At 44.5% G+C, this 142,225-nt stretch overlaps 5 protein-coding genes across 7 annotated transcripts; 2 read left to right on the top strand and 3 right to left on the bottom strand.

The window, feature by feature from the left end:
- Positions 1 to 15,448: 15,448 nt before the first annotated feature.
- Positions 15,449 to 25,882, bottom strand: Vangl2 (VANGL planar cell polarity protein 2). 3 transcript variants are annotated; one of them, XM_076862139.1, is made up of 7 exons: positions 25,812 to 25,882; positions 25,546 to 25,668; positions 22,284 to 22,895; positions 21,406 to 21,546; positions 20,777 to 20,905; positions 16,766 to 16,997; positions 15,449 to 15,747 (listed from the first exon to the last, which is right to left on the bottom strand). In XM_076862139.1, the coding sequence occupies exons 1-7, from the start codon at positions 25,880 to 25,882 to the stop codon at positions 15,487 to 15,489; spliced, it is 1,569 nt and encodes a 522-aa protein (XP_076718254.1). In that variant the 3' UTR covers positions 15,449 to 15,486. The 3 variants fall into 3 exon arrangements, with proteins under 3 accessions (XP_076718254.1, XP_076718253.1, XP_076718251.1); XM_076862138.1 differs by having other exon boundaries at positions 22,284 to 22,891; positions 25,548 to 25,668; XM_076862136.1 differs by having other exon boundaries at positions 20,777 to 20,912; positions 21,410 to 21,546; positions 22,284 to 22,891; positions 25,548 to 25,668.
- A 33,901-nt stretch (positions 25,883 to 59,783) lies between these two features.
- Nhlh1 (nescient helix-loop-helix 1) lies at positions 59,784 to 60,185 on the bottom strand. Its single transcript, XM_076863606.1, has one exon. The coding sequence runs from the start codon at positions 60,183 to 60,185 to the stop codon at positions 59,784 to 59,786; it is 402 nt and encodes a 133-aa protein (XP_076719721.1).
- Positions 60,186 to 71,177: 10,992 nt separating this feature from the next.
- Positions 71,178 to 87,229, bottom strand: Ncstn (nicastrin). The gene is made up of 17 exons (XM_076862392.1): positions 87,066 to 87,229; positions 85,712 to 85,816; positions 81,472 to 81,595; positions 80,949 to 81,070; positions 80,386 to 80,531; positions 79,270 to 79,420; positions 78,841 to 78,950; positions 77,950 to 78,102; positions 77,248 to 77,352; positions 77,022 to 77,099; positions 75,834 to 76,006; positions 74,008 to 74,110; positions 73,794 to 73,889; positions 73,411 to 73,498; positions 73,007 to 73,161; positions 72,521 to 72,733; positions 71,178 to 71,980 (listed from the first exon to the last, which is right to left on the bottom strand). The coding sequence occupies exons 1-17, from the start codon at positions 87,148 to 87,150 to the stop codon at positions 71,858 to 71,860; spliced, it is 2,130 nt and encodes a 709-aa protein (XP_076718507.1). The 5' UTR covers positions 87,151 to 87,229; the 3' UTR covers positions 71,178 to 71,857.
- Positions 87,230 to 87,255: 26 nt separating this feature from the next.
- Positions 87,256 to 133,703, top strand: Copa (coat protein complex I subunit alpha). The gene is made up of 33 exons (XM_076862391.1): positions 87,256 to 87,416; positions 91,091 to 91,204; positions 92,784 to 92,857; positions 96,426 to 96,506; positions 98,518 to 98,594; positions 99,325 to 99,434; positions 104,818 to 104,927; positions 106,969 to 107,068; positions 107,954 to 108,089; positions 109,059 to 109,141; positions 111,539 to 111,689; positions 113,313 to 113,379; positions 114,787 to 114,862; positions 116,794 to 116,876; positions 117,687 to 117,826; positions 118,359 to 118,444; positions 118,560 to 118,698; positions 122,381 to 122,543; positions 122,646 to 122,792; positions 123,774 to 123,963; positions 124,065 to 124,160; positions 126,484 to 126,572; positions 126,768 to 126,891; positions 127,876 to 127,965; positions 128,337 to 128,446; positions 128,935 to 129,012; positions 129,385 to 129,453; positions 130,216 to 130,352; positions 130,628 to 130,814; positions 130,902 to 131,012; positions 131,319 to 131,480; positions 132,610 to 132,804; positions 133,065 to 133,703. Exons 1-33 carry the CDS (start codon positions 87,377 to 87,379, stop codon positions 133,122 to 133,124), a joined length of 3,675 nt encoding a protein of 1,224 aa, XP_076718506.1. The 5' UTR covers positions 87,256 to 87,376; the 3' UTR covers positions 133,125 to 133,703.
- Positions 133,704 to 137,099: 3,396 nt separating this feature from the next.
- Positions 137,100 to 141,986, top strand: Pex19 (peroxisomal biogenesis factor 19). Its single transcript, XM_076862381.1, has 8 exons — positions 137,100 to 137,192; positions 138,581 to 138,690; positions 139,115 to 139,280; positions 139,705 to 139,790; positions 140,001 to 140,162; positions 141,194 to 141,370; positions 141,612 to 141,656; positions 141,810 to 141,986. The coding sequence occupies exons 1-8, from the start codon at positions 137,123 to 137,125 to the stop codon at positions 141,891 to 141,893; spliced, it is 900 nt and encodes a 299-aa protein (XP_076718496.1). The 5' UTR covers positions 137,100 to 137,122; the 3' UTR covers positions 141,894 to 141,986.
- Positions 141,987 to 142,225: the final 239 nt, after the last annotated feature.

Below are 142,225 nucleotides of genomic sequence, written 5' to 3'. Positions count from 1 at the left end.
AAATACAATTAATTAAAAATTAATCCCAAATTCACAAAACAATTTAATTTGTTACATGGTTTATTTTTGATTATGAGTAAAATTAAATTAAAATTTAGATCTCTCGTATTTATTTTATAAAATAATAAAACTTGGTACAAAGGAGGGTCTCCCAGTCTTAAATTATAGCTAAATTATCAATTTATGATGAAAATAATAAATCTATCACTTCTAATCATTTTTGCCTTTTTACAAACCAAAACTATCTAAGCCTGTATTCCTTCACTTATTTGTAACCAGATAGGGAGCTGGGGGTAGATATCAGTAGTACAGCACTTGCCTAGGATGCATAAAGCCCTGGGTTTGATACACACATACACACAAACCTTTAGATTGATTTTCCCACCGTGGAAGTCTGAGACACCTGGAGATTTGCAGTAAACCATTTCCCTTTTGTGCTGATGACCTTTCTCCATTTGAAAAGCAGTTCCTGATTTGCTTCTGAGAGTGGGAAGAGAGATGGAGTATCTGCCATGGGACATTAATCGTGCAACACAATCTCCTCCTCATGTCTGGAGGGTATCTAAACCTTCAGGTATGAAATGTAATATGCTCAACCGTATCCATCACAAAAACAGAATTGGAAGATACAAAACCAGGTCTCAATGGTCCAGTAGACACAAGTAAGATGCATAAGCAGGTGGCTTTCCCATCTCTCCCTGCCAGCGTGGTACATTTGTTACGGTTGATGAACATAAACCAGTTGTTGTGGCTCACACCTGTAATCCCAGCCTCTTGGGTAGCAGAGGTAGGAGGATGGCAAGTTCAAGCCCCCGTACCTACAACCTCTTGGGAAGTTCCCCTGAACCATTATGGAAGGAAAAAAAAGCATGGATCTGGCTGTGCCTACCATGCCTGTCCCAGCTAGAAGAGAACAGCCTCTCCACCACAGCCCCACTCCATGGTGGCTGCAGAGTCAGGGATGAAAGAAAATCTCTCCAGCAAGAAGGACTGCAACCTGCATAACTAGTCCTCCACTTTATCTGGAAGGAAAGATTGCCTGGGTTCATATCTACAATAACTCATAGAAAGCATCTTGCAGGTTGGCCACCCCTTGGGGACTTCAAAAATTTTTGAGAATCAGTGGAAAGGAAGTCTGAGGAAAAAAACTATGTAAATTGCGAAAATATGAAGATATTTGGGTCCCGTGTAAATTCCCTTTAAAATACCAGGGTTTCCTAAACTCAGGGTTCCTTGGGTGTGATGCAAATCTATTTATTACACATGCAGCATCTGCACGGTCATCACCCAGTGGAACTTGGAGGAAGGAGAACCAATACAAACACAAAGCTCAGGCTGCCTGCTGGACCATTCATAATAAAGTCATTTGTCTCTGAGCCTAGAGTCTCGTGGTTTTTGTCAGCAGCCATGAAACAGTGACAGGCAAACTTATTAACTTGCCTGTCCGAGCCATCTTTTTCTGGAAGAGGGAAACACAAGAGCCTCTTTGCAGGCCTGGTTGGGAAATATGAGAGACTCCCTGAGATGTGGTGATAATGTTCTCATCCTCATCCGAGCGCTGGGTGAGTGGTGGAAAATGAGGATGTGCTAATCTTTGCTCACTGACACAGTCACACTGCAGAGCCTGTTAACTCTCTGCCCCAGAGAGAGAAATACTGTCCACGTTCCAAGTGTACTACAGGCAGAACTACTTTATACTGTTTGTTTATAGAAAACCTCTCTGTGATATTCTGATGGCAACATCCTGGTATGTGAAGGTCAAGTGGTATCCCAGGCCAAAAGGAAAAAAAAAAAAAATGACCTATTTACTGCAAAGAGCCTGCATTGGAAATGAGCAGGGCATGTTCCAGGGATAGATGAATATGGAGAATGAGGGAAAGAGGCATCAAGAATAACTCATAATGCCTGTGTCGTGGCACGTGCCTGTAATCCCAGTGGTTCGGGAGGCTGAGACAGGAGGATCATGAGTTCAAAGCCAGCCTCAGCAAAGGTGAGGCACTAACAACTCAGAGACCCTGTCTTTAAATAAAATACAAAATAGGACTGGGGATGTGGCTCAATGGTTGAATGCCCATGAGTTCAATCCCTGATACCAAAAAAAAAAACAAAACAAAACAAAAAAGAATAACTCATGAGTTTTAGCTGAAGCAAGTAGATAGGAGATGGTGGTGCTGTTTGATACATATAATCACCAGGGAAGAATCATATTTGGACAGAAAATCAGCTCTATTTGGCTATAGTAAGTTTCAAATATCTCAGATATCTTGGTGAAGGTGTTTTGCTAGGAGTTATGAGTCTGGAGTTCTAGGGAGAAGTCAAGGCAAGAAATGGATATTTGGGAATACTTAACACTACCATTTGCCAGGCACTGTCTAATCAGTTTGTGCCTATTTTCTCAGTTACACTCCCAACAATCCCATGGTGTTGGCAATGCTTTAATGTTTCATTTTAAAGATGAAAAAACAGAAAACTTTTCCAAGATCACACAGCTACAAGGGATAAGGCCAAAAGAAAAGCCTATGCAGGTTGACTCCAAAGCCGGTGCATGATCATCATCACCATCCTAGACTTCCTGGTATACAGATGGTATTGCAAGGCACGGGACCAGAGAATTTCACCCAGGGAAATGTATAGATAAGGAGAAAAGTATTCTGAAGAACTGCACCATAAAGGGACATTTAGTCATGTCCAACTGAATTCTCAAGCTAGATATACCAGTTATAAATTAACATATTAGCATTTCTGTTTATATTTGCTGTCTTGTATGTATGGCTGGTTTCAGTCCATCTCCAGAACACTATTTTCCTTTGCTGACTTGACGAAAATAGACCATGTGGACTAGTAATGGTCTTGTAAGGTATTAACACTACACGTTGCCCTATCTGAGGCACCCAGAAGGCCTTTCTGGGTATTTGTTTTACCACGATATGCGTCATACCAGGAATCCTAGAAATAGGGGTTTCCACCTGGCTTGTTGAAAATGGTTAAGTTCCTACTTGTAAGATCCCATAGCTCCCTGTACTTTTTAATTACATTTGCCACATTCAAAATGATATGATTAATATCTGAGCTGTGCACTGTGGCGCAGGCTAGTAATCCCAGAAGCTCAGCAGTAGAGCTAGGGGTGTAGCTCAGGGGTAGAGCCCTTGCCTAGCTTGAATGAAGTCCTGAGTTCAATCTCTAATACTGCCAAATTAATAAGAATAATAATAGTAAACTTTCAAGGTAAAATAAAGTTTTGAACTGAAATGCTGAACTCAGAATTCTCCCCAAATGATAACTACTATTTACTATGCCGATAGCAACTGTTGAGTAAGACAAAAATCCTGCTCTTAGGAAGAATCATGCTTTCCTTGCTAGAAATAGCCAGTACCTGGTAATGACTAAGTGTTATCAACATGCGGGGTTTCCACAAAGTTTCTTCCCCTTTTAGACGAAACGATTATGTGGTTATATACACAGGACACATTGGATCTTCAATTCACCCCCTACATTTCTATTTTATCCTTAGAATAAGAGAGCATTTAAATAACTTTTCAGCTGCCATCACTGGATCTTTAAAACGCGCACACACACACACACACACACACACACACACACTCCCTTAGTTCCAGGAAATTTTTTGACAATTTCCTAAGGTCCAATGACTTTAACATTCTTTTTTATTTATTTATTTTATTTTTAATTTTTATTTTATTATTATTATTATTATTTAGTTGTAGTTGGACACAATACCTTTATTTGTTTTTAATGTGGTGTTGAGGATGGAACCCAGGGCCTCCCACGTGCTAGGCCAGCGCTCTACCGCTGAGCCACAACCCCAGCCCACAACATTCTTTCTTTTTTTTAAACAGCAATTACTTGGACACAGCTTCTGCATTGAAGAGAAGAGGGAAGCTCTTCCTGGTTCAAGTTTTTGTTCCCCATTTTTCCGACCAGAAATTTTTACACGGAGCTGAAGTAAGATTGGTTTTCCCCCAAGGAAGATTTCTCTGACCGCCCCACTCGGTTAAGTTCCTACTGGTAAGATCCCATAGCCCGCTATAGTCTTTAATCACATTTGCCACATTCAAAATGACATGATCAATATCTGAGCTGTGCACGGTGGCGCACGCTTGTAATCCCAGCAGCTCGGGAAGCTGAGGTAGGAGGATCACAAGTTCAAAGCCAGCCTAAATAACTTAGTGAAGCCCTGAGCAACTCAAAACGACCCTGTCCCTAATAAAAAAACATAAAAACGGATGGGGGTTCAGTGGCTAAGCGCCCCTGAGTTCCCTAGTACAAAAAAATAAAAATAAAACAATAGAAAGGGCTGGGGATGTAGCTTGGTGGTGGAGCATCCCTGGGTTCCCTCTTCAGTACTGCAAAGAGTAAAAAAATTTCTGTTTGAAGACCAACACCCATCAGTTGTTCTTTGCCATATTGTTGGTTCCTGTCACAGCTCCTGGCACATAGAAAGTATTCAACAAATATGTACTGAATGACTGAGTACGTGAAAAACACTATACACTCAGACAAGGAAGCTTCCAGCAACTTCAACTACATGGTCATTATGATCTTAAAGCTTGCAGAGTGATTGCAAATTGGGCAAAAAAACTTGAGAAGAGTTATTAATTATAAAGGATTGACAAATGACAATATTTGCTTTCATTCTGTACCCATAGCAATTAATGTAAATATTGAAGTACACGAAGTGTCTCATCTGGACCTCCCTACACATGATAGAACTCCTGAATTCCACAGTCAGGTTGGCATGCACTGGCCAAAGTTAATTCACATGGTGAGCTTTCGTTTCTGAGGTCTTTGGTGATAAGGTCTCACCAGAGACGCTCCTGTTTGCATTATTATAAATGTCTGATTGGGTCAATTAAGAGGTCCACTGAACTGGTTTGCACAAATCCCACACAGAAGGCAATTCAATGACGTCATTTAAGAGACTCATAAAAAATCACAATTTGATACAGATGAATGCAATTCTATAATATGAGCAAGACTGACTATACCAAGATATTTATTATTCAGGAATCCTAAACCTCTTGATGGTGATCTCTTGCATCAAGTATCTTATCTAAGTGCTAAGGAAAGTGTGGGCCCCTTAAACTACATGGGTTTTAAAACCTTCTTTTAGGGTCTGGCTGCTCAAAGTAAGGTATGTGGAACAATAGCAGCAGCAGCCCCTGGTGTCGTGGTTGAATTGTGTCCCCCTCAAAATTCATAGGTTGAAACCTAACCTCCCAATTTAATGTTATTTTGAGATGGGACTTTGGGAGGGTTAGAAGATTCATGTGGGTGGGGCCCTCATTATTAATGCTCTTAGGAAGAGAGATCTCAGAGCCCTGGGGCTGGGCACTCCTTCCCTCCCCCGCCCCCATCTCTGCCACGTGAGGCCACAGAAGGCAGGCACTATCTAGAAGCCAAGAAGAAAGCCCTCCCCAGTTCCCAACCACGCTGGCACCCTGATCTCAGATTTCTCCAAAACTAGAAGTGAACTTCTGTTGTCTCTGTATGTTGTTAAAACAGCCTAAGCTAAGACACCCAGACACGGGCTTAAGATGGTTAGTCTCAGGCCTTCTTACCCCAGACCTGTTGAATCAGAATCTGCATTTTTTATGAGATCATCAAGTACTGTGCACATTTGCTATATGCACCACTAAAGTCTGAAAAGCTGTTATGCTGGGGACCTACTTCAAGATAGAATTAAAAAAAAAAAAAAACAAAACTCACAAGAACACTTCAGTTCCAGAAAGTTCCTTAGTGTTGAATTCTTTAATATGTTCCAAACCAAAAGAACTGAATTTCCTACCAAGTCCTGGAAAATAAAATCCACAAAGTCGGCTTTGCCTGCTTTCTTTTTTAACTGGATTCCACCTTCGGAGGCTGTAAGTAAACCGGCAGAAGACAGGCAGTCTTTCAACAGGTGTTTTTCACTACAGTAAGAATTATCCCAAGTTGTCCCCACCCTGAAATTACTGGTTCATACGTGAAAGAGAACTAGCATTAACAGGAACTTGAAAGGAGCGAAAGCCACCACTCAAACCACCTTATCTCCTCACACATTTAAAAATCTACTCATGCAAATTTTTAGCTCCCATGGTATTGGACAACCAGACCCTCTGTTTCCCCTCTTCTGTTGTTTTTGTCACATTTCCAAGTTCCACAGTGACACAGTTTAGGGGAAATAGCACATTTTCACTTTGTTGGGTTGTTTTTTCTTCTTTTTCTTTTTTCTTGAATCACAAGTACCTGTACCAGGACTTTTGTTAACAGATCTGTGTCTAGAACTAGGTTTGGTTGCGCTCAGTATTTTGTTTGCTGGATTTTGAAAGAGACTTTATTATTTAGAACAGTTTTAGATTGATAGGAAAATTGAACTCAGTGTACAGAGATTTTCCTTGTATCCACCGTCTACTCACAAGGTTACCCTCTCTCATCCTCAACATCCCCCACCTGAGGGCAACATTTGTTAGAATTGATGAACCCACACCAGGCGTGGTGGCTCACACCTGTAATCTCAGTGTCTTAAAAAGCTGAGGCAAGGGGATAGTAAGTTCAAGAATAACCTCAGCAATTTAGCAAGATCCTATTTCAAAATAAAAAATAAAAGGGAACTGGGGCGGGGGGCGGCTGGGGTTGTGGCTCGGTGGTAGAGCGCTTGCCTAGCATGTGTGAGGCACTGGGTTCGATTCTCAGCACCACATATAAGTAAATGAATAAATAAAGGTTCATACATCTAAAAACATATTTAAAAAATAAAAGGCGGGGGGCAGGGACTGAGGATGTGGCTCAGTGTTTTCACACACCTACAAAAAGTGGGGAGAACTGAAGATGTGGCTTAGTGGCTTAGCACACATGGGTTCAATTGCAAAGAAAGGAAAGACGAAGCCCGGCACAGTGGTGCACACCTATAATCCCAGCTACTTGGGAGGCTGAGACAGGAGGATCGCAAGTTCAAAGCCAGCCCCAGCAATGGTGAGGCGCTAAGCAACTCAGTGAGACCCTTTCTCTAAATAAATTACAAAATAGGGATGGGGATGTGGCTCAGTGGTCGAATGCCCCTGAGTTCAATCCCTGGTACCCACCCACCACCACCACCACCCCCCAAAAAAAAGAAAGGAAGGAAAGAAGGAAGGGAGGAAAGGGGAAAAAATTTTGATGAAACTACAAATGACACACATTATGACCCAAAGTCCATAATTTACATTATTAGAGTTCACTTTATTTTTTGCAGTACTAGGGATTGGATCCATGAACGCTTCACCATTGAACTATAAATCCAGCGCTTTGTTTTTATTTTTTATTTTGAGACAGGTCTTGCCAAGTTGCTGAGGCTGGCCTCAAACTTTCAATCCTCCTGCCTCAGCCTCCCAAGTCACAGGAATATAGGGTTCACTCTTGCTGCTGTACATTATTTATATAGACAATGACAAATATTCACCATTATAGTTGCATATGATAGTAGTTCACATTATATATACTCACATATATGTATATAATTCACATTATAGTAACACACAAAGTGGTTTCACTAAAAATCCTCTTTTCCAGTTTTAACACATATCTGTCCTGGTTTAAGCAACAGCATGAATTGTCTCCAAAGCAAGATGGGACCAAATACAACTGAAAATCTAACTTTTTTTCAACCAAAATGGTTCTCTTACAGGACGTGAGTGCAGATGGTTCTTTTGATCAGTGACATCAAAAAAATTTGCCTACCAAGCTCAACTCACTCACCCAGTATTGGCTTCAGTCTGCTTCATGCTGATGGTACTTACCCCTCTAGAGGACAGCATTCTTCCTTGGGTGGCCCATGGCTGGTGACAAAATAATAAAATTTCCCAGTCTTTTTTTTTTTTTTTTTGGTACCAAGGATTGAACCCAGGGGCACTTAACCACTGAGCCACATCCCGAGCACTATTTTACATTTTCTTTAGAGACAGGGGTCTCACTGAGTCGCTTAAGGCCTTGCTGAGTCTGGCTTTGAACCTGAGATTCTCCTGCCTCAGCCTCCTGAGCTGCTGGGATTACAGGTGTTCGCCCCAGCACTCAGCACAAAATGTCCCCATCTTGCTAGCAAAAGTGCCATGAGCTCCAAGGGGGACGGGGACAATGTTTTATTTATCTTTACAGCCCATACCTAGCACAGGTCAGCATCCCCCCAAAATTGGAGGAAACAAGAGAAGGCCATGCTCTGCTGGTCTCCCAACTCTGAGCCACTGTCTTCTTGGACTATCCCATATTTGCATTTGCTGTTAGGAGCGTCTACCTTTTCTGTCCTGCCCTTTGTGACAAAGGAAATGGACCCAAGGAAAAACCAGGGATCTGGACAAGGACGACCATTCTCTAGGATCCCCCTACCACGTGGAGGGCCCTTTACTATCCCTCTAGCACCCTCCACCACATGTATACTACTGCTGCAGTGGTTTTCAGAGGCGGATCTTCTCCCACCCTAGCCTTCCCAGAAATTGGAAGAGCATTTCCATCCCATACTGAAACAAATTAAAAAGTCAAGGACTGGCCGAGCGTGGTACTGCATGCCTAGAATCCCAGTGGCTCAGGAGGTTGAGGCAGGAGGACTGCAAGTTCAAAACCAGCCTCAGCAATTTAGCAAGACCCTGAGTGACTCAGAGAGACCCTGTCTCAAAAGTTAAAAAAAAAAAAAAAAAAAAACAGGCTGGGGAGTCTGGCTCAGCGGTTAAGCACCCCTGAGTTCAATCCCTGGTACCAAAAACAAAAAAAGGTCAAGGACTATTTTAAGTATTTGACTTTCAGTTCTGTAGAAGTCATTAACCTGCCCACCACAAAAAGAAAAAGCCAATAGCAAATCACTAAGAACTGGGTCTAAGATTCTTATGTCAATTCACCCTGAGTCCCAGCCCCCTGCACTCTCTAAGCTGCATTTCAAAGGCAAAAGCTAGATGACCACATATGGGCACCAATGTCAAGAAATCCCCGACAGGATCCTGAAAATCCACCAAGCTGATTCCCTATCTTCAGTGATGTATGAAGCACTTCCACAAAAAATACAACCGTTGGGCTAAAAGTTACGAATACCACTTGTTTATAACAAGCAAACCCCTATATAAAATGGATGAAACATTGAAATTAGGCGTAAGTCCACTAGTCCTTGGAAGCAGACTTAGGGGAAGAGGTCCAGTAGTTAAATAGAGATTCCTCAAAGGTCCAAAATTAGTTCAGTGAAGCACAGTCATATCCTTTATCTTTACCAGTCAAAGAACCTCAGAACCAGACTGGGAACATCATAGGCACTGAAGACTTCCAGGCATTTATTACATTTTAAGGATTATTTCAAAGGGTCAGGAACAGTGCCACACACCTGTAATCCCAGCTACTAGGGAGGCTGAGGCAGAAGGATTGCAAGTTCAAAGCCAGTCTAGGCGACTTGGCAAGGCCCTAAGCAACTCAGTGAGACCCTGTCTCTAAATAAAACATAAAAAAGGGCTGGGGATGTGGCTCAGTGGTAAAGCACCCCTGGGTTCAATACCTGGTATCAAAAAAAAAAAATTTTTTTTGTTGTTGTTTCAAAGGCACCGTGGGTAGAAATTTTGTCACAATAAATCAAAAGTTGATTTTGAGGTTTACTGAAAACAGAAAATGAAATGATTCTTACACAAAACTAGCTACAAAAAAAGGTAAGCTGTGAGCATGGGGGTGCAGTTTCAAGGGAAGTATTTTTGTTTTCACTTGAGAGACTTGAGTAGAGTTTTTCAAAGACAGAATAAGCAAGTATGTGATCTTGTTTATATGCGCATATTGTATGGTTAGTTCAATCCATTATTCATTCAATGATTTTGTTCACTAAGCAACAACTACATGTGAAGAACTGGTACATATAACTGCAATACTTATCTCAAGGAGATTCTGCTACCCTCTCTTGATTTTTTAAACTCCCTCAATCTCTTGAAGGAGGAGAGTCCCCCACACTCCTTGGAATCAGCCAGAGCTCATCTGCGCTCCACCCGTGAGCACACACATCAAGCAACTTCCCCGTGAGGTTATCTGGGCTGGTGCCTCCTGTATACCGGGTCTTCCTCCACTATGAGGACCAAGTCTCTTGTCTTCACATCCTCAAAGCCTGGCCAGGAGTAGAGTGAAGAGGACTGAATCGGTAAATAAATCCACTCCAGACAGGAAAGTTTAGGTTGGCTTGGTTTTAACCCTGAAAACTGTTTAGGTGCTAAGCATTTTGTTCAAAATCACAAAGAATATCTGGCTAAAGCTGGGAGAAGGGAAAAGGGCCCTGGTCTCTTGATGATGAATGGAGAGCTGAATCACAAGCACCAAGGTTGACAAATAAACAAAGGCTACACGTTTAGAAATAAAAGAAAGGCCATCTTACACACCTATAGTCCCAGCTACTTGGGAGGCTGGGGTGGGAGGAATGCTGGAACCCAAGAGTTCAAGGCCAGCCTGGGCAACACAGCAAGACCCCATCTCTTAAAAAATAAAATAGTGTCCTGACACCATCAACATGAAAATGTAACAAGTTTCACTCTTAGGGCTCAGATGTCCCAACCTGAAGTTGAAGAAGGGCCCTGGGTTGCATGTGCTGTCAGCCACATGCAACAGTACTGTGTACTCTGGTGGGGGGTAGCTTACTTCCTCATCATCAGAGGGATAATTTATGATATTATCGTTGAACCTTCAAGCATTGGCTCTATGACTGATAAATAGGGGCCTCAGAGGTCAGTAGCTTTCTGGACCTACAGAGTAAATGGACAATATAACCTGGAAGGACTTACATTCAGCTTTCTGTTTATAGTAGGAGGTTTAGGTTTCACAATCCTGGACCCATATAATAAAAAAATTCCAAACTCAACAGATTTTTTTTCTCCTTTTAGTTGAATTCATTTATGCTCCATCGATTTTTTTTTTTTTTTTTATGGCTAGAGTATTTGTGAGAACAAAACCTCTGGGCTATCTGTCAGGGTAGAATGCCTTTTGAGAAGAAATCAACGGATACTGGATTTGCACATTAACGATGCTTTAAAGGCTACACTATGAGGACATTATCTGGTACATGGTAAGCAGTAACTAAGTATTAAGAAAATAAAAATAATAAAGACTACACCAATCCTCTACCATGAAATGTGGAAAAGAATGAAGAGTAGCAGTAAAAGAAGTAACAAGTGAAAACATTCAGGCTGAGACAGGAATTTCTTGCTGTAAAAGCCCAGTTTATCACAGCATTTTTTCAATGTACCAATAAGGCTAAGTAACATTCTTTTCTTAGTTTTTCATTTCTTAAAGAAAACATAACCAGGCATGGTGGCACAGTCTGGCAATCTAAGGCAGGAGAATGGCAAGTTCAATGTCAGCCTTGGCAAGTAAGTAAGACCTGTCTCAAAGTAAAAAATAAAAAAGGTTGAGGATGTAGCTCAGTGGTAGAGGACCTATGAGTTCAATATTCATCCAGAACTAGACAATATATATATACACACTTTACACACTATGCTTCTGAAACTATAATATTGAACAAGGTGTTTTTTTTTTTTTTTAACAACACCTATAACATTTTGGGATATATTTCTAATTTTCAGAAATTAATGTAAAACCAGGAAGCAAGATCCTATAAGCAGAGAGCTCTGGGCTGCGGATCAGCCTCACCAAAGGTGCTTTGCCTTTAAACAGTTTGAGCGATAGTATGTTATTTCACATATTATTCAAGACTATCTTCTGAACAATAAGGGGTGAAAAGAACAGAAAATGTTCTAACTGTAAAATGAGATAAACTTTGGGGAGAGTTTCATCAATGAAATGTGAGAAGCTGTTCCTAACAACTGAAATCACCAACTATTCCTTGAAACTCCTGTGGCATCTTCTGTTTTGGAAAGAAGACATCTTAGAAACTCTCCTCCTACCCGTCAACTAGACACCAAGCATGCTCCAGAGGAGGCACCCAGAGAGATGCTCCCGACAACCATCCCTCAGAGCAAAGGAGTCCTCACATTCCGCTCTCCTACAAATCCGGGTTCAGACCAGCAATGTCCTTTTTTTATTTTCTCATTGCTCTCAACTGCTGAAGCCCTGTGGAGCAATATGGAGCCCATACTGCCCCCTGCTGCCCACTCGCTCCCTAACAAGGATCCATTTATACTCACTCTGCCCGGGGCCCTCTTTTGCTCCCATGCCTATGGAAAAAAAAAAAGAAGAAAGAAAAGCAACAGAATGCCCCCACAAAAGTCAAATGCCTTTATTTTATATATAAAAAAAATTTATACAGTTTTAGTTTCCTATGTTTAAGAAAAAAATCCCTAAAACTGCCATAATGTTTAGATCCACTGCAAACTGTAAAAACAAAGCTTTTTATATATTAAAAAAAAATTTACATTTTACAATTTTCTACATGCATGCACAATGTCTCAGCTCTGTAACCCAAAAAAAAAAAAAAAGAAAAGAAAGAAAGAAAAGAAAAAGAAAAAAAAAAGGAAAAAATCTAGATCCAACAGTGGAAAATTCTACATTTACAATCTCACTTGAAAGAGACTCGAGAAGCCCCTTCCTTTTGCGCAGAGAACAAAATCACAACAGTCACACACCAGGACTTAGTCCAACAGCAGATACTGCCCCAAGGGGAGGGCAGAGGAGAAGACAGACCGACAGACACACCACAAAGGAGAAAGGGAGCTCATCTGGGCCCAGCGGAGAAGAGAAACACAAACCCTGGGAACATGTCTCGGATGAGAAGCTTCCGGGGACCCAACGTCTCACCACGGGTGCTTCACCAGGGTTTGCCGTGGGAATGCTGAGGGGGCTGGGGAAGCCGACAATTAAGGGCTGAAATGGAGGGGGCTGGGAAGGAAAAAGTGAGAGACTATAGGGACATAAACAAGAATAAATGAGAGACAAAAATACCACTTAAGGAGAAGGGAACCAGTGGGGACAGTGGCAGAGTGGCGAGGTAGGTGAAGGACCGAGGCACAGTGTCCTGGTGTGCTGGGGAGGGGGGAAGCATTCCAAGGCCATGGAAAGGAAGGCCAAGTAGGTGTGCTGGGGAGGAGCTAGGATGCCCGTCGTCATGGAAACAACAGCACTGGAGATGCCCAGCACAGTATCCCAGCATCCCCCGTGGGGATGGAGCACAGCTGCCCCACGTGGGCACACCCCCTCCCAGGAAGAATGGAGAACCCAGAGAGCCTGGGACCGGCCTGGTGGGGGGAAACTGCGCATAGGGACCAGCTGCCCATCCCCCAGCAGTTCACAGCATGAAGACAATTCCCATACGGGAGAAGAAGGACACACGCACAGCCATACACTTGACAATTCATCCTGACATTTAAAAAAAATATTAATAATAATAACCAAAAAAAAGACAAAGATACCACAGTTCTGACGCAAAGGACCAAAACACTACCATTCTCAGTCACAGCCCTTAGTGCTTAGAGAAAGAGTTGGGGGGTGGGGGGGGAGGGAGGAATGGTTTCTCTTTTTTTTTTTTTTTTTGTAGGAAAAAGGAATGAAAAAATCACAGTGATTAAAAACATGGCAGGCTCTTAAAATAAACACTCCCCCTGTCCCTAACTTAGGGCAGCGACTATGATCACAAATAATTTCCTTCCGTCCACCCTGGCCACGCACCCAAACCACACGACACACACCTGCTGTTGCCCACAAAGGCAATGACCCCAGTCACCATCCGGGTCTTGTCCTCCAGGACAGCGAGGTATTTATGTGACCCAGCGGGACTCCTCTGAAACCAGATTTTATTTTAATGTGAGATACCTCTCCCAGGACCCCCAGGACAGCATATATTTCACATGGGCCTATCCGAGGACCCCAGCCCCAGCTCAGTGCTAATCTAGAGGCCCCCTGCTGGGGACAGGGGACAAGAAAAGCGCTGACTGACAAACCAGCTACATGGTAGGTAGAGAGATGTGCCTTTTCAGAAAGGACAGGAGAAATTCCAATCACTAGGTTATCACCACAGAGACAAAGCCTCCCAGGTGAGAGCTCAAGGGGCATCTTATCCCAGAATGTGCTTTACAAAGAAAGTACCAGCAAATTTCCCAGGGAAGAGAGGGGCCTATCCAGGAGAATTGTGCATTATTTAAAGAATGGGCCCAGGGGCATGCTCTGACTTGGCCATAAGAACAGTTCTCTATGTGGATCCTAGAAGGATATCTAAATTAGGCGCTTCCTACTTCTATTCCCCTTGGTACATCATTGATGGTATCTCATTTATAAGCCCAAATTTACTCTTGAAAATATGCATTAGAGTGCCAGTGAATTTTGCTCACAATGAGACCTAAACTATTGAGAGAATTCAGATTTGGTGCAAAGGTGATGGAAGCTAAAATGGGGTGAGGGGTGATGTACCCACAAAAGGCAGTAATCCTGGTCTCTCACCCCAATACAGTGTGCCCAGAGAACCAGAGGAGAACAGGAGAGGGGGGGACCCTGGAAGGCCATGGAAAAGAGACCCCTGAGGCAAAGAACTGGACTTAAGGCAGGGAACAAGGAGGAGCTGCAGGCTCCTCCCCGAAAACAGATGAGGCAACGTCTCGGGAGCCAAGAGAAGTCAGCAGGATTGGGGCGGCTGGTGCAGAGAAGCAAAGCATCTGTCGAGACCGCGGTGTGCGTCAGGGACTGTTCGCCAGTAAGTCTGTCTAGGAGTCTGTCCTTCATTGAGAAGAGTCAGAATGAAGGTCAGGGCAGGTAGAGAGGACAGGGGTCAGTGACAAGTGTCTCTCTGACCTCAAGGATCTATCCTAAGGCCACTGGACTTTCCCCCAGGGCCCTGGTGAAGTGGTCAGAGGCCTTCCACCTTAGTCTGCCTGTAGTCACATGTGATCCTACAATCAGATCCTACAATCAGAACTGGCAGGTGGAGACTTCCAGGTGAAGGAGGGATTTTTCCCTTGCTCTAAATATATGTGGGTGGGGGAGGGGTAGCTGGAGCAAATAACGGTACAGGGAGGCTCCTAGCTCTCGGGCTCTGTGGCAGGAGCATCCCTGCCCGAGAACTCTGGGTTTGTTACGAGTGGGGTGAAGGGGCAGGGGGGGAGATACCCACTGCCCTGGAGGAGTTTGGCACTGTGGCTCTCTGGGGTCATACCCCTGGAGAAAAACCTGTCATGGGCCACTGGAGAGAACGTCTCGAAGAACCTGGGCTTGTGAGTGGGGGCGTAGGAAGGGAAGGGACAATCAAGAGGGCCTGGGCCCTTTCAGAAGGGACCGACACCGAGGGGAAAAGGAGGAGATGAGGCACTGATTCCTGCAGGGCCTGGAGGGATATAAAAGTGGGGGGAGGGGGTTCCCAGGTACTGTCAACAGCAGGATGATCTCTCCAGGTTCACGTGGGCAAAATAAGGAAGAGGGAAGGAGACAGGGTGAGGGGTGAGTTAATTCAAGTAAAAAAACAAGAGCAAGAGGAAAAAGGGCAGCGGGAACGTGGCGGGGCCTGAGAACCAAGCCCCTCTCCCGCCCTGCAGAAGCCCCCGAGTCTCCCACTCCCCTGCAGTTGCATGATCACACTGAGGTCTCCGACTGCAGCCTCATGACAAACTTGTGTGACTTGGGATCCACAAATTCCTCGGAGAGTTTGAAGAACGGCACCTTCTTGGTGCTGACCACCAGGCTGAAGTCCTGGCGTTTTAAGAGGAAAACGATGCCATCCTTAAGCCCATTGGTCACCGGCTCCTCGCTCACCAGTGTCCACTGTTTGGCCAGCCAGCGTTCCTTGTGGTACTGGATGGTGGGTCCAGCTGCCAGGTACCGCTCCAGGAAAGCCTGAGGAGGGGAGAAGAGACCCTAGGAATCTGTCTCACCCACCCACTGTCCTTCATCTCCTGGGCACAGCTTCCAAAAACACCTAGCATGTCCCCAGGCTCATGCTGCGTATGAACTAATATCTTGGAATGTCAGAGCAGAATTGATTGATGGATAAAAAGGACAGCACCCATAGAAATGATATGGCTCCACGGAGTCAGGACTGAACTTGGGTCCCCTGACCCCCGTCCTCTGTGCTGTGATCTGGACAAGCCCTCCCTCGTTATTCCTTCCCTCCCTCCCATATGGCTTGTATAATCAGCACCGAGCAGGTCTGCAGTAGGAGGGAGCTAGCAGGGGACAGGTTACATCTTTAGTCCCCTGTTCATAAAGAGCAGCTCAGGGAGAGCCAATCTAGGAAACTGGCAATTGAGTTGTGTGGTGGGCAATGGCTGAAAATGAGCACAGGTCAAAGACCATCTGGGAGGTGAAAGGGGTCACGGGTAAAGGTGGGACTCTGCATCTGGAAATTCCAGAGTCCTTATAAAAATGAGAACCAGGTCTGTCTTCCCCCAGTTAGTTCTGAAGTCCACCTTTGCTTCATCTACCTAAGGACTTTACTCCATGCAGACAGGGTAGAGGAGGTAGGGATGAGAAAAGAGATGATAAGGAGGAGGAGGCAGAGACGAGAGAGAGAGAGAGAGAGAGAGAGAGAGAGAGAGAGAGGTAGAATGAGGTGAGAAGTAAGGGAATACAGGGAGGCTGAGTGTGGGGTCTCATGCTTGTAATCTGAGCACCATGAGAGACTGAGGCAGAAGAATCACAAGTTTAAGTCTACCCTCAGCAACTTAGCAAGACCCTGCCTCAAAATAAAAAGTAAAAAGGACTGGGGCTATAGTGGAGCTCAGTGATAGAGCACCCCTGGGTTTAATCCCTAATACTGCAAAAAAAAAAAAGAACAACAAAAGAAAATGAAGGTGGACAGGAAGAGGACCAGAAGCTGGGGAGAGAGGAAGGACAGTAGGAGCAGCGGGCCCACCTTGGGGGTCATGTCGTGCGTGATGCAGAATTCAAGGTGCTGCAGGATGCTCTCCATGGTGTGGTAAGGCTGCTGCTTGGTGGTCCGAAGGTACTTCTGCATGGCACGGGCCATGGATGCAAAGATGGCCTGGGCTGCCTCCCGGGGATCCATCACCTCCCTTGGGTTCTTCTGCTCCTCCTCCTGCAGTCGCTTGATGTGAGTGAAGGCCTCCTCCACGGCTACGACGAGCCTGGGGGACCAGAGGGTGGAGACCAGATGCCCACCTTACATCTTTTCCCTCGCCACTGGCTTCAGCCACCAGGGCCTGAGCAAGGTCAGGCTTCTGTGCCCTCCCTGAAGCAGCACAAGCTTCACAGGGCTGGGGAAGGGGGGGCTTTCTGCCACCAAGGGCAAGAAGCAACCAGAACTCAGGGGCCACAGCCCAGCGAGTCAGAGGACAAATCTAGTGGCAAACTCAGAGAGACAACTATGAATTGTGTTACAAGAAAGAACAAGCATCCCGTCAAATCCTAGGAAAAGCCTTCCTAAATAGGACCACGCCACACACACCACACTTCATCATGTCAAAAATTAACAGCTATTACTGGGCTGGGGATACGGCTCTGTCGGTAGAGTGCTTGCCTCGCATGCACAAGGTCCTGGGTTCAATCCTCAGCACCACAAAAGAAAAAAAAAAGTAATAGATATTACTAATTTTTTTTTAGAGAGAGAATTTTTTAATATTTATTTTATTTTATTTTTTTAGTTTTCAGTGGACACAACATCTTTATTTCATTTTTATGTGGTGCTGAGGATCGAACCTAGCACCCTGTGCATGCCAGGCGAGCGCACTACCGCTGGAGCCACATCCCCAGCTTGATATTACTGATTTAAAATGACATATTTCTATTCAGCCACAATGGCATAGGCAACATTAAGTAACCTCGGATGGGTTATGTATGCAGCATTTAAAAACCAACAAGGGATTGACATCTAGAATATGCAAATAATTTGCTATAAATTAAAAAGAAAAAGGCAAGAACTCTTTAGAAAAATGGGCAAAAGAGATGAACAGACAATTCACAAGAGGCCTGAGAGAATAAAATATACATAAAGAAGGCACTGGCTCAGAAAGATGAAAATTAAGTAAGATACTATTTCTCTGTTGTGGGAGGCCATCCTCGCACGTGATGTGAGTTACCTCCCTGGCTGGGTGAGAAATGCCTAGACACAGCTGTGTCAGAGCCTTCCCCACCCTTCTCCAGGTCTGAGGGCTTGTCCGTGCAGAGGCGTGTCTGGCCACTGCTCCAAGACCCAATCGTCGCCCCTGACCTTGGGATGCTGCCCCCCTTAACCTTCATTGGATGGGATTTTCCCTGGAACTTTTTGTTCCCCAATAAAAGCCCACTCCCTGGCGTGCTCTCCCTCTCTCGCTAGTCTCTTCTGTAAACCTCGCCACTGCATTAGGTGGCTGGAGGCGGGAGCTAGGAGAAGCCGTCCCGGAACGGGTATTAAAGGTAATGAGAGTCTTGTCTCTTTAAATTTAAAACTCCCTAGCAATTACTTATGAATTGAACCTTCTTTCACGAAGTGAGCGCTAGTCGTGTGGCAGACTCTGTCAAAATAGAAAAGGACTATAATCCAAATTTTGTTTAGTACATTGGGAAAATTCCATGAAACACTATGCAACAAACGGGGTGTATAGCCAATAATGGATAAGTCTCAAAACTATAGTGTTAAAAGAGAAGCAGGGGGAAAGTCAATTTATACAAAAAGCATACAAAAATCAAGTTGTACGGAATATATACAGGTTTTAAGGAAATCAGACACACTAGTGAGTGCCTACCATGGAGAGACTGAGGATAGGGATTAGGGAAGAGGGAAAACAGAATAAAGGACTGTAAAGAAACCTAAGATGACAATATGTTAAAAGCTAAAAAGGCTAATACAATTCTCTGAAGTCCAAAAAACAATAAAAACCCATGTGGCCTAAGAGCAGGACAAGGAAAGGAGGCCTATGGCCCAGTCACCAGAACCCAGGGACCTGGAACCTTCAATGAGCCGAGGCTGGACCCTAGGCTAGGTACGTGCACACTGTGCAGACCTACAATTTTTGCTGCTTCTTTGCTTTCCTGGAGTTCTTCAGCAAGTTCTTTTTTAAAAGAGCATCTCTATCTCAGGAACGCAAAGCAGAAAGCTGTCTTTCGGTTCCAAGCAAGCAAGGTACAATGGGAGAAGAAAAGGGCCGCTATGTGCCAAGAATAGTGGTGGCAGCACATGAGATCCAAAGACCCTAGTCAGGGCAGAAGGCAAAGGGGTAGAAGAAGGGCCATTCCTCCCCCCACCCACCTTTTAATAGGTGCATTCTAGTTGGACCTAATGATGGGATCTGTAGTTCCATATTCATACATGCAAACAGTGTAACAATATAATTTGGGCAATATCACTCCCCAGCACTTGCCCCTCCCTCTCCTAGAAATGACCCTAGGAGGGCCAATTCTGAGACAACCGAACTCATGCAGGAATGTCAGAGGAATGGAGTTGGTGATCTTTATTCTACTCCAGGGGACACCAGCTTCATTGGTAAGGTCAGAGCAAGGGCTGCCTCCCCTTCTTGAAGTCTGGAGATAACGTGGGAGAAGGGATGGAGGGTAGAATGAATGGTCCGAGGCTCTCTGCTCCTCCCCCACGAAATCCCAACAGACCCAGGTGGGACCTGACGGCAGTAGGCAGAAAGAAAGTTTCTTCAGGCATGACTGAAGTTCACATTAGGGAAAAGGGACAGGTGAGGATAGCACTTAAAAATCTACCAGGCTGGGGAAGTGTCTCAGTAACAGAGTTTGCCTAGCATGTACAAGAGCTTAGATTCAATCCCCAGCACCACCAAAAAAAAAAAAAAAAAAAATGAGTTTACCAAAATATAGACACAGGAACCTTATTTTTGCAGACAGAAAAGCCCCATCTGCTAAGCCTTCAAGATCTATTGATAGAAGCATAGCCAGCCTGCTGTTTCTGATAAGGTTCCCATCTTTATAAGTCACTACCCCACTGTAGTAGGCAGAATGCAAAAATGCTCCCTGGAGTTCCACTCCCTCATTATTCAATCATCTCAATATTTTTTTTCAAGAATGGAGGTTAAATCCAGGAGCACTCTACCACAGAACTACATCCCCATCTCTTTTATTTTTTATTTTGATAGGGTGGTACCACGTTGCCCAGGCTGGCCTCAAACTTTGATCCTCCTGCCTTAGCCTCCTGAGTCACTGGATTACAGGCATGCATCACCACACCCGGATCAACCTCAGAACATGTTGCAGATGTAATTCAAGGGCCATGTTTGCTAACTTTAAAATAAGATTATCCTGTTCTGCCTGATCTAATCACATGAGTTCTTCAGAAGCAGTTTTCTCCTGCTGGTGGCAAAAGGAGTCCGAGACTCCTACTGGAAAAGCCAACTGTCATGCTCGAAACTGCCTGTAGGGTGGCAGGACAAGGAGGTGATTCTGCCAAAGTCAGTGAGCACCGGGTGGGGCGGTACATGCATGTAATTCCAGCTACTCGGGATGCGGAGGCAGGAGGATCACAAGTTCCAGGCCACCTTGGGAAACTCTTTAGAGAGATCCTGTCTCAAAATAAAAATCAAAAAGGGCTTGGGATGAAGTTCAGTGGCAGAGTGTCCCTGGGTGCAGCCCTGGTACTACCAAGAAAAGAAAAGTCAGTGAGCTTGGGGGAGAAGCCCAGGCTCAGGGTGAGGTTTGATTTCAGCCTTGAGACCTAAGAAGGTGGTCCAGCAAGCCTGAACCTGACCCACGGAACAGGAGATGATAAACAGGTTGCTTTTAGTTGCTAGTTCATGGTAACCTGTTAGAGCAGCACTAAGGACAAACATACCCCTATACATCACTGCTCACCTATTTCAAATAGTTATAGAAGTCCCTCGGGCTTCCTCTCCTCAGCTTACCCCACGGTCAACACCACCCTTCACTCCACCCCACCCCATCCCACCCCTCTTCCCCGCCAGGGACCCACCTGGCCCTGCGCTTGCGCACCCTGCGCTCGTGTTCAGCTTCTTCGTAGTAGTACTCATTGTGGCTGTTGTCCCGCCGCCGGGCCGCCGCTGCGATCGCAGCCCGAGACTGGCCTGTGGAGTTGTTGGTGCTGTTTTCTGCACAGGATCAGGATAGAGACGACGGTCACATCAGAGTGTGGCCTCTTTCCCCACTCCAGGAGCTCTGGAGACACAGCCCGTTGTGTTTAGAGGAAGCTCTTCCCCCGACCCAGCAATACCACCCATTCCCTGTCCTCCTGGCCACCTCTGGAGAGGCTGGGGAAAAACAACCAGGAAGGCACCGGAGGGGCAGAAGTCCTGCCCATGTGCCTCCTGGGCTCAGGTGAGCCAAAGGGCTGAGACCAGAGCCGATAAGCAGACACGGGGGAGGCGGATTGGGGAGACACACCGTGGCATAAAGGGGGAGTAAGTAGAATCAGCAACTAGGACCAGCCACCTGAAGTCAAGGAAAATGACAGGACAGAAGGGGCTGGGACATGGGCTGGAGAAAGGAAAAGGGAAGGAGAAGGGAGTGAGAGAGAGAGAGAGAGAGGAAGTCACGTGGAGTCCTGCTTAGAAGAGGCCGGGAGGGGTGGAGGAGCAGGGCCGCTCACCCTCTCCGAGAGAATACACCTTGAAGCCAGACACTTTCTTGGCCAGGACGGACTTGGGCAGGTTGAGGAGGGCAGGGTTGTAGACAGGGAAGTCATGGTAATACTTCTCCAGGATCCACACTGCCACGCGCTGGATGCTGTGGGGGAGAGGGCAGGACGGGGAGGGAGAAGGGGCAGACAGGGGTACAGGGAGAGGCACACATCAGGGCAGGTTGGCAGGGCAGGAGGGGACACGAGGGAGACAAGCTGCTTCCAGGAAGCCTGGCTCAAGCCTGACGTCTACTTACCAGGCTCCCAACCATTCCCAGAGCTGGGTCACTGGCTCCTCCCTGCCATGCTGAAGCTTGGGGGAGAAAGGGCGCTGGGCCTGCGTTCCCAGCGAAGGGTGCCCTCGGCTTCCTCCTGCATCTTCCCCAGGAGGTTCTGACACTCTACTGCCTAGGGGCACGGGGAGCACCCTACCAATAAATCTGGTGGGAGACGACTTATCCTCCCACTTGATCTCCATCTCTCTTCCTCGGAGGGTCCCTTCTCTAGCCAGGGTCAGCTTCTTGTGCCTCTAGGAAAGGTGATGTTCATGGCCCAGGGGATGTGCCCTGGATCGATCCCCCCCTAAGGTTCCTCATCTCCGATTGCCTGATCGGTCCCAACTCAGTGACTGTCCCTGGCACCTTGCCTACAGCACTGCACATGACCTTCCCATTAAGCAACAAACATGTTGAAAACCTACTATGTGCAAAAGTCCTCGACACCTTCCACCTAGCCCTGCCAACCCAGCACTTCTGGCCTCCCCACCACCACCCCTGAGACCCCCTCCTTCCCCACCCTCCTTCCTCCGTGTACACATCTCGCCTACTCCCAAGCACACTCGTACCTGAGATGGCCAACGTTGTAGAAGCGGCTGGCCCCGTCGGTGGAGCGCACGACCTTGAGCGTGAACTGGGGCTGGAGCTGCCGCAGCTCCAGCAGGACCACGGCCAAGTAGTGCACGAAGAGCAGGGCGTCCACCAGTGACACCGCGAACTGCACCACGCCCTGGTAGCTGCGCTCCCGGGCATCCAGGATGCGCACACCGTAGAAGAGCCAGTAGGAGACCACGAGCAGGAAGACCAGCACCATGAGCAGGGCGCGCAGCACGAAGACCCGGGGCAGCGAGGCCTTGGGCCGGCGGAAGAACAGGGCCCAGCTGCCCAGCAGCAGGATGAGCAGCTTGAAGGCCACTGAAATGAAGAGGCCCTCGCAGGCCGTCCCGCACGGCTCCAGCTCATCCCGCCACAGCAGTGGGGGTAGCAGCAGGAAAGCCAGCGGGGTGAGGAAGGAGAGCAGCGCCAGAGTGGCCCCTGCAGCCACACCCAGGTGACGGGAGCAGTCCAGTGGAACACTGTCCTCCATGTCCTTGGCGATTCGTGTGAGGTCATCGTGGGAGATGCTGTGCTCGGAGGTACCCGTGACTACCGTGGTGGTTTCTCCCCAGTTGTCGTCCTGTGGACAGGAGGGGGCAGCACGAGGTGGATTAAAGGACAGGGAGAGGAAGTGGAGAAGGGAAAACAGGAGACAGAGCAGAGTGGGCAACACATGGGAAAGGAGAGGCAGAAAGAAGAGAGGGAAATTGATAAGGATGCAACCGTCATCTGGGCAGAGACACCCATGATCCCAGATACTCGGGAGGCTGAGGCAGGAGGGTAGCAAGTACAAGGCCAGTCAAGGAAATCTGGTGAGACCCTGACTCAAAAAATAAAAAGAGCTGTGGAACTGTGGAACTCAGTGGCCCCTCGATTCGATCCCTACAAAGTTTTCATTGAGCTCTCCTGTGCAGCCAAGGCCGGCTTCCGCAGATACTGAACTCTAAGAGCTGGGCTCTCGGGAAGCTGTACACCAATCAGTGGGAGAGAAAACACTGCCCATGCAGCAAAGACCCTCAGATTATGAGGCACAGGACAAATGTCAAGGGAGCTGCTCAGGCAGAGACAAGGATTTAAGGCCAGACTCGCCAAACAAAACAGTCAGGCTTCCAAGGAATGACGGGACCTAAAGTGATCCCTGGCAGTGGGTGATATGAAAATGTTGGACTGAATTAAATAAAAGTTGGTCTGCGGTTCCCAGCCCCAGCTGCACCCATTAGAATCACCCAGGGAGCCTGGAAAAGATACCAATTATAGCAGAGTGAAATGTGCTTGTCAACTTTTTTTTTATAAAAAGCTCCCCAGATAATTCTAATGTTCATCAGAGATTGAGAATCTCGGAACTAAGTGATCTCTAAGGGTCGGCTCTCAGAATGGGCAGTGGACTGGAAGTGTGGACATCACCGGGGAGCTTGTTAGAAATGCAGATCTGCAGGCCTAGCCCACATCCACTGAAGCAGAACTGGCATTTAACAAGATCCCCATGAATCTCTCAAACATTAAAGTTGTAGAGGTCCCGTCTCTGAGTCCCCTCCAGTTTTGGCAGCTTTCCATACTATCGAGCAGAAGCTAAGGGGGAGCAGAAACCTCCAGAATAGCAAGAGCTGGGGACCCAAGTATAGGAGCAGAGCACAGCATGGCCAAGAAGGTGAGGCCCAGAGCAGCAGGAGGGGCTTGTTGAGGTCATTCCAAGCTACAAGCCCTCCTCCAGGCACGGGGAGCGACTGAAGATTTCTGATTAAGGCAGTGGCCTGACAAAAGTCGTGCAGAAGATACCAGAGAGAGGGATGGTGAATGACCAGGGCAGAGCATGGAGGGCCCGTGCAGATGTGGGGTCACTGTAGGTCTCTGTGGAGAAGTTCTGCTGGGCCATCTGAATGCCCACAGCACATGGACTGCCTGATCCTGGAAGCCAAGGGTAGACAGGCCAAGGTCCCCAGATGCCCTTCTAAGTATGCTCTGCTCAAGCTGTCTCTCTGCAGTGGCTGGAGCCCGTCCCATAGAGGAGTCCCATAGATCAGCAGGATCTTCAGCGCCCACAACCTTCACTCCTGAGGCCGCCTGGATCCTGACACCCAGGGGATTCAGAACATAGGATTCCCCTCTGGAGGTGGGGAGTGTAGCAGATCAACCGGCGGGCCAGTGGTTAGGGACAATGAGGAATATCCTCTCCCAAGGATGGGGGAAGACTCTGATCTGGAAATAAAAAGTAGACACACTGGCTGCTTTCAGCTCAAGGAACTGGGTCTACTCCTGACCCAATGACCCCTAAACATACCGCCTTCCTTCTCGGGGACCAAGGGCTTGGGAACTCCTCTTCAATAACAGACATGACCCAGACCATGTCTCAGGGTCACTTTAAGAACCCAGGAAGCCAAGTCCTAGGGAGAAGGCACTGGGAAAGAGGTGAGAAAGTATATTTTCTTCAGATATTGATCTGCTCCCAAGACCCAGGAATTTCCAATGTCAGCCACAGAGATTTCTTCTAAGGAATATGGAGCTGGAGTCTCCAGCCCTGTAAGATGCTCCCAAGAAGAAAGAACGCGAGGAATGAAGCTTAAGAAACTTCACCTGTCATCTCAAATCCTGCCCCTGTTGTATGCCAGGGCTGGGTTTTGCCCTCTGTGCTCCCTACAGAGGAGCACAGTAGGCCACCGTGATTAGGACAAGGGCAAGTGCTTACCCTGTCCTGTGGAACTCTCTTCACCTGGCTCATCCACTCAGCCTCACTTCTCCCTCCCGCTTTCGGACCACACCTCCACTCCCCAGGACCCAGGTGATGCTGAGCAGCAAGCTGACACCAGAGGGCGCAAGAGTACAGACACCAGAGGAGCCTGACACCTAAAGGCTCAAGGAAAACCCAAGGCAGCACCCCCTGTCCAGGGCCACCCTCCACCAACACTCTCCTAATCTAGACTCCAACCGGCTTAAGTGGCTGGCATCAGTTTGAAAGGAGCCCAAGGGGCAGTCCCCATCACCCAGCCAGGTCATTCCTGTCTCTCAAGATACAAAAGAGGCAGCTGCCTCCAGAGGATTTCTACTCCAGTTTCCTGAATTCTACGGCCACAGTCCTACCTTGGGACACTCAGCCACAGAAGGATAACAAGATAGCCTTCCTGACTCGGCCTCTGTCTGAAGACACCGGGTTTCTGGTAGAACCTGCTAGAACCTCTTGTTTCTCCAAGGGGCAACCTGAAAACATTCAGACTGGACCGCTTCATCTCCCTGATGCTCACCCGCTCATCCCCCCGCGTAGACTCATTGTCCAGCAAGGGCTCTCCTGGAGCCTGGATTGTAACCGACTTGTCCCCACGGCTCCCATCTCGGCTCTTCGAGCGGTGTCGGTCCCGGCGGTCCCTGCAGCAGGAAGCCAGAGTTACCGGCACAGAAAGTCAAGAGGGTCAGCTTCTTACCAGCATGCCCCCACACTGGCACGTGCCCACCTCTCAATGGCCCCAGCCCTCCCTCCACCACCGTGTCACTCCCGTGCGCATACCCACCTGTGCTTGCGGGAGCTGCGGGAGTGGCCCGACTTGTAGGAGTAGCCCGAGTACTGGGACTCGGTGTCCATGGCGTCGGAACGCCGCGCCTTGTAGCGCTCCAGGGCCGCAGGCTGGGGCCTTTTGGGGGGCCCCACAGCCACCTCCTTCAGCACCGGCTTCTTCAGGCCAAGAGGCACCTTTAGGAAGTCAACCGTCACCCTGAGGGACTCTATTTTGCTGGAAGAGTGGGCTTTTCTCAGAGAAAATCAAGCGGCGCTCCTGAAGAGGGGAACAGCGGGTTAGTGGGTCAGGACGGAGAGCAAGACCATCCCCAAAGGGCAGCCACAGGAGGCTCGGATAAGCCCAGCAATGGCCCAGGATACTTCCCCCCACGTTCCAGCTCCATCCAACAAGCTCAGTTCCTCCTGCCCTGCTTGCCAGGAAGAGCCCCCCACCCGCAACTGTGCCAGGCTCAGGGATGGGGGGAAAGGCCAGTAGCAAGGGAGCCGGATGCAGTGGCGCTAGTCTGCAATCCCAGTGACTCAGGAGGCTGACACAGGAGGATCGCAAAGTCAAGGCCTGCCTGTGGAACTTAGCAAGCACCTCAGCAATTAGCAAGACCCTGTCTCAAAAATAAAAGGCTGGGGATGTGGCTCACTGGGAGAAAAACCCCTGAGTTTAATCCCCAGAACTGAAACAAGAAAACAGAAACAAAAGAAAGGAAAAAGGAACTGGCGTCTATTATAGAGAGGCTACCCCGGGCCTCTCCCTCCTTGCCCTACTCACAATTTCTGAGTGTGTTCACAAGGGACTGTCTACGGCTGCTGCTCTTAGTAGCAGCAGCACCTACTTCAAAGGTACGGTTACTCTCCAGCACAAGCTGAGCGCTCTCCTTGAGGCTGTGTGTGTGTGTGTGTGTGTGTGTGTGTTGGGGGGGGAGTCATCACCATGTACCATGAGGGGTAGGAGTCAAAGACACGTAGAGGGGCTGGGGGTATAGCTCAATGGTACAACACTTGCCCAGTGTGTGTTAGGCCCTAGGTTTAAGTCTCCGAACCAAAAAAAAAAGAAAAAGAAAAAACGAGTAGAAACCATTGTCCAAAAGCCTAAAGTCCTGGAATAGGCAAGACGTTAAGTTTATCTGTCCATTTACGGGCTGAGGGGTAGACTCTTCCACCTGCACTTCACCTTCTAACTCTGCAGGAAGGGGCTACCATTCCTCCGTTCTTCCCCAGGTCCTACTCATCATCCTTAACGCACTCGCCAGAGCCCCAGCTACCCCAGCCCCCAATGGCGTCTTCCTCTCTGACCCCACTTCCAACTAATTTTCCTACCTGACCCTAGTTAACAGTCAACCTCATCCCCGAGCACTTATTTCCTTTCTTCATCCACTGATTCACCAAACCTGTTTTAAGCACCTTCCGTGTGCTATATATGAACTATATACTTTGCTAGGCCCGGGGTATACAGTGGTCTAACAGAGCCTGAGCTCACGGTCTAGGGATAAGAAGTGCCCTACCCAAGTGAGCAGGTAAATGTAAGCCACCACATCAGCATAACGGGAGGAAAAGAAGAGAGACAACTCCGTGGAGCTACTTTAAACCGAGAAGACCCGTCATCCCAGGCTCTCTGGAGGCGAAGGTGGAAGGATCACAAGGTTGAGGCCAGCCTAGGCAACTCACTCAGACCTGTCTCAATTAAAATTTTTTAAAGGGTTGGGGGTGTAGTTCAGGGGTAGGGCTCTTGCCCGAGGAGTAAAAGGAGGAAGGGAAAGAGCACAGGGCAGAGGACTCCTGGGCAGGAAGGCTGAAGTCAGGGAAGAGCTATGTGCATTAAAGAACAAAAGAGGCCAAGGGAGCCAGAGCTGACCTCAGGAGAGGGTTAGGGAGGCCGGACAGCCAAGTGGAGAGCCCAGGTTTACTCTAAGGCAACAGGAAGCTCTGCAGACAGGGGTTGGAAAGAGGGAAAAGTAGAAATAGGGATCAGTAAGGAGGTACCGTGGGAGTGCAGACTTGGCTGGGATAAAGCACCGAAGAGGGACAAATGTCACGTCTGAGAGACATGTCGGTGATGGAATCCACAGGACCTGAGGAAGGACCGGATGACAGAGAGGGAGAATCAAGGGAGAATCTCCTGGCCTGAGCACAGGAGAAGATGATCATGCCACAAATCTTGGAGGAAAGAGGAAAAAGCAAGCCAGTCTGGGGCGGAGGAAGGTAAGCTGTTCCCCACGTGCAAAGCTCATGGCTGCCAGGCAGCTGAGCAGAAGAGAAGCTGGACTCTGAGGACCGTCTGAGCTAGAGCCCCAGACCACGCGTAGTGCCACCAGAAGGAAGAGAGTCCCTCACAGAGAGGACCGCATAAGGGCCCAGAGAACTCCAAACTGCACATGTGTCCAGAAGAAAAGGGGGACCAGACCAGAGGAGCTGGAAGAGTGGGGTCTCAAGGAAGCCAAGAACACAAGACGGTCTCAAGGGGGGAACAAAGTCAACCAGGTCAAATGCGGCTGAGAAACCAATCAAGGGCTAAAGCGGATTTACTCTGTAGAGCTAGCTTTTCTCCAGCTACTCTAGGCCATCAGCAACCTGAAAATGAGAAAGTAACTGATACCAGGCAGTAAAGGAATAGGCCTGCCCACTGTCAGGGAAACTGTGACTACAGGGAGATAAAGTCAGTGTGAAATCCAGTCATTCATCCTCCTCCCAGAGTTATGTGGAGGTGATCCATAGGCTAGTGATGCTTGACAATATTCCCATGTCAAAGCCAGTGCGTGACAGGGACATATTTAGGAGACAAAGACATAATACCTCAAGCAAACTCTGAACCTCTCTAAAACCCTTTGCCACAGATAGGGCCCACGTTTATCCCGCTGTCTACAAATTACATGTTGGGCTCTTCTCTCCTGAGAACCCATTCTACCGGTTTAGACGTCTCACCTGCACCACTTTTGATGTGGTTTCAGCCCATTCTTTCTAGTCCTCTTAAAAAACTGAACTTTGCCAGGAGGCTCAAAGACAATAAGTGGATTGAGGATGGCAAAGCAGAGAGGAAAAGGATTAATAGTTCAGACAGACACTAGACCCCACACCCTCCATCTTTTCACCCTCGCTCTGAATACCCTTGTCTGGCCAGAGCTAACAGGAGAAAGAACTTGGGTTTTGCAAAGATTTAGGTTCAAAACCTAACTCTCCCACTGACCAGTTGTGTGATTATGAGCAAGTTACTTAACTTCTCTGGGCTTGGTAGCCTCACTGGTAAAATAGAGAAGGTAATGGATGACACCTACTTCAGGGCCAGGGTCTGGGGGGTGTGGCTCAGTGGTAGAGTGCTCACCTAGCATGCACGAGGCACTGAGATCGATCCTCAGCACCACATAAATGTAAAATAAAGATATTGTGTCCACTTAAAACTAAAAAATAAATATTTAAAAAAAATAAATAAAAAGACTCACAGGGACAAAATAAGTAGTTTCATAAACTGTGTAGCTAGCAGTCGGTTAAGCAATTTAAAAGCTCTAACTCTGGCCCGGCACAGTAGTGCAAGCCAGTAAGACTAGTGACTAAGGCAAGAGGATCGAAAGTTCAAGGCCAGCCTGGGCAACTTAGCAAGACACTGTCTCAAAATATAAAATAAAGAGGAGTAGGGATGTAGTTCAATGGTAAAGCAACACTGGGTCCAGTTCCCAGTACCAAAAAAAAAAAAAAAAACCACTCAAGCTCCAGGATCACTTCAACTCCAATCCCCAGACACTTTCTCTGAGACTAGGGAAAGGGGTGGTATAAATAAATCTTGCTATTTGTACGACCAAATAAAGAAATCACACACATGCACACACACCCCAACCAGAGCCGCCACTTCAAACACACCCAGAGGTAAGTTGATGCCACCGTGTTTCCCCTGCAGATAAAACTTCAAGCCAGACAAGGGTGCCAGTGCCCTCCCAGCTCTTTGTTCTGAGTCGCTCAGCCTGCAGCTCTCTACCTTCCTCCCCAGCTACTTATTCAAGACCCAACACAAACCCTGCATCCTTAGCCCGCCAACCCAACCAAAAAACGAACCCAACTTCTGAGACCCTGGCCTGCTGGCCTTTCGAGCATTCTAGAGAACTAACCCACTGGAGCATCGGGGAGGCTGGGGAAGGATGGGAGGCGAGCAAAGGGAAGGGCAGAGGTTCCCTTTATTTAATCAGTCTCTGCAATCAGAGGTTTGGAGGGTCTCCCGGGTGGGCAATGTTCCCAGGGAAGGGAGTGGGGGAGGGGACCGCTGGATGAGATCAACAAGTGGAAATGTCAGAGGGACTAGAGAGAGAGAGCGCGCGCGAGGGAGGAGAGAGCGGGAGAGAAGTCCCGACTTGGCGCGGGGTGAGGAGCTGCCCTGGGCTGGGGGTGGGAGGCTGTAAAAAGAAATCCCTCCCGTTGCTTCTCACCTCACCCCCCCACCACCACCACTCCCAAGACACAAAATGCGCACTCAGTCCCTGCTCAAGCCAGCCATGGATTATCTGGGGTTAAAAAGAGGCCAGAGAGGAGAGCGCGAAGAGAAGAGAGCCCAGCACACAAAAAGGAGACCCTTCTCCCCTCAAAGGCCTTTCAGAAATAAAATTAATGGAATGTGTCTCAGTATCATCCCAAGGGAATGGGGGGGGGGCGCTGGGGGGAATGTGGGGGCTTTTGTCCCGGCTGCCCAGCTTCTCCCACATTGATCACCATGGCAACCAAAGCCCCCTGTTGCCTAGGTGATGGCAGCTGGGTCCTGGAACCCATACCCAGCATCCAAAGCGAGGGAGGTGATGAAGGTGGGGGAACAGGGACAGAGGGGGAGAGAATGGGGTTTCTCCTCAGGCAGCCCCAGCTTTTGTCTCCACTCTGGATCGGGTTTCTCTGGGAAACAATTGGAGGCCTCTGCTTAAAATGCGCTCAGAACCTGGCAAGAGGCAGAGGGAGCAAGGCCCTGGGGTGGGGGGGGGAGGTTAGGGGGGGTTGGGGGGAGGGGAGTGGCCAAAACACACATGAGGATGTCTGACCCTTCTCTGTCCCCTCATTCACAGGGGCAGCTCAGGTGGACAAGGCACTGAATGAACACACTGCACCTGAGCAAGGCGTGTGCAGAGGACAGATGACCAGGTGGAGGATGGATGACCAGGTCCCAGTGGCTGTGGTCACCCTCTTTTGCCCTCTGCTCTAGTCCTGGCACACCCACAGCCTAGTCCCAGCTACCGGGGGAGAAAGGAGGCAGAATGCCATGCAGACGGGCTAGGAGAAAGCACTATGGAACCAGGGTGACCTGGCCAGAGAGGACAGGGTAGGGAAGGGTCAGAGCACAAACATGCACCTAAAAAACCACTGACTGCTCTCCCTCCCTCCCCGCATCAAGGACAAGCTGGAAGTTCCAGGCCAGGAGGGCAGCAGTGCCTGGGTTTTAGAAAAGATGCTGGCCAGCTGGGAGGGATGCACGCACCTGTAATCCCAGCAACTGGAGAGGCTGAGGCGAGAGGATCGCAAGCTCAAGGCCACCCTGGGTGACTCAGGGAGACCCTATCTCAAAATAAAAAATAAAATAAAAAGGGCTGGGGATGGAGCTCAGCGGCAAAGTGCTGCTGAGTTAAATCCCCAGTACGGTGGGGGGTGGGGCGGGGGGAGGAAGTCATAGGTGATAGAATAATATTGTAAATGTGCTAAAAGAGAATAACTTCCAACCTAGAAATCCAAAGTCAGAGAAAAGGTTCTTCAAAAACACAAAGGTGTGCTGGGTGTGGGGGTGCACACCTGTAACCCCAACAACTTGGGAGGCTCAAGCAGGAGGATCAGAAGTCCAAGACAAGCCCGAGCAATTTAGCAAAACTCTGTCTCACAATAAAAAATAAAAAGGGCTGGGGGTATAGTATAGCTCCGTGATAGAGTACCCCAGGGTTTAACCCCCCAGGACTGTGCACACACAAAAAAGACTTGGACCAGAGAGGAGAAGAGGACAGGCTAGGAAAGAGGACAAGAAGCCAAAGGTTCTCCTCTGGCAGGGGAAGATCTCTTTGCAGGCCCATTTTCCTCTCCACAGTCAGGGACCAGGGAAAGGTGGTCCTGCCTGAACACGGGAAAAGGGACACTATGACCTCTTCAGAACCCTCCTCAAGAGGGCATGAGCACCTTTGCCCATTGAAGGCCTCTGACGGCGACAGAAGAGCCAGGGTTTTGCTACATAGGCCCTGCATTCCCTTCCCCACTATAGCCCAGGGGTGGGCAGGTTCACGTGGACACTCCCAGCCCCTCAGCTCCCCAATGTCTAAGGACACCAGTGAAAGTTCCACTTGAACTGGGCATGCCCACCTGTAGGGGAGTGAAGTGGGCAAGAACCAAGCCAGGTGTCTAACCCCTCAGCTCAGAATCCAGAGGGCAAGACACTGCCCACAGAGAGGCAGAGCATCCCGCCCGGTCTCAAGGCGAGCTGGCATGAGGCACCTGGAGATTCAGAAGTGAGTGGTCTCACTCCAGGGTCCCGGCTCGGTTTTCCTTCTTTGCCACACTATCCCAAGTTCCGTAGATGTGCTCAGTCCAGGCAGCCCCGCTGGGTGAGGGTAAGGGACTGGGGTTCGTGGTATGGGGTGAAAACACAGACACCTACTGTGGCTTCCACAAAGGACAGGAAGGCCCCCCAAGCTCTGCCTAGGCCCACACAGTTCCCCCCACTCCCGCTCCACAAGGGAACAGTGGATTGACCCACCCATTCCTCAACAGATTCCAGATGAAAAAGGACTCAAATCCAGCCCCAAGTTTGACGGATAAAAAGTAGAGCCCAGAAGGAAAAAAAAAAAAGTGATAAACCCACGGTCACTACTCACACACAGCCCACCTGGGCCTCCTGTTATTGTTGGGAACAACCTTACTAACACCATGGACTTTGAGGTGGGCTCTCCTGGGTGTGGGGCCAGGTTCCTCCACGAGATTCTTCTAGACTCTGGTTCTCTGAACGGTCAGCACTCTAAGAAAGCCAGAGAGGGAAGGATTTGCTGACTCCTCCCCTATGTCCTCTCCTCACCAGTGACAGAGGGTCAGAGGCCAGGTAAGACCAAACCAAGACAGCCAGCACCAGAGAGTCCCTACCCTCAAAAAGGGTGGATTCTGCACCCAGCCATCCAACTGAACGACTAATGTTGCTCCTCCATTCATCCCTGTCCTGCCTGGGACGCGGACAAGCCACCGATCCTAAGAGGCCCTCGCTGGGTTTCCCCTACCCACAGGAGGCTGGGTTGTGGCTCCGTGGTAGAGCGCTCACCTCATACCTGTGCGGCACTGGGTTCGATTCTCAGCACCACATAAAAATAAATAAATAAAAGTTGTTGAAAAAAAAAAAAAAAGAAGAAAGGCACAGAGTAAGCAAGGACCAAGAAGAACCCAAGCTCCAAACTAAAAATGGGACTGAGATCTTCCACTACCCTCACTCTTGTATCCTGAAAAAGGACTCAGTGACCTTGGGTGACAGGTCCAGGGAGCCAGAGAGAACAACCGGATCTCAATGTAAGAAAGAGCAGAAGCAGGGAGCCAAGGTGGCACCAGGCGCCCCACCCCGCACAGGTAACCAGGCATCCTCCCAGCTCAGCCCAGACGTGAGCTCACCAACCCCACCGCCCCGGGCTGAGGGCAGGATGCTTCTCCTCTCGGAGCTGAGCAGCAGGGGAGGGGCCCACGGGGTCAGGCGGGCATCAGGGCTTCCAGAGCAGCTTCTCACCACCGGACCCCAGGGGAGGGGCCCCCAGACTGGACTCCTGCCAGGATACCTGAGCTTGATGCTAATTGGAGAGGAGCTGGGGGAGACAGAGCCCAGGCCCTCTCTATCTGCTCCTTAATTTCCATCTGTCTAAGGCAGGGGGTGAAGTTGGGTACCCTCCAAATCCACAGACACGCTGACACATCTCACACACACACACACACACACACACACACACACACACACACACACACCTACGCGCTATTCCCCCTCTAAAACCTGGACAGGCTCCTGCCAGCCCCACCCAGCTCCACCCACCCAGGCTAGGCAGGCTCTGTAGAGACCTGTTCATTGTCTCCCGGGCACCCCTGCCCCCAACCCAGCTTTCAGAAGGTCCCTCCCCACAAAGCAGCGCAAACACACACACACACACACACACACACACACACACCCCACAGCGTGTCCATTCCCCGGCCTCCCTGATAGGACTCTTCCTAGTGGGTCTTGAAGGGAAGATGGTGGGGGGCTGGGGCAGGAGAAAGGGTGAGTAATCCCTCTGGCCTCTGTCCCAGGTAGGTCCAGAGGGAGAAAGGAGGAGAAGCTGGTGTGAAGTCAACCAGGGCTCCCAGAGGCCTGGAGGCTCTATTTAATTTTCACCTGTGGGCAGGCCCCAGGGTCCCCTCCCACCGGGCTTTGAGCCGCTTCCTCCCAGACTGGGACACAGAGGGCCCCTCCCACCCACCAGGTGAGCTAGGAAGATCCCCGAGAAGGACCTGAGGTGCCTCAGGTGTCCTCACAGCTGGGAGAAGGGGACAATGTCCAAACAAAATGTCTCCCTCTCTTCTCTCCACAGCCAGGTAGGCCCCAAATGACCCTGACCCCAAGAGACCTTCAAAGTCTGCTTAGCCAGCCCCTGCCCCAGGCACATGGAGGTGGAGAGCTGCTATTTAGGAAGGGGAAGCTAGCCAACGGAGGCTGGGTGTGCATGGGAGGGTGGAGATGTCTGCTAAGTGAGCCTCGGGGAGGGACAGTGCCACCTGGGACCAGGGTGGCAGGCCGGCTGAGCCCAGCCTCAGACCTGACAAATCAGCCAGTCTCATCTAGGAAAACTGAGCCAGCCAAAAGGCCCCCACCCGACCGGCCTCCACCATTCCAACAACCTCCCTCCCACCTCTCCCTCTTTCTGTTCACACTCGGCTGTTTTTTAAGTCACTGCATTCGCACCTCAGGCTCAGCACCCGCCAATGCCCCCTCACCGTCAAAAGTCAGAACCCGCCCCAGACTCACACTCAGAGGCAGGGGGAGCCAGGCCCTGGTGACAGCTGGGGTCTGAAGGACCCTGTGAGGGAGCTGTGGGAAAACCCAACACACAATGAGGGCCAAGCCCCCCCAAGACCACTGCACCCCCTGAGCCATGGTGGCTGAGCTGCCCTGTGGGGGAACCCACAGCTCCTACCCCAAACGGTGGCCCAGGAGGAGAAAGGGGACAGCCCCGGGAGAGGTTCCTGCCCCAACCATGGCCCTGCCCATGAGACTCAGTCCGACTTCCGCCCTCAGGTGTAGACTTCTCCGCTTCTCGGGTTGATGTTGAGACTCATTTCTGCTTTTCGGGGGAACACGGGAATTATTCAAGTTCAAAATTAAAGGCAATAATGAGCCATCAGATCTCATTAGGACGAGAGCAGAAAATGGTGAAGAGAGTCTTTTGGGAAAAGGAAGAGCAAAGAAGTCAGAGAGACCTGGCACAGTCTTTTATGAGCTATGCAATCTTCAATGAGCTGATCACCTTCTATAAACCTCAGGTTTCCTATCTGTAAAACAGGGATAAGAGTCTTCCGTGTGACCATATATACAGAACGTTACACAGTCTGGCACACAATAGATGCTCAATAAAATGTTAATTCCCGCTGGGGTGGGTAATCCCAGAGACTCCGGAAACTGAAGCAGGAGAATCCCAAGTTCAAAGCCAGCCTCAGCAACTCAGTGAGACCCTGTCTGAAAATAAAAAAGGATGGGGCTGTGGCTCAGGGTGAAGACCCTTGGGTTCAACCACTAGTACCAAAATGAAAAATAAAATGTTAGTTCCCATTTCTTTCACCTTGAAGCGTGCTGCACAATCAATTCTGTCTACTTCCTGTTCCAACAGCCTCTAATTGTGAGAAGGAAGACCCCCACCCCAAAATTAGATGGAATCACCTCTGCGTGTCGAGTTGGCTCCTCCCTAACAGACCTGAAGTCTGGGTACGCGGGAAGCAGCCCAATCCCTCTCTCACCCTCTGCTTCTTTCCCCCAGCCTCTCCCCTCTCTCCCGGCCTTCCTTAGAGGGAGGCCAGCCTGGGCTTTAACCACCTCCCACTCTCTCTCTAGGCTCTAAGCCCAGCCACGTGCAGAAAGGCAGGGGAAAGGGGGGCCCTGGCCTCCCGCCCCACCCCAGCCCCCAGCTTCTTCCCACTCTCCCCTCTCCCTGCCCCACCCTGATTACCAGGATAGCCCCGGCTCTGCTGATTCCAGGCCTGCTTCTCCCAAACCCGTTCCCAGCTGCCTCGTCTGTAATTACCCAGCTTGCCAGGGGCAGAGACCAGTGAGCGCGGAACACCTCATTTCCAAAGGGCCCCACCGCAGAGGCCTCCTCCTCCTCTACTCTAAGCAGGGGGCAGGAGACAGATGCCGAGGAGATGCTCCCTAGCCCACTGCAGTTCTATCCAGGTCACAGCAGAGGTGGTGACAGGGGGCTGCCCAAGCAGGATAAAGAAGGGGTGGGCTCCGGGGCACAGAGTGTGAGTGGGACTGGCTCCCAGGCTCTTCCTTCACCTCTGCTGCCCAGATCTCACCATGCACAGGACTGCCCACCTGCAGAGGGTCAGAGGAGACCTTGCACCTCAATTCAGAAGGAGGAGAAGTGATCCAGGATAAAGAAGGGGTGGGCTCCGGGGCACAGAGTGTGAGTGGGACTGGCTCCCAGGCTCTTCCTTCACCTCTGCTGCCCAGATCTCACCATGCACAGGACTGCCCACCTGCAGAGGGTCAGAGGAGACCTTGCACCTCAATTCAGAAGGAGGAGAAGTGATCCAGGAAAACAAAGAGAAAGGTAGAGACCCACAGGAGGGAGCTCAGGGAAGAGGAAAGGGCAAGGTAAAAAAGCTTCTGAGCAGCAGCACGCCTGTAACCTAGCGGCTCTGCTCAGGAGGCTGGGCCAGGAGGCTGAGGCAGGAAGATTGCAAGTTCAAGGCTCAGGAAGACTATCAAAATTTTAAGTTTTTATAAAGGGCTGAGAAGAGGATATCACAGCCTCTCTGCTCCTCTAAATCCTTCCCTCAAAAATAAACAAATAAATAAAACTTCCCAGTCTACCAACCCTAAAGGACACAAAGACGGGAAGGGGTCATTAACTTTGTTTGACAGCTAGGAAAACTGCAGTCAAATCCCCATTTCATACTTCAGGATCCAGCAATACCAAACACCCCATTTTCCTTTTTGCTCATGCTTAGCCTCTACATCAGTGTGCCTGTCTCTGCTCCCTCTATGGCTGCCTGACTGTCATAAATAAGCCTGGAATCAGAAGAGCCGGGGCTTACAATCCGGCTGAAGTATATTCATACTATGGAATATTACTCAGCCATGAAAACGGGTGAAGTTGCTACATGTTACAATGTGGAGGAACCTTGAAAAGACTTTGCTAAGCGAAGGAAGCCAGACCCAAAAGGTCACATATTTTATGACTCCATTTATGTGAAATATTCGGAACAGGTAACTCCACAGAGATTGTAACTCTTGCAGATTGGTGGCTATCAGGGACTTGGGCACAGGGAGCAATAACTTAATGGAGATAAGATTCCTTTGGGGATGATAAAAATGTGGAGCCCAGATGGAGGGGATGGTGTACCACACTGAACGTTACTAAATGCCATTGAATCATTCTCTTTAAAACGGTTAATTTTATGTCACATGAATTTTGCCTGATTTTTTTAAAAAACCCAGCTAAGGGCATCCATATCTCCCTGACAAACCATCCTAGGACCAAGCACTCTCTCCCTTACCATAGCCAGAGTCCACGCCATCCCACCTGACATTCACTGAGTGCATCCTCTGTGCCAAGTACTGTGCAAAGGACATTTCATCTCGTGATCCTAAGAGGTGGGGCCTCCTATGAACTCCATTTAACAGACGAGGCTTCAAAAAGTCACCCGTTTCATCTGAAGTCACAGAATCAAGAAGCAGCGGTGCCTGGATTTAAAGGCAAATCCAAGAAAAGAGGCCACAAGGGAACCTGGGGTTCCTGGGGACTGGCCATTCTGGGCTTGGAGGACGGTGCTTTAAGATGCCTCAGAGGCTGAGGAACGGGGTTTAATAACTTGCCCAAGGTCACAGTGCTATTAAGGACGAATTCCAACCAACTCTGTCTGACTCCTGCCTTTGGCCTCACGGTGTGGGGAGATCCAAGGGAAGAACGCACCAAGGAAAAGACAGGAGTCCCTAAAACTCAGAGGGGATAGGAGAGCTTCCTATCTCTCCCCTCGGATGAGCAAAAAGAAGTCTGTCCTACTCTAAGGCCAAGGAAAAGGGAACCCTTCCTCACACCTAGAAAACTCGGATGAGCAGTAGGAGGCACACCAGAGACTTGCCCAGGAAGAATCAGAGGAAATATCAGACAGGAGCCAGACAATGATAAGGAGGGGCCAATGTGGTCACTGGCTCCCAGTCTGGAAGTACTTTCTAAACCGGCACTTCCTATTGTCTAACCATAACTCCTCCTTCTTGGAAGACAATCCCCACCAGTACACCTACCATACATGGGGTGATGGTATAAAGAGCAAATATGGATAGTACCACCAGAAAGCCAGGGGATGTCATCTTAGGGACAAGTGCCTTGCTAGCCCCAAGAACCCTAACCATTAGACAGGTTTGAAGGAATCATTCATTTAAAAAAAAAAAAAAAGTCTTTTCCTCCTCCTATCCCTAGTCCTAACGTTTTCTATTCCCTACTACTCTTATCCCCAGGCCTTAGGTAGAGGTAGGATGCTCCAAAGGAACATTCCATTGCACAGGTTCATAGAGGAGACTTTGACATTCCAATTCCAATTGCCCAGAGACCCTAATGGGCATGTGCGATCACACATATCTCAGTTCTTAAAACTGGGTGTCTCAAAATAACCCCTGGCAGCAAGAGCCAAATGGCCGAGAGGATGTAATGGAGAAATCAAGGCCTACAATGAGGGAGCATCATCTAAAAGAGATGTCCAGCCCTTCTTCCCCTTCACCCCCAAATGAGATAAGAGAAAAAAGGGAAAAGAGTATCTGCTGCTTTTATAGGGAGAGGACATCCACTTCCAGAGGATGATGGCTGACACCCCACCATACTATCATTACAGACCCCTTTCCCTCCACACCAACACCAGCCCTGTTTCAAGCTCAGGTCTGACACCATCCCAGTCCCGCTTCTCAACAGGGAAAAGGGAAACTGCATGATAAACACACACACACACACACACACACACACACACACACACACACTTGAAGAAATACCTCCTCCCAAACCCCATGGAGCAGGGGGCCCAAATGATCCCCTCCTGGTCTCAAGGCTCCAAGTATGCTTCTTCCACATCAAAATCCAGACTCCTCAGGAAGTTTAGGATCCTAAAGACAGGACAGAGTTGGGGCACAGTCTCCAGGACGGCTTTCCAGGAGGACTGTGGCCTGAGGAGGCTGCACAACAGAGAAGTCAAGTGTGCAGTCTTTCCAAGCACAGAACCCAACCCTACGACTATGGGGGACGGAATTCCTCTTACTTTTTTTTCCTGACTCCTCCAAATCTCCAAATTCCTCTAGGACTCCTACCAGAACCCCCAGCTCCCTGTTCCTCACAAGACACACCTTCTTCCAGAAAAACCACCTCCCAAAACAGACACTTCATGAGACCATATCAGATACTCAGGCAGTACCCTTGAACATAGGTAGGGCCATGCAAGAAGCCTCAGGATCCTGCAGAGAGCCTTCCTGCCGGCTTCCTGCCAGGAAAATCTGCCTGCAGAGACAAGAGGTACCCCCAACACACATTTAGAAAAAGCAGCACACATGGATACCCATCAACACAGGTCACACACAAGAGAACACAGATTCGTTCACTCACGCCCCTTCCTGGTACACAGGTGCACACATACCTATCCATATATATTCCATTCGGCTATTACACACCCACCTTCCTTAGCATCTCTTTTCTGTAAGCCCCTCTCCCAGTGCAATCCGGACAGACACACACACACACACACACACACACACACACACTACACACACCCCTTCCCCTGTGTATATATATAAATACACACCCAAACGTACAGCAAGCAGATGCATGGTCAACCGCTCCCTGGGTGCACACACACACTCAAGCACAGAAAAACACCTACACATCCAAACCCAGGGGCCCACCTGCAGGAACACGCAGCACGTCAAAGCGTGCACACACACAAAAACAAAGAATCATGCACACTGATCCTCCACCAACCGTTTAAAAGTCACTAAAGCAGGGCCCCTCAAGGGGTAAACAGGAATGGGGTCCCTCCGGCCCCCAAGCACCGTGCCCAGGTTTCCAGCTGCCAGCCCCCTCCTCGGGCTGCACACACACCTCCTCTGAGGTCTCGGGCCAGTTCCCCAGACTCCACTCTGCATCTGAACGCATACCTGCCCCCGCCGCTCCCCACACTCCTGAGGTGTGCATGCACCCCTCGGCACCCTCGCTTCCAATCCTCCGATCCTCCCACCGCCTCTCCCCCCACCGCCGCTCCCCCCACCTCCAACACACGCTCCCAGTCTCCAGCTTCAACCGGCTCCCCTGGGATCATTAAGGCCCCCGCCTGGGCCCCGGGCCCAGGAAAGTCCCCGGCTCTCCAGGCCTGGGCTCCGCCCCCTCCCAACGCGCCCCTTCCCCTCCCCAAAGTTGGGGGGTACTCCGCCGTGCGATGGGAGAGTGGACCGGAAGGGGGCTGCCCCGAGCCCCCCTTCCCCCATGAGCCACCCGGCTCGCGCCCAGGCCGGGCACCCCCTGGCCCCTGGCATGATTGTCCTCCGTTTCTGCTGCTTCTTGTGTTTTTTTTTTTTTTTTCTTGCTTGCTTGCTTTTTTTTTTTTTTTTTTTTTTTCCTGCAAACTTTGCCCGCGCCCCCGCGGCCCGGCACTCACCCGCCGCTGCGACCTGCCGGGTGGGCTCGGGGGCGCCCGGCTCGGCCCGGCGCCTTTGTATCCGCAGCGCTGCTCCGGGTCGCTCGGAACTCGCGCTCCCGGACGGGCAGCGCCGGCGACGGCGGGGGGTCGAGGGGGGCTCCCGAGTCCGCTCACCCCCTGCTCAGTCCCTGACCGTTGGCCTCTTTCCCCCTCGAGGCCCCGGGGGCAGGGGGCCGGGGTTATGCAGGGTGCTCAGGCTCCCATGGCGGGACCGAGGATCGGGGAATCAGGGATCGGGAATCCGATCGGGAGCCGGCGGCGAGGGGGAGGGGGAGGGGAGGGGACGGGAGCTGGAGTGGGGGGTGCAGGGGGCGGGGGAGCGCGCGCTCCCGGGTGCCGCCTCCCGGCTGTTCCCTCCGCCGCCGCCCCTCCTGCCACTGCGTCCATTGTCTGCGGCCGGGCTCTTCCCGGAGTCGCCACTCCCCCAGCCCTCCGCCTTCGGGTGCCCGGCGGCCCTCCCAGATCCTGGGAACCCTCGGCTGGCCGCGACCCCGGCCCCGATCGGTGGGCAGGGGGCTTCCTCCGTTCTTAGCCTTGCCCTGGCATGCAGCCACTCTTGGGGCTGTCTTCCTGGGTCTCCTTGTCGGGAAAGGGAGACCCCCGGACTCCCGGGGGCTGGCCGTCTTCTCTTTAGGGCCACAAACCTGGCTCCACGAAAGCCAGTGGAATGTGAGACGTGGGAAGATTGATTTTTTTTTTTTTAACCCCCCTAGAGCTGCGAGAAGGGGAGAAGGGAGGGTCATCCCTGACTTTAATTAGTGGCAAGAGACGTCCCTCTTCCCATTTATACAGGGGATTTCCCTGACACCATCGCTACCTAAAGCCCCCCTCCTTCCAAAAATAATTTAATTACTCAGTGTTCTAACTGTGAGCAGCGACCTCCCAGTCAGTCTGGGACGCTCTCTCATTAACACTTTTTCCTCCCCTCTGGTTTGGTGTTGAGATTAATTACAAAAGGAACCCTGCCCTGGGGGAGCGGGGGAAGGGGGGAGCTGAGGAGCCTGAAAGATTGGATGGTGAAGGGAGAGGGGCTGTTCTCCCAGGAAACCTTCTAGAGTAAAAAAAAAAAAAAAAAAATGCCTTGGCCTGTTGGATGCCTAACCCCAAGCAGACAGGGCTCTCCATCCTGAGTTTCAGATACTTTAGAATTGAGGGTCCTACAGGGAAATCGTAGATGATCCCAAAATATCCCACACATAAGAGTATTTCCAACTCTAACACACCAAGAATCCAGTTAGGGTTCAAAAAGTGGGCAATAGATCTGAACCCACCAAGAGCGACTTCTACAATACAGGCGTGTGGGACGTTCCACTCTGATGAGTGAAAGCAGAAATATTATTATATTATTACTAGGATTATTGCCGTGTAACCTGCCACTTACCTGGAATAGTGGCACTTCAAAAGCGTCTCCACACACTTCCCAAGCAGGGCAAGGCCCTCTCAACAAGCTCTTCCAGCTTTCAATACCTACCATTCCCACCCTGTGTTTAAGAAATCCCAGGGAAGGAGATTCCCAGTCCCTGTTCCTCTTTTGTTTGGGAAATTTAGGTCTTTCCTAACCAAGACTCAATTTCATCTCTTTTGGTTATATATTCTAAACTTGTCCCAATATGAGGACAGACCATCTTTGTCTGCACTATGACTACTCAAACTCTCATCCACTCTTCACACATTTTTGTTCAGCCAATGACTTAGCTGTGGGAGACCAACCTTACACGTGACTGGGTCACACTCCCCAGCTGGGTGCTGAGGCTCTCAGTCACAGAAATGTGGTCAGTGTCTCGTGCATGGGTGTGTCTTGCTACAGCCCCATGGGTGAAGCTATGCTCACCTGTTCCTTTGTAATATAATCCCTTGTCCTGTTTAGGATAGAATCTTCCATGGAAGTGCCTTGTGTATGTCCCCTCCTCTTACTGTGCCCTTGGGTGTGGCCTACCCAGGTGTCAGTCAACCTGCTGACAGTGGACATCATGAAGATAGACTCAGCCCCCTGAAACCTGACCCCTTGCCTCATTTAAATAACTTCTCAATAAAAGGGGTCAGCGCATGCTCCCGCTCTCTCTTTCTGCGGACCCTTAAGGTCAGAGGAGCCATCACAGTGACCCCAAAGAAAAAGGTATTTGTGTCTCTTGTGTGGTTATTTCGTGCAGCCCAGTTAGCCCAGTTTAACTAGAGTGACCCTTGAGCCTTTTAATCAGCACTTAGCACCCAGCACTTAGCACCAAGGCTGCATGAAATACACAGAATGATCATTTCAGTTACCCAGGTCCCTGAATACATAAGGCATAAATTCTGTGGACCATTCACCTGTGCCCATCATGTGTCAGGCAACGGGCTGTATTCAGAGTGCATACCACAACCAGGTATACATAGGACATAAGGCAGGAACATTAAGGAAGAGTAAAGGGACACAGGAGAGTGTCCCCAGCCCTTCCCACAGCACACCTCCAGTGCTGGGCAATAAATGTGTAATTCCACATAGACTTGGGGCTGTGGTGGTGCCATACGATTCTCTAGTAGATTTAGTGAGTGTGAATATTATTCACATACTAGTAGCCTATTTCTTTCTTTCTTTCTTTCTTCTTTTTTTTTTTTTTTTTTTTTCAGAGCTGAGGACCGAACTCAGGGCCTTGGACGTGCTAGGCAAGCGCTCTGCCACTGAGCTAAATCCCCTGGAAGCCTATTTCAAAGACATCAGAAGGGACCACAGATTTTGCAAAGGTTTTCTAATATCAGAACTAGAGATAATTCTGTAGACCACCCCCAAACTTGAAACCTAACTCAGGATGTCAAGAGATGAGACTTCAGGATTAACAGATATCAGGCATCAGACTGGAGAGCCTGGTCTTTTCCCGTCTCTTTTCTGAGAGTAAGATTGGAGAGCTTTCAGTTACATCTCTGCAGTGAGAACATTGGGTCACGGAGAGTATGTCCGACACTGAGTCTAATGGTTGTAGTGCGCTTATGCAGCAACTCTTGGTTGGAACTACCCTCCACCCTCATCCTTAGGATGAAAAACCTATCTAGATTTTACACATCCCCAATTCACAGAATGAGGAAACAAAAGTCACAAAGAGAAAGCCCATGTGCCCTGGCGTCCAAGTGACCTAGTTTAAGCCTTTAGGAAGGAAGGGAACACTGAGGGAGGTGACATCCAACCAAGATTTTCCTGAGAAGACCAAGCCACTAATAACAGAGGAAGGTCAGAAACCCAGTGAAATAGATTGGACTTGGAATTCATAATCCTTAGCCTTGAAGATATAGGAAAATTTCTTTCTGTCTTTGAACCTTCATTCCATTTATATAAAAGGTATCAAAAGGAACTTCCTCTAGGTACCCATAGTGCCCCAGTCAATTCTCAGTCAAGGTCCCCCTCCCTATTATGTACCTTAGGGAATTCCTAGTTTTTTCAGGAGTCTTGCTCAGGGAAGAATTCTCTAAGCCAAAAGCCAGGACCCTCTGTTGAGAGCCACAGCCAGTGGGAATGGCCCCTGGCATTTTGCCAAAAGTAATGGTTGAGAGGCGAGCCATTAAGATGATGCTGGATTGATTCAATTGTATATTAGACCTTTACACCAGTAATAGGGTGGCTCTCGCTGCCTCGGGGCGCCCATTACTTTGGAGTTCCAGTTCTCGGGAGTGAATGAGTGAATGCGCACACACAGCCCAGTGGAAGGATTCCTGGGGTCCATGTGGGTGGCCTTTGGGAGTGTGCGTGGAGTGCTGGTAGAGTTTGGCAATAAAGAGTGGCTGTTTTGAACCTACAAGTGCTTCGTGGCGGCTCGGTTATTTGTGCCCATCCAGACTGCAGCAACCCTCAGTTAAAACTCTTTCTACTCCTCAGCTAGCTCATGCCTAAGGCAGCAGGAATGGGACCAGCAGACCAAAGGCCATTAAAAATATATATATATATATCCCAGGCTACAGAGAAGTGCCTGCTTCCTATATAGATGATGCCAGTCCACAGTGGCACACATGAACTCTCCGACTCTGAGAAATACTTTAAAAAGTGTCTCAGTGAGAGTGACTAGCAAGTTCAGTCTCCTCCCAGGTGCAAGTGACCACAGCCCATGTGCCAGGCCACACCCACCCTCTTCTTGCAGCCATATGGATGAACTGGGGGGGGGGGCACACTTCCATCCCCCATGATAATCAGAGCTCTTTCCTCAGAATCCACCTTACTAGAAGGACTATTCTCAATGCTTATGACAGTATTTCCAGACTCAGTCTAAACTGTTCACTTGCTGGGGTCTTGTTTTTGGTTTGTTTTTTCTTTTTTCTTTTTATAAATTAAATATGTAGTTTTTTTAAATAGAATTATACCCCCCAAACCGTTAAAATACAAAATAACTGGTGAGAGATGAATTCATTTTTGGTGTGATTACTAAAACATTTTTTATTATCTTTATTCTAATTCTACATGAAAGCAGAATGCATTATAATTTATATTATACATATCGAGCACAATTTTTCATATCTCTGGTTGTATACAAAGTAGAGTCACATTATTATTTTTTTCTTTTTTAGTGAAAAAGGAAGCAAAGTGTTAAGTAAACAAAAACTATTAACTGGTCAAGAACTCTGCTCTGTTGTAGAGATGTTGTAAAGTGCCTCTCTATCACACAAGATCATTTTGACTTTTTTTGTTTTTTGTTTTTTTCCTGGATGCTGGGGATTGAACCCAGGAGCGCTTTACCACTGATTTGTATCCGTCCCAAGATCCTGATCTCTTTGCGAATAAAAACTGAGCCTCATTCACTTCAGTATCTTTGACACATGAAAGTCACTAAGTTGGTTAGTTCCCTTCACTTCTAACTTCTTCCTCTTTCTCCTCCTGGATCCCAAGTCTTTACTTCCAACCTTTGTTAAGTGAGTGTCCTTCAATCCAATTACGTTATCACCAATCTGAAAGCTTGCCTACAAATTAAACCAGTGATTCCCAACCTAGATTGCACAGTCTAATCCTTGAGAAGCTTGGAAAACCCACCCATGCCCCAGACCCATCCCAAACTAATTAAACCAGAAACTTCCTAGGTGTCTCCCAACAACTGGCTTATTTTTAGAATTTTCTTAGTGACTCTTAGGTTAAAATTTCTGATTTCCTTCTGTCTTTCTGGGAAAAAATAAATGTCTCCCTCTTTTCCCTTGCCTAACACTAATCCTTCCAGGTGGGCATCCGATCTGTCCTCTCTCACTCCCACCCATCATCCCACCTTCTGTCTCTAACACTGACTGACCCCTTTGCTCAACCTTTGCCCAGCACACATTCGGAAATCAAACATCTCCCTCTTTCAGGCAGACTCCTCTTGCTTCAACTCTTTTCTGTTTTTCTTCTCATCCCACCTTCTCTCTCTCTCTCTCTCTCTCTCTCTCTCTCTGTCTCTCTCTCTCTCTCTCTCTCTCTCTCTCTCTCTCTCTCTCTCTCTCTCTTACAATGGATGGAATCCAAGAATGCTCTACCACTGAACTAATGTTTTGGGGTTTTTTGGGTTTTTTTTGTTTTTGAGACAGGATCTAATGTGTCTACGCTGGTCTTGAACGTACAGTCCTCCTGCCTCTGCTTCCCAAGTTGCTGAGGTGACAAGCATGTGCCACAGCATCCCACTTTCTTTTTTTCTTTTTTTTTTTTTATGGCTTCTTACTTTGTTTTGTTTTTTTTTTTTAATTAATTTCTATTGTTGGTTGTTCAAAACATTACATAGTTCTTGATATATCATATTTCACACTTTGATTCAAGTGGGATATGAACTCCCATTTTTACCCCATATACAGATTGCAGAATCACATCAGTTGCACAACCATTGATTTACATATTGCCATTCTGGTGTCTGTTGTATTCTGCTGCCTTTCCTATCCTCTACTATCCCCCCTCCCCCCTCCCCTCTTCTCTCTCTACCCCCTCTACTGTAAGTCATTTCTCCCCCTTATATTTTTCCCTTTCCCCTCACTTCCTCTTGTATGTAATTTTGTATACCCCTGAGGGTCTCCTTCCATTTACATGCAATTTCCCTTCTCTCTCCCTTTCCCTCCCACCTCTCATCCCTGTTTAATGTTCATCTTCTTCTCATGCTCTTCGTCCCTACTCTGTTCTTAGTTACTCTCCTTATATCAGAGAAGACATTTGGCATTTGTTTTTAAGGGATTGGCTAGCTTCACTTAGCATAATCTGCTCTAATGCCATTTTCTTACAGGAGAAGATTCATCATCATCATGCTTGCTCCCTTAACTTGACTATGCCTTGGGTGCCTTAAATGTAACAGATTCCAAAGGAACACGTTCTCTTTCCTGCACCCCCATCCCCTTGGCTAATTTAGACCTTTATCACTTGGGAACTTGTCTCATTCCCTTCCACCCCATCCTCATTTCTGTTGCCAATGCAATTATTCCGAAGGAGGAATCAGCCTGTCACTTCCTTGCCTGAAGGAGGCCAAGGGCTATCTACAGGATGAAGTAAAACCTGGCACTGTATGGAAGGACCTTGCCTCTCTGACTCACTGTTCCCCTACAGCTTGTTCTACTGTCGATGCTCTTTCATCCAAAGACCAAACATTCAACAGACATGCACTCAAACTACTCATCCACTCATTGTTCTGTCCACATGGGGCTCTGTGACATCCCAGTCTTCCCACAGTGCTTCCCTTGCCCAAAGGTGTGAAGACCTTCCTGCCTGGAAAGTTCTCTGCATCCTTTAAGACTCAGCTATGGCCTCCTCTGCAATTCCTCTCCAACTCCCCCGAGCAAAATTAGACACTCCATCACCCAGGGAGCCTCCTTTGAGCTCTGCGTATCTCTGTCTCAGCATTTATGACACTGGAGTTTCCTATTTAAATATCTGTCTGCCCTGCTAGTCTACAAACTTCTGAAGTAGCCCAAAACAATGCCTTATTTTATCTTTCTATACCCGGGACTTAACTCAGTGAAGGACCCACAACGGTGAACATTTGTCTAATGAAATGAAAGGCGAGAGTAGAGACTGGGAAGAGATGAATTGTGGAATATGTGATCTTATTTATTTTATTTTTATGATTTCATTAATTTATTTATTTGGTACCAGGGATTGAACCCGGGGAGCTGAAGCACTGAGCCACAGCCCACAGCCTTTTTTGTACTTTATCTAGGGTCTCGCTGAATTGCTTAGGGCTTCCTCGTTGCTGAGGCTGGCTTTGAACTCACGATCTTCTTGCCTCAGCCTCCCAAGTGGCTGGGATTACAGGCATGCAACACCACACTTGACAGAATATGTGATTTTAAAGGAATCTGCTTGCGGATAATACAAGTATGCCATTTGGAGGTTGGGAGAAATCTTTCTGTATTTTATAGATGAAGAAAACAGGTACCCAGAACCCTACAGCCAACGAGTGGCAATACCAGCACTAGAATGTAGGTCTCCTGATTTCTTGTCCAGTGTTCTATCCACTGCACGACATTTAACTAAGCATTAATTGTTTGATTTGACATAAAGATATAGGGCAGGGGTCAGGTCTACACAGGGAACACTTTTAAGAGCTATTCAAAGGTCAGCTGCAGAAGATCAGAGGAATGGGGAAGAGGGAGCAGGTTTAGGAAGACTAGGTCTGTGGGTATGAATGTACTGAGGAGACGCTTTACCACTGAGCTACATCCCCGGTCCTTTTTATGTTTTATTTTGAGACAAGGTCTCACTAAGTTACCCAGGCTGGCCTCAAACTTCTGATCCTCCCGCCTCAGTCTCTGGAGCCAGCAGGATTTCAGATTGCAGGGGTGCACCACCACACCCAGCTCTGAGCCTTCATTCCCACGCTATCTTTACCTGTACTTCACCTGTCAGGGGCTTTTCTTTTTCTTTCCTTCTGGGCATGGAAACCAGAGGTGCTGAACCACTGAGTCACATCCCAAATCCTTTTTTCTTTTTTTATTTCGGGACAGGGTCTCCCCAAGTTGCTAAGGCTGGCCTTGAGCTTGAATCCTCCTGCCTCAGCCTCCTAGGTCACTGGGACGACAGGCATGTGCCACTGCACCGGGCTGTATCCAGATTATAAAAATAACTCTCAAAACTAACTAAGGATGGGGCTGGTGTTGTGGCTCAGTGGTAGAGTGCTCACTTAGTATGCACGAGGCACTGGGTTCAATCCTCAGCACCACATAAATGTAAAATGAAGATATATTGTGTCCATCTAAAACTTAAGAATAAATTTAAAAAAAAAAACTAACAAAGGAGGTAGGGAGAAAGGGAAATATATAAATATATTGCAAAGGAAGAAATATAACTGTTTTTTCTATAAGGAAAAGATAGATTGTTCATTAAATGATATCAGGACAATCAGTAGCCATTTGGAAATAATAAAATTGAATGCCTACCCCAATTTTATATCTAATGAAATATAGATATAGGGGATAGGGGGTGTAGCTCAGTAGTTAAGTATGTACTCAGCCTGCAAGGGACCCAGGTTCAAACCCAGCACCAAAGAAATAAAATAGAGATAGAATAAAGGGGTCAAAGATAAAACAACAACAGTAATAATATAATTATTAGAAGGAGTGATGGAATTTTTTGTTTTTATTATTCATTACTGGGGACTGAACTCCGGACACTATCCCTGACCTACTTCCCCATCCCTTTTTATTTATTTATAAATAAAAACAAATGTGTACAGACCTGACCCCTGCTGTCACTCTTCAGAATTGCCCTTACCCTTTTATTTATTTAGAGACAGGATCTTAGGCTGACCTTCAACTTGTGATCCTCCTGTCTCAGCTTCCCAGGTCCCTGGGATTATAAATGTACACCACCAAGTTAAGCTTTTTATTTTTAAATTTTTTTCTTTTAATGTCTTAGAGTAGAGGAAGGCAAGAGGGTAACAAAAGGGAAAACTATATTGGCCAAATTATATTGTTATATTGTGTGCATGTACAGATATGTAACAACAAATCCCACCTTATGTACAACTATAACGTGCCAATAAAAATGTGGAAAAAAAGGTGCAAAATAAAACACACAAGCAAAAAATAAAACAGGCTGGGGATATAACCCAGTGGTAGAATACCCCTGGTTTCAATCCACAGTACAAAAAAAAAAAAAAAGCAAACAAAAAAAAACACTCTACATACTTGAGTATTAACTTAGTAATTTTGTTTAAAAAAATAAATAGTCCTATAGCTTCCAGTGAATTGAAACTGTAAGACACAGCTCTGGAGGAAATAGTCTACAGGAACCATGTCTGAAATGTCAAATGGTTTGAAATAGATGAACAAATCCATATTCTCAAGGTGAATGCTAATAGGCAGATGTTGGAACTACTCAGCGATTTGAAGTAGCAGATAATAAAAGCATTAATTATCCTAACATAGCCACTGTTTATGGAGCTTTGTTACGCACTAGCGTTGGACTAAGGGCTTTGCGAATTATCTCTAATGAGGAAACAGATGCTCAAAGATTTTCAGTAACTCTCCAGTTCACACCGAAAATCATATGCTAATAAATAGGTGATTTCAGTCAAATTCAACATGGTAACTACAATAGTAGAGCTATACCTACATACCTGCAGACAGAGAGGGGAACAAAGTGAGGAGGAAGTGGACAAGCTTTGAGCCATAGGAGGGACACATCATATCAGAGGGGTTTTCCGGAAGTGAGGACAGCTGTATTGTCATGAAAGATGAGTGAGAGCTGGACAGGTGCAGTGTACAACACGGGAGGACTCAGGTGGAGTACAGGTAGAGATCCCCATTACATTCACACATACATACCTAGCTTTTCTAAACCTGCTCCCTTTTCCCCAGTCTCCTTATCTTGTGGCAGCTGACCTTTCAGTAGCTCCTGAACTGTTCCCTTTACAGACCTGACCCCTACTGTCTTTCTTCAGAATTGCCCATTAAATACCAAGTTTTCAATTCTGCAAATATTTCAACAAAATTGACAAAGGTGCCTAAATAGGTTGGAATTTTTAGTCTAGACTTTATTTTTTTTTTAATTTTTAAGTTGTATCTGGACACAATACTTTTATTTTATTTATTTATGTGGTGCTGAGAATCAAACCCAGTGCCCCACGCATGCAAGGCAAGCAGGCTACCACTGAGCCACAACCCCAACCCTTAATCTAGACTTTAAATGTGTAATTATGTTAATTAAGATTTTTGTGGTATTGGGGATGGAACCCAAGGGCATTCTATCACTGAACTACATCCCCAGCCCTTTTTCTGTTTTATTTTGACACGGGGTCTCACTAAGTTGCTCAGGGCTTCGTTAAGTTGCTAAGGCTGGCTTTGAACTTGAAAACCTCCTTCCTGCCTCAGACTCCAGAGTCACTAGGATTACAGGCATGCATCACCATGCCCTGGCTAGGAAATGGACTCTTTAATTCTGACACTGCATGAAGGAGAATTCACTCAAGAGTGTCCTTAAGTGTGAGGGAAGTTGGATTAAGCAGAGAGAGAAGCTAAAATGCAATTGCTGCAAAAGTCCTCAAACTGGGAGAGCCCTTGGAGGTTGTCCCTGCATTGGGACTTTGTAACCCATACCAACCAGTCATTGCATGCAGACTGCACCAGGGAGGGATCTTTGTTCCTCCAAAGGCAAGGGGAGTCTCAGCAACACTCACTAGAATTCACTGGGAGCACTTTGCAGAACCTGGCAAACCCTACTTGGCTTCCAAAACCCAACTCGGGGGGCTCAGTTGGTAGAGTGTTTGCCTTGCATGCACAAGGCCCTGCGTTCAATCCCCAGCACCACAAAAAGAAAAAAGGAAAAAAAAAAAAAAAAAAGAAAAGAAATGGGCTGGGGCTCTAGCTCAGTGGCAGAGCACTTGTCTAGCATGCATGAGGCACTGGGTTCGATCCTCAGCACCACATAAAAATAAACAAATAAAATACAGGCACTCTGTCCATCGACAACTACAATTTTTTTTAAAAAAACCCCGACTCATATTATACTTGCTCCCTCCTTCATCAACACCCTCTACATTGGTCTCTGTCTTGCTTTTAGCCCTTTATTCCTTGCACGTTTTCATGGTAGGAAAAATGATGTGTTTACATGTTTATCACCCCACACTGCCCTCCCAAGTAAATGAAGTAGAGGAGCCCGAGTCTGCATATCAGAATCCCGAACAGTGCCTGGTACACACTGGTTATTCAATACATGTATTTTGCACTAAATAAAATTGAATCCACCAATGAAGGAGGAGGCGATAAGTTTACAAGAGGAAAGCCTGGACTTCAATGCCAGGAAGGATAAAAAGGAGGAAGGTGACGGACAGGTTGTGATCTCAGGGCTCTCCCTCTCCCCTCATTTCACTTGGGAGGCAGAAAAGTCAGAGAGGAGGAGCAAGTCTCTGAACTTGGCATTCCTAAAGTGGGGCAGAAAAACTACGGAACCAGGCTAGCTGTCCATCAGTGGCTGAATAGATAAAGAAAATGTAGTATATATATATACACACAGTGGGGTTTTATTCAATCATAAAGAATGAAATTGCAGGAAAATGGATGGATCTTAAGAACATTTCTTAAGCAAATAAGCCAAACTCAGAAAGTCAAGGATGGTATGTTTTCTTTCATGTGTAGAAGCTAGAGATGAAAATGGAAAAGAAAGGTAGAAAATATCTCATGAAAATCAAAGGGGGATCAGTAGGGCAGAGGAAAGGGGGACCTGGGGAAGGGGGCCAGGAGGGAAAGGAGAAATACTAGGGTACGATACTGACCAAATTATGTTGCTGCAGTGTGTGCATGTATGGATAGGTAACAACGCATCCCACCACTATGTGTCATTATAATGCACCAATAAAATATGTTTCCAAATAAAGTGAGGCAGAAACTGGGAAGCAAAAACTGCAATCTGTAAACAGTCATGCTGGGACCGAAAGGCAGAGGTAAAAAACCCAGAGGGAGGGGAAGGAAAGGTCCTCTAGGGAAATTCAACATCTTCCTGCCCTCCCTCCCTACTGACAGCTGTCACCCAGATTTTAAAAAGGCACAGAAAACAAGCTCACAGATGCAGGCATGAACAAAACCTCACACACACACACACACACACACACACACACACAGAGGATTGCGTTCCCAGACACAGAACACAAAAACACAATCACACAACGAAAAAAAAACGAATTCTTTTTTTTTTCTTTCTTTTTGTGTGTGTGTGTGTGTGGAGGCGGGTACTGGGGATTGAACCCAGGGACACTCTACCACTGAGCTACATCCTCAGTCCTTTCTATTATTTTGAGACAGGTCTTTCTAGGTTGCTGAGGCTCTCCATAAGTTGCTGAGGTGGACATCGAGCTTTTGATTCTTCTGCCTCCTGATTTACTCGGATCACAGGAATATGCCACCTGTACCTAGAAATGCCTATGAATTTGAGTCTCTATCACTAGTCAGCAGCCAACCCTCTCCCACCTTCCAGAAACCTATGCCTAGAAAATAAAACTGGATTTCAGGCCCCACAACATCCCCTTTGCTTTTAGTCCCGGGTCTGGTGGTTTCTTCTCTTTTCCAGTTTCTTAGCACCTAAACAGGGAAGAGTGAAAAAAAAAGAAAAGAAAGCCTCTGCTAGTGGCCAGCAGGGGGCAGTGTTTAATAACCAATTGTCAGGACTTAGCGGGAAGGAATACAGATCAGAGAAACGTCCTTAGATCAACACATCTCTCTGACCCTCCGGGACCAAATCTTGCTTCTGTTCTATTCTTAAACCCCTCTCTTTTTTGAGCTGCAGTTTCTCCATCCTCAGTTTAGATTTTCTAGCTTACCCATTCCCAACTTTCCAAAGACTGAACACCAGAGTCTCCCTCTCAGATGACCCCGTATCCTATTGTGCCTTCTCATTCTACCTTGCTTCCTAAGGTGGTCAGGGCTCCTCCCTTACGTTTGATCTGGTGAAAGGGGCATTGGATGTCAGGCCCTTTCACTGCCCTGGACTGGTGTCTTGTACAGTGCACAAACTGTATAACAGTACATGTTGACCCTGCTACTAACTACCCTTGATGGATCATTTTCATGAGCAACTTATTGAGCACCTTCATGATGATCTCATTTAATTCTTATAACACGGCAGATCTTATTATTGTCCCATTTTGCACATGAGGAAATTGACACACAGAAAGGGCATGTAGTTTGTTCATAGTGGCACAAAGATAAAGATGAAGATGGAGCTGGGATGCAGATTCCCTGGCTACCAGATATGAGCTTTCTCTCCCTCTGCCACAGTCTTGCTGCCAGTGCCTCTGCCTCTTTGTGCCCCACTCCCTCTCAGCCTTACAGACAGATGATTGTGATCCTGCTGAAGTAGGAGGATTGCAAGTTAGAGGCAAACCTGGGCAACTGAGTGAGACTTTGTTTCAAAGTAAAAAAAAAAAAAAAAAAATTAAAAAAAAAATGGGTGGGGTGTAGCTCAGTGGCAGAGCACCCCTGGATTCAACCCCCAGTACCTCAAAACAAAAGAAAACTAGACAGATGGCATCTCGGCTGGCCTCCTTCTTGTTTCCCTGCACTCTCATCCCGGACTGTGACCCGCCTGTGAGTTCCTTTCTTCTGTCGACTACGGTCCTTACTGGGTCAGATTCAAGAGCATAGGAAAGGATAGGAGATAGAGGAGGAAGATAAAGGACAGGGTGGTATGAGGGGCTGAGGAGGGGGGGGGGGGGGAGAAGGTGAATTAGGCAGGCGCTGCATTGGGGACGGAGGAGGAAGGGGGGTGGGTGAAGGGAGAGAGCCCAGCCTGCACCATGCCCACACTGGGAAGGGGGCACAGACAGGGCCTTCATTGTGTGGGCACAAAGGGGCCATATGCCTGGCAGCCTACACAGTGTGTGTGTGTGTGTGTGTGCGCGCGCGCGTGTGTAGGAAGGAAGGAGTGGCTTAGAGACCCCCCACTCTCAAACCCCTGGGGCCCGGCCTTCTGCTCTGTCCCCGGGAATGAGGGTTGCCGAGATGGAGGGCAGAGGGGAGCCATTACGACAGGCAGGATTGGAAGGTCAGGGGCCTGTGGGTAACTGGGGCTGGGAGAGAGCCCGGACAGCTGGGAGGGGCCCTGGTTGCAGATGGGATACTTGGGAAGAAGACAAAGGAGGAAGGAAGGGGTGAGAGGTGCCAGAGTCCCGCTCACCTGGGCCCCCACACTGTCCCCTCCACCCCCTGGCCCACCACCTGGGGGTTTTGGAGGAAGTGAAAGGAGGTCACGGAACTCTCTTCTTCTAGCAGTCTCTTTCCTCCCTTCCCCTTGTCTGTTAGTCTAGAAGCTCTCTCTCTCCCTTCAGCCCAGGGACCAGCCTGACCACCCTCTTCCACCACCCATTCCCTGTTCCCTCCTCCTCCTCCTCCTTCCCCCATCCTGCGGAGTGGAGCGGCAGCCGAGGCCAATTGATTATCTGAAGAAATTCGGAGCTAGCAGTAGAACAGCTGCAGCTGCCCCCTCCTACCACCCCCAGGCCCTGAGGGACCCCTGAGGGGAGGGGCCCCTAACCCCTCTGCTCTCCAGCCTGGGAGGGAGGCCGGGAGCTCCGGAGCACTGTGAGTGGCTGCTGAGCAAGGAGAGACACAGAGCACTGGGGGGTGCCAGGAGCAGAGGAATGGGGTTATAATCCCAGTCCGTCATCATGGATGAGTCACATCACCTTTCTGGACAGGGGTTTATTTACCTTTAAAGCAAAAGTGTTGGACTGGACATGGTCCTGCCTGCTCATGGTCCCAGCTTCCCTGGAGGTTGAAGCAGGGGGACTGCAAGTTCAAGGCCAGCCTCAGCAATTTTGGAAAAACCTGTCCCTAACGAAAAAATAAAAGGGCTGGGGGTATAACTCAGTGGTAAAGTGCCCCTGGATTCTTTAATCCCTAGTACCACAAGCAAAAAAAAAAAAAAAAGGTATTGGATTCAATGATTTCCATACTCCCTTCTAACTCTCGTCCTTTGCTGCCCCCTCATCTCAGTCCAGCCCTCCCTCTTGCCAGTCTCTGGGGTTAGCATCTCCCTCCCACTGTTTGCCTACAGCATTCTCATATGACCTCCGATCTGGAAAGGATCTTCAAATGGACCTAGCCAGGATTCCATCTGAGGGATGGAACGACAGTATCTCTGCGTGTGGATTGGTCCTTCAGCCCCTCCACTTGGATTCCTCTTCCTTGAGACAAGTGCTTTCATTTCTGGAGGGCTCCATCCAGGTTTTGCAACTCTTTTCTTGGAATTAAAATCTGCCCTCCTGGGCTGGGGATGTGGCTCAAGTGGTAGCGCGCTTGCCTGGCATGCGTGCGGCCCGGGTTCGATCCTCAGCACCACATACAAACAAAGATGTTGTGTCCGCCGAAAACTAAAAAATAAATATTAAAAATTCTCTCTGTCTCTCTCTCTCTCTCTCACCTCTCTCTTTAAAAAAAAAAAAAAAAAATCTGCCCTCCTATAATCTCTACTCACTGGTCACTAATCTGGGTTCTGCCTCCTGGGGCCACCAGAATGTGTTTTTGCAGTAGTGAAAATAAAACCCAGGGGCACTCTACCACTGAGCTACATCCCCAGACCTTTTTAATTTTTATTTTGAGACACAGCCTTGAGCTAGTTTGCCCAGGTTGGCCTCAAACTTTCGATCCTCCTGCCTCAGCCTCCTGAGTCACTGGAATTTGGGGGGTATACCTCTGTACCCAATTTAGATCTACTCTTATCAGCACACATAGTCTCCATCTTCTACCATCTCTTCCATGAAATATCTCAAGACCTTCTGCTTTCTTGACCACGCAACTCTGAATCTTCTCTAGTTTATCAATTTGGTGAAAATGTGGAGTTCAAAAGAGCACCACCCATTTGTACGGATTATTTCAAGGAGGCAGAGGAGAGTTGACAGCAGAGGGCATCAAGAACATGGCTTTAGGGGCTGGAGGTGTGGCTCTGTGATAGAGCACTTATTTCACATGCTTGAGGCTCAGGGTTCAAATCTCAGCACTGAAGAAAAGAAAAATGTGGGTCTAGTCCTAGTTGTGTGACCTTGGGAAAGTCCTGTACCCTCTGAGGACTTTAGTTTTGCTTTTTTAATTTTTTAGTTGTAGTTGGACACAATACCTTTATTTGCCTGCTAGGCAAGTGCGCTACCACTGAGCCACAACTGCAGCCCAGGACTTTAGTGATTTTTGGATCACATCCAGGATGACTTTGATGTCTGCTCACCACTCTTTTTTATCCCTTTCCTCATTCCTTGCTCATTCCCAGGTCCTGCATCGTGTTCTCCCCAGTATCTTAAAGCTGGGCAACACAGCTGGGCTGTGGTGCACACCTGTAATCCCAGGATTGAGGAGGCTAAGGCAGGAGGATCACAAGTCTGAAGCTGGCCTCAGCAACTCAGCAAGGCCCTAAGGAACTTAGTGAGACCCTGGCTCAAATTTTTAAAAATTAAAAAAGGGGGCTGCTGCTGGGCTGGGGATGTGGCTCAAGCGGTAGCGCGCTCGCCTGGCAGGCGTGCGTCCAGGGTTGGATCCTCAGCACCACATACAAAGATGTTGTGTCCACCGAAACTGAAAAATAAATATTAAAATTCTCTCTCTCTCTCTCTCTCTCTCTCTCTCTCTCAAAAAAAAGGGGGGGGGTGGCTGCAGGGGCTGGGGTTGTAGCTCATTAGTAGAGTGTTTGTCTAGCATGCATGAGGCACTGGGTTGGTTCCTCAGCACCACACAAATGTAAATTATATTGTGTCCAGGGCTGGGGTTGTGGCTCAGTGGCAGAGCGCTCACCTAGCACGTGCAAGGCCCTGGATTCAATCCAGGAACACCACATAAAAAATAAAGGTATTGTGTCCAACTGCAACTAAAAAAAAAAATTATGTCCACCTAAAATTTAAAAAATAAATATTTAAAATATCCAATTGCTACTTCAGTATTTAAAAAATGGAGGGGGCTGCAGATATAACTCAATTGGTCGAGTGCCTGCCTCAAATGAAAGGAAAAAATAATTTTAGAAAGCTGGGGGTGTAGCTCAGTGGTTAAGCACCCATGGTTTCAATACCCAGTACCAATAAATAAGTAACTAAAGCTGGGGAACACAAAATAGACCAAAAACTGAAACTTCAAGGAAGTCTGACCCAGTCTAGAGACAATAAAGGAGAAAGCAATGTCTGGATTCCATGCCATGGGTTTCCATAGGACATATGTGTAACTTGGATTTCACTGGGACCCTCAGGCCCATAGGAAGTAGGAGCTGGAGCACATCAGAGATGTTAGCAAGTGTCACCTGATAAGCACCAAGATAGGGGTACATGGGGCTTAAGTGAGGAGATCTGGAAGCTGTGTTAGACCCTCCCCTGACCTCTTTGCCCTGTGGCCCCTTCTTTCCATTTTCATGCACCCACCACACTGAGCTTTCATGACCACCCACCTCCCAGAACCTTCAAAGCCTAGGACTCCCAAGGAGTATTCATAGTTATTATTCATAACCTATGGGCCAACTTCCCAGCCCAACTGAATAAACCATAGCCATATATGGCGCTAGAACGAAGTCACTTTAATTTTTTTTTTTTTTTCTGTATGAAATTGGAAATGCAGCAGGGAGGAATCAGACACAGGACGCAGGACACAGACCCTGGGGGCCTGCTCTTGGTGGTATTAAGAAGAAGAGCGGGTCATGGGGAAGGCTGGAGAGAGGAAAGACGTGGCTGGGACTGGGTGGGATCGTCAGGGGACAGAGGGTGTTGACAAAGGACATCCAGGAGCTCAGCAGTTGGGGAGGGGCACTGCCCCAGAGGACCAGGAGTTCAGGACAGGTGATCTGAGGAAGGGATAAGGGTGTGGTGAGCAAGGGGGCAGGGTTCCCACACACACATGGAGTTGGAGAAGGGGCAAGAAAAGGAGAGGAGTGACCAGGAAGGGAGCCAGAGAGACCCAGCTATTACAGCTGGGAGCCCCCTTCCATCTACCCCAAAGTGCACAACTCGGCAATAAATAGTAATATTTATAAATAAATAAATAAATAAATAGATAAATAAATAAATACATAAATAAATATCCTTGTAGAGCTAGGAGTTTGGTATGAGGGTGGAGAGATCATAGAAATGCAATAAGTTCATTTCTTCTAGACAGGTTCTAAGGTCCTTCCTTCTGCTGGCCCAGGGCTAGGATGAGTGAGTGGGGCTCAGCACCATGGGGTGGGGGAGCCATGAGGTGGGGTGGGGGTGTCTCTTCTTTTGAAATGGCAGCTTAAAGAAACAGGGGGAAAAAATGTAGTAAACAGGTCCTAAGACCAGGAGCAGCCCTGGAGGGTAATAATAGGGCATCCCCCTAGCATCTAAATGAGGAGACAGCATGGGTTCTGTCCATCCTCAGGGTGGGCTGGGGATGAAGGAGAATGGCTGTCAGGGCTGCTCCACCCACCCATGGCCTGGGCCTTCTACAGGTATCTCATGCTATTTGGAGATGTCACCCCATCCCAGGATTGAGGTTTTTCTTTCTTTTTTTTTTTTTTTCTCCTTCAGTGGCACACAGGGAGGGAGAAAATTGGAATGGCAGGGGGCAGGGAGACAGCCAAATAACTCAGCGAGGGCCAGGCACTCACTACTGAGCTGAGGTCTGTATGTGCTGAGCCTCAGGAATAAGATGGACAAAAGAAAAGCAAAAAAGTTTTCTATTATTCCTGGCTACTGAGATTTCCCCTTTCGTGTGTTATTTCACTCACCTCCTATCTCCCAAGAGCCCTCCTCTCCCCCAAGCATACTGAAGAAGCCCATTCCTGACTCCAACCCCAGCCTTCCAGTGCTGATGCGCCATCCGCACCGCGGGCTAGAACTGATGGAAGAGAGCCCGGGTCTGGAGTCTGAAAATCCGGACATAGGGGTAGAAAAAGCAGCACCCAGAGACAGCGGAGTTTAGGAAATCCCACAGGGCCCCGTTCTGATCGCTCTAGCGAATGATTCTGACCAGCTTCTGACCCTAACAGCAACAGCAACCCCCTGAAGGGACCCATGAGAACAGCCATCAGGGTGCCTAGGTCAGTAAAAGAAAGTGGCCTTCAGGACCAGCGGTGGGCACTGTCTGGGCCTGGTGCCTTTGGGATGGGGAGGAGAAGGCCACTCTAAGCAATGAGCAGTAGAAGGGACTCTAGAGAGGCCCCAGAAGGAGGGGAGAGTCCGGGGCTGGAGGCAGGCTGAGTTCAGACGTCCAGCACGTGGTTCAGGTAGGAGATGTAGCAGATGGCGAGGCGCAGGATCTCAATCTTGGAGAGCTTCTTGTCCGGAGGCAGCGTGGGCAGCAGCTTCCGCAGCTCAGCAAAGGCCAAGTTGAAGGCCTCCACGCGGATGCGCTCCCGCGTGGCATGCGCCGTGCGGTACTTGGCGGTGGCCCTGCGCCGACGTCTGCGCTCTTCGCGGCTGAGGTGCTGCAGGTCTTTGCGGCCAGGCTCTCCCGGCTCTGACCCCCGGGCCTGGCCCCCGCCCGGACACCCCGGCCCAGCACTCTCGGGGCCCGCCCCACCCCCACAGTCGCTGAAGCCGGACTCGGCCTCGGAGTGAGTGGGAGGCAGGTCCAACTCCATGGTGTCTGAGTTGAGCATCATGATGGTAGCCCCGGGTCCAGTGAGGTCGTGATCCCCTCCCCACCCCTCCCTCTTAGAGCTTGAAAGCTGGCGGTGGGAGGGGCAGGAAGGGCCTGGGGTGTTGGGGTCTGCCACTGAGCTCTGGAAATCAGAGCCCCTTCAGGGTTCCATGGTCAGGGTTCCAGAAGGGAGCCTGAAACAGAAAGGTCAGAGTCAGGGAAGCCGGGGTGGGGAAGGCGAGAGGGGCGAGAAGGAACGGCAGAACCGGGCAGGGCCAGAGAGAGACAGACGCGTGGACACGGTGGAAAGCAGCAGGAAGAAAATAGGAAGAAGGAAAGAGGATCCAATATGGAACTGGAAGAGAAAAGTCAAAATGACGGAAAGCAAACCGAAGGAGGGCTAAAAGTGAGCAAGAAGTTTTAAGACCTAGAACTATAGAACTGCTAGACGGAAAAAAATAAGGGGAAAGTTTCATGACATTGGACTTGACAATGATTTCTCGGATAGGATACCAAAAGCCTAGACAATCAGGGCCACAAAAAGATAAATGGGATTACATCAAACTTAACCTGGTACATTAAAGTACACAGTCAACAGAGTGTAATCTGTAGAATGAGAGAAAATATTAGCACATCATATCGGTGACCAAGGGTTAAATCCAGAACATATGTCCTGCATCTCAACAACAAAACTATCAAATAACCTCATTAAAAAATGGGCAAAGAGGGCTGGGACTGTAGCTCAGTGATAGAGCGCTTGCCTTGCCTGTGTGAGGCACCGGGTTCAATCCTCAGCACCACATAAAAATAAATAAATAAAATACAGATATTGGGTTCATCTACAATTAAAAAAGATTTTTTTACAAAAAAAAAAAAGGCAAAAAAATTAACTAGACAATTTCTCCAAAGATGATATATAAATAACCATGCATGTGAAAAGATACTGAACATCTTTAATTACTAGAAATGCAAATCAAAACCACAATGAGACATCAACTCACACCCACTAGGGATGGCTACTATATAAATAGAATAAAAAGGACTGGAGATATGGCTCAGCCTAATATGCAGGAGGCCCTACAAAAAAAAGAAAAAGAAAAGAAACCCAGGTAACAACTCTAAAACAAAATTGGCCTTGGCAAGAATGGGAAAATGGGAAGCTTCATGCCCTGTTGGTGAGACTGTAAAATGGCAAAACTGCTATGGCAAACAGAATGAATGTTCCTCAAAAAATGAAAAATGAAACTACCGTATAATTCATCACTTTCACTTATTATTATATATATATTATGCCTATTATTCTTAAAAAGGAAGGAATTCCTGTCATATGCTATAACAGATGAACCTTGAAGACCTATGAAATCAGTCAGTTGAAAATGGAAAAACTGCTGTAAGTCCACTTACATAAAGTTATCTAAAGTGGTTTAATTCATAAAAACAGAAAGTAGAGTGGCGGTTGTCGGGGGCTGGCGTGTGGTGGAAGGAGTGGCTTAATGAGTACAGAGCTTCCCTTTTGCAAGATGAAAAAGTTCTGGAGATTATTTCATTATACGTTGAATATACTTAACGCTACTGAGCTGTATACTTTTTTTTAATTCAGTATTGGGATCTGAACCCCCTGCTACTAAGCAACACCTCTATCTCTTTTTATTTTTTTTAATCTTATTTAGCGTCTCACTAAGTTGCCCAGGCTGGCCTTGAACTTTCTGGCCTCTTTTGCCTCAGTTTCCTGAGTAGCTATGATTACAAGCATGCGACACCATGCCCAAATTACCTGTACACTTAAAAATGGTTTAGATGGCAATTTTTTTGTAATTAAAAAAAGTAATTTTTCTTACTTTTTTACCATAATAATAAATAAAAGGTAAAAACTGAGCAAGACTGGAGCTATAGCTCCAAGAGAGGTTGGCTATGGCTCTAGACCTTTCCCAAGCGTGTGTGTGTGGGCAGGGGGGCGGGGGGTGATTGAAAATTTGGCCTTGTAATCTTTTTCCTCCCACCCCTTGCTTCTTGGGGTGGGGGTTAAAACACACGGATTGTCCACTGTATGGTAGGCTGGGACATATGGAGCTTAGCACAGCTGCCCTAGCTTAGTCCCTCCAGTCCCCAAAACCTCCCTTGACATGACCACTGTGGACATCGGGTCCCACCACCATTTGAACCAGGGGAAGATATCTCTTCTCATGACGATCCCCCTGCCCAGGACCACCTTTCTTCCATCTCTGTCCTCAGCACATTCAGCCCTTGCCATTCCCTGGCCCTTTTGGAGACTCTGCAAGGAAGTTTGGGGAAAGGGAACATAATCACTCTCCCATATTCCAAGGTAGTTCAGGCATGGCCTGAAGAGGAAGGCGTAGACATTTTCCTGGGGCTACCCTTGTGAGGCTTGGCTGAGGTTTGCTTGTCTCAGGTCCAGAGGAGATCAGTGGAAGACAGCAGGAACGTGGCAGTGGAAAGGGCTTTGGTTGGGAGGAGTGTTCCTAGAAACAGTGAGCTCAGCCTTACTTAAGTAAGAAACAAGCACTGAGGCTCCTTTACAGTCACCGTCTCCCCTTCTTCTCAACCCTGGCTTTCTTGCCTGACAGACACTCTCCCAGGGGCCAGGACGCCCCACACCACAGAAGACAGGCTCAAGTCAAGGAGACAGTTAATAAGCTCTAGGGGATGCAAGGTCGTCCACATCTGATTGTGGGGAAGACAAGCACACACACAGCCAAGACACAAAACAGATGAAGGTTCATGCTGAAAGTAAGAGCATGCTCCATATTCCAGGATCCAAAGGAAGGAGAGAGATGGCACTTGTGGAGGATAGTGAAGGAGAATCACAGAGTGCATGATGAGTGCCCCAGCTCCTCACTGCCATACTTGGGTTGGAACTAGAAGATTGTCTGTAGCATTCCCAGTACATCTATCATAACCAGATTCTGCCTTTGCTGGTCCCCTTGTCCCTTCCATCCTGATCCCTATCACATGCCCTCTCTGTGCTCCTCATTTGGCCTCGGCCTGTCTCCATCTGTCCCCACTGTCCTCAGCTCCAGTCTGGGCAGCAGCTTCTATTTCCCTACTAAGTTCTCACCCCAAAATCCATATCTGGTCTCAAAGTTCCAGGATCCAAGGATCAGAGATGCTGCAATCCCAGACATCCAGGATAGGACTTCCCACCGTACTTCTGTCAACCGCAATTCAATTGAGGATAGACAGGCACAAAGAGTCAAAAAGAAGTGGGGAAGAGGCAGAGATGGAGAGACACAGCACACGAGAGAGAACCGGAAGGAGGCTCTGGGAAGGGGCTTAAGTTAGAGAATTGGAAGAACACACCCACCCCTTCCCAGAATCCTGTTTCCCCTTTTACCTAGGAGGACCCAAGGGATCCAAGCCGGCAGGACAGAGGGGCAGCGTTGAGAGCCCCAGTCTCCTCTGGCTGCTCGGGGTTCATCCGTCTGCAAAGTTAGTGACCGGCTTTCTAGAGCTCTCGGAGGGAGCTTGGCGTGGCTGTACAGGCTCCACAACAGATGAAAGGGGCACACATGGTGACGATACAGGGCTCAGGTGGAGGCAGTGGGTCTGGGCAGGTTCTGGGTCCACCCACACTCACAGACTCGGACACATACACACCTGAGGTGGCCCAGCCCTATGTATATATGTGGAGATACACATACACACCCCCAGCTCTCCATTGGCTTATCCATGCCCCCCCTCATCAATATTAACTAGCCAGGCCAGGCAGCCATTGGCAGAGGGATCTGGGAACCCCCCGGGAGCTGGGGGCGGAGGCTGGCCCTGGGGGGGGCGGGGAGTGGGGGAGCAGGGACATCTGTTCCCCATGCATATTTCATAAGCAAGACATGGAGAGCTGGGGAAGGGGTGGGGCTGGGGCCAGAGCCAGGGCAGGACCACAGATGAACCCCCTCAGCCTCCCATGCCAGAGGCAGTGGGGCAGAGGGCCCTAGCAAGCTAGATTTAAGTGCTGTAGTCCCATTCCGAGTCCCAGCATGACTTTGAGGGCCCCTTCCCCATATCTCTTTTTTCCCTAAGAAAAAGGATCTCCAAGGTACTAACAGGAAACTGAAAAGAGAGCAAGTGGCCATCACTAAAACAGGACAAAAGGACCCGGGAGTCCTCGCTCTAACTATGTGCTCATGTTCATAAAGTTGGTATCCACCCCTCGCCAGACTGCTTCTGGCTACTGTGCAGGCCCTCACCCTTATCACCCTGAGAATTATTCACCCTGTCCCCTCTTATCCAGCCCCCATCTTCCTACCTACTCCATCACCGGGCCATGAGTGGGGTCAGAGTCTGGACACAGACCCCATAAGGAATTATTTAAGGCTGGTCAGCCTAACCGCACTCACTGGAAATTAGGGACTCTTAGGAGGAGAGAGGTAGGGGATAAAGGTGAGGAGGGAGGAGTGCCAAGAGAGGAAGAGCCAGGATTGGAGAGGACGCTGGGAGAGGAGGGCAGAGTTTGGAGTGTATGAGGCACGCAATCAGCAACAAGAAAAGTGATACAAAACTATGTGCAAATAAATGAACACTGATTAAATTCACATGAATAGCTCAGTAGACTCCGTCGTGTGTGTGTGTGTGTGTGTGTGTGTGTGTGTGTGTGTATTACAAGGTGACAGGAGTGGGGAGGAGACACCCAGTGAAGGGAAGCACTGACACAGGGCACTAGGTTTCAGTATCCGAGTTCTCTTTCCCTACTCAGCTGTTGAAATTCTTCACTGAACCTTTGTGACTAGAAACCATGGATGGAGAGGACTCCAGAGACAGCTGTGTGACCTTGGACAAGTAACAACCTCTTGAACCTCAATGGCTTTTTTCTGCTTCTTGGGTCTCCATGGAGATTAAGGCTGACTGTGTTTGCTGTGGGCCTAGACTTCAGCAGGAGCACAGCCAGCCTTCAGACAGGGCGGAGTTTGCCACTTCTCGGCGACTGATCAATCTTTTCTGGGCTTTCTCCAGTTGAGGCATTCCCTAAGGAGAGTTCCATAATTCCTCCCCAACTCCCCCTGCTCTCCCTGCCCCCAGGTCTGGGAGGTGCCAACTCCCACCTGGGCAGGCCTCGACAGGTGCCCAGGCTCCAGCAGATGGGCTGAGCTGGAGGGGAAAGAAGGCTTGGGTGGGGGGGGGGCAGGGGATCAGGTGGCATCTCAATTCTTGCATCATCATTGCCATGGTGCTGATTAAAAACCAATCTCCACCTAATGAGCCCCCAGCAACAACAGTTCTACCTCCCCCACCCTCCTGCCCTCCAACCCATCCAAGGAATTGGGAGACCAAACGACTCGGGAGGGAGAGCCAGAGGGGAGAGGAGAAATAAATAAAGAGGGAGGATGCAGAGGGAAACGATGAGGGAGACAGAGAAAAAAGATGAGAAACCACAGAGTTATTGGTAACAGACATGGGGGAGACAGAGAAATGGGGGAGGCAGAGAAATGGGGGAGACAGAGAAATGGGGAGACAGAGAAATGGGGGAGACAGAGAAATGGGGTTACACAGTTGGGGAGAGACAGACACAGGGAGACAAAGATAAAAAAATGGGAGGGTGGGGCAGAATTGCAAGGTCGCCAAGGCTTTGTAGAAGACTCAGAGATGCAAGGTATGGGAGAGATAGAGAGGTGGGGAGAGATCTGAAAATTGGAGGCCGTTCAGGAGACCCAGGTGAATGCAAATATGGAGAAAGCGTTGCTCTTCAACAATGGAGAGATGCTGATCCTGGGAGACAGTCTGAGGGAAACCTCAAGACAGAAAGGAGACCTAGACATGGGGGAAGCAGAGAGCAGACAATTGAGAGGAAACAGGAAAAGTATAGGAGACAAGTTTGGAGAGCAGAGAAATAGGATGTAGGCGAGGGATTTTTACTGAAATGAGGGCCTCAGAGCCTTACATGTAAGATGTTGAGGAAAACAGAATCAGAACTGGGAGAGACTCATACAGTGGAAAGGGGGGCTGGGGATGTGGCTCAGTGGTTAATTGCTCCTGGGTTCAATCCCTGGTTCCAAATGAATAAAGAAATAGAGTCAAAGGATGGATGGAAAGGGAAGAAGGAGCCAATTCCCAGTGCCAGCCTCCCTGCTTGTAGGATATTTAGCTCAGATACTTGGGTCCCACAAACTCCATGCTTGTAGCACCCGGCTGGAGCTATCTCTAGTGCAAGTGAGAACATGCTCTGGGGACCACTTCCTCCTCCTCTGCATTTGTCAAAGTAGGATCCGTGACTTTGGGGCCCCCAGCCCCAGGCTTCACTCAGGGATTCAGTCTTGGCTCCTTAGGGTAGTAGCTAGAAAGAACATTCATGTGTAATAAAGGGAAGCTAAAACATGGAATGGTGGAAAGGAACTGAACCTGGGGTCCAAGTCCTGGTGACCTTGGATAAGTCACTTAACCTTGAGCCTTATTTTGCCATCTTTGAAATGGGGATAATGTTACCTTTTCCATCGAACTGTGTGACATCCAGGTATAACAAGTGGAAAAGTGCTGGGTCAACTGTAAAGTGCCCAACCCCTTACATTTGCAGGGTGATTTAAAGGCAGCAAGAAGTTTCATACGCACATGTATCTAAGGCATCATGATGCGGAAAAGCTGGGGAGAACTGAGGTCAGCCCTACGCCCCAGGGGCAAGGAGAACCCTTGGAGTTTTGTGGGGGCCTTTGCTCTAAGGAGGGCAGGAGGAGCAGAGCTTGGGGATGGGGGGGAGAGTTATGTCTTTGTGTTTTATTGTAGTTATTTTGCATTTTATAGACATTCACTTTTTCAGATGGCGATTCACAAATCTCTTTCTGTCCCCTGACAGCCTGTAGGTAGATTGTTGGGGGAGGGAGTTCGTGGGTGGGGAAGACACAGGGGCCTGGGCCCATCCTTGAGGGTGGGGGAGGGCCTGGAGGAGCTGAGAAGCAGTGGGTTTGGCAGGAGAGGGGGTGACATATGTGGGGAGCCCTAGGGACCCAACCAGGCAAGCGGCTGGCAGGGAGAGCAGACGGTGTTAACCCTTGCTGTGCCATACTGCCTGACCCTTCCCCAGGAGTGGCCCATGGCAGGGTGTTATTTGGTAAGAGGCTGGTGGTGTTTGGGGGTCCCAGGAGCAAAGCAGGCAGGAGGAGGAGCCTGGGCAGGAGCTGTTGCGTTTGTGGAGCATCTTCATCTTCGAGTTTCCTTATCCATTTCCACATGGTCTCTGTCGATCTGTCCTCCTCTGTCTCCACCTATCCGTGCCTCTAGAAGGTGACAGCGGGTCTCCACTCTGGCTAACTACACAATCTGTTACCCTCTCTGCTGCCAGCCCACTGGAAGCCCCCCTTCTCAGGGCTCAGCCCGGAGCCCTTTCACCCCTGGCCCCCTGGACCTTACTGCCTTTGTCTCCTAAGTCGGCCTCGCCTTTCTTCTTCCTCTCCACTCACCTCTCCTCAGCTCCAATCTCATTAGGGCCTCCAACCACTGCACCTCCCCCGCCCCCAGCCTCTTCTCTTCCCTCCCCCATCCATCTGTCTTCCCCGAAGCTCTCCTCTTTGTGTCCACCCATCTGTCACCACCAGTGCTGGGCCTACTCCCCTCCTGGCCACGCCCTCCTGGCCTTTCTCCCCTCAGGCTTGGTTCCCTCTCCAGCTATCCCTCCCCTTCCTTCTTCCGCCCAGCTGGGAATTCCACTTCCTCAGTTGCCTTTCTCGAGCTCATTTTTGCTGGACATCCTTTCTTATCTCAGGATTTGCTCCTTCTCCCTAGGTTCTGTAACCCCTCCTCAGTTGTGAGTTGGGGGAGAGAGAAAGGGGGACTCCAGGGTCCTAGCCTCCAGCTCCTGAGCCGTCACCCAGCCTGAGCCAGAGGCTGGTAACTTTTGCTAAGAGTTGCATCATCTCCGAGGGATGGCTGCTCCGTAGGCCTCTTGAGATGACCTCCACTCCTGCCCGGTGTTTCTCCCGACTGGACATGGAGTCCTTCTCTACAGAGGGCGGAACTCCCGGACCTTCTGGGTTTGAATTCAGGAAACGATAAAAACCTCTCCGGAGGCCTGCTGGAACCCCAACCTTTCAGGAACCTCTCTTTTCTTTCTTAGTTCAACTACAGTCAGCCCAGCCAAGCTTTCTTTTTCTTCCTAGCTTTTTGAGAATGGAATGCTGAAAGGACAGGGTTCCTGTATAGTCTTCTGCCACAATTTCCCAAATTTCCTACTGTTCCTGGGTTAGGGGGCAATGGTGTCCCTGAGGCCTCTTCCTAGGATTGATCCTAGTGCCTAGTGCTGCCTTTCAGAGTTCAAGAATTAATCAGCCTCTTGTTTGTGTTGTTGTCGTTGTTTGAAGTACTGGGGACTTGGGGGATTGAACCCAGGAGCTTTACCTCTGATCTGCCGTCCCAGCCCCTTTTTTTTTATTTTGAGACAGGGCCTCATTAACTTTCCCAAGCTGGCCTCCAACTTGTGATCTTTCTGCCTCCTGAGTCACTGGGATTACAGGCGTGCACTACTGCACCACAAAACTTGACCAACCTTTTAAATGGTCCCTGTCCTGAGGGATGTAGATAAAAGGGAGGTGAGAGAGGAGGCTACACCTCCAGCTGTCCCTACACAGAACCAGACAGACGGAGCTAGTGTGGACCTGAGAGAACAGTCCCTTGTCTAAATCCACACTTTACAGATGAGAACACAGGAGCCCAGGGAAGGGGAATGCCCCTCCCAAGGTCACACAGCATTGTGGCAGACCAGAAAATCTGGTTTAGAACACTTCCCACAAGAGGCTCCTCCTTACTGGCCCTGTGCCCAAGCCAAACCCTCCATCCTTCGAACTTATTTAGGGCACTAATCTTGCACGAAGCATACATAGCCACACCTGGTTATTTATCTGCCACCTAGACTCTGGACCCAGCATCTCAAAGGGAAGGCACTGTATCTCTTACCCTTTCACGATGCCAGGGAAAAGGGCTTTACCCATAGCCATGCTCAACAAAATGTTTATTACTGCTGTGGCTGCCAATGTAGGTATAAAACATTCTAATCCTAACTTGCTCATTTACTGTGTGACCCTGGGCAAGCTACATCAGTCCTCTGAGCTAGTTTCGCCACATCTACCAAATGATTTCAAGTACATACACAATCTCCTAGGTCTTATTAGGAATAAGTTCCCTCAAAGAAACCAAGACCTACTGAATACAGTGGGATCGTGGTACAGAACACCAGCATTTGGGTGAGAAAAAAATCAGCTGGGCATGGTGGTGCACACCTGTAATTCCAGCTCTTCTGGAGGCTGAAACAGGATGGCAAATTCAAGGTTAGCACGGGCAACTTAGTGAGACTGTCTCAAAATAAAAAATATAAAAAGGAGTGAGATGTATGTAGTTTAGTGGTAGAGCACCCCTGGGTTCAATCCCTAGTACTGAGAGAGAAAAAAAAAAAAAAACTCCTAAGATGTACATTTGGAAGCAGTAACCCAGAAGCTGAAAAGAGAAAAAGAGTAAAGGCTTTTAATCAAAACAGGCTGAAGAAAACCTGGTAGGAAAGCCTTTGGTGTTAGCGCCGAGGAACGAGGTATCACATAGGTAGAGAGAGGCTGGGTCCTGGGGAGGGGGCGTCATTTATTCAACTTCCGCATGGGTCAGCAGGAAGAGAAGTGGCAATGAGCAGGAGGAAAGCAAGCTCCCTGAGAAAGGAAAGAGGCTAGAAAATGAAGCACTGAAGAAGGCACAGGGTGAACAAGGTCTAGATGGAAGAGGGAGAAGGAGGCTAAGAAATCAAGAGGTGCATGGCCCCTAAGATGCTCCAGGCAGTCACACAGTCTTCAGGGCACAAGAGACATCTGGTGAGGTGCCAGCATCATGACTGCGGAGAGAATGTGTTTTGGAGCCCCAGTAAGTCATCTGGGTGGCTGTGCTCCTCCCTCAGCCCCTGGGCAGAAGGGATCTTCACTGGTTTAAGAGTTAAGAAAGCATGGGAGATAGAAGACAAGCTTGTGTTGTTCAGGGTTCTTTCTTAGGATCTGAGGAGACTGTGTATCAAAGATCCTGTATCTTATACCCTTCTTTCTTACCCACCCTGATTCCTCAATTCTGCTTGAGCCTCTGCTTCCCCGTTCCACCCGCTTCCTGGTACCCAGCCATGTCCCCGCTTCCCGAAGCTGCCAGCAGGATGAGGGAGTTTACTGCTCTGCCCACTGGGAGACCTGTTGGCCGAGGGAGGCATGGAGCCGGCCCAGGCGATGGTGGCAGCTGTGCTCGGCTCCCGCCAGCACCGCATACAGCCTCTCCAACTCCAACTAGGGGGAGCAGCAGGGCGTATTTCCTATCTCAGAACCCCAACATGCCCCAAACTTGGAAAGAAAGCTGGAGAAAATTACCTCTTCTTAGCAGATTTGAAAAGGTAAATCGCCCAATCAAGGAACTTAAGGGTCATGCTTGGGACCTGTGCAAATGGCCAGTTTTCTACTGCTGTTGGTCTTCAGGCATGAAGGTTGTCAGAAACCTCTTGGCCAGTGACAGGGAGAGAGGGTTGGGCCATGGCTCCCTCCCCCGCTGGTTCCCATTCCCCTTTGGCTGACTCAGTCACCAGCCACAAACACTTATCTACTCCAGAATTTTGCCTCCATGAAGACTGTGTCTCCACAGAGCTGTGGTCCTCTTTCTGAAACATCCCAAACAACTTGTTTTAATCTACAAAAAACCCACCATCAGCTGTGCATGGTGGGGCACACCTATCATCCCAGCAACCTGGGAGCTAAGGCAGGAAGGAGGATCCCAATTTCAAGACCAGCCCCAGCAACTACTTAACAAGACCCTGTCTCAAAAGGGCTGGGGATATGGCTCAGTGGTAGGGCACTCCTGGGTTCATTCCCCAGTACCAAAAAACAAACAAACAAAACTGTCTATTACAAATTGAGAAGAAATTATGCTAACATTGTTCATACAAGAGGGTGCTCCAAGGCTTTCCTCCTTGGGTCTTCTGGAGACCAATGTGGTAGCATGCAGAGTCACTGACCTCCAGTTCAGGTGGTCTGGGAAGAATAACAGCTGACAGTTCATGTTGTGTAGGATTATCTATTTTAATGAAACTCACTATTTATATATTTACAAAAAAAAAAAAAAGAAAAAAACAAAAATAGATATTACAGCTTAATAAAAAGTACAGCTGAGCACTGTGGGCTGGAAGTGGGATACCCCCACCTGGCATCAAGCCCACCCTAACGTGCCATCTGAGGACCCAGGAAGGGCAGTTGGAAGGAGACAGCAGGCTCAGCCCAGAAAACCCCATCCTCCTCCTTGGGGTTCACTGTAGTTTGATCCTGATGTTCAACCTTTCACGTTCCCCTTCCTGGTCCAGAAGGTAGTCAGGAGCAGTAGTTGGGAGTTGGGGGTCAGGGCAAGAGAGGGAACCAGGGAGGTACAGGGAAGGCTGGGAAGGGAAGAGTCATCCTGAGGAAGGGTAAATTAAGAGTTGGTGACTCTGGAGTTAAACAGAAACAGGAAGGCTCTATTGTAATCCCAGAATCTTGCAGGGAAGGGAAGGAGGAGGTATTGGGGAAGGGGAAGATGAGGAGGGGAGGCCACTTGTTTATTTCTTCCTGTCTCTTCTGGACAGTCTATTCCTTTATGTTAATCCCAATCTGAGACAGGCCCAGAGAGGTTCCAGTGACAAACTAGTGGTTTGTTCCCAGTGGGACAAATGATGTAGGAAGTGAAATGCAGAGCTGGCAGGGTAAGCTGGAGTTCTCCTTAGTAAGACACAGATCCTGGCTCTCGGGGAACAATGAAAAGGACGTCAGCTTTGGCATTGATGCAGTAGGTGACGATGAGAGAGAAGAGGAGGATGCCGAATCCCACCATCAGGGTGATAAGCTGCAGGTGAGGGAAGGAGAAATGGTTTATCAGAACTCAGTGCAACTATGGAAAACTGGGAAGACAGGCCAGCTGAATTCTGGTGCTGGCATCAAGCACCTACTATGGAACAAGCATGGGCAACATCTTCCCAATCTGCACTTAACTTTCCTCATTTGAAGGAAGAAGTATCTTTGTTCTTGCTTCCATCTTGCATTACTTAGATTTTAAGTATCTGGAAGGCAGGACTCATGCCTTTGATTCTCTCCTGGTGCTTATATTAATGATTTACTAATGACACAGGCTCAATATGTTAGACTGACTCATCCCAGCTGTGCCAGATAAGGAACGCCAGGTGGGAGTGGGGGCTATGAGAGAACTTATGGGATACATGGGGCTTTCTCTAATGGTGAAGGAAGAACCGCCTCTCAATAGGACAGATTTACAATAGGTATTTGCCACAAATCTAAGGTAAATGGGAGATGGAAGGGGGTACAAGACAAGAGACAACAGAAAGAAGTCAAATAGATCTCTGCCATTTCCCTTCAGGTCCCATCTCACCTCAAGCTCTTTGCTGGCAATGAGGAATATACGGGCATGGATATCTTTCCAGCGGCTCTCAGTCCACGTGGAATATTCAGTGGAGCTCCACTGACTCAGTTCAAAGGCAGGAGACAAGGCCCTGGCCAGTCGAGCCGTGGAACGCACGCACCGGGGGAGCCGATCCGTCTCATTGGAATTCAAAGGGCCCTGAACCCATGAGTACTCATATAGCTGCACAGGAAGATGGGCCACAACACAGGGCTGGGTTGATCCTCCTACTCCCTCCCCATCAGCACCACTCCAATCCACTAACTGGCTGCAGTCCCTTTCCCTTTAAGTAGTCCAATTTTATCCAGGCTACTGCCTCTTCAACACTTAGGTTCACAGGGCTGTGTCCCTCCACCCCTCCATCCCAATCCCCTGGGTCCATCTGGGCTTAGGAGATCCTCCAACTTTCCCAAGGCAAGGAGTCCCGAGGCACCTCTGACACCCACCACCACTCACATCCTTGTTTTCATTTGGAACTTTACTTGGATCCTGGCACTGCTCTCGGGTGAGGCCGATCACCTTGCCAGTCAAATTTGCCAAGACATACTGCACAACGTAAGTGGTGTTGGTGGGGCTGGAGACGGCGATGTAATGTTGGAGAGGCCCATCGCCTGATTGCAGGCCAAAGGGAAGGGAGGATTTGATGGGTGGAAGATGGGGTGAGGGTAGACAGAAATAAGAAGAGCCCCCAGAAGCCAGAAAAGAAAGTTAAGAGAAAAGGATCCAACAAACAACAGGAGAAAGAAAGAAACAGGGGGGAAAGAAAAAGAGAAAAAAGGGTAAAGATTAAACCCAAATGATGCCTTTTTTTCTATACCTTTCCTCAGCTAAGGGTCCCTCTTCTCATATCAGATGCTTACCCAAGTAGGACCTGAGGTCCTGTCTGAGGATAGACTGGAACCATGAGTTGTTGGCTCTAACCAGGAACCCATACAGCAGGCGAGTGACCTAAGATTAGAACAGAGAAAAGTGGGGGAAAAAAAAAACCCCATGACTTGGAGCAAGCCCAGGGAAAGAATTAAAGACCAATCAGGAGCAGGAACCAGATGGGAGCTGGGAGACGTCGCAGGCCCGCAAGGTGACAGGTGAAACCCACCCAAGAGTTCTCTGGGGCATCATCCTTCCTGGCACCAACAGGCATGCTGAACTCTAAAACTTAGGAGGCTAGGCAAGGGACATAAGAAGAAGTGTGGCCTGCTGTGTAAACAGAGACAGAAAGAAGTGGGGGCCCATTTGCTCTCACCGTTTGGGGATCAGCCTGAATTGTGTTGCCGAAGTTGGTGCCCCCTGCAAGTTTGTACAGTGCACGTGCCAGCACTGTGGCCACATTCGCCAGGGCCTGCAGTGGGTGAGGGAAGTGGCTGAACGACTTACCTCTTCTACCCTCAAGTGGCAACATTTAAACATACTCATTTGCTGTGTTTCCCATGTTTCCACCCAACTTGGGTAATGGCTACCTTAGCAGTGTCTGTCACAAAGTTCAGGTCCTCTTCAGGGCTCTGCCAGTCAGGATAGCTCACATTGATGTTCTCAGCAGTGTCATAAATGCTCTGGTAGTAGCTGTCAGAAGAGCCAGCATAAGCCTTGGCTATATCAACCAGGGCCTTGCCCCTTTCCTATTTCCTAGTGAGGCATTCACTTTATCTTTCATTATTGAGGAAGGGAGAAAATTAGGATCCATGGTTAAAGAAGGCATGGAGAATGGGGAGGTAGGAGTGAAGGTGAGAGTGGTAAAATGCAACGACAAGGTAAAAAAGGTAAATAAACAGATCTTTTTTGGGGGGAGTGGGGTATCAGGGGCACTCGACTATTGAGCCACATCCCCAGCCCTATTTTTGTACTTTATTTAGAGACAGGGTCTCACTGAGTTGCTTAGTGCCTTGCTTTTGCTGAGGCTGGCTTTGAACTTGCAATCCTCCTGCCTCCACCTCCTGAGCCACTGGGATTACAGGTGTGCGCCCTGTTTAAACTGAGATCTTTAACCACAGGAGACTCTCCTAATATCATTTAGGCTAGAGACATAGGAGGATGGCTAAGAAGACTTCCAGATATTTCTGCCACACATCATCAGAGCAACTGTGTGATTTTCCAATAAACATTTCTATTGTCGGTGGCTGGAGTGGAGGGGGGATTAGCAGGTACAGGATCAGGTATAGCCCAGATATGTATAAACACATTAATATATAACATGGCAAAATAAATAATCACCATGATGGTCCTTGGGAAGCTCCAAGGAATTAGCTTTTAAAAGAGGGCGAGAGGGGGCTGAGGATGTGGCTCAAGCGGCAGCGCGCTCGCCTGGCATGCGTGCGGCCCAGGTTCAATCCTCAGCACCACATACAAACAAAGATGTTGTGTCCGCCGATAACTAAAGAATAAATATTTAAAAATTCTCTCTTTCTCTCTCCCTCTCCCTTTAAAAAAAAAAAAAAAGAGAGCGAGAAGAAGAGAGCTCCCAGCCTTTACCACTAATAAATCCCTGCTCTAGTCAAGCCAGCCACATAATCAAATCCAAATGATGAACCATACCTTACTCCAAATTGATGCCAAGGAAAGACATGAAGAAGATAGCTGACAACAGAACTGTCGCTCTCCTGATTAAATGTGAGAAGGGGCTACTTTGATAGCTCGTAGAACCTGGGCCAAAGTGTTTTTACTGAGAAACTCGTGTAGCCCCCAAAAGGCTGGTAAGTTAGCAATCAGCCTACGAGAAGTTTCCTGTTATCCCTGGCCTCATGCTAGGGGCAGTTTGAGGATACCCGTAACCAAGAAATAGGAAACAAACAGCATCTCACTTCTTATCTCTGGAGCCCCCTCAGCACAAGGAATCATGTGCACCTACCAATCTGGCATGGACATGTTCTATTTCATAGAGTACGAGTACTATTTGTGGTGCCCTTGGGCGGGCCCCACACCAGGATAGCTCTCTGTTCTCCCCACCAGAGGAACCCTCCCTCCCATCCTTTCCATGCTCTTGTTAGAGATGATGCCCTCTGCTGGCTGCCCTGGGGAACTCAGGCCCCAGGAGAACCTGGAGAATGAACCATAACAGGAGGATGACTGCTAGGAAAGGGCAAGGTTGAGGTTGTTTATCTCAGACAGACATCAAGTCAATGAGGGTGCTAGGTCTGATGTGAACAGGACACTGAGCAAAGAACACAAACTGCCTGGAGGTTTGGGAGCAGGTGTTATGGGGGGAGAGAGGAGATGGTGCCCTTTCTCCCAGACTACAGAAGAGACTCCTTTTCAGAAGGAAGAAGATATGGGATCAGGTGACTCTTACTGGTTATGAAAGGAATGAGAGTGGTCAGCCAGAACAACACCAGAGATGTTTCGAGCTCGAAGAAATCGCTGCAGAGAAGAGGGTGGCAGGGCTTGGGATTGATTCAGCCTTCTGAGGATGATGTCAGGGACGCCAGTACCACTCTCCTCCAGTGTGGTCAGGAGGTCCTCCACCTGAGGAGCAAGGATTACTGATTGAGGGGACGAAGGGATGGGAAGTGGGAGGTCCCTCTCAGGTCTGGGGCATTCTACATTTTGGGTTTCTTGTGTAGGGAGCTGCTTCATGCTCTCCTAGATCCACAGCCCTTAAACCTTTTGGAACTAAGGCTCTCTGACTTTCTTATAGTTCTTAACTTTTTTTTTTTTTTTAACAGTACTAGGGATGGAACACAGGAACATTCTACCTCTGACCCACATTCCAGCTCTTTCTTTTCTTTTCTTTTTGGAGACAGGGTCTCACTAAGTTGCTCGGGCTGGCCTTGAACTTCTCAGTCTCCAGTGATCATCCTGCTCAGCCTCCCAAGTCACTGTGATTACAGGTGTGTGCCACCATGCCTAGGCTCTGCCAACTTTTTCTTACAGTTAGGAAACTGGGGAAGAAAGAAAGTACCTATGTTTTCCCATATTTACAGGTAAACCTAGTGTCCTTAGGACTCTGCCTTATCCTCAGTGAATGTTTCACTTATTATTTGTTGTGCAGAACTGGAGGGGGCAAATTGTAAAAAAGTCTCCAAGTGCCACAGGAGGCCAGAGAAGGAATGATATCAAGCCTGGAGTGGTAGGAACAGGACTGCATGGTAAAAAGCAGGTTTAAAGCTGGACCTGCTAGAGAGAAGTGTCTAGAACAAGTACGGAGGAAAGTGGAGGACAATCTGGGTGGGAATGTGACAGAAGCAAGTGGCCTGGTCAACGGGATACACAAGGGGCAAGGAGAGAAGGGAGCTAGTGTTCTACTTGTCCTTAGTGGGCAGTGGTAGTTTGTTAGGCACCAAATGATCAGAGAACTACCCATTCCAAGAAGCCAACCAGATGTCACTGAGATTGCCATTTTTCCCAGCGAGCCGTACGAGCTGTGTTGTTCATCCTTTAGACACACCCAGGCTAACTCTTTTTCTTAATTTGATTCACAGGCACCAGGGTTAATGGGGACAGAGCAGAGACTGGGATGTGGGGTCCATATTTGGGTTACCTGGTTCCGCACAGACTCGTTTTTCTGAGACATGGGGTCTGTGTGCATCCAGAGCTCTGCTGAAGTCCTTAAGGCCACCTGGAAGAAGGATGAAGAAGCAACATTTACAGGCAGCCTCCAGTTTTGGCCCACGCCTGAGAGAAAGGAGTCAGAGGAAGGGGAGGGTAGTGTCTGTAGCAAGGACAAAAGAGGAGGAAGGACAGGAGTGAAAGAATGAGATGCACACCTGTCCCAGCTCCACGAATGAGTCAATGTTCTCTAAGTGCACAGGAAACTTGCCCTTCTCCATATCATAGACCATTCTCGAGCTACCAATATAGTCAAACGTTTCCTGAGGGTTGGAGATGGGTGGAAAAGGAAAGAAAAATTTAAAAGGGTTAGGGTAGCCTCGAGAAAAGCTAGAATGTCAAAGCTATAGGCAGGAAGGCTCCTCCATCTCCCAGCTATGACCGTCCCTCCCATGTGTGTATCAGAGGTCTTCTCAAGTCCAGAAGCGGGAAAACAGCCTTCCCAAGGTCTTTAAAAAACAACAACAACAAAAAAAAATTAGCTGTTAGGAGTCTGCTTCTTGACTCTACTTCTACTAACTCAGCCTCAGCTGCCATTCTCTTATGCCAAGGTCAGGCTGTGGTGCCAGAAGGGACCGGCAGGATGCCACAATGGGGTCCAGACAATAAGAGTAAAAGGAAGCCTCAAATAGATCCTATCAGTGGGAAACTAAAGGGGCTGGTAACACATCAAATTCAGGACACAGAGGCTTTCTAAAATAGAGATCCTCAAAGGAGAGACAAAAAGAAACATTCAAAAGCTCTGGGCTGATTAACAGAAGGGTCAAATGCTGAGGCTCTTCTCTCCAACTAATAGTCACTCCCATCTTTGCCATCTACCTCCTTCCCTGCCACGCCATCCCGGGGGAAAAAAGCCTTACCCCTTGGAAGAAGACAAACATGACATTGCGGGGCAAGATGGTCACATCCGGAGCCTTTTGCAAAGCTTCAGCTGCAGCCAGCTGAGTGACGAAGGAGGCAACAGCACTTTCAGCCCCTGGAGCCACATTCCAGAAAAAGGAACGGCTGTCCAGCTGAGTTCAGAAGAAGACACAGGGAGGTACACTTTTAAACTGGAAATGAGGACCAGACCCAATCCCTTTCCTGTCCAACCAAGAGAACATGCATGTGTTGTGCCAATGGACAGAACCCAGTAGTCCCTCGACCCACATCCCTCTCCATTTGAGATTTCCCAATGTAGCAACTCAGAAGTTGGAAAATGCCCAATAAAGGCTTGAAGACTGACCCCAGGGGAACTCTACCACTGAGCTACATCCTTAGCGCCCCCACCCCCGCTTTTTCTTAAATTTTTTTTAGTTTTAATTGGACACAGTACCTTTATTTATTTATTTTTAAAATATTGTTTTAGTTGTGGATGGTCCTTTATTTTATTTGCTTATTTATATGTGGTGCTGGGAATCAAACGCAGTACCTCACATGTACAAGGCAAGTGTTCTGCCACTGAGCTACAACTCCAGCCCCATAATACCTTTATTTTATTTATTTATAAGTGGTGCTGAGGATTAAACCCAGTGCCTCACACATGCTAGGTGAGCATTCTACTGCTGAGCCACAACCCCAGCCCTCTTCAACCCTTTTCATTATTTATTTTGAGATAAGGTCTTGCTGAATTTCTGTGGCTGGCCTCAAATTTGTGATTCTTCTGCCTTAGCCTCCCATGTTGCTGGAATTAGAGGTGTGCGTCACTACACCAGGCCCTGCCACTCTTTCTGTGCCAGCCCTGCTCGTGCTGATCAGAGGCCAACACTTACCCGGGTAGCAGCAACCACAACCCTGTCATCAGGATCTAAGGCCCCAGATGTATTTATAGGCTTAAGCATGCTCCAGACGTTGTAGTCAGACAGGGGGTCACAGACGATTTCTGAGCAAGACACAAACAACGTGAGATCAATTGGACTAAGGGAGATAGAAGCTATAAAGAAGATCTGCAAGACCTTTCTGACCAGAGCCCTGTGGACTCTGTGGATTATTATCTCTGCCTCCAACTATTCCAGGTTAGCTTCTTTGCTGACTTCTCCTTTAGGTACAAGCTGCCTAAAATGTTCAAATTGTTGCTGCTTCTCCTACTCAGCACTTGCTGCCTGTGCCTACTCCTCCCTGCCGTGGTCTTGCCAACATTCCCAGGGCAGGCCCTTGTTCCCCCACTTCAGTACACCCAACAGAACTTGGACCTGCTTTACCTGGGTTGATACTGAAGGTGCTCTGGATGAAGCTGCGCCGCATGCAAGTGGCAGTGCTGATGACAGCGTGCATGTGTGAGAAGAGCTGCATGGCACACAGTGGGAAGGTTGGTGCCGAGCCATTCTGACCCAGATTGTGATCCTGATAGCACTGGAAGGACAGATGGACCCAATTCAGCAGCTGTGGAATCCCTCCCTAACTTCTCAGCTTCATCCTTAAGTCACTCCCTTTTGGGAGACATCTGTCCCTGAGCTATAGGTGTCCTGGTACAACCATAGAATCTATAGGTAAAGAAAAAAAACTCCTTAATAGATGCAAAGTGACCCAGATTCAATGACCTCAATAGAGCAGATGAACTTATCCCATCCTAAGTGACCTGGCCCAATCTGGAGCTTCAGCCACTATTCTGTGTGTGGGGGTGTGTGTGCACGTGCCAGCGGGTACTGAGGTCTGAGTCTAGGGGCACTTTACCATTGAGCTATATCCCCAGCCCTTTTAATTCTGAGATAGCATCTTACTAAGTTGCTGAGGGTCTTACTAAATTGCAGAGTCTGGTCTTAAACTTGTGATCCTCCTGCCTCAGCCTCCTAAGTAGCTGGGATTACAGGCATACACTGCTGTGCCTGGCTATTCAGCTAGTTTGTTTTGTTTTGGTAACAGGGATTGAACCTAGGGGGTTAACCACTGAGCCACATCCCCTGCCCTTTTTATATTTTATTTAGAGATAGGGTCTCACTAAGTTGCTTAGGGCCTCACTAAATTGCTGAGACTGGCTTTAAACTCATGATCCTCCTGCCTCAGCCTCCCAAGTCACTGGGGTTACAAGTGTGAACCCAGCTCATCTGGTACTTAACTAGGGCCCCATATCATATTATTCTTTCAAATATTCTTTATATATATGTATTTTTTAGTCTAAAAGTTGTTAATGCTGTGATGTCAGAGAGGAGAGAAATAGAAGAGAAAAATATAAGGAAAATAAACTTCTTAGTTCTTGTTTGTAGCAACTGTTTTTCAAAGTGTATACCAATATTAAAATGAACCTCCATCTAAAGAGAAGAGCCTGAAAAATAATCCTCTTTCTCATTAGAATTGCTAGGAGCTGGTAGAGTCTTTACCTGCTTGATGACCTTGGTTTCATTTTCATCTTCAAGAAGAAAGATAGGAAAACTAAAGTCTTCATAAGCCAAGCCATTGCCCAGACTGTTCCATAGCACTTCTTTGCAATGGGCAAACTCTGACCCATAGGAGTTGGAGTAAATGCCTGAAGGGAGGAAGAGGGGTTGGGAGAAATGGGGGTTTAGAACCAGGTTAGGGAGGAGGGTTAGGACATCAGAGTTGAGATTAAGAGTTCAAAAAGAGGCAGCAACTCACAGAAACAACAAATCTATCACTGCCCACACTAAAATAGACACACTGGTATCAGGAGACCTTAGGCTGGCAGATGAGGGATCTAAGCATGTGACAAGAAAGGGTGATGGAAGGTAAGTGGAAGTAGGGAAAGGAGGAGAGGGAAGGGATGAGTGGCAAAGACAAAGAAACACTATTTTCCATTTGGGAGTCAGATGCTCATGATGCACACAGATGGAGACCAGATACCCTCTCCTGGTGCTGCCACAGACACTTGAGACTGAAGCAACAATGAGCCTTGGATGACAGTGGGCTCTCGTGAGGCTCTTACCAAACCCATCATTCGGGCACTGCACACTAGGAGAGAAGTCCGGAGTGGGACTGGGCTTGGCCAAGGTCACTGCCAGACCAGCAATTCGGCTGGTTCTCCCCTTCAGTTTCTCCATTATATCCCTGGAATAGAGAAGAAATGCCACGAGAGGAAAAAGGAAGGTAGCAGACATTCTAGTACCCTAGTCCTTGGGATGGAAATGAATGGAGAACAAAGGAATCAAAACCCTTAACCGCTTCTTCCCTTTTTGGCCTTGAATTTCTCAGTCTAGACTATGGCCCAATCTGACTTTCGGGACTAATCTCACCTACCTTGGGCAATTCTCTCTCTCTGAAATCCTTACCCACTAGAGTGCTATTTTAAGGTCACCAGGATGATTCCCTTTGCTAGTACCTCTTCCCTTCTGAAAACCAACTCTGCCCCTTCCCCAACCAGGTCAGAGAAACCTCACAAATATGAGGACATTTACTGTTCTTTTTCTTTCTCTGGATCTATTTTCCCAGTAGTCATATCCAGTTCTTACCTGGTAAAGAGCTTGCCCTCTAGCAGAACCATGTAAGGGGGGTTAGGGCCATCTGTCAACACCCACTGCAGGTCCTCTTCTTTCTCTACTACATGGATAACCCCTGTGTCTCCACTAATTGAAGCTGCCAGGAGAGAATGGATCGAATTAAAATTCACACATTTGACCATTCCGACTTTACCTTACTGATTTTGCAGACCTTTTAACCCTAAAGATATTAAAAACATGTTTAAGTGAATATAGCCACTTCTGGACTTCAATTGAAGAAGTAAATTGCTCCAGGTTCATCTGAAGGAAGGAATGGAAGACAAAAAAGCCCAAAAGGCCTCACTAGCAGTCTTACTTATTAAACAGAAAGACTCTGTGATCATTTTTTGCCTAATTCCAACAACTTCACTTAGCCATATACATAAGATTCTGGAACAGCAGACATTCAAGTTTTTAAATGTGTCTCCAGAAAATGCCAGATTCTAGATCAGTAGCTCAGACTTCTGGTTTTGAAGGATTTTTTTCCCCCATTTGTACTGGGGACTGATCCCATGGTGTTTTACCACTGAGCTACATCCTTGGTCTTAATTTTATTTTTAGACAGGGTCTCGATAATTGCTGAGGGTCTTGCTAAATTGCTGAGGCTGGCCTTGAACTTACGATTCTCCTCCCTCAACCTTCCAATTTGCTGACATTACAGGAGTGAACCACCATGTCTGGCTTTTTCTCTTTCCTGGTGGTGCTGAGAATCAAACTCAGGCCTCATGCATAGTACACAAGCATTCTATCACTGAGCTATACCCGCCAGTCCAGATCTCTAGCTCTGAATCTTTCTTTGTGAAAATGTGTAGATTTTGGCTGCAGTAGCCTTCCTGGATCACCATTTCCTTGCTACTATTTTGGAGATAACTTTTACTTGCTCCCGGCCAGTTTTAAGCGAGGTTTTGTTTCTGGGTAGTGATTATTGAACCCAAGGGTGCTTGAACTCACTTCCCCACTGTTAGAGACAGGGTCTCACTGAGTTGCTTAGGGACTCCCTAAGTTGCTGAGGCTGGCTTTGAACTTTTGATCCTCCTGCCTCAGCCTCCCAAGCTGCTGGGATTATATTAGGTGAGATTAATTAAGAACTCTGAGGTCTCTAGAATAGAACTTCTCAATTAATAGGTCTTGAATGGATTAGAAATGTGCCGATATTGAGCTAAGTGTAGTGATGCGTGCTTGTAATCTCAGCAGGTTCAAACCCTGGTATCAAAAAAAATTTTTTTTTTTAAATGTGCCGATATTGATTGGCTTCCATCCTGGGAATCCAGGGTTTCCAAAGTCAACTATAGCCAAAACCTAACTGTTTACTCCAGGATGTTCTACACATATAGACAAACGAGGCCACACCAATAACATTTCCGTGCATCTCATGATGTGACAAACATTGTGAAGCACTGCTCCAGAGGAAGGATGGTCCACAGTTCAGAATGTAGAATTATGGAATTCTTCATAATTCAAGGCACTTGGAAATACCCCTCAAATCTCTAGGGATCCATGTAGAGACATCCTAGGGTCTGTCAGTCTTCTCCCCCACTGAAGTTGGATGTGTTATTCATAAATTATTTGCAGTAGTTCTTAGCTCATTTTGGAAGTTCTGTTTTTTCTTTTTTGTTTTGGCAGTGCTAGGGACTGATCCCAGGGCCTCATGCATGCTGAGTAAGCACACAGTCTACCAATGAGCAATATAACTCAATTCCTGGGATTTTAAAAAATACTGATGCTTAGCTCAGATCTTCTAAATTAAAATTGCTAATGGTAAGGCTCAGATACATGTATTTTTCAAAACATAACACATGTAGTTCTTTATTATTCACAGCCCAGCATGAGAACTATGCTTCCAGACAAAGGTACAAAAATACTTACTAGCACTTGATAGGAGACAAAAACCATAAGCACTTCCCCAATGCTACCAAAGAAGGGTTTTTCTCCCATGAGATCTGACAAAATCTAAACATGAAGGCAGAGTCACCAGAATTCAACTATGGCTTATATATAATAAATATGTAACAAGTTCATGTTAATGGTGATAATAGTAAAATAGGGAGAAATATAAGAGTTTGGAACCACTTCAATTAGTATTCAGATACCAATGGAAGTTCTAAGTAAAACAAAACTAAAATCAAAACAAATAAACAAAAATAGTTCTTGCCATAGCACTTAAAACACGGGAGAAGGAAAAGCTGGTATAAATTTAAAAATATGTAACTTCAGATCCAGGGAGGACAGGAAGGAGAAGAGCCATAATACTGGACTAAAGAAACCTAGAGTCTAATCTGGGCTCCAGCTATGTAGTCTTAAGTAACTTGCTTACTCTCTCTGGACCTTCAGCAAGGAACAACTTTTCTACCCCTACTCATCTCACAAAGTGGGGATAGAGGAGGGGAGGGAAGGAAAGAAACTTACACATAGCTTCCTTTGAGTGCTTTAAGGATCCAATAGAAGCAGGTCATAATAACCAGAAAATCAAATCTGGATCTCACTTTTTCTCCTTAGTTTTATTATGCTAGCAAAGCTAATTAAAGAAGGAATAGTCTGCTAAGAATGCACAGACACTGTGAAATAAGACTCAGAAATAACCAGGTTGAAAAGGAAACAAGATCTTAATGAGGAAGTGGCCAGAGTCCAGCCTCTCCCTTTGTTTCGGTGTCGGTGTCAGTCCTGGTCCTTACCTTTGCCTCTAGAGGCTAGGCTATGCTTCCCACAGAGCTGCTTGAAGAACATGCAGAACGACTCACTTCCAAAGGAGATTTCTTAGCATCCAACTCCAGGACAATGAGGTCCTGGCCCTTTGCACTTACAATGGAGGTTCTAGCAAGTTCATCAGTCTGATCCAAGCCCATTATGAACCTGACTGTCTTTCATCCACAAACTCAGTTTAGAAACTAGATCCAACAAAAACTTTATTTGGGACTCTTTGGAACCAATCAACCCATTCTCAGAATTTCCTGTAGCAGGGTCATGGTACAATCAACTGTGTTTAAGTTTAGCTCAGGGAAGGCCAGGTAGAAAAATATAACTGCCTCCCTGAACAAGTCCCTTTCTTCCTAGTACTGTTTCCTTTTACCAAATTGGAAGGTTTCAGGCAATCACACTGTTGAGAACATGCTATTTATTAAGCATCATCAATAAGCATCTACAAGACTGCTTGACTTTCAGTTTTGTGCAAGACAGAAATAAACTGAAATTCAGAGGTAAGCAATTTGATGTTGAAGAAACAAAGATCAGACCATAAGCTTCTTGCCAACCTGCTAAACTCTATTGTTTTTAAAAAATTTTTTAGTTGTAGATGGACACAATACCCATATTTATTTTTTTTCCTATGGTACTGAGAATTGAACCCAGTGCATCACACGTGCTGGGAGGTACTCCACCACTGAGCCACAACACAGCCCCTGCAAAATTACATTCCAACAAAGCTACTGAAAGACCAAAATCTATAGTGGCTCAAGCAGCAGATAAAGGGATTCAGCCTTTGGAACATAACTTTGTTTCCTTGTGATTTTTACAGCTTTTAGAACTATGGTGTCATAATTTAGAACACATTTACAAAGAAGAAAGATAAATCTGAAGGCTAGGGCTGGGAATGTAGCTCAGTGGTAGAACACTTGCCTAGCACACATGAGGTGCTGGGTTTAATTCCAGAAACACCAACAACAAAAAATCCAAATGCTTCACTAATTCCACTTACAACTATTTGGCATTTTCAGTGCTTTCTCTCCAGTTAGTTCACTGAATTTCAGAAGCCCATTTTGGTTTCAAAATGATCATTCAGAGTATGAACGCCATACAATATGAAATTTCTTTCTCCTTAGAAAACAGTACAATGCACCATGTGTGGGGGCACATGTCTATAATGCCAATAACTCAGGAGGCTGAGACAGGAGGACTGTAAATCTGAGGCAACTTAGCAAGATTATTATAATTATTCAATTTCTCTAAATCTCAGTTTTATCATTTGTAAAATGGCAATAACAGGGTTTGTGGAGGTTAAATGAGACACATGTGTAAAATGCTTGGCATGTAGCACTTACTGAATTTTAGCTCTTATTAACCATCTTCTCTGGTTTGACAGATGGCTCTCTATCACCTTCTACTCTCATAATCTAATCCGAGTACCAAGACTCTTAAGCATGACATGGATCTTTCTTAGTATCCAGGGCACAAACTGGAATATCAGTGACCACAAACACAAATCCCAGTCTCAACTCACATTGGCAGCCAATCTGATGAGTGGCATTGAGCAGACGGACACAGGGAGCTGTCTTATTTAAGGGGATGTAGATCTTCCTTTCCACTGAATTTCCCTTGCATAAACCTGATCAAAAGATAAAAAGATTTTTAAAAAGTGTTAGAAGAAATCAAGAGACACTAGAACTACACTCTATCATGTCATTAGCTTGATTTGTGATTTGGATAAATCATTCAATATCATACTTTCAAAAAATGGGACTAATGCCCATTCTTTTCAATACTTAGGAACATTGATGGAACAGATAAATGCTCAGTCAAGTACCTGCTGTATACCTTAGAAGGTTATTACGAACTTTGTAAAGAAAAATTGACAGTAAAGGCTAAAGGAATTTGATCTGTCAAAGGAAAGGTGTTTGACATTAGACGTGTCAGCTTCTGGTTTCATGGGTGACTTCTTTTCTGCTTTTCTATACTGTATTTATATTACTAACTAGTGAATAAAAGAGTGCTGGTCTAAGAATGCAAATTATGAACAACTAGAAAACAAAAACTCCTTTCTGAGATTTTTCCCAGGAGTCTGAACAAAACTGGGAGAAATCTTATGCTACACACCTGTTCAGTTAATCTAACACCAGTAGGTCATTTGTGTGTTCCTACAGTGTGGGGCAGCTACAGTTTCTTCTTTCGGAATCTTTAAATCTACGTGAATTTCTGCAAAGGCACAATCATGATTTTTCACAGGCAGGTCTATATTTGGGGGCTCAACCAAGTTGAAAGTCATATTCCAGAAAATAAATGCATGTAGGTTAACATTTATGCAAATTATAAAACATAAATGTCCTTAAATCATTACTTCACGGTCCTAACAGTTAAGAGTATCCATTACCTTCCTTGGTTTCTCTTTACTGATGAGAAGAAACTGAGGCAAGACACGGGGACACAAGTTTATGGTGGAATCCACAGAGGAAGAAATGAGAGCTCTACCTTTTAAGTGCCTTACAATACCCAAGAAGAAGGCTCTTTTGGTCTCACAAAGTCTAAAGGCTGGGAAGGAAACTGAACTTTCAAACCTGTCCCTTTGGCTGGAGCTATGGGGGAAATAAGGCATCGAGACGAAGTGAGAGACAAGTAGACTGAAAACCCAGGAAGAGGCCTGGAAAAGGGAATGAAGCGACACAACGTGCCTCAAGGGACAGGGATGAAGGTCCTAGTAAAGGGGGAACTTCTGTTGCGGGAACGAAAGAGAAAGAGGATTTACAGAGTGGGGGGACAGAGGGGCAGCCGGGACCAAAAGGGAAACCCCGGCACTTGTGGTTGGGCGGAACCGGAGGGTTACCCTTAGAAAGCCAAGTTCACGAGCGGGGAAACCTCACCTGGCAGTAGGACGGAGAAAGACAGAAGGCGAAAAAGAGTCAGGCTTCCCAGGTCAACCCCAGAGTGGCCCCCAGCCGTGGCCATCTTGTTTATCAGCTGAGCGGAAGCCTCGGCGTCCCTTCAATCGAGTAGCGGCTTGTCTAGGCAGCCACTGGCACCGTCTCTGTGGTCCGGAGTTCTAGAGACCGGAAGTTCGTGTCTTGTGGGGCTTCCGGGAGCTGAGGAGGAGGGAGCTGACGTGGAGCCGTCCGAAGGGCAGCAGGGAGTGGAGGGTCCCAGTAATCAGGCGTAGTGGCCGGAGGCCTGAAGGATGCTAACTAAATTCGAGACCAAGAGCGCGCGGGTCAAAGGTAGTAGAAAAGTAAAGGGGGAACAAAGAGGCGGGATGTCGGGGGCGGCGCCGCCACGGGAAAAAGAGAAAATGGGTGGACTTGCAGGCCGAATTAGGCCTACCGGGCGAACCCCGGGGAGGACCGGAGAAGTTGGTTCTGGCGGGTGGCTTTGCAGTCTTCTCTACTTTGTGCGTTCCGGGGCTCTGATTTACCTATGAATGGTTCCCTCACCGCAGCGGATTCCTTATTACCCACTCTCTATTTCTCTTCCCTTTTTGGGGGCTGTGCTCCCTACTTGCTCTGCTCCCAAGGCTCTGTGACCCGATGTCTCTTTGATGACCGAATTATACAGGGAGGCCCAGGGAACTGACCTCTGTCACAGTAGCTTTTTCGAAGATGAGTACTGGGTTACTTCACGTCGGAGGCTTGTCTGAACCCTCTCAACATCTTGTACTTCCACTGAACTTCATTGCCCAGTTGGAAATAGGGCATTAAGGCCCGTAAGCCCCAATAAAGTCTGCGATTAATAGGGTTGCTAGATAAAAGTCATTAGATTGGGATTTCAGATAAATTGCCCCCAAAAAATCTCTTTGGAGAGCAAATGGTTGAGATCACAGTTGTGTCTTAGACTGTCAAAATGAGAAAAGCAGAGAGTAAGGTCTAATGAGAACTGGGAATGTATATCTGGAATATTTAGAAAGATGCAGCATAGCAGAGTGGTTAGGAACTTGTTCTTTGGAGTCAAGTGGGCTTACTTTGAAATAGTGAAACATCCACTAACAAGCCATATGACCTTAGGCCACTTATTTAACACCTCTAATCCCTTGTTTTCTCATCTTTAAAACGAGGGTAATTAATATTCTCTTCTAGAGAAAACTAAAATGAGAAGAATATGGAAATTTTTTTATTGTAGTGCCTGGCTACACTCAGAGGCTAAAAAAAGATAATTAATATGAGAATATATTTTGACCAGTTTCTGGGTTTCATGAGAATCTTGATCTTGAAGGGTACTATTAAGAATTTCTAGGGAGCTGGGGATATGGCTCAAGTAGTAGCGTGCTTGCCTGGACTGCATGGGTTCGACCCTCAGCACCACTAAAAATAAAATAAAGATATTGTGTCCACCTAAAGCTAATAAATAAGTAAATAAATAAGAATTTCTAGGCTGGGCACAGGTGACTTGGAAGGCTGAGGCAGAAGGATCATAAGTTGGAGGTCAGCCTCAACAACTTAGCAAGTCCCTTTCTCTTTTTTTTTTTTTTTTTAAGTTCTCGGCGGACACAACATCTTTGTTGGTATGTGGTGCTGAGGATCGAACCTGGGTCGCATGCATGCCAGGCGAGCGTGCTACCGCTTGAGCCACATCCCCAGCCCCGCAAGTCCCTTTCTCAAAAAGGGCTGGGGATGGAGCTCAATGGTAAAGTGCCTTTGGGTTCAATCCTGAGTATTAAAAAACAAACAAACAAACAAATAAAGGAAAAACAAAAAAGGATTTTTGAGACCACCTGAGGCAGGAGGATCACAAATTGCAGGCCAGTCTGGAAAACTTGATGAAACTGTCTCAAAATAAATAATAAGTAATAATAAAGAGCAAAAAAAAAAAAAATGTATCTCAGTGTTGGAGCAACCTCAGGTTTAGTCCCTACTGCTCTCCTGTCCCCAATGAGTGAATTCTGGGGTCTGAATGGTTGAAATGGGTCTTTATTGTCTTTTAAAAAACTCTTAATTTCTTGTTAGGCAGTAAAAATGACAAAAGATGTCAAAGAATTTGAGGGTTCATACCCATTTAGAATGTTACCATATATCATAAAGACAAAATAATGAACAATCTACTCTAAAAATAGATGATTTTGAAGAAGAAATACAAAAATATTCCATAATTAATGAAAATAGCTTGACCTCATTTAGTAATTAAAGAAATGCAAAAAAAAACCAATGAAAAAGTGAGATAATATTTAGGAATGTACCTTAGATTTGTAAAACTACAAAAAATTGATAATATCCTGTGTTAGCCAACATGTGCAAAATGGGTGCCTTTGTATTCTTGATGAGACTATACATTAATAGTGTCTTTGTAATTAAACAGTGTCTACCAAAATGTCAGATGCACATGCTCTCTTCCTGAGCCATCCCAGTTTCAGGTCTTAAGCCTAAAGTAGTACTAATGCAAATAGCCTAGATTATGTGTAGAAGTATTTTTTTTTTTTAAATTTTTTGTGGTTGTATAAATATAATACCTTTATTTTATTTGTTTATTTATATGTGGTGCTGAGAATTAAACCCAGTACCTAACACGTGCTAGGCAAGTGCTCTGCCACTGAGCTACACCATAGCCCTAGAAGTATTTTTAATAAGCCCTTCTGAGAGCCAAAAATTGGGGGAAATTTTTTTTTTGGTAATACAGGGAGATTGAGTTAAGGGCTTTAAGGGCCACATGCTAGATAACCACTCTACCACTGAACTACATTCCCACCCCTTTTTTAATTTTTATTTTGAGACAGGGTCTTGCCAAGTTGCCAAAGCTGGCCTCATACTTGTGATCCTCCTGCCTCAGCCTCCCCATAGTTGTGGGGGCACATTTTAAATATCTTCTCAGAATAATTTAAAAATGTGGTTTATATGTACTTAAATGTAAATAGATCTGTATCATATATTTAAGTGAGAAGAAACTTGCAAAACACTAATATAATATGATCCTTGTTTTCATAAAATAATAAAGCTTATGTTTATACATAACTACATTAAAAATCTGAAAGGATGTACTCAAAACTGTTAACACTTGTGACCTCTGAGGACTTCCATTTATAGTCAAAATGGAATTGCAAAGACCAGATTTATCTTTGTACTTAAATATGTACAACTGAACAAAATGTATGAAACAGAGGTTTTTAGATTCTGTACAACAGGCAATGCAAGAAAGTGGTTCTTGAGAGAAGGGAAGTAATCAAGGTGAATTCTGGATTGTTTCAGTTTATGCCTAGAGTTTCCAGGCTGCAGAGAAAGGAGGAGGAAGAACACTGTGAAACTCTCTGAGGAGACAGTTTAAAATATGAGGAAGCAAATATGGCTAAAATTTGCTGGGCAGAATATTAAGATGGAGCTGCACAGAGAGAACACAAGAGATCTGCAAGTGGTTTCCTTAGGCCTTTTTCTGAGTACTGATCTGCACTTGATCAATGAGAGAACTGTCCAAAACTTAAATGAGACAACGATCCAAAACTTAGAAAAGAACCGTTGAAATGAAGGTAGAGCAACCCCTGGAGCTCACACAGGGCTGGGAATAGTTTGTGTTCCTTCGAGCCAGAATGCAAAGGCTTCCTGATATTAGAGTATTTATTATATAGAGACATCAAATGGGTATTACCTTAATGTGTTTCCAAATTAGAGCCTAGATTAAAGACTGCTATGGACTTACTGTAATGAAACTTAAAGTCAAATCTCAAAGCAATTGAATACTCCAAGTAACTTAACAGAATCCTAGAAAAAAGTTGCCCAACAATATTTAAAGGAATATAACAAAAGTCCAGCACCTGACAACATAAGATTTGAAGCCTTTGTCATCCAGTATGTCATCAAGGATGTGGAATTAATGAATGAACCTATGATTAATTTAACTGTTCCTTTTTCTTATCAGAATTGTCAGGAAATGGCAATGTGGGCCTTACTTAGCTCGTTCCATTATTTCCCCACAGGCCTCAGTTTTCATCCCAAAAGACCCTGGATCCTGACCAGTTTGCACAATGGGGTCATTCAGTTATGGGACTATCGGATGTGTACCCTTATTGACAAGTTTGATGAGCATGATGGTAAGTCAGTTTCTAGAGGGAAATTAAAAAGATAAGGTATTTATTGCCTCCTGGAGTAGTTTGTTTATTTATTTACTTTTTTCTAAATTTATATATGACAGCGGAATGCATTACAATTCTTATTAGACATATAGAGCACAACATTTCATATCTCTGGTTGTATATAAAATATATTCACACCAATTCGTGTCTTCATGCATGTACTTTGGATAATAATGATCATCACATTCCACCATCATTCATAACCCCACGCCCCTTCCCTTCCCCTCCAACCCCTCTGCCCTATCTGGAGTTCGTTTATTCCTTCCATGCTCCCTCTCCCTATCCCCTGGAGTAGTTTAAGCCTTGATTGATATAGTTCCTTTAGGATTAAAGGATGTGGAATAGATAGAACTGAAAAATTCAAAATAGGAATCATTATAGAGATTTGAAAGAGCAGCTCTCTATTTTTTTTTTTTTTAAAGAGAGAGTGAGAGAGAGAGAGAGAATTTTTTAATATTTATTTTTTAGTCTCGGCGTACACAACATCTTTGTTTGTATGTGGTGCTGAGGATCGAACCCGGGCCGCACGCATGCCAGGCGAGCGAGCTACCGCTTGAGCCACATCCCCAGCCCAAGAGCAGCTCTCTAAAGTGAGATGTTTAACATCTCTAGCAATTAGTTAAATGGAAATTAAAACTACGATTCCATCTCACTCCAGTCAGAATGGCAATAATCAATAATACAAGTAACAGTAAATGTGGGTGAGGATGCAGGGAAAAGAGTACACTCATACATTGTCGTTAGAATAGCAAACTGGTACAACCACTCTGGAAAGGAGTATGGAGATGCCTCAAAAAACTAGGAAAGGAACCACCATTTGACCCACTTTTTCCCACTCCTTGGTATATATCCAAAGGATTTAAAATCAGCATACTACAGTGACACAATCTTACCAATGTTTATAATAGCACAATTCATAATAGTTAAGCTATGGAACCAACCTAGGTGCCCTTTGACAGATGAAAGGATAAAGAAATTGTGGTATATGTACATGATGGCATATTACTCAGCCATAAAGAAGATGAGATTATGGCATTTGCTGGTAAGTGGATGGATCTGGAGATTTTCATGCTAAGTGAAATAAGCCAATCCTGAAAAACCAAAGGTCAAATGTTTTCTCCAATATTTGGAAGCTCACCCACAATGGGGGTGGGGGCAGGGAAGAATAGAAGTTCCGTGTATTAGATAAAGGGGAATGAAGGAAAGATGAGGTATTAGGAAAAGGAAGGACAGTGGAATGAATCTGACATAACTTTCCTGTGTACATAGATGAATGTACCATAATGAATCTCATCATCATGTACATCCACAAGAAATTAATTTTAATAAATAATAACTATGGGTAAATGGCAGAAAGATGGATAGAGGAAAGGGAGCAGGAGGAGGGGAAAGGAGAAGTACTGGGGTGTAAATTAGAATAAGATATATTCCATGCTTGTATAATTAAGTCAAAATGGATTCTACTATTACATGTAACTAAAAAGAATCAATAAAAAAAGAACAACTCTCTAACATTGTTGCCTGACTTCTTCCCCAGGTCCAGTACGAGGCATTGACTTCCATAAGCAGCAGCCACTGTTTGTCTCTGGCGGAGATGATTATAAGATTAAGGTACCAAGAATCCGTCATGACTGGGAATAATAGACAGAAGGATGTGGGAATGTTTGAGAATTTCTGGAAGTCAGAACAACTCACTTATGCAGAATTAGGCTTTTAAAAACATCCAGAGCATTTATCCAGTAAATGCTTATTGAATCCTTACTGTGTACCAGATATATTTCTTTTTTGGGAATTCAGAACTGGCTTCTGTTCTCAAGGAACATCTATTCTTTTCTTTCTTTTTTTTTTTTTTGATACCAGAGATTGAATCCAGCCGCTCAGCCACTGAGCCACATCCCCATCCCTTTTTATTTTTTATTTTGAGACATGTTCTTTTTTTTTTTACAATTTTTTTACAATTTTTTTTATTGGTTGTTCAAAATATTACAAATCTCTTGACATATCATATTTCATACATTAGATTCAAGTGGATTATGAACTCCCATTTTTACCCCAAATACAGATTGCAGAATCACATCGGTTACACATCCACATTTTTACATAATGCCCTATTAGTAACTGTTGTATTCTGCTACCTTTCTTATCCTCTACTATCCCCCCTCCCCTCCCATCTTCTCTCTCTACCCCATCTACTGTAATTCATTTCCCTCGTTTATTTTCCCTTCCCCTCACAACCTCTTATATGTAATTTTGTATAACATTGAGGGTCTCCCTCCATTTCCATGCAATTTCCCTTTTCTCTCCCTTTCCCTCCCACCTCAATGAGACATGTTCTTGCTAAGTTGCTGAGGCTGGTTTGAACCCACAGTCCTCCTGCCTTAGCCTCCTAAGTCACTGGGATTATAAGCATGTGCCACCACATCCAGCTCGGGACCAGTCTTGATACTCAGTGGTCATCAATATAAATAACACACTTAGAAATAATAATTTACTATTTCAGCAATTTAGAATACCCTGTCTCAAAATAAAAAAAGGACTGGGGATATAATTGAGTGCTAAAGCACCCCTGAACTGCGTTCAATCTCCAGTACAAAACCAATCAATCAAAATTGTCTTTATTTACCTCTATAAGTCATTTTCATTACATCTAATTATATCCAACCATGTGAGTTAAATTTACTTCATAAAAAAAATGTTTTTCATAAGCTACTTCAGGAAGTTATGCATTGTAGATTATATAGCAGAACTTAGGTGATGAGGAAAAATGACAGATACCCATGGAGAAAAGTGGTATTAGAATTATGGGAAACGCTGTTCTTTCCGTTTCTATATTTAGGCACTAAATCCTGGGGTTAGTTAGTGGAAGTTCATTCCAGCTGATAGCTCCAAAGACCCTTAAGAATATTATCTCATTATAACATTTCTAAATAAAGTATTTGTTATTTATAGTGATGAACATGAGTATCATGATTGATCCTGAGCTGGATGTGGTGGTGCATGCCTGTAATTCCCAGGGGCTCTGGAGGTTAAGGCAGGAGGATTGCAAGTTTGAACCAGCCTCAGCAACTTAGTGAGGCCCTAAACAACTTAGTGAGACCCTATCTCAAAATAAAAAAATAAAAAGGGCTGGAAATGTAGCTTAGTGGTTAAGTAACCCCGGTGGGCAGCACCAGTACCAAAAAAAGGAAAATTTCTTAACTTGGGGAACTACGGGTATAGCTCAATAGTAAAGTGCTTGCCTAGCATGCAGAAGACTTTGGGTTCAGGGGCTGGGGTTATAGCTTAGAGCTTGAGTGCCCGCCTAGCACGGGCGAGGCTCTGGGTTCAATCCTCAGCACCAAATAAAAATAAGCAAATAAAATAAAGGCATGTGTCCATCTACACCTAAAAAATAAATATTTGGAAAAAAAAAGACTTTGGGTTCAATTCAAGCAATGCAAAAAATTAGATCTGGGCACAGTGCATATGTCTGTAATTCTAGCTACTCAGGAGGTTGAACAGGAATTTTGCAAATTCAAGGCCAACATGGGTGACTTGATGAGACTCTGTCACAAAATGAATCAAAAATGGTAGCTGGAGGGGTGGATCAGTAATAGAGTACATGCCTACCATGTGTGAGGTCCTGGGTTCAATACTTAGTACTACCAAAAAAAAAAAAATGGTTAACTTGATTTCTTATAATTTAAGAAAGAAAAGACTGTCATTTAAGAAAACATTTTTTTCCTAAAATGAGTTTGTTGGTTGGTTGGTTGGTTGGTTGGTTGGCAGTACTGGGGGCTTCAGCCTCACTGAGCCATGTAATATTTTCATATTAATGAGTTTGAGTTTATAAGTATGATAGGTGAGTACAGATTCCAAATGTATGGGCATCATTTGCCCTCAAATTAGGAGTCAGGGTGATGCTGTGTATCATATTACTCTTTCCTTTGGAATCATAAATCTACTTTTTGAAAGTGATAGGTGAAGTACCAAAGGGCTGTATTTAAGATGAGAACATAATTATACCCGTAGAAAGAAGAAGTGTCAAGTTAACTGAATGAGTAGTTTCCTATTATTAAAATGATTTCTCAAGCCAGGCACAGTTGTGCATGCCATGAGCTAGTCCCAGCTCATTCCTCTCACTCACATCCCACATGTGTGAGGGAATGGGTACTCATCGGAGGGATGGGCTGGCTGTGAAATAAAAGCTCTGAAAGTAATATATCAGAAAATAAAGACAAAAAGGCAAGAATATTTTTAAAGCAGGGGTATGAACAGTTGAGCTGACCAGAAGGGTCTGATTTCTAACAAAGAAAAAGCTGTTGCTTGCTTTATCAAGGTATAAAGTGTCAGTGTAGCAGGGGATCTTGTTTCTTGGGGAGGCTGTTTGATCCTAAGGCTGTAAGCTAAGATGGGCCAGCATGGTCCAGGGATCCTGAAAGAATGGGTTCCCTGCCTTAATGGCTCCAACAAACTATAATTTATATAAATGGCATCTACAGGTTCTAGCTACTGGGGAGGCTAAGGCAGAAGGATCATTTGCACCTAGGAGTTTGAGGACAGGGCAACATAGCAAGACATTGTCTCAAAAAAAAAAAAAAAAGAAAGAAAAGAAGAAATTTCTCCCCAAAGAAAGGAAGACATTTCTGTAGCTTGATTGTTTTTGCAGTGCTAGGGGATTGAACCCAGAGCCTTGTGCAAACTAGGCAAAACATTCTACCACTGAGCTATATCCCTAGCCCCTTTTCATAATTTTATTTTTAGCTTTCCCTAACCCAGCACTCCCACACATACCTTCCTCCCTCACATTGTTTAGCTGACCTATATTTTCATCCTCTGATTTAAAATAGGACTCCCTGTCAAGTTTCCTACCTATTTAGAAATGCCAACCCAAGATCCTCACTCCATAATTTCCAGGAATATCTTTTTTTTTTTTTTTTTTTTTTTTGGTGTGTGGTACTGGGGATCAAACACTGGACCTTGACATGCTAGGCCGGCGCTCTACCACTGAGCTATATCCCTGGCCTGTTTTTTTATTTTATCTTGAAACAAGGTCTTGTTAAGTTGTCTAGGCTGGCCTCAAACTTGAGATCCTCCTGCCTAAGCCTCTTGAGTAGTTAGGATTACAGGTGTGCATCTCTGTATCTGGCTTCAAGACCCTTACATCCTTTTCCTTAGGTAGATATATTTGTCTTTGCAGGTTTGGAATTACAAACTTCGGCGATGTCTCTTCACGTTGCTTGGACACTTGGATTATATTCGCACCACGTTTTTTCATCATGTAAGTAGCCATGATGCCTCTAGTTATGGAGCATTCTATAGTTTACCCATACTCTTTTACTGAATTCTAAGAAAGTGTGCTTTGATAAAAGAATTATATTATTTGTGTGGCTCTTCTAGGATCTTTGGGTGTTTTTTCTGCGTTGTTTCCTACTGTAAAAGAAATCACTCGTCTTTATTTCTGAATTTAATTGGATTTGATGGATTCTTTGAGGAAGTCATTGGTTTCTTTTAATTATTTTTTAATTTTTAGTGGTGCTGAGAATTGAACCCAGTGCTTCACACATGCTAGGCAAGCGCTTTACCACTGAGTGACATCCCTAGCCCCTCGTTGTTTCTTTGTAGGGAAAAATAGAGATTTTATTTCAAATTTGCTGTGCTAGCAAACCAAAGTTTGCAGATTAATCTCATGTGGGGTATTCTTAGTAAGTAATAGTTATGCCTGGAAAGAAGGTCAGGCAAAGATGGCACTTTGAGAGCTAATAAATATTTTGAAGTATTAACAATCATAGGCTTCTCTCCTTTACCTATTCACTTAACCAGGTTTACTGCCTTCTTTGAACTGTTAGGTATCGTAGTAGATTTAAACAGGGGATTACAGATTAGAGACTTTGAGCCTCTTAATTTACTTTCAGCCTGGCTGGGTCATCCTATAACTCTCTGCTAGTAGAATTAACTTAATTAACTTTTTCTGTTTTTTTTTTTTTTTTTTTTTTTAATTTATACATGGGCACAGTCTTTATTTTTTTAATGTAGTGCAGAGGATTGAACACAGTTCCTCACATGCTCGAGGCAAGTGCTCTGCCCCTGAGTCACAATCCCAGCCCACTGTTTCTATTTTTTGACTCCAGTAAACTAAATCTCTTAAATTATTTAGAATATAATGAAATAAACAAGTATTTACAGATTGAGTACACTTTATTAAAATATTTATTTATTTTATGTGGTGCTGAGATTCAAACCTAGTGCCTCATGCATGTAAGGCAAGTGATCTACGAGCTACAGCCCCAGTCATTACTATATTTCCTTTTTAAAAACTTAAAACTTAGGATAGAATAGGAGAGAATGAGAAAATTGCACCGGGAACATCTGGGAATGATAATTACTCAATAAGATAATTTCTAGGTAGAAGTTACTTGTCATTACCATAAAGCACTTTCTCAAGACCCTTGCCTGGAATGTGTTGTGAAAAACCTTGTTTTTTTTTTTTTTTTTTTTTTTTCTCTAGTTCAATAAATATTTATGTAATTTGTTAAGTCCTGTGCTAAACTCTGGAGATATAACTGTGAATAAGAAATACTTCTTATTCTCAACAATTTTAAAGACTCAAAAAAAGCCAAATTGTCTTTTTCTTTTTCTCTTTTTTGTATTGGGGGTTTAACCCAGGGGTACTTAACCACTGAGCACATCTCCTCTTCTTTTTTGAGACAGGGTCTCAAAAATTGCTTAGGACTTCACTAAGTTGCTTAAGCTGGCTTTGAACTTATGATCCTTCTGCCTTAGTCTTCCAAGTCGCTGGGATTATAGGTGTGCACCATTGTACCCAGTGCCAGATTGTCTTTATATATTACTTGCTGTTTTGCCTACTGAGACTTGGCAATTTGGGGAAAACTGGATGCTCTAACCAGGAGATTTCAGATTATAAAACAGTATTCTCATCCTAGAGTAAGGAGAAGGCTCTTTCACTGGATCTTAATTTGCAAAATCAGCTACCTAAATATAAATATATACTTGTACATGTAAATATGTATTATGCCATGTGCCTCTGAAAGTTTATTATGCCTCTATCTGGCATCTAATTTTAACCCTTCTAGGTGAAAATGTCCAAGTTAAGAAAAATTGGTAGATTGGTGGGAGAACATAGTTGGCCTGAAACCAGAAACAGCAATTCCTTTGCTAATATAGCTGAAGTGATAGGCAACAGTATGCTCCCGAAAAAGAGAAAAATAGTTACAGGAGCCTGACAGAACAAGTTTGTTTAATGTTGAGAGCCTTTGTCTAAAATCTTTCAGGAATATCCTTGGATTCTGAGTGCCTCAGATGATCAGACCATCCGAGTGTGGAACTGGCAATCTAGAACCTGTGTCTGGTAAAGCAGGAGGCAAAAGCCTCCAACAGAGTCTTAATTCTTCCCAGTTTTTCATAATCAGCTTATTTTCAGAACAGTGTTTGTCCTTTGCAAGTGTACCACATTTGCTGGTTAATTACTGATGGTTTGCAGGATGCTTTTAAATATAAAATAATAAATATGGAGACAGTCTCATTAGTAATGTGTAAATCTGTATTTACTGATAATTTCTTCACAGAGAGAAGTCGTAAAGCTAGACTTTTAGAACAAGAATTTTATTTGCTTTTCAATTCTGTTTCCATAAAACTCGAGTTAGGGTCTAGACAATAAGTTTTACTTTGTATTTGAAGATAAAGCTTTCATAGAATTCTATGTGAAGAAATAAGGAGTGTTTAAAATGATGTATTTTAAGGCAATCCTACTAAAATGTATCAGATAATTCCTAGTATGAATTACTGAAATTTCATTTATTTTCATATCTTAATGTGTCTTTAGTCTGAGAGGAAAGCTATGTAATCTCAGTTCTTTTGACATTAGTAATATTTAAAAGTGTTAAGAGTCAAGAAGAAAGCTGTTAAAACACATGACCTTGCTTATTCTTTTTAGTTCAGAATTGTTACAGTTACTTGCCTTTTCCTCCATTAAAGTATAATTGGATGAGTATTTATTGAATATGGGAAAAGATATTTAGCTTAGGAATCTATTGATTTCCACCTCTAACTTAGTATTGTCTTTTTTCTTTCCCTTGCAGTGTGTTAACGGGGCACAACCATTATGTAATGTGTGCTCAGTTCCATCCCTCAGAAGACCTGGTTGTATCAGCCAGCCTGGACCAGACTGTGCGCGTTTGGGATATTTCTGGTGAGCTACCCAATTCAGGGGACAACCTTATTGTGTCTGGCGCAAAACTGCAATTGCTTAAAATAGGGTAGTTGGCTTAGAAAAGGAAAAGTTAGAATATTTTGGTCCCATATGGTAGAACCTTTGTTTCTGAGGTTATTAATTGTTTCTCTTTGATGCATCTGTCTATGAAAAGTGGCTACTCTGGTAAATTCATTTGATTTGAGTAAATTTTAACTTTTATTATTTATTTATTTTGGTACTAGGGATTTAACCTAGGGGCACTTTACCACTGAGCTATATCTCGAGCCCTTTTTTATTTTTATTTTTTAAATTTTTCTAATATCTTTGTTTTGTTTGTTTATTTATTTTTTTAATGTGGTACTGAGGATTGAACCCAGTGCCTCACATGTGCTAGGCAAGTGCTCTGCCACTGAGCTACAATCCCAGCCCCCTTTTTTATTTTGAGACAGAGTTTTGCTTACTTGCTTAGAACCTTGCTAGGTTGCTGAAGCTGGCCTCCTGTTTCAGCCTCCTGAGTTGCTGGGATTACAAGTGCATGCCACTGTATCTGGCTTAACTTTTGTTATATCCATTTTTAGTTAAAATTTATGTTCCTTTGGGGTATTTGATTAAGAATCAGTCTTTCTACTCCAATAAGAAAGAATACAGGCTGGGGATGTTGGTAGCTCAGTTGGTAGAGTGCTTGCCTCACATGTACAAGGCCCTGGGTTTAATCCCCAGCACCCCACCACCAAAAAAAGAAAGAAAGAAAGAATACATCTTTGATAAAAAGAAATTTGAAAGCAGATTAATGCAGGGGAACAGGACTCTTGGATCCTGTTGCCTTATTCGGAAAAAGGAAGATTCCTGTATTAGATTTCTTTTAGTGGAAAGAACATGGGACAGAGGGAGTTGGTGACTTTTAGGTCCAGAATACCTTTTAGTAGGCAGACTTCTAGGATGTGAAATTAAATAATTAGTAGATTTTGGATGTTTGGAATAATTCCTCCTTTCATAGATTACATATCATTTTGAGATAAGGATTTAAATGTTTAGTGCAGTATAGAGGAAATCTAAGAAGTTGCTAACCAGAGAATTCAAATTCACAGAAAGGACCATACCTGTGATATAGATGGAAGAAGAGCTTTGTGTTGGAATCGGAAAATGAGACTAAATTTGAGGTTCTCTTCCCATTTGTATTTCATTAACGCTTGCTCTAGTTACTCATTGCCTTAAAAATTCTTGAGATTGAGTTCTTTGAAAAGTCAGTGGCATTGCCTTAAAAATTCTTGAGATTGAGTTCTTTGAAAAGTCAGTGGCTGGACTGCAAAATAGTGTTTCAGTCTATGAAAAGGAGGCCCCCTTATAGATTTTTGCCTGATTCTTTATAGTAATAAAGGAGTCATCCTTCTGCATTGAACAACTGAGGTGATAACTTTATCCAACTTCCTTGTGGCATGGTGGGCTGGAGCAAAATGGTACTTGCTGTTTTACAAGCCAGTGATGAACAGCAAGTTGAATATTTGAATTCCTGGATATAATATTTAGAATGTTGCTGTAGCAGTTGTTTAAGATTCATGCATCATTCAAACAAGCCAACAGAATAGGGGAACAATTGGAGAGCAGACCCTCTAGGTCTTGACAATTTTCAAAGGCTTAGAATTAGAAGAGATTTGTATAGACAAGATTGTATTGGAGAGAGGGCAGTTGTACTCCTTCCTCTAGGGCTTTGCCATTGCAGTTTTTCGTCAGACCCTTAAGGCTTTATGAAGTACACCCAGATGTGACCAGCCATGCCAGCAGGAGGAGCTAGGTACAGGCATCTAAGCCCGTGCCCACTCCTCACTGCCAATACCAGGGAACTTAGCATCTATTTTTCCAATAACTTAGCTATGGTTTTTCACTGTGCACACATTCAAAGTACCCTCTCTATCTCAAGATATAGGGTCCTGCTGGAATTAGATCTAAGGTCACACTATTCCACCTGATCAGAGACATTTATTTAGAATAGTTTTTCCCAACCCAAATTCTTTGAGAAAATTAAGTGCTATAGAAAGTACTTTGATTATGTTCTCAATTCTCCTAGGAATGGTATACAGCTAATACCATTCTGGATCATGAAGAAATTAATTTGTTACATACCTGAACTTATGCTTTTAAGCAGTAAGGCTTCTTTCACAGAACACTGAGTTAAGAAGGGCCTTACACTGCTCCACTCTATAGAGTACTGTTTATGCTATCTGATACTAGGATAGCATGTTCCCTGTGGTCTACCTAAAGCAATTTGGGGCAGTCAGGTAATTGGATTCTCATTAGTAATCATTGAAAGCCCTAGGCAAGAAATGCTTTTCTTCACTTTTTGCAAGCAGAAAGCATGTTTGCATCAAAATTAAGGGCCCTAGATCAGAGGAAAGAGGGAGAGTATGACCCCAGTGGGGTTTATACTTGCTTTTGAATGTGTGAATTGCATGCATTACTATGTAATAACATTGTAATTGCTGTATTTTTTATGTCTGTTAATGAGAATTTTGTGCTAACTTTACATACTAATGTTAATGTTCTCTTTACCATTTCTAAGTGTTTTTTCTGTACTCACTATTCTCTTCAATAACCCGTTAACCAAAGTAGAATTATTTAACCAAGTAGAAGGAGCTTTGGGGTTAGACTTTTGCACTGACTTTTTTTTTTTTTCCTAGAAACCAGCATGCTCTTTTCAGTAGAATTCTTTTTTGCTTTGGTTCAAATAATTCTGAACACAGGAAATTACCTTTCAGACCTGTTAGAGATCGGGGCTAACATTTCACAAAAGGAAAAGTTAGCTCTGAATCAGAGAACGAATATCCCCAAATTTTAGAGAATTGGTGAAAATTCTGATGATTTTAAATGTCTCGTTTTGAAAGGGACACTCTCTGAGCTAGTAAGTAAGCACTGAGAGAATGTAAAAATCTTCAAAGGAGAAACTGTCTCTTGATAATGTTTCCCATAAGAATTGAGCTTAGCATAGTCGGAATCATTTGTGTTAACCTGGCAAAAATCATTTGTTTAAAAGGTAATGTATTTACAGCCTAGTGTGAAGACAGGTTACTTTTTAGCTTTGAGCTTCCAAGTAAACTGACTGTTAAATTCTTTTAATATGCTTACACCTTTGCATGTCAAGCTCATGTAATTTAGGCTCAATTTTTGAAAAGACTACTAAAAAAGTATTAATATGCTGCCAAATCCTGTCCTCACACTTCTCTCCTTACTGCTTCCCCTGGTCCCTGTTGGGAGGCGTGCATAAACTGGTCCATTTTGAGAGTGTTCTCTTCTCCCTCTGGATTTGGGTAGCTGCTGTAGAAATTTTCCATCTGTCGTTCAGTCCTAGTGAGGGACTTGTCGAAGGCTTAAATATTTCTTTTCTAAGTATCTTTTCACTGCTTGTCACTATTCATCTGTCTGTTTTGCCCTTCCCCTTTTCTTGGATCATTATACACAAGTGCAACAAAGGTTTCCATTCTGTCATACAGCTTTCCTTTTAATGTGTTTGTTGAAGTTTATTGATGGTGAAGTTCCTCACAGCTGTCTGTCTTATATCTGTCTTTGAATCTTTCTCATATACCAGATTCATTAGAAAAAGTTGACAGATCCTATTAAAGGGATAAGTGAAATAAGTGAAAGGAGGCATCTTTGTGATGATGTATTTATGAAGCTTTGGGAGAGTGTTTTTTTGGTTTTGTTTTTTAGCATCATATTTATGACTATGTCTGTTGGCTCAGTGCTCATCTTGGGGATGGGGGACAAGATAATTAAAACTCCATGAGCTCTTGCTTCTCCAGTGCTGAAGTTTAGGTGCACTGGTATAGAAGAGAGATGGTTTTAAACCAATGAGCATAATTAAGCTTAAATTTCATATTGTCCAACTGATACCAAGTTTTTAGGCTTGAAATTACTCAAGGTTTTATATTTTGCAAGTGCCAAGTAATTTCATCTTCCATTCCCTGCACCCCAAATACTTTAGACAATGAGATTTTTATCCTGTTTTCTCATCTACAGACTGATATCTGCTTGTCTGTCTTAAAGGGTTGGTATGAGAATCAAATCATGTAATATAAGAGTGTGTTGAAAATCAAAAGTGCTTTTCAAGTGTAAGAGAGTATTATTGTTATTTTGATTCTGATATAGCACAAATGGCTTTTAAGGATGGGTGTAGATGAGCACAAATGCCTCTATAAATAAGATGTATCTTATCCTAGTGTCTTTTGCCTATTGTTTTCAAATTTTGGGCTAATTTCTCCCAGTGAGGCCAGCCTCCAAAAGTTTTAATAGCAAAATACATATATTCAAATCTATAACCAGCCTTTTAAGTAAGAACTTAAAAGTGATGGGAAAGTTTTGATTACCTTGTGCCCTGTTCCAGGGTCAAGTAGAAGGTATGAGTATACTTTTTGCATAGTACTTTTTCTTCAAGACAGTACCTTTTTTTTTTTTTTTTTATTTTTTTTTTTTTAAATATTTATTTTCTAGTTCTTGGTGGACACAACATCTTTGTTTGTATGTGGTGCTGAGGATCGAACCCGGGCCGCACGCATGCCAGGCGAGCGCGCTACCGCTTGAGCCAAATCTCCAGCCCGACAGTACCTTTTTGATCATATTTTTAGTCTCTTTCAGATCAGATAGCTGTTTTATGCTTAATAGATCTAGTTTGTTTCTATAACTCATTTGGGACTTCCTTATGAATTACCTCCAAGCTTCCAGTTTGAGAAACACTGAACTGTGGCCTTCCCAAATGACTTTTCTTTACAATATTTTGAGATGATAAAAAAAACAGTGTTATATATTTCATGTAATTAAAAAAAAGTGAATATTGAATGTTTACCATTTCAGGCCACATTTTGAGAACATTGAAGAATGAAAGCTAGGTATGGTGGCATACACCTAGAATCCCAGCGTTTTGGGAGGCTGAGGCAGGAGGATCTCAAGTTCGAAGGAAGCCTCAGCAATACCATAGACCCTGTCTCAAAATAAAAATAAAAAGGGTTTGGGATGTGGCTCAGTGGTTAAGCACCCCTGGGTTCAATCCTTGGTACCAAAAAATTGGAAAGTGGGTATTATCTGAAGTGACAGCTCTTAAGGTGAGATTTGTTGAAGTTAGCTGTGTCTGAAATTTGGGTAGTTTCCTTTAGAAAGAAAACCAGTAGTGGGCCTTTTGAATGTTGAAGGAAGAGAAGAGGAAATAGTGAATAAACTTCAGAATTTTGAACAAAATATTTAGAAATAGGAGCTCTTGAGTCTCTTGTCTCTTTAACTTTCTTTTTCCTTTCTCTTACGTTAGTCTGTTGCTGTACCTTTCTGCTTCTGGTACTGTGCTCTTTTTGATAATGTTATGTTTGCATCTTTCATCCCGATCCTTACCCCATCAAAGGTCTAAGGAAAAAAAACTTGTCCCCTGGTGCGGTGGAGTCAGATGTGAGAGGAATAACTGGGGTTGATCTATTTGGAACTACGGATGCAGTGGTGAAGCATGTCCTAGAGGTACTTATCTCTGCTGCCGGTGGCTGAGTGTGGGCTCTCCTCTGGGGAAGGTCACAGCATCTCATTCATTATTTATTACTTGAACAAATTTTTTTTTTTTTTTTTTGTACAAGTGTCAGGTGCTGTTTAAGGCATGAGAAGTAGAATTGTGAGTAAACTGAGAAGGAAATGAAACTTCATGTAGCCTTATAAATCCAGTGGGGAGAGAGGAAGAAAGCTGAGCATAGCTCCCTCACTGTCCAGTCCCAAAGCAGGTCTATGCTCAAGCTTCCTGGAAGCAGGTGGCAAAAATAAATGTAATCAATATTACTATAAACCATGTGTAAGTAATTTCTATTCATTGTGGGAAAAAAGAAAAGCATAAGGGAAGTAAACTAGCTCTTTTAAGATAAAAAATATCTGATTTAACCCCCCAGTTGTTCACTAAGCTAGGTATCATTAACCTCATTTTACAAAATGAAAAAAATTGATATTTGAGAAATGAGTTTACTGAAGTTCACATGTATGTAGTAAATGAAAGAAAAAATAGGATTTTAACTTGGATATCTCTGACTTCAAAACCCAGTTGCTTTTAACCATACCATGATATGTCTCAAGAGTTCTTTTGAATCAAAACTACCTTATCCATGTTTCTATCACGCATGGAGTACAACTATATAAATAGGGTATAGAATATCTTAAGATTAGCAGTCCTTAAATTTTTTAGTCTTGAGAATCTCTGTACTCTTAAAATTTATTGAGAACCTGAATTTTTGTTTATGTAGATTGTATCTGTCAGTTTTAACCATATTTGAAATTGAAACTGGAGATTAAAACCAGGGCCTTGTTCATGCTAACCATGTGCTCTACCATGAGCTATGTCCCAAGCCTAAAACCAAGAACTTTTTAAAACATGAACAGAGTCAGGCATAGTGGCACATTCCTGTAATGCCAGCTACTTAGGAGATTGAGGCATGAGGATCACAAGTTTGAGCTCAGCCTGAGCAATTTAGGGAGACCTTATCTCAAAATTTTAAAAAGGGCTGGGCTGTATACTCAGAGGTAGAGTGCTTGCCTAGAGTGTATGAGGTCCTAGGTTCAATCTTCAGTACTGCAGAAAATTAAACAAAACATGAACTATGTCAGCACACATTCATTTGCTGGTAGAGTGATATTATCGCCTGTCATGTAGCCTCCCAAAAACTCAGTTTTATACTCATTCTTTTTTTTTTTTTGTTGTTGGTTGTTCAAAACATTACATAGTTCTTGACATATCATATTTCACACTTTGATTCAAGTGGGTTATGAACTCCCATTTTTACCCCGTATACAGATTGCAGAATCACATCGGTTACACATCCATTTATACTCATTCTTACAAAATAAGAATGAAAAGAAAGTGAAGTCTTAGTATTTATTATGAAAATAGTTTTGATCTTACAGACTTTCTAAAGAAATCCTGGGAATAATCCAAAAGTTTTTGGACCACATATTGAGAATCTCTGCATTAAGTTATAAAATAGCTTTTAGTTTTGGCAGTGCCACTTGCCTAATACCACTGTGCTTCATCCCCAGTCTTGTTTTTTTTCTTCCCCATTTGATTTTGAGACAGGGTCTTGCTAAGTTGCCCTGGTTGGATGCAAACTTGCAATCCTGCTACCTCAGCCTTCCCAGCAGCTGGGATCACAGGCGTGTGCCTCTATACCCACCTAAAACATAAAACAGGTTTTTATACTTGAGGTTAATAATTAGAGAAATAAGATATAGTAGGTTAAAAAAAAAAAAAAAAGAAAAAAGAAAGAAAAAAAAGCAAGGCAAAAATATCCTAAATGAAACTGAATTTAGGGGTAGAAATATTTGGAAATTCCCATGAGGATTAGAATAATATTGGGTAGATTGACATGGTTGGTAATTCTAACGTTCAAAACCTTACATAGTGGCATAGTCCCTTGAGTTTTGACATAAAGAGTAAATAACTACCAGCATGGTTCATTGATTTGCTTTGTCTGATAGTTATAAAGCTGTTTTTAAAAAAACTTTTTTTTTTTTTTTTTTTAAATAGGGTCATGATCGTGGAGTAAACTGGGCTGCCTTCCACCCCACTATGCCCCTTATTGTATCTGGGGCAGATGACCGTCAAGTGAAGATTTGGCGCATGAATGGTGAGTGAACCACAATGAAGAATATCACCGTGTCTTAAGAAATTGACTGCTGAGAACTGGGGATACAGCTTAGTGGTAGACCACTAGTCTAGCATGCACAAGACCCTGCATTCAATCTCTAGTACTGAAAAAAGTGGGGGAAGGGATAGTAATTGACAGTTAACCACCTGTATTTTGACCTGCCTTCCTACCTTAGGTTATTATCTTATGCTAATTCTGGGAACATTGGCATTGCCCTTTTTCTTCCATCTTTTTTTATATGGTCAGTGGTAGAAGGCTTGCTTGGCATGCACGTGGCCATGATTTCAAACCCCAGCACCACAAAAAATAAATAAAGCTTCTGTCATGGAGTTTACATTTGTTCTAAAATGGCAACTAGTGACAAATGCTATCAGGACAAATAAAACAGGATAAAAAACCTGAAGAATGATGGAACAGAGGTTTTATAATTGCTGGGAGGGTTGAAATGAAAGAACAGAGACATAAAGATTAAAAGACTCAAATGAAGAAAAATCCCTATATTTTCAGGCTCAACTTATGCCGAACATGTGCAAGACCTGGGGTTTGATTCTCAGCACCAAAGGGATTAAAAAAAGGAAGAAAGGTCCTGGGTTGTAGCTCAGTGGTAGAGCGCTTGCCTTGCACGCATGAGGCCTTGGGTTTGATCCTCAGAACCACATAAAAAATAAATAAATAAAAAGATACTGTGTCCATCTACAACTAAAAAAATATTTTAAGAAACAAAGGAAAAGGAAGAAGAGAGAAAAAAAAATGCCCCGTTAGATGTTAATTTTAGTATTTTGTAGAGGTACCTAGAACTTGGTTAAGAAGATTGTTGTATAGTAATAGGGAATTGCAATAACCTAATTCTCTTTCATCCTTCAGAATCAAAGGCATGGGAGGTTGACACCTGTCGGGGCCATTACAACAACGTGTCTTGTGCTGTCTTCCACCCTCGCCAAGAGTTGATCCTCAGCAATTCAGAAGACAAGAGTATTCGAGTCTGGGATATGTCTAAGCGGTAAGGGATTTACTGCTGTTGTGTGACCAAACCAATGGGAATAGCCCCCTTTCTTTTTCTTACTTTCTCCCTTTAAAAATTAGATTAGAACTTGGGTGTAGTGGTGCACACCTATAACTCCAACAACTCAGGAGGCTGAAGCAGGAGGATTGCAGGTTCAAGGCCAGCCTGGGCAACTTTTTGAAATCCTGTTCCCAAACAAATTTTAAAAAGGACTGGGGATGGGGATGGCGCTATAGCTTAGTGGTAGTACTGGGTTCGATCCTCAGCACCACATCAAAATAAACAAATAAAATGAAGGTATTCTGTCCATCTACAACTACAGAAAATAAAATTTAAAAAAAGGACTGGGGATGTAGCTCAGTGGTAAATCACCCCTGAGTTCAATTTCCATACCAAAAGAAAGTGAAAATTAGACTATAATGTTCCTTTTTTCTCTCATCATCTTTAACGTGTAGAAATCAAATAATAAATTATAAAAACTTGAAGAGACCTAGAGATCGACATTTATTAATTTTCTGTCAAATAGAAATCTCTGTGTATATTCTTTTCCTCCTCTGAATTTGAGCATTTTTCTCTCTCCTTTCCCCCCAGTTCTTTAGCAACAGAAATAAGAAATATGAAATGAAACAGTACAGTAAAATATTTAGGATGAATAGGGAGAATTGAAGTATCAAAATAATAGGGTGGTGGGGGCTGGGGATACAGCTCAGTTGGATTGAACCTGGGTTCAATCCCCAGAACCAGCAATAATAATAATAATGATAATAATAGGATCAGTTTGAAGTTTCTTCTTTTCTTTGGTTCGTAAACTTTAACATGATATATGCCTTTACTTATCATACACAGTTTATTGTCCCTGATTTACTTTTTAAATCGCCTTGCAGGTTCACCATCATTATTCTTGCATGTGGTCAGCTGAAGATTCCTAGGAAATTAATGTTCTTTGTCTACTGTTTGCTTTCCTAGGACTGGGGTTCAGACCTTCCGGAGGGACCATGATCGTTTCTGGGTCTTAGCTGCCCACCCCAACCTTAACCTCTTTGCAGCAGGTAAGGGCCATTATTATTACTACTACTACTACTACTGCCACCACTTCCTCCTCCTCCTCCTCCTTTTCCTTCTCCTCTTCCTCCTCCTCCTCTTTGTTGTTGCTTTAGTTCAAATTACTTGAAAGTAATTCTTCATTAGCTTTGTCTCTAGTAAACACACAGTAGAATTCAGAGTCACTAAATACTACTACTACTTTTCTTGGAGTGGTAGTATTTAGTGCTCTTTCTCTACCAAGATTCCTTTAATGTTCAAGCTCATTCTCTTTGAGTAGCTCCTAGGAGCTCATAGGAGGCTAATACAGGACACTTAGAATCTCAGGCTGAGAAGCTTATTCATTTGTTTGACAAATACATATTAAGTGGTAGGCCCTGTTCTGGGTTCTAGTGTTAAAGCAGTATATAAAATAAAGCCTTTGTCTTTACGGAGCTTTTATTGGTAGTTAGGGGAGAGAGACCATAAATAATAAATATATAAAGTGATGCATGGTTTAAAAAAAATGCTTTGAAGAAAAATATCAAAATTAAGGAGAGGATGATAAATAGGAACAAATGTGGGGACCACTACTGTATATTTAGTGTTTAGAAAAGTGAAAAGGAATGAGACAATGGAAGAGCAAATGCAAAGAATATATAGTAGGATAATAAAGAGAAGTGCTTAGCATGTTAAGAGAATATCAGAGATCAGTAGAATTATGATGAGCCAAGGGGCTAAGTAATAGCAAGGGGAGACACACCAGAGTGTGCTGCGTCGTCGTCATCATCATCATCATCATCATCGGTACGGGGATTGAAATCCGGGGAACTTAACCACTGAGCCACATCCCAGCCCTTTTTATATTTTATTTAGGGACAGGGTCTTACTAAGTTGCTGAGGGCGGCCTTGAACTCCTTCTGCATCATCCTCCCAGGCTGCTAGAATTATAGGCATGTGCCACCACGCCCAGCCTTAGTGTGCATTATCTTATAAATCGTGATTGGAACTTGGTGATTTTTATCCTGAGTTAGTGGAAAACCATTGAAAGATTTTGACCAGGGAAGTGACACTGGTTTATGTCACTTAAGAGTATAAGAATAGAGTATTTCTCTAAGGGATGGACAATGCTAATATAGTAAGAGCAAAACATTTTAAAAAACAGAACGATAAAGGCCTTTAACACTAGCATTCATTTCTTAACAAATACGTTTGCTCTTTTTATTTACTAGGGACTGATAAAGGATAGAAATTATTGCAATTTTTTTTTGCCTTCAGTGAACTAATGGTATAATGGAAGTGAGAGATTTAACAGTATATAGATAAGTACTATAATGAAGTCTATAAAAGTTTTAGGGACTTATAGAGAAGGATGTGTCTAAATGTGGCAGTGTGATTTAGTATTAAGAAAGTATTCACAGAGAATTATTTAGAGAGAGAGAGAATTTTTTAATATTTATTTTTTAGTTCTCGGCGGACACAACATCTTTGTATGTGATGCTGAGGATCGAACCTGGGCCGCACGCATGCCAGGCGAGCGCGCTACCGCTTGAGCCACATCCCCAGCCCTCACAGAGAATTATTTAAATAAAGATTTCAAGGCTGGGAGTGGTGGTGTATGCCTATAATACCAGCATCTTGGGAGGCTAAGGCTGGAGGATCACAAGTTCAAAGCCAGCCTCAGCAACTTAGCAATACCCTGTCTCAAAATAAAAAATAAAAAGGGCTGTTATGTAGCTCAGTGTTTAAGTGACCCTGGGTTCAATCCCCAGTAGCCCCCCACAACCAAAAAATAGATTTCAAGAATTGTGAGAATTCAGGCAAATAAGGGATGCATTTAGGTATTGTATTAATGTTTCTTCTGTTGCTGTAACAAAATCCCTAACACTGGATATTTTATTTTATTTTTAAAAAGAAGTTTATTTAGCTCAGAGTTTTGGAGGTCTAAAGTCCAAGATTAGGCAGCCACAACTCTTTGTCCTCTTGTGATGACTCCTTGGCTGTGTCACAGCATGGCTGACACCATCCTGGCAGTAGTGTGGGTAAGGAGAGATCCTATTGCCAGAAAGAAGCCAGAGAAGATTTAGGGACTAGGCTTACTCTCTTAGTATAACAACCTACTCTCAAGGGAACTAATCACTGTTCTGAGACAACTACATTAATCAATTCTGAGGGTTCACCTTCTAATGACCTAGTCACATTCTATTAAGCTCTGTTCTTTAAAATTCTAGCACCTCAGCACTACCACACTGAGATCAAATTTTCCCGCACATGAATCCTTGAGGGACAAACCACATCCAAACCATAGCAGGTGTCTTGTCTTATTTTTTGCTTACATATATAATCATCCTTGTGCATCACCTGGTGCCAGCTTTTTTTTTTTTCCCCTATAGTTAATTCTTTTCTCACTGTTTCCTATCCCCCAGGTCACGATGGTGGCATGATTGTGTTTAAGCTAGAACGGGAACGGCCAGCTTATGCTGTGCATGGCAACATGCTGCATTATGTCAAGGACCGATTCTTACGTCAGCTGGATTTCAACAGTTCTAAGGATGTAGCTGTAATGCAGTTGAGGAGGTAAATCTGACTTGTTTCTATTTTTACAAACTTTTCATCAGTCACTGTGATATATTGCCCCAAAACGGGGCTCTTTCTTTTAAATGACCTTTGGATCTCACCTCCTATCACAGATGAAATCCCCAAATGATAACCCTGCTCAGCTTAAACCCTAGCATGGCAAATAAGGAGGTGACCAGAAGTAAAATGGGAATTTCTCTGTTGAGAGTGCTATTGACTGACCCTGCGGGGGGAGGAAATTGTACTGTTATAGTTTGTAAACCAGAAAAACGTTCATGATAAGAGAGTATCGCAAATTGGAGACATGCCTTTTTTGGTGGGTGCAGGTACTAGGAATTGAACCTAGGGGTGCTTCCTCACTGAGCCACATCCTAGTCCTTTTTTATATTTTATTTAGAGACAGGGTCTCACTGAGTGGCTTAGCGCCTCACTGTTGCTGAGGCTGGCTTTGAACTAGTAATCCTGCCTCAGCCTCCTGAGCTGCTGGCATTACAGGCATCCACCACCATGCCCAACCGGAGATGGGCCTTTAACCTTTATTTAGCATATCTGCCTTGAGAGATCTCATAACATAGTGGTTTAATAGACCTAAATGATTATAGTACAGGGTAAGTACCATAATGGAGGTTTATAAAAGAGTTTTAGTTTTCCATAACTCTTTCTTTGCTTTCCAGCAAAATGTACACAACTCTAAACGAGAATATATGTCTCCGGAAACTCTTAATTCTGAAGATATGATAACCTCTGGGATGCCTGGCAAAAGGAACTGTCCTTTTGGAAAGCCAGCTGCATCAGCATGCTGAAACATTCATAGTGGCAAACATTGGCATACGAGTTTGATAACCACCCTCTAGCATCACTACAATAAAAAGATGGGTTTATGAGAACAATCCAAGGGACAGGAGAAATCAGCCAGAGACATCACATCAAGTTACTCTGTGGTGTCCATTGCAATTATGTGTAGGAATTTGTATCCAAGCAAAACCAATCCCATTCACTATAGTGAGTGCTGACCCTACCTTTTATTGAATAATTTGACTTGTACTAGGGCTTGCAATGAGCTCCCAAGCCCTACAAAAAGGAGGAGAAAAAAATTCAATTTTTATTTATATTTATAAAAGTGATGAGTTTGTATATAAAGATAGTAGAATGAAACAGACATTATTCTTGCTGTGTGTATACATGTGACTGCATGACCAATATGATTCTGCAACCTGTACACTCAGAAATATGAGAAATTATATCCCTTCTGATTCAAATGTATGATATATCAGTGTCATTGTATTTTCATGTATAACTAATTAAATTAAAACAAAAAAAATTTTAAAAAAGATAAGAAGTGCTGAGTGTGGTGGCACATACCTATAATCCTAATGATCTTGGAGACTGAGGTTGAAGGATGGCAAGTTTGGGGTCAGCCTCTGCAACTTAGCGAAACCCTCAGTAACTTAGCAAGACCCTGTCCCAAAATAAAAAGGACTGGGGATGTAGCTCAATGGCAAAGCATCCCTGGGTTCAATTCCCAGAACCAAACAAATGAATAAATTAAAAACGAAAGGATAATTCCTTTCTTCTATTCTTATACCTGTTCTGTTTTTCTCCTTTTTCTATATATATCTCTAGTGGGTCCAAGTTTCCAGTTTTTAATATGTCATACAATCCAGCAGAAAATGCAGTCCTGTTGTGTACAGTAAGTAACCTATGGATTCCTCCTAAATTCTCCTTAGGTATCTTTCTGATCCCCAGAGTGAAACTGTAATGACTTCTTAAAAGCTATTTAATGGTCATTTTGCAAGTGAACACAAACTAAGCATAAACTAGAAAGGCTTCAGTTGTCATAAGGAAATTGAAGGTTTGGGAACATGAATCTTTCATAAGGCTAATATAATATCTAAACTTAATGAAGCCTCAAGATGAATGACCCAGATTACTGCAAGCGATTGGAGAGACAGTTTACAACTGTATCCCATGCAAAGGAGATGCTTATATTGATCTCTCCCTTTGGGGGAAAATAGATTTTGGAAGGGGGTTCTTTTCAATGAAGTTGCCTTCAGAGTCATCAAAGCCTTTTTTTTTTTTTTTTTTTAAGAATATTTTTAGGGCTGGGGTTGTGGCTCATGGGTAGATCCCTTGCCTAGCATGTGCGAGTCCTGGGTTCGAGCCTCATCACCACATAAAAATAAAATAAAGATACTGTGTCCATCTACAATTAAAAAATAAAATATTATTTTTTTAAATAATATTTTTAGTTGTAGATGAACACAATAACTTCATTTTGTCTATTTATTTTTTATGTGGTGCCAAGGATCAAATCTAGTGCCTTACATGTGCGAGGCAAGTGCTCTACCACTGAGCCACAACCCCAGCCCCATCAAAGCCTTTTTTGTCATACAATTTGCAAAAAGAAAAAAAGGGGGAAAAAAAAGACCATTCTAATTTCAGTGCCCAGGTGACCAAATTTTAAAGAATTAAAACATCTTTTCCCATAAAACCTCTAGTGTCCAATCTTGGTCCTTCTCTTAATATCTAGCAGTCCCATATTCTTATGGCAATTCCCATATTCCCCTGGCATTTTTTTTTAATGTCTTTTTTTTTTCCTCTCAAGCAAACTTTTTTTTTTTTTAAGAGAGAGAGAATTTTTTAATATTTATTTTTTAGTTTTCGGCGGACACAACATCTTTGTTTGTATGTGGTGCTGAGGATTGAATCCAGGCCTCACACATGCCAGGCGAGCGTGCTCCTGCTTGAGCCACATCCCCAGCCCTCAAGCAAACTTTTTTATGTTGATAAGCATAATTCAGGTGGGACTCCAGAATGTCAGGGATCTTAGGCTTTTGATTTGTGGAAAAGGGAATCCTGGTTTTCATTCAGATAAAATCTGCCTCTTTAAAGGATAAAGAAAATATCATTGCTGAGTTGTTTAGCTAAGAGCTTTATAATTCTTAGATGTAGCAACATTTGAATACTGTCTGGGTGAAGGGGGATGAAAGTATAGTTTCATATTGTTGTCTGTGTAATGGAACTGTTTTCTCTGTTAGAATAAACTGGTATCTTGGGTGCTCCTCACTAACATTTTAATTTCCCTTTTCTCCTACAGAGAGCCAGCAATTTAGAGAATAGTACCTATGATCTATACACCATCCCCAAAGATGCCGATTCGCAGAATCCTGATGGTAAGCATGCTCTTTGTCTACCTAAGCCTGCTTCCAGCTCTCCTTACCCACATCATTATTCTTTTTCAAGGTTTTCACATCCCATCCCCAGGCTGTGGTCACATCACTCATGTCTGTTGGCAGGTGCTGCTGACAGTTACATCAGAGGCGACCATGGTGTGAAATATTCATGTTTCCCCTCCATTTTATTACCCCAGCTAGATATATATATTTTATAATTTGGTTATTAGAAACTCTCTATTTTCTCTTTCAGCACAGCATGTTATCCTAGTTTATTGTCAGCTGATATGACTTTCACCCTGGTAGTTTCATTTATTTAAAAATGTGGTTCCAATCTTGCAATGTCTCATCCTGGGACTAGGGATTTATACTCTTCTATCCACATCCAGATCCGATTTGCTTCCTTTTGCACGTCAAAAAGATGAGGCTGCTAACAGCCCAGGGCCCCACCTGGGATCCCAAGATCCAGCTGAGACCCCTGCCTACCTCTTTCATCACCACTATCCCTTGTTGATGTTCTTACTATTAGAACTTGCTGACAAAACATTCTCAGAATAGATTTCACTCTGGCTTCTGCTCCTATCAGTGCTCTTCCTCCAGGGAGTTTATAGACTTTAGCATATCAGAGATTTATTCTACAGGTCCCCACTTTCACCAGCAGACTTTAATCATATTTTAGACCCCATTAACACATTCTCAAGAAATGTTTTGCTAGCTCTGTCCCTTTTGTGGGTGCCTCAGGTCATTATTTTTAATCCTATTCACCTTCTTTTAAATGTGCTCATACTGACAGAGAAAAATCTCTATATATTTGGTATCCGTAAGTCAAAGTCCCCCTTACAAATTAGTCATTTAAGCCAATTCTGACTAAATATTGTGATTTGGTTCTTCCCAACCTACTCCCTTGCTTTTGTCCCCCGAGATCTGTTTACAATTATTAGTTTAAAATGTTTTGTTTAGTTGTTATTATTGTATATATTATATATATTATTATATCTTTTATTATTATTATCATCATCATCATTATCATTATCACTTTTCTGTTCTCCATCCTTTGAGGGAGATAATAATTTATAAGGTTTGACTCTTTGTTGGGAAACAGAGGAAGAAAAATCAAAAGCTGGAGTAGTGTTGTTCCCTGACCCCTAAAACAGGGAATGTTGGTTATGATAATTAGTTTTTCAAATTGTCTGCCACTCCAGGTGCCAGAGAAATATAAGGCAAGGCTGACCAGCATGTTTTGTCCAGTTTTCTGCTGTTATAATATATGAAAGAATATTTCAGTGCATCTTTCACAAGTTTCTCAGCGGGTAGAGAGGGGTGTCCATTGGAAAATTCTAATCAACCACCAGAAATGAGGAACTCTCTTTGGGGTAATAAGTCTTTAACACTTAACAGAGCAACATCTTAGTGCTAAATACTGCCCAGCGCTTGTCAAGATATGGTTGGGAATGCTCTGCCCCACTGTGCCTTACTAGGAGGTCTACATTTGCATGTTAAAAGCAGCGGAGCAGCTGCAACCTGGGGAGGGGGCTGCCTGTACTCCAGTTTGTTCTGATAGGAGGTCCTAGGACATTGACAGGCTGCTTGCTGTGCCACAGCTTGGCCAGGGAGGCCCTGCTCGTTAGCTTGATGGAGTGTGCTGTCTCTCAAGATGGGCAGCCCTTCTGCCAGTATATGGTATTGGCTGAAGTGCAGCCACTTGGCCAAGAGGAAAGAGGCTTGGCAGGGGTGGGGGTTGGAGTTTGGAGGGGACTGGTAGGGAAAAGTCACTTGACAATAGCCTCAGGTTATGGCTGAATTAGTTAGGAAGCAGCTGAACTGGCAAAGCCAAGATGCAGCCAGCAAGACTGGCAGCTCTATGGCATCTGACTCTGTCACCTGCTAGTAGCTCACCACATGCTCCTACCCTTTGATTTTGTTCTCTTCAGCCCCTGAAGGGAAGCGATCGTCAGGCCTGACAGCCGTTTGGGTTGCTCGAAATAGGTTTGCTGTCCTAGATCGAATGCATTCGGTAAGTTAAGACTAAAAGCTGAAACCAGTTTGGGGAGCTTGGTGGCAATGGCCTGTGTATTGCAAAATAAAAAGTACTGTTTTTTCCTTATTTCCCCCTGACAGCTGTGGTTCTCATCTATTGGCTCTACCTTTATTCCTAGCCCTGAGCTAACCCCCTGGGGGACAGATTTAAAGTTTATTGATTTGAGTTGATATTACTGTAGCTTTGGGCTTAAGAAGCAAGATAAAGTCACTCTTGACCATTTGAGCAAAGCTGAAATCAGAATCAAATTTGAAATGGGTGGGCTGGACGATGAGTAGATCTCTCTACTTGACCTATCGCCATTGGAACTTAATGTAATAGGTTCAGCACAAGATAAACAAAATTCTCGAGAAAATATTTAACAAAAATTTAACCCCCTCTGGGGCTGGGGGTGTGGCTCAAGCGGTAGCGCACTCGCCTGGCATGCGTGCGGCCCGGGTTTGATTCTCAGCACCACATAAAAACAAAAATGTTGTATCCACCGAAAACTAAAAAATAAATAATAAAAAAAAATTTTTTAACCCTCTAAGTACTGTTTTCTCTCTCTGGTTGACTGAGAATCTCAAGTTTCATTGAACTTCAGAATTTTTCTCTTTCTTTTTTAATGATATTAAGACCCTTAGAAAGGATTTTGGAATGATCTGTCTACCTGATATGTGATTAACTTGGACAGAGGAGAAATATACTTAGTTTATTGAAGCTAAGGAATAATTGCTGAGGGATGTCATTAGCTGTCATCATTTTATATAGTCACTTTTTCTCTTAATACTTTAACATTCCTTTCAGCTTCTGATCAAGAATTTGAAAAATGAGATCACCAAAAAGGTACAGGTGCCCAACTGTGATGAGATCTTCTATGCTGGCACAGGCAATCTTCTACTTCGAGATGCAGATTCCATCACACTCTTTGATGTACAGCAGAAACGGTAACGTGATAGGTGCCTGTAAAAAAACAAGTATATAGTGGGGGAGAGTGGACAACTTTAGTGGGAGCTTTTCTCTCCCAAGGAAAAAAGAGGGATACCAAGGTTAATGGCACAGTTCTTGTGCTTAAAGGGGTTTACAATCCAGTGATGGAATATGTAAATATCCCTAATAATATGAGAAAATGAGAGGCAAGGGCTTGAAAAGAGGAGAAGTATAATGCAAGCCAAATTTTTAAGTTACAGAGCTACTATGCAGAAAATGTTTATTTGGCATTACATTGAGAAATTGGGGTTTATGTGTGAGGATAAAAGGACCTAGATCTTAGGCTGGGGTTTTAACTCAGTGGTGGAGAGTTTGCCTCTCACGTGTGAGACACTAGGTTTGATCCCTAGCACCACATAAAAATAAATAAAGATATTTTATCCATCTATAACTAAAAAAAAAAAAAAAAATTTAACAAAAAGGACATAGGTTTTAACCCTAGACCCAGGAATCAGGTCTATGAATGTTTGACCTTCTATCTCATTTCAGGACTCTGGCATCTGTGAAAATTTCTAAGGTGAAATATGTTATCTGGTCAGCAGACATGTCTCATGTAGCACTACTGGCCAAACATGGTAAGTTTTCATATATCCACCCTGATTTAGAGCCCACTCCCTCCCTCCCCCATCCCTGCCAGTCTGCTGCACTCATTCTGTCCAACAGAGCACTCATGCCCTTTGCCTCTTACAGCCATTGTGATCTGTAACCGCAAACTGGACGCTCTATGTAACATTCATGAGAATATTCGAGTCAAGAGTGGGGCCTGGGATGAAAGTGGGGTGTTTATCTATACCACAAGCAACCACATCAAATATGCTGTCACCACTGGGTAAGTTAATTATCTGGAATGCAGAGCAGGAGAAGGTAGCTTCTTTAAACTCACTGTCCTATCTCAAGATGTCACTGAAGTCCTCTATGAGCTTCCTTCATGGAAAAGCCTTGTCTGGCACATATGTACTAGAGACATCAGTATATTCTTTTTTCTACCTCTTTTAAAATTGTGAGGCCAGGACTGGGTGCCTCATATGTATACCAGAGTAGAATTGCTGCACCATAGAGTATACATACCTTCTCATTTACCAGGTATATGACGCTTTTATTTTTGTGCATATGATAGATGTGTAAGAGTATCTCATTTTTATGAGTTCAGAGCACCTGCCTAGCACATATGAGGCACTCAGTTTGATCCTCAGCACCACATAAAAATAAAGGTATCGTGTCCACCTACAACTAAAAATTATTTTAAAAAGAAAGAGGATTAAATTATTTTTTTTTTAAATCATGATGCCAGAAAATCATGACATATACCTGCAATCCCAACTACTTGGGAGGCTAAGGCAGGAGGATCAAGAGTTCGAGGCCAGCTTGGGCAACTTAATGAGACCCTGTCTCAGAAAAACAAGATTTTTTTTAAAAAAAAAGGGTAGAAATAAAATTGTGGGGCTGGAGTTGTGGCTCAGTGGTATAGAGTTGTGGCTCAGTGGTAGAGCACTTGCCTGGCATGTGTGAGGCCCTGGGTTTGATCCTCAGCACTACATACAAATAAATAAAAAAAAATTTTAAAAAAAGAAAAAGAAATAAAATTGTGAACTATAACCCAAATGTAGAAAATTTTATAACTTTTAAATATATAGAATGGCAAACAATTTGTATAGTGAACATGAGTGAAATTATACTGAATATATTATTTTTTATCTTGCTCAATATTTTCTTTATAAGATTTTTTCATCCTGTACTTCTAATTTATTTATTTCATTATTATATAATGTCTCATCATATGATTATACCGTGTGTGAGTTGCTATTCTTAAGGGATATTTGAGTGAATTCTAGTTTTTGACTATTACAACAATTCTCTTTTAAACATCCTTTTACATATTTTCTGGTACACACATACATCCATTTCTCTGGAATGTATACCAGAGTAGAATTGCTGCACCATAGAGTATACATACCTTCTCATTTACCAGGTATATGACACTTTTATTTTTGTGCATATGATAGATGTATAAGGGTATCTCATTTTTATGATTTTGTTGGTTGTGGTTTGTTTTTTTTTTTTTTTTTCTTTTTGTATTCCCCAATATTGGGGATCAAACCCTGGGCCTCGTGCTTGTTAGGCATGTACTCTACCACTGAGCTATATTCCCATTCCTTTTTAAGGTGATCTTATTTGCCCAGGCCAGCCTCCAATTTGTAATCCTGTTCCCACTGCCTCTCCGGTAGCTGGGATTACAGGTGTGTACCACTGCACCTGGCTTTACTCTATTTTTCCATTGAGTCATCTATTCTTTCCCAGTTACCTAATCTTTCCCATTTTATTTTGTTGTTAATTTATGTGAGTTCTTAATATATTTGGATATCAATCCTTTGTCAGGGCTGTTACAAATATTCAAATCTCCTATAGCATGTTTTCTGATTCTATTTTTGTTATCCCTTAATAAAGCAATAGAAATTAATTTTAGTGTAAATTTATGAAATCTTATCCTTTATGGATAGTTGGGCTTTGTATCCTATATATTAAAAGAAATTACTGGGGCTGGGGATGTGGCTCAAGCGGTAGCGCGCTCGCCTGGCATGCGTGTGGCCCGGGTTCGATCCTCAGCACCACATACAGACAAAGATGTTGTGTCCGCCAAATACTAAAAAATAAATATTAAAATTCTCTCTCTCTCCCTCTCTCTCACTCTTTCTTTAAATAAATAAATAAATAAATAAATAAATAAATAAATAAAAGAAATTACTGACCTCTATAGGCATTCTTAAAGGCATTCTTCTATATTGTCTTACAAAAAGTTTGTAGTTTTGCCTTTTATATTTGTAATCTACCTGAAGTTGATTTTTGCACATGGTATGAGATATAAGGTGATCAGTTCTGTACTTTTCCATAAGATCAAGCAGCTGCCCAGCATCATTTATTAAGAGTTTACCCTTTTCCCATTGTTCTACAGTACCATTTTTGTCACATGTAAGTCATGTTTTCAAAAATGCAAGGATTTTGCAGGACTGGGGTTGTGGCTCAGTGGTAGAGTGCTCACCTAGATGGGAGAGGCCTTGGGTTCAATCCTCAGTACCACATAAAAATAAATAAATAAATAAAGGTATTGTGTCTAGCTACAACTAAAAAAATTTAAAAAAAAATGCAAGGATTTTTTTCTATGATCTGTCTCTGCTCTGATTTCACATTTTCTTATATTGTAGCTTTATGATAAATCTTCACATGTAATAAAACAGGTCCTCTAATCTTTTCTAGGTTTTTTTGTTTTTGTTTTTGTTTTCAAACATGAAATCAACTGAAGTTTGGGTTGCATCCAGTATGTCAATTTGAAGTTAATTATCATCTTTACAATATTGATTTTCTGATCTGTAAACATGGTATAGTAGCTTCTCATTTAGGTCATTTGAAGTGTCTTTGAATTAAGGTTTTGGTTTTTTTTTTTTGATGATTCACAGGAATTATCACATTTATTTATAAAAATCTTATTAAGTAGTTATTAATATATTTCTCCACTTAATGTAAGAGGGAAGGCACCAAAAAATTTTTTTTTCATTTTTTAAATTTTGAGACAGCATCTCATTAAGTTGCATAGGGTTTTGCTAAATTACTAAGGCTAGCTCAAATTTAAAATCTGTGCACAGCTTAAGGCACTGGATTCTTGAGAGCTTCTCAACTCACCTGATTTCTAAGAGAATAATAAAAATGAATTCTTGTTGCTTTAATCTGTATCTTTTTTTGTGAATTTTTTCATTTATTTCCATATATATAGTGGTCTTTTTCCCCTAATAAATAACTTCTTATAGTACTTCTAGATTAAACATTTTAGGATTTATTTATTTATTTATTTATTATTTATGTGTGTATGTGTGTGTGTGGCAATAGTGGAATACATTTCAATTAAGTTTTATAGTTTATCTATAGATATTTTGTGTTTCTCTGGTTAGATTTATATCAATTTTATTTTGAAGACCTTGTTACACTCCTGTTAATTTCTAATTTATTTTTTATTTTCTTGAATACTCAGCATCTGTGGGCAGTGACAGTTTTGTTTCTTCTTTCAAATGCTTTTACATTGATAACGCTTTCTAAGGGTGCACTTTTATTGTTTTGTTGTTGTTTGTTTATTTTGAGGTGATACTGGGGATTGAACACAGGGCCTTGCACATGCTAGGCAAGTACTCTGCCAACTGAGTTGCTTCACCAGCCCCCTAAAGATGAACTTGTACACTTGAATCAAAGTGTGAAATATGATATATCAAGAACTATGTAATGTTTTGAACAACCAACAATAAAATTAATTTAAAAAAAAAAGATGAACTTGTAGTGTACAAACATTATATAAGCATAAATATATACAAAGAGCTGGGGATTTGTCTCTGAAGTTAAACTCCCCTGGATTCAATCCCCAGTGTCCCCCACCCCCAAAAGGATGTGCCCTTGGCTTGTTCATTTTTTCACAGGCTAGATTTTTCCCTCACTTACTCATAGTTGCAATCTCTACTCCCTATTCTTAGGGACCACGGAATCATCCGAACTCTGGATTTACCCATCTATGTCACACGAGTAAAGGGCAACAATGTATATTGCCTAGACAGAGAGTGTCGTCCTCGGGTACTCACCATTGATCCCACTGAATTCAAATTCAAACTGGCCCTGATCAACAGAAAATATGATGAGGTATGGAGTGAGGAAGCATACTAGAGGTATCAAGAGGGGCAACATTCCTTTTTTGTTATAAGTCATCTCTACTTCCTACTCTACCCAACCCCAAATGTCTAGGTACTACATATGGTGAGGAATGCCAAACTAGTTGGCCAGTCTATCATTGCTTATCTTCAGAAGAAGGGCTATCCTGAAGTGGCACTGCATTTCGTCAAGGATGAGAAAACTCGCTTTAGTTTGGCACTGGAGTGTGGAAACATTGAGGTGAGAGGAATATAGTCATTCCGCCCCAGATCATTTTTAGAGAAGGTGAAAGGGTTGGGGGCAGGGGGTGGGGTATTATTGCAAACTTACATCTTAAACTACAATGATAGAATTTTTTAGTTATTAGATTAAACCATCTTCCTGTTGCTGTGTGCCTATTTCTACTTTTGTTTACCATATTTTTATTCTTAGTCTGAATTCACTAATTTCTAGGATAAAAGCAAGATTACATGAAATTTCATATATCTCATTATTTCCTTTATACTTGATCTTGTTTAGACAACAGAGTGCTTATTAATTATTGAGGTACAGAGGGTACAGGTATTATTTGCAAAGGAGAAGAGAGCTTAGGAGACTTGTTTTTCCAGTTCTGTACTTCCTTCTTTTATTATATCTTCTGCCTTTCTTGAAGCCTCTGTGGCTCTTCAAATCTGGCAGATAGAAAATAAGATAGCTAAGCAAGAACTGGCCCTGTGGAATCAGCAGCTGCTAAGTGATTCTGTTGTAAAGGCTAATTTCTTTTTTCTTTTTTTTTTTTCCATGTGTGTATGGGGTGGGGTTCTGGGGTTTGAACTCAAAGGCACTTAACCACTGAGCCACATTCCCAGCCCTTTTTTATATTTTATTTTGAGACAGAATCTTACTAAGTTGCTGAGGCTGACTTTGAACTCGTGGTCCTCCTGCCTCAGCCTCCCAAGCCACTGGGACTATAGGTGTGTGCCACCACACCTGGCATAAAAGCAAATTTCTGAGGATGAGAATAATATACTGTGATTTCTTCTGTTCGTGAATCCAAAGATCCTATTTGTAGATAGGATTCTCAATTAAAAAAATAAATACAGTGAAAGCTAGGAGTACTTAAAAGTAAAGGAAGTTCCTTAGGAAATTTATTTCAGCAAATGCATTGATTGCTACATCCTTGGTTTTGAGTCATAGCATCCTTCGAAGTACCCTGTTAACACTGATCCTGGGTGTCTTTAGATTGCTCTGGAAGCAGCCAAAGCACTGGATGACAAAAACTGCTGGGAAAAGCTAGGAGAAGTGGCCCTGCTACAAGGGAACCACCAGATTGTGGAAATGTGCTATCAGCGCACCAAAAACTTTGATAAACTTTCCTTCCTATACCTTATCACTGGCAACCTGGAGAAACTTCGCAAGATGATGAAGATTGGTGAGGGCCTAAAAATGAAAGATGGGAAGGGGGGTACAGTGGAGGGCAAATAGACAAGAGAGAGAAGATCTAACTTGGTGTCTCTTATTGACTTGGTGCAGCTGAAATTCGGAAGGACATGAGTGGTCATTATCAGAATGCCCTATACCTGGGTGATGTGTCAGAGCGAGTGCGGATCCTAAAGAACTGTGGGCAGAGTAAGTATCTATCCAAGACTCGCTGGTTTCTTTGGGGCCTTAGGAGTGTTTTCTGTTCAAGTTGAGTTATTTATGTGTAGGGGTGAGGAATTGCCCTCTATTGTTGTTTTATCTTTTTTTCAATAGAAACGTGTATACCATGCTCAGAAGATTTTCTCAAAGCCAAATTTGAAGTGTGTCCAGAATATTCAGTCTGGCTGACATCCTTGGGAAAATGGTCATGGGAAAGGAGTGCTTTTATTTATTTATTTTAATTTTTGTTTCTTTGGTACCAGGGATTTAACCCAGGGGCATTCAACCACTGAGTCACATTCCCAACCCTTTTTTATATTTTATTTAGAAACAGGGTATCACTGAGCTGCATAGGGTATCACTGAGTTGCTTAGAGCCTCACTAAGTTTCTGAGGCTGGCTTTGAACTCGTGATCCTCCTGCCTCAGCCTCCTAAGCCACTATGATTACAGGAGTATACAACCATACCCAGTGAAAGAGGTGGTTTTAAAGTCCCACCGCTGGACTGGGAATATAGCTTAGTTGGTAGAATGCCTGCCTCACAAGCACAAGGCCTGGAGTTCAATCTGCAGCACCACAGGAAAAAAAAAAAAAAAGAAGAAGAAGAAGAAGGCAAACAATTGACATTAGTGATGTCAAGAGTACAATTTATTGCTTTCTTATTCAAATACCTTAAAGTCCCAGAGCAGACACCCTAGAAAATGCAATTGGTTGGATGTCATTAGAATTCCTTTGTTTCCAGTGTAGAGATTTCACTCATTATTTATTCATGTGTGCATTCAATCTTCTTTGTTGTTGTTGTTGTTTAAAATTCACTATGTTTGAGATATATTAGGGAAGAAAAAAAGTGAAAATTATGGTTTGATCAATATACTAACTAGTGGAGGAATAAGCAATGGTCAGATTCAGGATTTTGGTTTTTCTGGTTTTGTTTTGTTTTTGGTAACAGGTATTGAACCCAGGGACACTTAACCACTGAGCCACATCCTTAGCCCTTTTTATTTTTTATTTTGAGGCAAAGTCTCAGTAAGTTGCATAGGGCCTTGCTAAGTTGCTGAGGCTGCCTTTGAACACCCAATCTTTCTGCCTCAGCCTCCCCAGTCTTGGGGATTACAGGGCTGTACCACCGTGCCCAGCTTGGGATTTATTTTGAAAATAGAACCAATATGACTTGTTAAAGTGCTAGATGTAGGACACGATAGGACCCAAGGTTGTCATGAACACTAATGATTTATCTTAAAAATAAGTAACTATATTCATTACCAATTAACCAATGTGCAATAGATCTACCTAAAACCTGGTACAGACTGAGCATTCCTAATCCAAAATGTTCCAAAATCCAAAACATCTTGGTACCAACATGGTGGTCAAAAATTTTTAGATTTTGAAACATTTTATGTTTCAGATTTCTGGATTAGGGATAATTAACCAGTAAAGTCTGCAATATTCCAAAATCTGAAAAGGGGAAAATCTTTGAAACACTTCTGGTCTCAAGCATTTAATTTGTAGTTTAAAACAACAAAGATTCATTACCTCACTGTTTGGAAAATGGCTTAGCTCTTGCTCATTGTCTATCCGAAGTCTATATTCAAGATTGAATTCTCCTAATTCCACTACTACTCATGGGTGTTGGTATTCCTCAGGTCCTTTCTCTGCTATCCTGGAGGCATCATTTCCTTGCTATATTGGCTTCTTTTTTTTTAAGAGGGAATTTTTAAATATTTATTTTTCAGTTTTCGTTGGACACAACATCTTTTGTTTTATTTTTATGTGGTGCAGAGGATCGAACCCAGTGCCCCGCGCATGCCAGGTGTGTGCGTTACTGCTTGAGCCACATTCCCAGCCCCCATATTGGCTTCTTAATAGGGAAGTTCACAACATGGCAACTGGTTTCCTTCAGAGTAAGTGAGTAAGAAGTATTCTAGATAGAAGCCACAGCCAAGCACAGTGGCACAGGCCTGTAATCCCAGTGACTCAAATCTGAGGCAGGATGATTGAAAGTTCAAGGCCTGGACAACTTAGTAAGACCATGTCTCAAAGTAAAAAGGGACTGGTGTCATAACTCAGTGGTAGAGCACCTCTGGATTTAATCCCCAGTTCTCAGGGGAGGGGGATCATAAGCTAATCTTGGAAATGATATCCCATCACTTCTGCCATATTCTGTCTTTTAGTAGCTAGTAGCTTTCAATTAAATGGGGGAGGATATTATGCAAGCACTTGAATACCAGAAGATAGGGATCACTGGAAGGTCATCTCAGTCTACCACATTCACTTGGAAATGTGCCTAGAACACAAACTGTTTTTTTCTACAGAGTCCCTGGCCTATCTCACAGCTGCTACCCATGGCTTAGATGAAGAAGCTGAGAGCCTGAAAGAGACATTTGACCCAGAGAAGGAGACAGTGAGTCTTTATTTTCATGAGTGTCTCTGAATATAGGATTAACTCAGATCTAGGAACAATTTAAAACTATAAATTTTATTCTTCCCACCTGGTTACAGAGAAAGACTGAGAAATACCTGAGCTCAAATAACCTTTTCTACAAGATTCCTGAGAGCTGTTCTTGTGTTTAACCTCTTTTCTTCTTCCATCTCTCAGATCCCAGACATTGACCCTAATGCCAAGCTGCTCCAGCCACCTGCACCTATCATGCCATTGGATACCAATTGGCCATTATTGACTGTGTCAAAAGGCTTCTTTGAAGGCTCCATTGCCAGCAAGGGTCAGTGCCCATTTCTTCCATGGCACTTCTGTTGTTTTGTAAGAACTGTCCTAGAGAGTACCATTAGCACTTAGTTTCATCTGTCCTTTGTATATATGAAGCCTCATGGAGCACTGAAATGCCAGTCAGAGCTATGGTCTTAAAAACTGAAGAAAGGCTTTTTTTTTTTTTTTTTTTTTTTTTTGCCAGGCAGGTGTTGCGGGGGGGCTTGGGATATGGGAATTGAACCCAGGACCTGACACGTGCTAGGCAAGTGTTCAATCACTGAACTACACACCCAGCCCCATGAACAAAGGCTTTTTGAGATCAGTAAAAATAAAAAGGAGTTGAGAAGAGAAAGAAGGGATGCCTCTACTACCACTAGTAACCTTTGTAAATATTTTGGTATATTCACTAGGTTTTACCATATATATATAGTCATATTGTCTGCTTATATTTTATCATTTATGACATGCAGTCCTGAAGTACAAATTCAGCTACCTCTAATTATGTCCAGTGGGTATATGTATACTACCATTCTCTACTTCTACCGCTGCCTCCCTTACCTCCTCCTATTTCTTGGATATACATACTAGTCACTTCTAATAAGATCCTAAAAAGCCTGTGTGCATTTTTTGCACAGCCCTGATCCTTTTTCTGTCTCCTCCACCTACCGTGTGTCCTCATGCTTTGCATACACTACATTGATAATTTAGCAAAGATCTCAAGAAGAAATTCCAAGAGTTGGCAGCCAAAGACTGGTAAGCAGGAAGAGCCAGTTTGTGGTAGCAATAAGTCTGGTTATCTCTTTTGTTCCCTCTCTCTGTGAAACCTGTTACAAGTTAGCACAACATATATACCACAAAAATAAACAGTATATGAAAATAATAAGCAGACAAGACCTAGGCAACTGTTTTTGAAAGGATGCAACTTGCCTACAGAGAAGACCGTATTTCAGACTTTGCTGGGCTCTAACCAGCTTATTTCTATTCCTTCCCTTGGTAGGGAAGGGAGGAGCACTGGCAGCTGACATTGACATTGACACTGTTGGTACAGAGGGCTGGGGAGAGGATGCTGAACTGCAGCTGGATGAAGGTATGTATGGGGAGATGGACTCCCTGCATTGGGACTAATTGTGGAGCGCTTCTTTAGGCTTCCAAACCATGGAGCCTGCTAGGATCCCATCGTGATCATGTTGCTTTCTTTTTTTTTTTGGTACCAGGGATTGAACTCGGGCACTGGGCCACTAAGCCATATCCTCATCCATATTTTGTATTTTATTTAGAGACAGGGTCTCACTGATTTGCTAAGTGCTTCACCATTGCTGAGACTGGCTTTGAACTTGCAATCCTCCTGCCTCAGCTTCCCAAGCTTCTGGGATTACAGGCGCCCGGCCACATGTTGCTTTCTTTTGGCTAAAATTATACCAATACTCAAATCTGTTTTGATCTGGATTTTCCTTACAGATGGGTTTGTGGAGGCTACAGAAGGTTTGGGGGATGATGCTCTTGGCAAAGGACAGGAAGAAGGAGGTGGCTGGGATGTAGAAGAAGATCTGGAGCTCCCCCCTGAGCTGGTATGTGGAATTCTTATCCTCTGCATTTCTCCCTGTGACAGCCAGTGGCTTTACCACACCCCCCTACACACATCTGCCCTGAGGTCTCCAAAAGGTAGGGGTCTAGATGGGCCTCCTAATCTGATGCTTATCTCCCATTTGAAAGAAGGAAGAATGAGAGTCTTAAGTTAGTGGCCTTATCACTTTCATTTGTCCTCTAAGAGGAAGGACCTATCTCTAATTTGATATTTATCTCCCATTTAAGAGAAAGAATAATCAGGGTTGTGCCAGCAGCAGCTTATGAAAAGGGCAGCAAGTTTTCAAAATCTAAATTGGGACTTCTGGTAGGTATGTCATTTCATTCCTGGTGATGTGACTCCTATTATGGGGGTCTCCTCCCACAAATGCCACTCCCTCTTACCAATAGAGGTAGGAAATAAGTATTTTAGATTCACAGAATGAAGTGCTTGAATGGCTTAAAAATGACTTACATTTTGTTTTTCCTTTAGGATGTACCCCCTGGAGCAAGTGGTGGGGCTGAAGATGGGTTCTTTGTGCCCCCAACTAAGGGAACAAGTCCAACTCAAGTAAGAAGGAAAGCACAGCCCCATGGGATGAGTGTTTCTGTGATGGTTAATAATGGATTAGTGTGGGGAAAGTATTGGATACTTTTTTTTTTTTTTTGTACCAGGGATTAAACCCAGGGGGCTTAACTACTGAGCCACATCCACAGCCCTTTTTATATTTTCTTTAGAGACAGGGCCTCACTGATTTGCCTAGTTGCTGAGGCTGGCTTTGAACTCATGATCCTCCTGCCTCAGCCTCCTGAGTCACTGGGATTGTAGGCATGTGCCACTGCACCCAGCTAAATACTTTTCTTTTAATACATATGGAGGAGGATAATTTGCGAAGAAAAAAGGCAAAATTTCACTTGGATTGGCTTTTCTGCTTCTTGTTAGATCTGGTGCAATAACTCTCAGCTTCCAGTTGATCACATCCTGGCAGGCTCTTTTGAAACAGCCATGCGGGTAAGTCTTCTTAAAGTAACCTTGGCCTTTTCTCTTGAGTATACTTTAGTCCAGGGGCTCAGGGAGAAGGGTGACTCATTTTTTTTTAACCAGACGGCAATGATCTGACTCACAAAGACAGAGGTGTGTATTTATCATGAATGCTCTTGGTCTTGCTTAAGGAACTTGCCTTTTAAGACCTTCCTCTTACTTGCTTTCCTCCTGGCCTAGTAATCTTGTAAGGTTGATCCTTCTAACCATTTCCACTCCTTTATACCTTGTTTTCTGGCTCACATTAGTGAGATCAGCATCTGTTCCTGAACAGGTGTATATTTTGAACACTAAGCCATGTGTTATAACAGTAATAATGACTGCAACAATCACTAACATTTTTTCACTGTACACTGTGGGCAAAGCACTATGCTAAATACTTGATAGATATTATTAAATAAGTAGATCCTTACAATTAAGTGTATTTTACTGAAAACGAGTATAGAAAAGTTAATTACTTAGGGAATGGGGTGGGAGGGAAAGGGAGGGAGAAGGGGAATAGCATGGATAGTGAAAGGAGACCCTCATCACTATACACAATATATGTATGAAGATGTGAATTTGGTGTCAACATACCTTATATATAATCAGAGATAGATAAATTATGATATAATGATGTATTAAGAATTGTAATGCATAAATAAATAAATAGTTAATTACCTTGCCCAAGGTCAATTAGTTTTTAAGGGTAAGGCCTTAAATTGTGATTCTTTCCCTTTCTCTGTGTTCTAGCTCCTTCATGACCAGGTAGGAGTAATTCAATTTGGTCCCTACAAGCAACTGTTCCTACAGACCTATGCCCGAGGTCGTACCACCTATCAGGCTCTGCCCTGCTTGCCCTCCATGTATGGCTATCCTAATCGCAATTGGTAAGGCTTCCTGTTCCTTGCTTCTGTCTTCCAAGCTGGGGAAGAGGTTTCAGATTGTAGCCTCAGTGACATAGTCAGAATTGTCCCCAAACTGGGTTTTGTAGTAGGAAAAGATCTTTGGCTTTTTACTCTGAGGAGTTAGATTTACACCTGCTGCCATCCAGTTCCCTAGCTACTTTCACAGTAGGGTAGCTGTGATTGTTTGCCAGAAAAAGAAGTTGAATCCTAGTTGGCTGCTGACTCTCCTTTTTTTCCCCCTACTTTTCCCTTTCCAGGAAGGATGCCGGGCTGAAGAATGGTGTGCCAGCTGTGGGCCTAAAGCTTAATGACCTCATCCAACGTTTGCAGCTGTGCTACCAGCTCACCACAGTTGGCAAGTTTGAGGAGGCTGTGGAAAAATTCCGTTCCATCCTTCTCAGTGTGCCACTTCTTGTTGTGGACAATAAACAAGAAATTGCAGAGGTAGGAGGCATCTAACCCCTTGTCCCAGACTTAGGCACTGCCATATTCTTGTTTCTGTATCATGACCTTCTTCTGCAACCTCACCAGGCCCAGCAGCTCATCGCCATTTGTCGTGAGTACATCGTGGGCTTGTCCATGGAGATAGAAAGGAAAAAGCTGCCCAAAGAAAGTCTAGACCAGCAGAAACGCATCTGTGAGGTGAGATCTGTAGAACTCTGTTTTCTGCAGGAGAGTCCTCCCCTTCACCCTCCATTAGGCTAAATTCTTCGGTTCCAAAGGCAGATCTGGCTCTGGGGAGGAAGAGTAATTGGGGTCCATTTTGTGGGAATAGTCTCCATTTCTCCACTGTACTTTCTCATCTCATAAGTCTTCCATTTCTAGTGGAGAAAAGGCCTCTTTGTTTAAAAGCCAGTTCTATTGGCTTGTGGGGTTTTTTATGCCTGAATATCACTTTATAATTGAGCTAGCCCAGTTGTAGCCATCTTTCCTCTTTCTGTCCACCAGATGGCAGCCTATTTCACCCACTCAAACCTGCAGCCTGTGCACATGATCCTAGTGCTGCGTACAGCCCTCAACCTTTTCTTCAAGCTCAAGAACTTCAAAACTGCTGCCACTTTTGCTCGCCGTCTCCTAGAACTTGGGCCCAAGCCTGAGGTGGCTCAACAGGTAGATGGGAATTCCTTCAGTAATCACAGGGAGGCAGATCTGCTCTTATATGGAGAAAACAGAAGGCCCTTGCCTCTGAAATAGAATATTTAACAACATTCAATTAAAAAGGGCCAACATGCCAGGTACAGTGGCACATGCCTGTAATTTCAACAACTCAGGAGGCTGAGGCAGGAGGATCACAAGTTCAAAACCAGCTTCAGCAGCTTAGTGAAGCCCTAAGCTACTTAATGAGACCCTGTCTCAAAAGAAAAAATAAAAAGTGCTGGGGATATGACTCAGTGGTTAAGTGCCCCTGAGTTCAATCCTTGATACAAAAAAAAAAAAGCGGGGGTCGGGGGAGCCAATAGACTATATCATTCTTTGTTTATTCTTACTGACTGGTGCTTTTTTTGTTGTTGTTGTTCCTGGAAATTGAAATAATAATTTGTGGCCGGGCTGGGGTTGTGGCTCAGTGGTAGAGTGCTCATCTAGTGTGTATGAGGCACTGGGTTTGATCCTCAGCACCACATAAATGTGAAATAAAGATATTGTATCTACCTAAAACTAAAAAATAAATATTAAAAAAAAAAAGAACACAGAATTTATTCAGACTTGGCACTGGTTTGAGACTGACCTGTAACTTAGAATAGCTGCACTGCCCTCAACCCCAGTCTTAAGCTCCAGGTGTCCCATCTCAACCACTAGTTCTTCACATACGCATTTTATTATTTGTACCCTCCAAAAAGAATTCTTCTTGGGAAATGAAAGCCAGTTTTAATTCCTTTCTAGGGCCTAACCCTGATAATCCCCAGACTTGGTGGAAGATTTTGGGTTTAGATCCATGGGGACACTTTGGTATTGAGAAGAAATCTTTTTTTTTTTTTTAATGTGCTAAGCATCAAACCCAGCACCTCTCACTTGCTAGGCAAGCGCTCTACTGCTGAGCCACAACCCCATCCCCAGAGAAGAGGAAATCTTGATCAAACATGATGTGTGATTGTTAACTCTTTATATATATCCTATACAGAGGATGGGACCTGTATTCATGTAGTACAGTTAGTTGTACAAAATCATGATAATATCATTTGATTTATTATGTGCTGTTTTCTGTGCTCTTAAATAAAATAATCCTTCTGAACTCTCCTAGACCCGAAAAATCCTGTCTGCCTGTGAAAAGAACCCCACAGATGCCTACCAGCTCAATTATGACATGCACAATCCCTTTGACATTTGTGCCGCATCTTACCGACCCATTTACCGTGGAAAGCCAGTGGAGAAGTGTCCACTCAGTGGGGCCTGCTATTCCCCTGAGTTCAAGGGTCAAATATGCAGGGTTACTACAGTAAGTGCTGCTTCAAATATGCATCTAGGATATTGAGGGGGGGAGGGGAAAGAGAAAGAAACATGGAGGTTCTTTTTCTCCTCTTGTATTTGCCTCAGCTCCTTGAAGCAATGCTACTAGAGAAAACTAGTTTCTCCCTACTGCTCCATCTCTCAGAAATAAACACCCATCTACTGTGTTTATTGAGGAGTATAGGGAATAAGTACTAGGTTCTCAACCTCACAGATCTCTAACTTGGTCTTCTGTTTCCTCATTTACAGGTGACAGAGATTGGCAAAGATGTGATTGGTATAAGGATCAGTCCTCTTCAGTTTCGCTAAGGCCCCATTTGTGTGGGAAGCAGAGGAGTCAATAACATAATCTTCCTTCAAAGAATTAGTCTTTGAAGTCTCTGTACCCTTCTCCTACAGCCACCCTTCAGATTATTGATATCTCCTTTTCTCTTCTTCTACCAAAAAATATGAAAACTTGACTTCATTGTTCATGAGGACCTCTCCTTTCCTCAAGGTGGTCATAGTTGTCATCACAGTTGGCCTTGCCTTTCCAGCTTAGATCTTTTAAAGAACAAATGAAAACCTGTGATGGATATTTGTTTAGTAAATTCTTTCAATATTTATTCCTGTCCTCCCCACCACCTTGTTTCCTTTCTGCTATAAAGGAGCAAGATGTAATGAATAAGATACCAGTTTTACTCAGCCACACCAAACTCTTAGATATTTCCCCATTTTCCTTGGGCATTATATTCCTAGGCAGGCACCCTCTGTGCTCAGAAACGTGAAGTCTAAGAAGAAATCATTTGGCTTTCAAAAATGCACACCACTTTCCATTGATTTGTCCTTTACAACCATTGTATTCATTTTTTTGTTTTCTCACACTAAATAAATTTCTACAATAGCTTCTTGGATTGCCATTTATTTCTTGAACATTTTCATGCTCCTGTTCATATCCTGTAGCTGTCCCACCAAACTCTGAGAACTTTTACCACTGAGCTACATTCCAGCCCTTTTTCTTTTCCATTTTGAGACAGGTCTTGCTAATTTGCTGAGGCTGAATTCAAATTTGTGATCCTCTTGCCTCAGTCTTCCAAGTCACTGGGATTTCACACATGCACCACCACACCCAACTATCAAAGCAGATGTATTTTCTTCTAATATATTTTTTTTAATTACCAAAGTAATAAATACCACTATTATGGGAAAACATTTTTCATAGGGTATGTGTGAGGCATAGACCTAAACTACTGCGAGAGTGGTAGAAAGCAAGTAGCTTCCTATTCCTTATTTATTTTGTTTTTTGATATCAGAAGTTGAACCCAGGATCACTTAACCACTTTAATATGGTTAATCACTTAACTATATTCCCAGATCTTTTTATTTTTTATTTTGACACATCATCTTACTAAATTGAACTTGGGATTCTCCTGTGTCAGCCTCTTAGTCACTGGAATTACAGGCATGTGCCACTGGGCCTAGCCCCTATTTCATTTCTGTCATCTTCCATCTACTGCTAATTATAGCCAATATTTGTTGGGCACCCACCACATATCTTAGCACCATTCTAAATATTTTCCTCCAATATACACTTATGATTAATTAGTATGTAGTACACTGTATATTACAATGATTACATTGGCAGTATAATGTTTTGCTTGTAGAAATTAGATAGAATGATGTACCAGGCCTTTAAATATATATATATATATATATATATATATATATATATATATATATATATATATATATATAATATATGTTTTTTGCATTTGAAATTCATGCTTTTAGTAAAAACAATATATTCATATAGTTAAAAATGTCAATGTATCCTGTGACAAGTCTTACTCATGCTTTCCCTGTGCCACCCAGGTCCTAACACCTTTCCCAAAACAGGTAACCACTGTTTTTTTGTTGTTGTTGTTTCTTTTAAATGTTTTTAGATGTAGATAGACACAATATCTTTATTTATTTTTATGTGGTACTTAGGGTTGAACCCAGTGCCTCACACATGCGATACAAGTGCTCCACCACTAAGCTACAACTCCAGCCTCAGGTAACCACTGTTATTAGCTGTTTATGTCCTTTCAGAAGCTTTTTTTATTTTTATGTGGTGCTGAGGATTGAACCCAGGGCCTTGCACATGCTAGGTGAGCACTCTACCGCTGAGCCACAGCCCTAGTGCCCCCAAGCTTTTTTTTTAAAAAAAATAAGTATTTGGGGCTGGGGTTGTGGCTCAGAGGTAGAGTGCCATGCATGAAGTACTAGGTTTGATCCTCAGTACCACATAAAAATATACTGTGCCCACCTATAATCAAAAAATAAATTATTAATAAAAAACACTAAGGGTTTAACCCATAGGCATTTTACTACTAACATACATCACTGTTCCTTTTTTTATTTATTTGAGACAAGATCAAATAAATTGTTGAGGCTGGCCTCAAACTTGTGAGAAACTGGGATGTGTTCAGAAATTTTTGTGTATATATAAACAGTTTTGAATATGTCTCAAAAATAAAAAGGGCTGGAGATGTAGCTCAATGTACGTGCCTCTATGTTCAATCCCCAATACACCATAAACAAAAACCCAGAAAAGCAGCCAGAAGGTAAATACTGAGAGGAGATGTTAGGAGTATCAATAGTAAACACAGAAAAAGCAGAATCAATTTTTAAAAATAGTGCAAAGAAAGAATCATACTAGTATATTTCCAATTGCCCTTTGCTCAGTCCAAGGTCCCAGATTCACTTTTTCTTACATAGAGTTCTAAGCTCCTGGCGTTATGACCTATAGTTTAACAGTTCTGATAGAGAATAGGAAATGAGAGATATCCAGCAGATTCAGCAGAGAAATGTGCCTGACAGGAGCTTGTGAGAAAAGAGTGACCAATGAGTGCCTACCAACTTTTAAGCCCTAGCCTAGGAGCTGGAGATACAGCAACTATGGTAACAGCTAAAATCCTTTATTTGGCCATGTTTAAAATTCTACTGGGGGCTGGGAGGCAGAGAAGGAGAACAATAAACAAGGTAAATAAATCTAAAGTGTGTCAGATAGTGTTCAGTGTTAGAAAAAGAAGTGAAGATGGAAAATGTGAGTTGGGGAGGGAGAGAGGTTGCAATTTTATTCAGCTTTTATTTTTTACTTTGAGACAAGGTCTCACTAAATTGCTTAGGCCTTCCCTAAACTGTGGAGGCTGGCTTTTAATTTGTGATCCTCTGGCCTCAGCCTCCCAGCCAGTTGCTGGGATTAACAGGCATGCACCACCACAGCGGTGGGCTGTTTTTCATTTGTTCGTTTTGAGACAGGGTCTCGCTAAATTGGAATTTGTGATTCTTTTGTCTCAGCTTCCAGAGTCGCTGGGATTACAGGGGTGCACCACCATGCCCTGTTCAAAGTCCAAGATAACATTTGAATGAAATACTGAAGAAAATAAGTGGGATGAGAGGAATGAGAGGATATGGCCGAACTGATATTGCACACTTATAATCCCAGCGACTCCGGAGGCTGAGACAAGAGAATCCAAGTTCGAGTTCGGCCTCAGCAATTTTGTGAGGCCCTAAACAAGTTAGCAAGACCCTGTCTCAAAATAAGCAAACAAAAAAATCAACAATTATGTGCTGGGGTTGTGGCTCAGGGGTAGAGCGCTCAACTAGCACGTGTGAAGCCCTGGGTTCGATTTTCAGCGTTACATAAAAATAAACAAATAAAATAAAGCTATTGTGTCCATGTACAACTAAAAAATAAATATTGAAAAAAAACTAACAAATTAAAAATTAAAAGTACAGGGAATGTTGCTCAGTGTTAAAGCATTCCTGGGTTTAATCCCTAACATCAACTAAAGGGGGGAGTAGCTGGGGCGTAGCTCAGTGGTAAAGGGCTTGCTTGGCACCTTCTTCAAGGCCCTGGGTTTAATCCCTGGCACCCAAAATGTCGGGGGGTGGAGGTGGAAAAATAGTATGATATGCACCATCATTACCTTCTCAGTTATATATGAATAGATCTGGGGTTTTATAGGCAATTTGTCTCAATGTGGGCTATCCAAAGCTCAGGAAGGAATAATGAAAGAGCTTCTCTAGGTAAAGTGAGAAGTTAAGTGAAAAGAGAACAAGCCAGGAAAAAACCGGTTAGAAGATAACAGGAAGTTCTCCAGGCGAAACAGACACACAAACCAAAAACAAAATCACACCTCTTCCCGTCCCTTTAAAAATGGCGGTTCCCCCAAAGACCAATGATCCCATTGGCTGTATGAGGCAGAGTGGGCGGGAGCTAGGGGGCGGGCCTGCTATAGCTGCCGGAGTCCAGCCTCCTACGGCAAGTCAGAGGCAGAAAGATGGCGGCTGCTCCGGAAGACTGTGGTGTTGGGGCCGAAGCGGACCGGGAATTGGAGGAGCTTCTGGAAAGTAAGAGCCTGTGATGGGAAAGGCCCAAAGGAGGCAGTTTTGAGGACCCATTCAGGGGAGTGACCCTGAGATATTTGGGGTGGAGCAGGAAAGTATCTTACGTGATTGGCGGGGGCGAAGGTCTGGCTGCGACCCCCAAAGAACATCTCTGGGTCACCCTGTCCCTCCTCCGCGGTGGGAGCTGGGGAGTTCACCCTGGGCCCCTCAGCTGCCCAGATCATTGATCTCCCTGCCGGGAGAAACGGTGCCCTGTAAGACCGTATTTGCGAGCCCCCTTCAAACCCCCTTGCATCAGGTTAGTAAATTCTTGAAGTGTAACTCCCCTAGGCCAGTAGCAGCTTTTGGTCCTCGGTGGGCAGCGAACCGGGAGACTCACGGTTTACATACATTAACTCTTAAGCCCATAGGGCGTCCTTCCGTGCCTCGTCTTAACGTAAGACACATCTTTTTTCCCTTCCAGTCCTTTCCCCTGTCTTTTACAAGCCCCCATAATTCTTTCATCTTGCAGTAGTTAAGTAAACTCCCTTTCCATTATTTAGAGAAAATGAAGATGGACTATTCATCCTCCTGAAAGACAGTGGATGTTCTTTTCTTTCTTAGCTTTTCCTCCACTCCTCTGTTGGTTTTCTGCCCAGAATGGGGCTAGTGCCCTTTCCCTAGGCCTGGCAAACAGAGTGGTGGTGACAACACAGGCTTTTTAGGACAGAGGTGAATTTTTTTTAATCTCTTGCTCAGTCACAGAGATGTGAGCAGGCAGAAAAACGAACAGGAACAGTGAGGAGTGTCAAGTGACTCTGAATTGGCAGAGTTATCTGGAGAGATGAGACCAAAGGGAACTCTAGGAGCTTGCTGTGGGAGAACTATATTGAAGAATAACATAAGCGAGTTTAATGCCCTCCCATAAAGTGCATGGAGTCCCTCAATTTGTACTAGCATCAGGACCAATGGAAATCTGGGTGGGACATCTTGTGCAGTCTGGCCAAAGATTATTCCCACTTTAAGGCTCCAAAGTGAGTTCAGGGGGATAAGGACATTTGTGTCCTCTACTTTTGTTGGATATTTATATGTAGTTTCTAGAAAATTATTAGTGTGTAGGGGTGGAAGTATTGCTGCAGAACTTCTTTTAACTTTCTCCTCCCAGTTCTGAGATGGACACTTGTTCCACCATAGGAATTTCTTTCCATTTGATTACAATAAATTTGGTAATACTGAGAGAATTGGAAGGCTTACTGATCAGTGGGCTAGGAAGGAGAGACTCAAAAAAAGGAGAAAACTTGAAGAAAGTTCACACTTTGGAAGATCATTTTCCCAATGCTTTGCCCATAAAACACCTAGCCTTGCATCTTCATCCATCCCCAACACACACACCATGTCTCTTGTCTCTGAAGGTGCTCTTGATGATTTCGATAAAGCCAAACCCTCCCCAGCACCCCCTCCTACCACCACGGCCCCCGATGCCTCAGGGCCCCAGAAGAGATCGCCAGGAGACACTGCCAAAGTATAAATTCCACCCCCTTAAGGGAGAGGGAGGGGATGGGCATGCAGCTCTGAGCAGAGGTGGGGCAGGCCCCTGTGGGCCAGAGGGGAGGGTGGAAGGGTGCTTTGGCCTCACACTGCTGAGTGCTCTTGCAGGCCTTAGTCCTTGTAAAACAGGGACCCAAGGTTGAGTGGAAGTATCTCAAGGATGTTCCTTGAGAAAAGAGTAGGTTTAAGTGATTGGATTGATTGATGCCACTTTATACCTTTCCCTCAATGGCCAGAAGCCTTTCTTGCTGTCCTAATGAGGAGAGGTAGATAGAATGTCCAGTGGAGGTTGGTAGGAGGGAGGTCCTACATTTCCTGGAGCTACTACTTGTCTCCTATCGGTAGAGTGCCGGTAGTGCGTGCCATAAAGGATGCATTTTGACCACCCTCCCCTGCAGGATGCCCTCTTCGCCTCCCAAGAGAAGTTTTTCCAGGAACTATTCGACAGCGAGCTGGCTTCCCAAGCCACTGCAGAGTTCGAGAAGGCAATGAAGGAGTTGGCTGAGGAAGAGCCCCACCTGGTGGAGCAGTTCCAAAAGCTCTCAGAGGCTGCTGGAAGAGTGGGTAAGGAGGAGATCTAAGACAAAGGGAAATATCTAGACCTAGTAAGTCTTTATTGCTTGAGAACTCCAGGATTCGCAGTAAAATTGAAGCAATCATAATGTTACAGCCATGGGATGGAGCGAGGCATTAGGAGGAAATATGAGAACCAAGTTTAAGGAAAGGAATGAGATGTTATAAAATAATAAAAAATATTATCCAAAACTGACCATTGTAAAGGATGCAGTGTTATTGTAGATGTTACTGTGGAGAATAAACTGATATACAATCCATGTAGATTTAAGAAATGGCTATGAAGATAATAGAGTATTCAGAGATTTGAAGCAATAGTTATTTACATGCTTCATATCCAAGCTGGAAACAAAGTAATATAGTCAAGCAGTCAATTAAAATCCTAAATGATCCTGGTTGTTTCGATCTCTTCTAGGCAGTGATGCAACCTCCCAACAAGAATTTACTTCTTGTCTAAAGGAGACATTAAGTGGCCTAGCCAAAAATGCCACTGATCTTCAGGTTAGTGGGGAATGGGTAGGAGATCACAAGGGACCCACTTTCAAACCCTTCACTAGCAGTCTGTAAAGACATGCTCCTGGATATCTTCCAAGTCTATCCTTGCCTCACTATTTTGTTACAGGCAAGTTTAGATTGTTCTTTCCCACCTGAAAGAGTGGTAGCATCCCAGAAAGGCAGTATACCTGTTCACTTCTCTCTTGTCCTGACTAGAACTCGGGCATGTCGGAAGAGGAGCTGACCAAGGCCATGGAGGGTCTGGGCATGGATGAAGGGGATGGGGAAGGGAACATCCTCCCCATCATGCAGAGTATTATGCAAAACCTACTATCCAAGGATGTGTTGTACCCGTCACTGAAGGAGATCACAGAAAAGGTTTGTGCCACTTGATCCTTTTTTTCTCACTCTCCATCTTATCAACTCATATGGGTTGCTTTGCTCCAAACCTGCAGTGACAATAATGAGTGTACAAGTCTGTCTTTTTGTTCATTTTTTGCTTATTTTGTGGTGGTGGGAAGAGTTGGGGGGTGTAATATCTCTGAGCAATAAACCCACTACACTGAGAATCTCTGTGGTGGAAGGAGAAATCCTTCAGCTATCGTTTTCCATAAACGCTTCAAGACTTTGGGATTGTCTGATTAAACCCTTCTTGTATTTTTGATTTCATTTATCCAACAAGTATTCACTGGCTTTCTATTATGAACAATTTAAAAAGAGTTCAAATGATGATCCCTTCCATCAAAGAGCTTACAATTTTACCAGAGAGATGACATGAGCAACATGTGGCTAAATATGAAATGAATAGTATAGCAGTCAAGAGACTAGGGTTTGTTTGGCCTAAGTCCAATAGTCAAGCTAAGAATGGCTTTTACAGTTTTCTTTTTAATATTTATTTTTTAGTTATAGGTGGACACAATGCTTTATTTTAGATTTATGTGGTGCCAAGGATCGAACCCAGTGCCTCACACATGCTAGGCAAGCGCTCTACCTCTGAGCCACAATCGCAGCCCCAGTTTTTACACTTTTAAAGTTTTTGGTTTTGTTTTTGTTTGTTTTGTGGTGCTGGGGACCTTGTGCAAGTGAGGCAAGCACTCTACTAACTGAGCTATATCCCCAGCCCTTAAAGGTTGTTAAAACAACAATAAAGAAGAATATACAATAGAGAACATGTAGGACCCTCTAGACCTAAATATTTATTACCTAGCCCTTTACAGAAATAGTTTGCTAACATCTATGATAATAAATGTTAGTACAGCCAGATGATCTGATTGGAGTCAGTGCTGTTTCTCATGATGAACTTGTTTATTTAGTTTTTCTTTCTCCTTTCCTTCACATTTTAAGTATTCTCATTCCCCTTCCCCACCCATTGTGCATTTAATTCTTCCCTATCCATTCTTTTTCCTTAGTATCCAGAGTGGTTGCAGAGTCACCGGGAATCTCTGCCTCCTGAACAGTTTGAAAAATATCAGGAGCAGCACAGTGTCATGGGAAAAATATGTGAACAATTTGAGGCAGAGACACCTACAGACAGTGAGGCCACTCAAAAGGCCCGTTTTGAGACGGTGCTAGATCTTATGCAGCAGGTAAGGCTTTCTCTTGCCATTTGCTCACTGATACTGTCTGCTTGGGTGTTTAGTGAAGAAGTTACCTAGGAAGGATATACTATACTGCCAAACCTGGGTGGAGGAGGGAGCACAAGAAAGTCCATATTGCATGGTCAGAAGAAATCAGAGAGATTACTAACCAGATTCCTTGTCAAGCTCCTCTGTTATTTTCTGGGATTTTTTTTTTTTTTTTTTTTATCTTATATTTTCTATTTTCTAGCTACAGGATCTGGGTCATCCTCCAAAAGAACTGGCTGGGGAGATGGTGAGTATATCTTCTAGATTTTAATCTGAGCCCCCATTTCAACAACTCTGGTGATTCTACCTAAAGTAATAATTACGGCTGCTGGAGATGGACCTTCAGAAACTCCGGCCTGAAAAGTGAGCAATTATCTGAGTTCTTTCATCTCTTCTCCAGCCTCCTGGCCTCAACTTTGACTTGGATGCCCTCAATCTCTCAGGCCCACCAGGTGCCAGTGGTGAACAATGTCTGATCATGTGAGACAAACATGTTTTCCTCCCTGAGTCCCAGCCATGGGAAACATCTGGAGTCAACAGAACCATTGGGAACCGAGAGAGACAGTAGTGTCATCTGCAGGAGCGGTTTGCCCATAGCCCTCCATAGTCCCATTCAAGATTGTGCCATGCTGGCTGAGGCTTTTCCTCTGACTTTCTAGGAGTAGGATCTGTTTCACAGGCCATTTCTGTGAGCCTTGCTCGTGGTTTCTGCTGCTAGCAAAGACCCACCTACAAGCCAGGTGAAGGAAGGTACCCCTTTGGGGGAAGCACCTTCTTCCCTCTCCCAAAATAACGTTATACATGTCCACACTGATG

This window comes from Callospermophilus lateralis, chromosome 7 (genome assembly GCF_048772815.1).
Source record: "Callospermophilus lateralis isolate mCalLat2 chromosome 7, mCalLat2.hap1, whole genome shotgun sequence".
Lineage (NCBI taxonomy): Eukaryota > Metazoa > Chordata > Mammalia > Rodentia > Sciuridae > Callospermophilus > Callospermophilus lateralis.
The sequence above is the reverse complement of the archived record's forward strand: the minus strand, read 5'-3'. Positions and strand labels throughout refer to the sequence as shown.

Excerpts from the sequence above, each read along its gene's own strand:
- Vangl2 (XM_076862139.1), bottom strand. The coding sequence starts at position 25,882 with ATGGACACCGAGTCCCAGTACTCGGGCTACTCCTACAAGTCGGGCCAC. Across the intron at positions 16,998-20,776 it reads GTGCGCAAGCGCAGGGCCAG|GCTCGTCGTAGCCGTGGAGG; the intron begins GTGGGTCCCTGG and ends CTGGTCCCCCAG. Across the intron at positions 15,748-16,765 it reads CGCACGACATGACCCCCAAG|GCTTTCCTGGAGCGGTACCT; the intron begins GTGGGCCCGCTG and ends TCCCCTCCTCAG.
- Nhlh1 (XM_076863606.1), bottom strand. The coding sequence starts at position 60,185 with ATGATGCTCAACTCAGACACCATGGAGTTGGACCTGCCTCCCACTCAC.
- Ncstn (XM_076862392.1), bottom strand. The coding sequence starts at position 87,150 with ATGGCCACGGCTGGGGGCCACTCTGGGGTTGACCTGGGAAGCCTGACT. Across the intron at positions 81,596-85,711 it reads TCATCAGATTGGCTGCCAAT|CTTCAATTAGTGGAGACACA; the intron begins GTGAGTTGAGAC and ends CTCTCCTGGCAG. Across the intron at positions 76,007-77,021 it reads ACGAGTCTGTGCGGAACCAG|GTGGAGGACCTCCTGACCAC; the intron begins GTAACCCAAATA and ends CTTGCTCCTCAG.
- Copa (XM_076862391.1), top strand. The coding sequence starts at position 87,377 with ATGCTAACTAAATTCGAGACCAAGAGCGCGCGGGTCAAAG. Across the intron at positions 87,417-91,090 it reads CAAGAGCGCGCGGGTCAAAG|GCCTCAGTTTTCATCCCAAA; the intron begins GTAGTAGAAAAG and ends ATTTCCCCACAG. Across the intron at positions 116,877-117,686 it reads TCCTAGATCGAATGCATTCG|CTTCTGATCAAGAATTTGAA; the intron begins GTAAGTTAAGAC and ends CATTCCTTTCAG.
- Pex19 (XM_076862381.1), top strand. The coding sequence starts at position 137,123 with ATGGCGGCTGCTCCGGAAGACTGTGGTGTTGGGGCCGAAGCGGACCGG. Across the intron at positions 137,193-138,580 it reads ATTGGAGGAGCTTCTGGAAA|GTGCTCTTGATGATTTCGAT; the intron begins GTAAGAGCCTGT and ends TTGTCTCTGAAG. Across the intron at positions 141,657-141,809 it reads AAGAACTGGCTGGGGAGATG|CCTCCTGGCCTCAACTTTGA; the intron begins GTGAGTATATCT and ends TCTCTTCTCCAG.